The sequence below is a fragment of the Salvelinus alpinus genome, chromosome 2, assembly GCF_045679555.1.
Source record: "Salvelinus alpinus chromosome 2, SLU_Salpinus.1, whole genome shotgun sequence".
In the NCBI taxonomy this organism is placed as follows: Eukaryota; Metazoa; Chordata; class Actinopteri; order Salmoniformes; family Salmonidae; genus Salvelinus; species Salvelinus alpinus.
Genome location: NC_092087.1, coordinates 14,855,112 through 14,999,290, shown reverse-complemented (window position 1 = coordinate 14,999,290; position 144,179 = coordinate 14,855,112). Strand labels below are relative to the sequence as shown.

The 144,179-nt window shown below is 43.1% G+C and overlaps 7 protein-coding genes across 9 annotated transcripts; 4 read left to right on the top strand and 3 right to left on the bottom strand.

Moving 5' to 3' along the window:
* The first annotated feature begins 22,047 nt into the window (after nt 1-22,047).
* On the top strand, nt 22,048-40,684 carry LOC139554655 (monocarboxylate transporter 1-like). Its single transcript, XM_071367651.1, has 5 exons — nt 22,048-22,349; nt 26,336-26,609; nt 38,461-38,604; nt 38,951-39,736; nt 39,882-40,684. The coding sequence occupies exons 2-5, from the start codon at nt 26,393-26,395 to the stop codon at nt 40,139-40,141; spliced, it is 1,407 nt and encodes a 468-aa protein (XP_071223752.1). The 5' UTR covers nt 22,048-22,349; nt 26,336-26,392; the 3' UTR covers nt 40,142-40,684.
* A 34,156-nt stretch (nt 40,685-74,840) lies between these two features.
* Nucleotides 74,841-93,717, bottom strand: LOC139554628 (sodium-coupled monocarboxylate transporter 1-like). Its single transcript, XM_071367592.1, has 15 exons — nt 92,471-93,717; nt 91,091-91,156; nt 90,785-90,836; nt 89,651-89,718; nt 86,163-86,317; nt 85,922-86,062; nt 85,669-85,798; nt 85,281-85,369; nt 84,849-84,961; nt 84,547-84,614; nt 84,368-84,454; nt 83,960-84,153; nt 76,366-76,475; nt 75,882-75,967; nt 74,841-75,715 (listed from the first exon to the last, which is right to left on the bottom strand). Exons 1-15 carry the CDS (start codon nt 92,825-92,827, stop codon nt 75,590-75,592), a joined length of 1,842 nt encoding a protein of 613 aa, XP_071223693.1. The 5' UTR covers nt 92,828-93,717; the 3' UTR covers nt 74,841-75,589.
* A 4,092-nt stretch (nt 93,718-97,809) lies between these two features.
* On the top strand, nt 97,810-99,331 carry LOC139550699 (thyrotropin subunit beta-like). Its single transcript, XM_071361781.1, has 2 exons — nt 97,810-98,008; nt 98,414-99,331. Exons 1-2 carry the CDS (start codon nt 97,847-97,849, stop codon nt 98,693-98,695), a joined length of 444 nt encoding a protein of 147 aa, XP_071217882.1. The 5' UTR covers nt 97,810-97,846; the 3' UTR covers nt 98,696-99,331.
* Nucleotides 99,332-109,183: 9,852 nt separating this feature from the next.
* LOC139554641 (mitochondrial glutamate carrier 1-like) lies at nt 109,184-116,310 on the top strand. 2 transcript variants are annotated; one of them, XM_071367618.1, is made up of 10 exons: nt 109,184-109,317; nt 110,660-110,793; nt 111,020-111,145; nt 111,990-112,045; nt 113,416-113,506; nt 113,657-113,775; nt 113,882-114,074; nt 114,212-114,366; nt 114,476-114,551; nt 114,688-116,310. In XM_071367618.1, exons 2-10 carry the CDS (start codon nt 110,771-110,773, stop codon nt 114,845-114,847), a joined length of 999 nt encoding a protein of 332 aa, XP_071223719.1. In that variant the 5' UTR covers nt 109,184-109,317; nt 110,660-110,770; the 3' UTR covers nt 114,848-116,310. The 2 variants fall into 2 exon arrangements, with proteins under 2 accessions (XP_071223719.1, XP_071223729.1); XM_071367628.1 differs by lacking the exons at nt 109,184-109,317; nt 110,660-110,793; nt 111,020-111,145; nt 111,990-112,045 and adding an exon at nt 112,561-112,697.
* Nucleotides 116,311-118,839: 2,529 nt separating this feature from the next.
* Nucleotides 118,840-130,838, bottom strand: LOC139554646 (CD9 antigen-like). Its single transcript, XM_071367641.1, has 8 exons — nt 130,211-130,838; nt 125,894-125,996; nt 121,723-121,820; nt 121,016-121,090; nt 120,814-120,909; nt 120,615-120,680; nt 120,202-120,285; nt 118,840-120,068 (listed from the first exon to the last, which is right to left on the bottom strand). The coding sequence occupies exons 1-8, from the start codon at nt 130,277-130,279 to the stop codon at nt 120,003-120,005; spliced, it is 657 nt and encodes a 218-aa protein (XP_071223742.1). The 5' UTR covers nt 130,280-130,838; the 3' UTR covers nt 118,840-120,002.
* An 882-nt stretch (nt 130,839-131,720) lies between these two features.
* LOC139554636 (putative nuclease HARBI1) lies at nt 131,721-134,773 on the top strand. The gene is made up of 9 exons (XM_071367602.1): nt 131,721-131,810; nt 131,898-132,074; nt 132,165-132,226; nt 132,309-132,766; nt 132,846-132,881; nt 132,980-133,534; nt 133,604-133,719; nt 133,816-133,927; nt 134,022-134,773. The coding sequence occupies exons 6-9, from the start codon at nt 133,063-133,065 to the stop codon at nt 134,390-134,392; spliced, it is 1,071 nt and encodes a 356-aa protein (XP_071223703.1). The 5' UTR covers nt 131,721-131,810; nt 131,898-132,074; nt 132,165-132,226; nt 132,309-132,766; nt 132,846-132,881; nt 132,980-133,062; the 3' UTR covers nt 134,393-134,773.
* Nucleotides 134,774-135,908: 1,135 nt separating this feature from the next.
* LOC139554615 (putative nuclease HARBI1) lies at nt 135,909-139,625 on the bottom strand. 2 transcript variants are annotated; one of them, XM_071367580.1, is made up of 9 exons: nt 138,629-139,625; nt 138,477-138,538; nt 138,308-138,394; nt 138,179-138,220; nt 137,937-138,110; nt 137,822-137,857; nt 137,169-137,723; nt 136,776-137,099; nt 135,909-136,681 (listed from the first exon to the last, which is right to left on the bottom strand). In XM_071367580.1, the coding sequence occupies exons 1-6, from the start codon at nt 138,729-138,731 to the stop codon at nt 137,822-137,824; spliced, it is 504 nt and encodes a 167-aa protein (XP_071223681.1). In that variant the 5' UTR covers nt 138,732-139,625; the 3' UTR covers nt 135,909-136,681; nt 136,776-137,099; nt 137,169-137,723. The 2 variants fall into 2 exon arrangements, with proteins under 2 accessions (XP_071223681.1, XP_071223671.1); XM_071367570.1 differs by lacking the exons at nt 137,822-137,857; nt 137,937-138,110; nt 138,179-138,220; ... (1 more) ...; nt 138,477-138,538; nt 138,629-139,625 and having other exon boundaries at nt 136,776-136,887; nt 136,984-137,099; nt 137,169-137,721.
* Nucleotides 139,626-144,179: the final 4,554 nt, after the last annotated feature.

Genomic DNA, 144,179 nt, shown 5'->3' with positions numbered 1-144,179 from the left:
GTGGTCAGAGGGCGGCAGGTAGCCTGGTGGTCAGAGGGCGGCAGGTAGCCTGGTGGTCAGAGGGCGTCAGGTAGCCTGGTGGTCAGAGGGCGTCAGCAGGTAGCCTGGTGGTCAGAGGGCGTCAGCAGGTAGCCTAGTGGTCAGAGGGCTTCAGGTAGCCTGGTGGTCAGAGGGCGTCAGCAGGTAGCCTAGTGGTCAGAGGGCGTCAGCAGGAGGCCTGGAGGTCAGAGTGCGTGAGGTTGCCTGGTGGTCAGAGGGCGTCAGGTAGCATGGTGGTCAGAGGGCGGCAGGTAGCCTGGTGGTCAGAGGGCGGCAGGTGGTCTAGTGGTCAGAGGGAGTCAGGTAGCCTGGTGGTCAGAGGGTGGCCTGGTGGTCAGAGGGCGTCAGGTAGCCTGGTGGTCAGATAGCGGCAGGTAACCTAGTGGTCAGAGGGCGGCAGGTGGCCTGGTGGTCAGAGGGAGTCAGGTAGCCTGGTGGTCAGAGGGCGTCAGGTATCCTGGTGGTCAGAGGGAGTCAGGTAGCCTGGTGGTCAGAGGGCGTCAGGAATCCTGGTGGTCAGAGGGCTTCAGGTAGCCTGGTGGTCAGAGGCCGTCAGGTATCCTTGTGGTCAGAGGGCGTCAGGTAGCCTGGTGGTCAGAGGGCGTCAGGTAGCCTGGTGGTCAGAGGGCGTCAGGTAGCCTGGTGGTCAGAGGGCGTCAGGTAGCCTGGTGGTCAGAGGGCGGCAGGTAGCCTGGTGGTCAGAGGGTGGCAGGTGGCCTAGTGGTCAGAGGGCGTCAGGTAGCCTAGTGGTCAGAGGGTGTCAGGTGGCCTAGTGGTCAGAGGGTGTCAGGTGGCCTAGTGGTCAGAGGGTGTCAGGTAGCCTAGTGGTCAGAGGCCTTCAGATAACCTAGTGGTCAGAGGTCGGCAGGTGGCCTAGTGGTCAGAGGTCGGCAGGTGGCCTAGTGGTCAGAGGTCGGCAGGTGGCCTAGTGGTCAGAGGTCGGCAGGTGGCCTAGTGGTCAGAGGTCGGCAGGTGGCCTAGTGGTCAGAGGTCGGCAGGTGGTCAGAGGTCGGCAGGTGGCCTAGTGGTCAGAGGGCGGCAGGTGGCCTAGTGGTCAGAGGTCGGCAGGTGGCCTAGTGGTCAGAGGTCGGCAGGTGGCCTAGTGGTCAGAGGGCAGCAGGTAGCCTTGCGGGTAGAGGGTTGGGTCAGTAACCAAACGGTTACCGAACAGTTAACCCCTGTTCACCTGTAGGCCGTCATTGTAAATAAGAATGTGTTCTTAACTGACTTGCCTGGTAATAAAAATAAACACAGCAAGGCTACATATAGAGTTACATACAGAGCTACATACATAGGGACATATAGAGTTACATACAGAGCTACATACATAGGGACATATAGAGCTACATACAGAGCTACATACATAGGGACATATAGAGCTACATACAGAGCTACACATAGAGCTACACATAGAGGTACATATAGAGGTACATATAGAGCTACACATAGAGGTACACATAGAGGTACATATAGAGGTACATATAGAGGTACATATAGAGTTACATATAGAGGTACATATAGAGGTACATATAGAGGTACATATAGAGGTACATATAGAGGTACATATAGAGTTACATATAGAGGTACATATAGAGGTACATATAGAGGTACATATAGAGGTACATATAGAGGTACATATAGAGCTACACATAGAGGTACACATAGAGGTACATATAGAGGTACATATAGAGGTACATATAGAGTTACATACAGAGCTACATACATAGGGACATATAGAGTTACATACAGAGCTACATACATAGGGACATATAGAGCTACATACAGAGCTACACATAGAGCTACACATAGAGGTACACATAGAGGTACATATAGAGGTACATATAGAGCTACATATAGAGGTACATATAGAGGTACATATAGAGCTACACATAGAGCTACACATAGAGGTACACATAGAGGTACACATAGAGGTACATATAGAGGTACATATAGAGCTACATATAGAGGTACACATAGAGGTACACATAGAGGTACATATAGATGGACATATAGAGGTACATATAGAGGTACATATAGATGGACATATAGAGCTACCCATAGAGGTACATATAGAGCTACCCATAGAGGTACACATAGAGGTACACATAGATCTACACATAGAGGTACATATAGAGGGATGTACAGAGCTACACATAGAGGTACACATAGAGGTACACATAGAGGTACACATAGAGGTACACATAGAGGTACATATAGAGCTACACATAGAGGTACACATGGAGGTACATATAGAGCTACCCATAGAGGTACACATAGAGGTACACATAGAGGTACACATAGAGGGATGTACAGAGCTACACATAGAGGTACACATAGCGGTACATATAGAGCTACACATAGAGGTACACATAGAGGTACATATAGAGCTACCCATAGAGGTACATATAGAGCTACCCATAGAGGTACACATAGAGGTACACATAGAGCTACACATAGAGGTACACATAGAGGGATGTACAGAGCTACACATAGAGGTACACATAGAGGTACACATAGAGGTACATATAGAGGTACACATAGAGGTACACATAGAGGTACACATAGAGGTACATATAGAGGTACACATAGAGGTACACATAGAGGTACATATAGAGCTACACATAGAGGTACACATGGAGGTACATATAGAGCTACCCATAGAGGTACACATAGAGGTACATATAGAGCTACACATAGAGGTACACATAGAGCTACATATAGAGGGATGTACAGAGCTACACATAGAGGTACACATAGAGGTACATATATAGCTACACATAGAGGTACATATAGAGCTACCCATAGAGGTACATATAGAGGTACATATAGATGGACATATAGAGCTACCCATAGAGGTACACATAGAGGTACATATAGAGCTACCCATAGAGGTACATATAGAGCTACCCATAGAGGTACATATAGATGGACATATAGAGCTAACCATAGAGGTACACATAGAGGTACATATAGAGGTACACATAGAGGTACACATAGAGGTACCCATAGAGGTACATATAGAGGTACACATAGAGGTACATATAGAGGTACACATAGAGGTACACATAGAGGTACCCATAGAGGTACATATAGATGGACATATACAGGTACACATAGAGGGATATTCAGAGGTACATATAGAGTACAGACATCTGTTGTTGCTCTCCTTGCATCACAAATCCATACAAATACTCTGCACTCTATTTTGTGTCTGAATGATTTGCTGGGATTTGATTGGTGGCCCAGTCATTCAGAAATGGATCGATCTAACCTATCCCTTTGAGCGCGTGTTGAAGCCTGAAAACTGATCTTCGTCGCTGCTGCAGGAATTGACCCCCCATCGGATAAAGTGCTCCAGATTGCCTGACTGATATATCGCTGGCCCTTGTTACCGCTCTGCCCCCTGTCAATTTTCTCTGTTCCCCTCAAGGTCAGCTCTCCAGCGTGTTCTTGGACAGAGTAGTAGCAACAGCAGCAGAAGTTCTTCCTTTACTGCTATCTATTCTGCTACCTGCTGCCTGTAGCCTCCTAGAACTCAGCTCTGCACTGCTCTCAACCACCTCTCCTTCTCTACACTTGTACTACTATCCACCTCATCTCCTCTCCTCCTCTCCACCTCTCCTCCTTTCCACTTGAACTCCTCGCCACTTGAACTCCTCTCCTCTTCTCCTCTCCATCTCTACTCCTCTCCCTCTCTTACTCTACCCTCTCCTACATCTCTCCTCCTTAACTCCTCTCCTCTTCTTCTACTCTCCCCCCTCCTCCTCCTCCTCTTCACCTCTCCTCTTCTCCACCTCTCCTCCTCTCCACTTGTACTCCCCTCCCCCTCTCAACATGTGCTCCTCTCCACTTGTACTCCTCTCGAATTCTTCTCCTCCACTCCTCCTCACCCCTTCTCCCCCTTTACTCCTCTTCTCCTCTTCTCCTCCTTTCCATCTCTCCTTCTCCTCCTCACCACCTCTCTTCCTCTCCACTTGTACTCCTTCACTCCTATCCTCCTCTACTCCTCCCCTCCTCATCTCCCCTCCTTCTCCTCCTCCTCCTCTCCACATTTCCTCCTCTCCACCTTTCTTCCTTTCAACTTGTACTCCCCTCCGCCTCCTTCTCTCCCCCTCTCCTCCTCTCCTCTTCTCCCCCAAAATCCCTCTCCACCTATCCCACTCTCCTCCTCTTCTCTTCTACACCTTTCCTCCTCTCCATCTGTACTCATCTCCTCTTCTTCTACTCTCCCCCTCTCCTCCTCCTCCTCCTCTTCACCTCTCCTCCTCTCCACCTCTCCTCCTCTCCACGTGTACTCCTCTTAACCTGTGCTCCTCTCCACTTGTACTCCTCTCCACCTGTTCTCCACCTCTCCTACTCCCCCCCCTCTCCCCCCTACTCCTCATCTCCACCTTTCCTCCTCCTCCTCACCACCTACTCCTCCACTACTATCCGCCTCTACTCCTCTCCTCTTCTCCTCCTCTCCCCTCCTCCTCCTCTCCACATTTCCTCCTCTCTAACTCTCTTCCGTTCCACTTGTACTCCTGTCCACATCACCCCCTCTTCTCCTCTCCCCCTCCTCCTCCTTCTCTCCACCTCTCCTCCTCTCCTCCTCTCCACTTGTACTCCTCTCAACTTTTACTCCTCACCACCTGTTCTCCACCTCTCCTCCTCTACTCCTCTCCACCTCCTCTTCACCTCTCCACCTCTCCCACTCTCACCTGTACTCTTCTCCACCTGTTCTCCTCTCCAGTTCTCCCCCTCCACTCTTCTCCCCCTCCACTCTTCCCCCCTCTACTCCTCTCCTTCTCTCCACCTCTCCTCCTCTCCACTTGTACTCCTCTACATCTCTCCCGCTCTCCACTTGTACTCCTCTCTACATGTACTCCTCTCCTCCTCTCCTCCTCCCCACCTCTCTCGCTGTCAACTTGTACTCCTCTCCTCCTCTCCTCCTTCTCTACTCCTCTCCCTCTTAAATCCTCTCCTCCTCTCCACCTCTCCCGCTCTCCTCCTCCTCTCCTCCTCTACTCCTCTCCACCTCTCCTCCTCTCCCACTCTACTCCTCTCCTCCTCCTCCTCCTCCTCTCCACCTTTCCTCCTATCCACCTCTCTTCCTTTCCACTTGTACTCCTGTCTACTTCGCCTCCTCTCCCCCTCTTCTCCTCCTCTCATCCTCTCCACATGTACTCTTCTCCTCCTCTCATCCTCTACACCTCTCCTCCTCCTCTCCTCCTCTCCTCCTCTCATCCTCTCCACCTCTCCACCTCTCCTCCTCTCCAGTTGTACTCCTCTCCGCTTTAACTCCTCACCACCTGTTCTCCGTCTCTCCTCTTCTCCCCCTTTCCCCTTCTACTCCTCTACTCCACCTCACTTCCTCTCCACTTGTACTCCTCTCCACCTCCCCTCCTCACCCCCTCTTCACCTCTCCTCCACTTCACCTCTATTTTTCTCCACTTGAACTCCTCTCCACCTCTCATTCTCTCCCCTCTCCACCTCTCCTCCTCCTCTTCTCCCCCTCTCCTTCTCTACTCCTCTACGCCTCCTCTTCACCTTTCTACCTCTCCCACTCTCCACCTGTACTCCTCTCCACCTGTACTCTTCTCCACCTGCACTCCTCTCCAGTTCTTCTCCTCTACTCCTTCTCTCCCCCTCTCCTCCTTTAACCCTCTTCTCCCCCTCCACTTTTCTCCCCCTCCACTCTTCTCCCCCTCTCCTCCTCTCCTTCTCTCCACCCGTCCTCCTCTCTACTTGTACTCCTCTCTATCTCTCCCCCTCTCCACCTGTTCTCCGCCTCTCTTCCTCTCCACTTGTACTCTTCTCATCCTCTCATCCATCCTACTCCTCTACCCCTCTCCCTCTTAAATCCTCTCCACCTCTCTTGCTCTCCCCCTCTCCTCCTCTCCCCCTCTCCTCCTCCTCCCCTTCTCCTCCTCCTCTCCACCTTTCCTCCTCTCTAACTCTCTTCCTTTCCACTTGTACTCCTCTCCCCTCTTCACCTCTCCCCTTCCTCCTCCTCCTCTCCACCTTTCCTCCTCTCCCCCTCCTCCTTCTCTCCACATGTCCTGTACTCCACCTCTGTTTCTCTCCACTTGTAATCCTCTCCTCCTCTCCCCCTCTACTCCTCATTTCCACCTCTTCTCCTTCTCCTCATCTCCTCTCCTCCTCCTCCTTCTCTCCACATGTCCTCTACTCCACCTCTATTTCTCTCCACCTGTACTCCTTTTCTCCTCTCCTCCTCCTCTGCTCCAGCTCCCTCTTAAATCCGCTCCACCTCTCCTCTTCTCCACATCTCCTGCTCTCCTCGTCCTCTCCACCTCTCCTCCTCTCCACCTCTCCTCCTCTCCCACTCTACTCCTCTACCCCACTCCTCCTCCTTCTCCTTCTCGCCACATGTCCTCTACTCCACCTCTATTTCTCTCCACTTGCACTCCTCTCCCCCTCTCCACTTCTCCTCCTCCTCTTCTCCTCCTCTCCACCTCTCCTCTTCTCCCCCTCTCCACCTCTCCTCCTCCCTACCTCTCCACCTCTCCACCTCTCAACTTGTTCTCCTCTCCCCCTTTACTCCTTTTCACCCCTTCTCCCTCTTTACTCCTCCTCCTCTCCCCCTCTACTCCTCCTCTCCCTCTCTCCTCCTGCTTCTCTCCACCTGTACTCCTCCCCCCTTCTACTCCTCCTCTCCCTCTTTACTCTTCCTCCTCTCCCCCTCTACTCATCCTATCCACCTCTCCCTCCTTTTTTCCTGCTCCTCTCCAGCTCTACTCCTATCACGTTTCAGCACTGATAATGAGTACAACCACCTCCCTGGAGCACCAGAAGGGCTGGAAGGCCTGAACTTGAGAAAACAATGTGTTGATGACTGAGGAATTGCTCCTTAACAGGGATAGAAAGGTTTATAAATAAACACTGCATGTATGAGCTGCGTGGCATACTGCTCCTGCTGCTTCTTACTGACATACAGTGAGTGATAGGTTTATTAGGTGCACCCATCTAGTACCGGTCAGACTCCCCTTTGCCTCCAGAACATCCTTAATTCATCAGGGCATGGAAACGTTGCTCAATTGGTGTCAAGGGACCTAATGTGTGCCAGGAAAACCTCCCCCACACCATTACACCACGACCACCAGACTGTACCGTTAACACCAGGCAGGATGGGGCCATGGACTCATGCTGCTAACGCCAAATCCTGCCTCTGCCATCAGCATGATGCAACAGGAATTGGAATTTGTCAGACCAGGCAATGTCTTTCCACTCCTCAATTGTGCAGTGATGGTGTTCACGTTCCCACTGGAGTCGCTTCTTCTTGTTTTTAGCTGTTAGGAGAGGAAGTGGAACCCGGTGTGGTCGTCTGCTACTATAGCCCAAGGAACAAGGAACGACGAGTTGTGCATTCTAAGATGTCTTTCTGCACACCACTGTAGTAGTGCGCCTTTATTAGCCTGTTTGTGTTCCGCCTGTTAGCTTCCACAATTCTTGCCATTCTCCTTCGACCTCTCGTCAACGAGCTGTTTTCACCCACAGGATTGCTGCTGACTGGATGTTTTTTGTTTGTCGCTATATTCTCTGTAAACTCTCGACACACGTGTGTGAAAAACGCAGGAGGTCAGCCGGATCCGAGATACCAGAACCAGGTGCCTGGCACCGACGATCATACCATGCTAAAAGTCACTTAGGTCACTCGCTTTGTCCATATTAACGTTCAATTGAACAGTAAGTGAATGCCTCGATGCCTGTCTGCCTGCTTTATATAGGAAGCCACGGCCACGTGTTTCACTGTCTATAGTAGCGAATCATTTTCGTGAACGGGGTGGTGCACCTAATAAACTGTCCAGAGAGGGTATATCACATGTCTCTTCAGTATGACATGCATGTGATATTTATGTTTGGCATGAAGAATTTGAATACCTTTCACAAACAATCCTGTAGGAAGAAATACCTTCAGAGCAGTATGACCTAAAATCAACATTGTTCTTTATAAATATATATTTTTTTTAAATACTTTCGTTATACCTCGCAAGAGATCAAGGAAATTGGATAAACCAAATAAATGAAGTCTTGTAACATTTTAGTCAGGTGAGGTGAAGGCATTATCGGTCAATGACCAAAGGCCAAGCATTGTTTTCATTCAGATGAAAAGGAAATAGGAGGATCCCTCATTGGGTAAGCACGTACTCTGTGAAGGGCTCAACCCGCTTCCTACCTCCCTGTTGTTCCCCTTGGCTTACAATGGAGCTCCCATGGTGAAGCTACATGCCACAACACCATACAAACACAACTTCATACATGTACAGCAACGAGTGTTGTTTTCACAGTTGTAATCTCCTAAACACAAAGCTATATATGTTTGTTAGAAGTTGTTTGAATATCATGGTGTGTGATCCCACAACAAGAAGTCAAAACAAGCATTGTCTGGGTGTTGGTGGGGAAACAAAACCTTTTATTGTATGTTTGTATAACTTTTGTCTATTTGACGAGATGGGGATACAATGAGGTTCGGGCTCAAGAGAAGAGGTCTACTTTTCATAAACATTTGGAAACAGAACCTCTGACTACTTAACTTGTTTTGATCCTTGGAAGCTGAAACCCATTCATACCAACTGAGGTTCCCCAGCTCAATGTGCTCTGCTGTAGGCTATTGTTTGTATATTAATGCATTACGATCTGAATCATAAATGTTGTGAACTTTCCATCAGAAAGGAATGTTGATAGCATTGTGCTCTAGCTGGAAGAATATTTGACGAGCTGTGATGAATTAATGGAAGCACTGATAACTATTCCAAAAAGGTCATTTTGGGGTCATGCTCATACCATTGGCAAACAAAGTGGAGGTAAGTATATACATGTATTCATTGCTACGGCGAGAGCATGCAGTAGAACTACACAATAGCTGTTATTTCAGTTGTTCAATGCATCATCACCCAATAGATAGCGCACAGCTCAAGTTGTTCTTGAGGAGACTAACTATTTCAGTCTCAGAGGGGTAAAAGCGGTCTATGAATACCTTCTATTGTTATCCTTAGACGTTCTAACCTGCTCACCAGGAACCAGTGCTGAACATCACTGAGCCAAGACCAATACTGTGTGAGAACAGAGGAAGGAATTGGGGAAATCACTTTTCCCCTCTGGCTCATATAAAAATGATGATTGGGCGGAAAGCAGTCTCACCTGTCATTAAAATTCACATCAAATAACTATTATTTTTCCTTGAGGGAATATCCTTTGTGGGATGGCTAGTACAGAATGTACCAAGATTTAAAAAGCAACCCGTTCAATCTTATAAAACAAATGTGAAAATAGCAACGGATGCTCTCTTCAAGAGTGGTGATGATTGTACTTATCTACTGTTTATTCACTGACTACAGAAACATTGTGAACACCTGCTCTCAACATGACAGACTGACCAGGTGAATCCAGGTGAAAGCTATGGTCTCTTATTGATGTCACTTATTAAAGGATTGTAAAGCCATGAGACAATTAAAAAAGTCATATTTAAAGGGATAGAAAGTTGTATTTAAAGGGGCAGTGTTGTATTTTGAGACAGGCTTGAATGTGCAAATAAGCCAATAGGCAGAGGGGTAGCCTACATTGTCTAATTATCTGTATGGTTATAATAAGTAATAATAATTTTATTTTGTAAAGTGTTCACTGTAAACGCGAGCCTGAAGTTGCACAAAAATCTCACAATGTTCAAGTTTCTGCTCACAAAACCAAAAATTTTACTCAGTGCCCCAAAATGTTTGAGGGAACATTGCTTATATGCTTTCTAAATATAGTAGAATCATATTATAAAACGACTAACTCTAAGATTTCACCTTCCTTATAACTGTAAAATGCATGTTTGTATGTTTAGTGTAAGAGAAAATGTTTCTAAAGGTCTCTCTTGATCAAAACATCTGCCCCCACCGCTGCCAACGCCACACACAGCTCCAGCTTGGCTTCCTGAACTCGTAAGGAACTCGCCTTTCATCTCATATTTATCCAGAAATATTTTTGGGGTTTAAAATCAATGAATTATTTTCGGTTACTTTGATGAAGTTGGCTATAAATGGATTTCTGAATGTGCTACAGTGATGAACCCACTCTCTCCTTCTGCACTATGTGTAAGGATTGCAGGCATGTGCTTTGTCAGTGGCTGTGGCGTATGGGTCAGCCAGGAGTTGGACAGTCAAGAGTGAATGTGAGTAGGGGGGAACATCCCAGATTCAAGTGGTGTCAGGTTTCACATCTACTGTACGTCACGCAGGCGAAACTATATTCTCATGTGTCCGTGAGAACCAGCACTACCGCTCAATGCAAGCCATTTCAATCTATGGTGTATATAGATCGATTTATAAGCTAAAATGTCGGTCGGAACCGGCAGCAGAGCATGCAGGTCCCCTAAACAGGGGACTTTGTCCGGTATTGCACCACAAGGAGAAATGTGACCCTAGTCAAGAGGAAGAGATGGGTGGAACATCTCCTTGTGTGTCTCTGTGTATTCAATCATTTCACCATCATTTATCATAGTGTTCATGAGGTCCTTCACAGAACAGCTCAAACACACTGAAGTATTTTTCCTGTTTATGCTCCTTTTAGAACTGTAGATACGTTTTCATCCAGTTCATGTAAATATTCTAAAATCCACAAAAACACAATCCTAATTATCCCACCAGAGGCGTGTTTCCATCACATTGGCAACATTCGAGAGCATAAAATCCATGATGCATTGTGGGTAAATGGTAACTGACTGACTGATCTACAAATGTAGAAAGTGATGTACAGGCAGCCCCACTGTCAGCTACTCCTGTGAGAGTCTAAGCACTCCCCCAGGTCCCCCAAGGGCACCAGACCCCTTTGTCCCCTTATATTCCTGCCCTTTGAATCAGGCTACAATGCCTATGGACATTGCTCAGGACAGTCCCTGCAGAGCACCTGTTGCTGCACCTTACATGACCCGTACTATACAGAAGGGGGCTGATGGACTGTCCTGAGCAATGTCCCTGCAGAGCACCTGTTGCTGCACCTTACATGACCCGTACTATACAGAAGGGGGCTGATGGACTGTCCTGAGCAATGTCCCTGCAGAGCACCTGTTGCTGCACCTTACATGACCCGTACTATACAGAAGGGGGCTGATGGACTGTCCTGAGCAATGTCCCTGCAGAGCACCTGTTGCTGCACCTTACATGACCCGTACTATACAGAAGGGGGCTGATGGACTACGACTGCTAAATGGACAATTGAAAGAAAAAGAAGAAGAGAAAAACCCCAGAAAACATGAGTGACGAAAATACAAACAAACTCCCTGTCTGGTCAAAAGTATATTTATCTGATTTATCTGAAAGTGTTCTGTGTTTACATATTCTAGTCACAGTCTAGTAACAATGTGTATTACTGTCATGTGTTATCCCCTAACAACTAACTGTGCTAAGATAACATGTTGTTCTCATGCTTTACGGTTCTTTTACTTCTAAATTTAAAAGTAACTGTAAAACGGGCACGTTTCTTTTTTTGAGCGGGAATGGTATGTAGGAAGTGATGTACTGTGACTGTCTCCTTGCCAGGAGAGGGCATAATCACTCTATGGAATACTGGACCTGATTGGAGTTCATGCATGTTCCCGGGTGGGCTTTTGAACTAGCCTTTGATGTATGACATGTTCTATGTGAAGCTAGCAGTTGGATATTAAATATGAATAATCTAAAAGAGAAGTTATTCGCCTCATCTTTACATCCACGCTTTGCATCATAAATAACTACTCATTATTGTTTGTGTAAGTTGATTTGTAGATCAGTCCGTCCGCAGTCGCCTGCACTGTCGGCTGCCATGTTGAACAAGCCCACTGACTTGCTGCTGATAAAAGACTGTGCTTGATTATGTAGTGCACATACAATTATTTTTGCGGTTAAGTTCACATGTACCGAATAAAAAAACATAAGTTAAATGGGTTTTCATCGCAATTTCAACTCTACCGATCGTTTTGTCATAAAAAATGAAAAATAGCAAACGTGTGCTCTCTAGATAAGACTCCACTGATAAAGTTGGTTATACGATGAGATCTGGAGAAGAGGAAGAGTACCGATCATCATGTCACTAGCATTCAAATAATAGCATACCCTCAATGTTTAGCCTATTGGAAATGTGACGGATCACTGTGCACTTAACCACTATGGGAAGTTCATCGTAACTTATTTCATCTGCCTAAAAACCTTTCATACCTTTCCATGTTGGCCCATATCATCGCATGACTCCAAGTTCATTTAGATACGATGGTTAATATTTTAATATTTGCGCACAAAGGCATTTCCACCACAATTTTTCGCGTAATACATTTTACAGACACATTAATAATGCATCATGTCGAACTAATTGCCTGTCAGCATTTATGAAATTGTACCGACATTTCGTGTTTCCATAAGCCCTGTCGTTCCTTTTTATGTGTCAGGTGGTTCTCCCGCATGACCGTCTAGGTTTCCAAAGGGAAGAGGAGGATCTGCTCCTATTTCACCTAAGACGACCTGACTAGAAAGACACAGCTACAGGGCATGAAGGTCTGTGAACATCTCAAAACGTGTTTCAATAAACAGTCATTTTAGCAGTAGCAAGTTGACTTTGAAAAGATAAAGGAGATTTGACTTCCAGGATCCAGTCAAAGTAAAATTTGTAATACAAGTCATCATGTGAAAATGCTAAGACTAATAGCACCAGAGACTAAAAAAAGCCAAGGCCAATAGCATGGTGGTAGAGTATGGCTAAAAAGCATAGCTGAAAGGCATAAAGGCTCAAAAAGCAAATTCTACTTCTGTGGTCGCAAGATTGTATAGTGATTCTGAATTACGAATACATCAGTCATTACAGACGTTGGTTGATAAGAAACTGATACAACTTTCAATTGAACAATGAGACGTCTGCTACTTTGGGAACATAGACAATATGGAAAACTTGTAGACATTTATTTCAGACCGTTTTAAATTGTGTTGCAATGAAGCAGGCTAGTCATATGAGTATAAGCTAAAGTATTTGGGGATGTTGTTGATCTTGATCGGAGTTTTGGCATTAATCTGAACATGTGTAGAACATCTGAATTCATACCAAGAAATAAGATAAATCAACAAGAGTAGCTAGGTTTCCATCCAATTGGCGACAGATTTTCATACAAATATTCTTACATCTGCATAAAACAATATGCACATTTTCTCACCAGAGATGTGTTTCCATCAAACGGACGTATTTCTGGTAAAAGACTGTGCGTGATTACAAAGTGCACAGTAAAATAACTTTTGCAGTTAAATTCCCATGTACCGAATAAGAAATACAAGTTGAATTGGGTTTTCATCGCATTTTCAACTCTACTGGTGGTTTTGTCACAGAAACTGTTGCGTTAAATAGCAAATGTGCCCACTTTAGTCTTGGCACGTGAGCTTTAGCCAACAGCTCGCAGATACAGTGTAGGTAGGCTACCTACACCCATGCATACCCCACAAGATATGACACCAGAGGTCTCTTCACGGTCCCCAAGTCCAGAACAGACTAAAGGAGGTGCACAGTACTACATAGAGTCACAACTATATGGAACTCTGTTCCACACCAAGTAACTGATGCAAGCAGTAAAACTGATAAAAATACACCTTATGGAACAGTGGGGACTGTGAAGCAACACAAACATAGACACATGAATACAAACACACGACAACCTACGCACTATACACACACGTACACATGGATTTTGTGTTATAGATGTGTGGTAGTAGAGTAGAGGCCTGAGGGCACACACTTAATATGTTGTGAAATCTGTTATGAACGTATTGTAATTTAAAATAATGTAGAACTGCCTTCATTTTGCTGTACAATAGGAAGAGTAGTAGCTGCCTTGGCAACAGCTAATGGGGATCCATAATAAATACAAATACATGAGATTATTCTGCATAAAAGCGAGATTATTTTTGTCAAGCAGCAGCCAAGCATCGATCATCATGTGATAAGAATAAGACCCTCAATATTTATTGGAAAGGAGCATCAAGCTCATCGCCGTGCACTTTCACCACCCTGTGAAGTTCATCATAACTTATTTAACCTGTGAACCTAAGAAACTGCATGCTTTCCTCGTAGTGGGCCACATAAGTCGTCTCGTGACTCCAAGTTTTCAATATGATGGTTATTAAATAAATATTTGCGCATAAAGGCGTTTCCACCGCCATTTCTTACATAATTAATTTTACAGACACAAACACATCTAATGTGTTTACGATAAAGATACAGGCATTTCCTGTTTCCGTCAGCCCGGTCGTGACTTTTTTGATGAGTCAGGTAAATCATCTGCATGAAATGGTAGGATGGAATACTGGTTAATGTTGCGAATTCTGTTCTAGATAATTTAACCCTAGGAATGTGTTACACATGTGTAACACCCACATGTTGCAATGATAGGGAAGAGCCAATGTAGACTTGAACTAGGTACAAAGCCAAGGAAACACATCACCCGAACACAGAATTACAAAAATATAAAGTTCATTACAATGTTATTACAGTTTCAATGGAAGGAAGCTTTAAAGGTGCTACACGTAGGAGTTCTGCTTGTAATTTCAGAAAATAACATATCTGCATTAATAGAGGAATGACAGTGTTTCACGGTATTACTTACCCACCAGTGTTGTGATTGGCTGTGATATTCGCCTATTGATTTCTCCCGCCGGAGCTCAATGACTTTGTTAACCTCGATGTAACCAGACAAACATAGTCAATTACTGAGCAGATTCAACACACATACTCAAAATGACTAGTACTTTTAACAGGGACAAATCTTGACCCTGTCACAGATTTAGGAAATGTCTTGTCACAGCAAACCTCTGGAAGTGTGTGTCCTCCACTGATCTGATCTTGCTTTGTGTTTCTTGAACTATAATTCACTTTCACACTAAACCAACGTAGAATGTTATGGGTTTACTGACACAAAACAATTTAGAGTTCCGGTTCATAGCTGATTTTCAACATGTAGAGCTACTGGATTTTAGCGTTTGGAATGATTGAGGACATGAAACATGTAACTGCTATAGTAAACGAGGCCTGTTAGTTTCATGCTTATTCATGAAATATCATAAAGTGTTACCAGCATTGGTCCATAGCTGCATTAAAGGTTGTCACGCTCCGGTCCAGTGACTGAAATGGTAGTGAGACCTGAGACCTGTCACTGGGGTCCAGACAGAGAGCTTTTTAAACAACACTCTCTTTTATTCATTTAGTGCAGCAGCAGGTTGGTGGAGCAAGTCAAGTGCAGTGGTAATAACCCCAGAGCCTATTATTGTGGAGCTTATCATTCTATAGGGACCTTGTCAAATCCAGACCTGGGAAATCAAAGGCTAAAGCAGGGTCTGTTTTTACCATAGCTGGACTAGTCAGATGTAATCTAAACAGAGCAAACCTTGTACATTATTATTACAGTGTTGGGTCGAGGTTGCTGATCACCTGTCTGACACATCAGTTCGAGAGCCATGTCTGGAATAGGATGAATAGGCTGCATTTGAAGAGGTAGAGTAATGACATGTGAGAGATGAGGTGTGAAGCACCTCACAATGTAATTCAGGAACACCTGTGCACCTGTACAGTAGGAACACCTGTGCACCTGTACAGTAGGAACACCTGTACAGTAGGAACACCTGTACAATAGGAACACCTGTGCACCTGTACAGTAGGAACACCTGTACACCTGCACAGTTGCAACACCTGTACACCTGTACAGTAGGAACACCTGTACAGTAGGAACACCTGTACACCTGTACAATAGGAACACCTGTACACCTGTACAGTAGGAACACCTGTACACCTGTACAGTAGGAACACATGTACACCTGTACAGTAGGAACACCTGTACAATAGGAACACCTGTACACCTGTACAGTAGGAACACCTGTACAATAGGAACACCTGTACACCTGTACAGTAGGAACACCTGTACACCTGTACAATAGGAACACCTGTGCACATGTACAGTAGGAACACCTGTACACCTGCACACCTGTACAGTTGCAACACCTGTACACCTGTACAGTAGGAACACCTGTACAGTAGGAACATCTGTACACCTGTACAATAGGAACACCTGTACACCTGTACAGTAGGAACACCTGTACACCTGTACAGTAGGAACACCTGTACACCTGTACAGTAGGAACACCTGTGCACCTGTACAGTAGCAACACCTGCACACATGTACAGTAGGAACACCTGTACACCTGCACACCTGTACAGTTGCAACACCTGTACACCTGTACAGTAGGAACACATGTACAGTCGGAACACCTGTACACCTATACACCTGTACAGTAGAAACACCTGTACACCTGTACAGTAGGAACACCTGTACATCTGTACACCTGTACAGTAGCAACACCTGTACACCTGTACAGTAGGAACACCTGTGCACCTGTACAGTAGGAACACCTGTGCACCTGTACAGTAGGAACACCTGTACACCTGTACACCTGTACAGTTGCAACACCTGTACAGTAGGAACACCTGTACACCTGTACAGTAGGAACACATGTGCACCTGTACAGTAGGAACACCTGTACACCTGTACACCTGTACAGTTGCAACACCTGTACACCTGTACAGTAGGAACACATGTACAGTCGGAACACCTGTACACCTATACACCTGTACAGTAGAAACACCTGTACACCTGTACAGTAGGAACACATGTACACCTGTACAGTAGCAACACCTGTACACATGTGTAGTAGGAACACCTGTACAGTCGGAACACCTGTACATCTGTACACCTGTACAGTCGGAACAGCAATGTACAGTGGGGCACTGTACAGTAACAATATACTACTATCTGGATCATGAGAGAACATTGAAAAGTAATGCACTTTGTAACTTCTTATGGGCAGGTGGGATGGTAGCGTCCCACATCCGGTGATGTTGTACCTATTTAACTTTCATAAAATCACAAGTGTGATACATCAAAATAAAGCTTAACTTCTTGTTAATCCAGCCGCTGTGTCATATCTCAAAAAGGCTTTACGGCGAAAGCACACCATGCTATTATCTGAGGACAGCGCCCCGTATACAAAAGCATGAAAAACATATTTCAACCAGGCAGGTGCGACACGAAAGTCAGAAACAGCTATATAATAAATGCCTTACCTTTGATGATCTTCTTCTGTTGGCACTCCAAAAGGTCCCAGTTACATCACAAATGGTCCTTTTGTTCAATAATGTTCTTCTTTATATCCATAAAAACTCAGTTTAGCTGGCGCGCTTCAATAATCCACCCAGTTTCCCTCCATCAAAATGCATATAATACCAAACGTTATTAATAAACTTTTCCAAACAAGTCAAACGGCGTTTATAATCAAACCTTAGGTACCCTAATACGTAAATAAGCTACACAATTTAAGACGGAGAATTGTTATTGTCTTTACCGGAGAAAAATACCCAAGAACGCGCTCTCTTCCACGCGCTTGGAAACACTACAGCCAAAATGGGAGCCACCTAGAAAAACTAAAATTTCTGGCTCATTTTTCCATGTTATACTCACAGACATTATTTTAACAGTTTTAGAAACTTTAGAGTGTTTTCTATCCAAATCTACCAATTATATACATATCCTAGATTTTGGGCCTGATTAACAGGCAGTTTACTTTGGGCAGGCTTTTCATCCGGACGTGAAAATACTGCTCCCTACCCAAGAGAGGTTTTAAGGATCACTCCTCTAGAACTTCACAACATACATTGTAGAATCCAATGTAAGGAACACCCTTCAGCCCTATCACTCCTCTAAAGTAGACTAATTACCTTCCTTATTCCTACACTCACAGAAAAAAGTTGCTAAGTAGAACCATACAGGGTTCTTCAGTTTGGTGCTGGTTAGAACCCTTTGCAGAGGCTTGTGTCTGGAATCTTCTATCTGGGTTCTTCAAAGAACCACATGTACATGGTTTTACCTAGAACCCTCTATGAACGGTTCTGCATAGAACCCTTTATGAAGGGTTATACCAAGGACCATTTTATCATCAAGGTTCTTCCAAGAACTGTCTATGTATTTTTGGAGAGTTCTTAGAACCCTGACAATACATTAAATATATCATAAGGCCTGTCTTTGAAGGCCTAGATATACCCTAACACTATGGTGTTAGGAATCTCCTGGTTTACAGGCCTCATCAGGCCTGCAAGTCACATTAATCTGGTTTCAAATCAAATCAAATTTTATTGGTCACATACACATGGTTAGCAGATGTTAATGCGCGTGTAGCGAAATGCTTGTGCTTCTAGTTCCGCCAGTGCAGGAATAACAAGTAATCTAACAATTTCACAACAACTACCTTATACACACAAGTGTAAAGGAATGAATAAGAATATGTGCATATAAATATATGGATGAGCCGTGCGGCATAGGCAAGATGCAGTAGATGGTATAGAGTACAGTACATACATATGAGACTAGTAACGTAGGGTATGTAAACATTATATAAAGTGTCATTGTTTGAAGTGACTAGAGATACATTTATAACATCCAATTATTAATTATTAAAGTCAATAGAGATTTGAGTCTGTATGTTGGCAGCAGCCACTCAATGTTAGTGATGGCTGTTTAACAGTCTGATGGCCTTGAGATAGAAGCTGTTTTTCAGTCTCTCGGTTCCAGCAATGATGCACCTGTACTGACCTCGCCTTCTGGATGAAAGCGGGATGAACAGGCAGTGGCTCGGGTGGTTGTTGTCCTTGATGATCTTTTTGGCCTTCCTGTGACATCGGGTGATGTAGGTGTACTGGAGGGCAGGTTGTTTGCCCCTGGTGATGCGTTGTGCAGACCTCACTACCCTCTGGAGAGCCAAGGGGTTGCGGGCGGTGCAGTTGCCGTACCAGGCGGTGATACAGCCCGACAGGATGCTCTCGATTGTGCATCTGTAAATGTGAGTGTTTTTGGTGACAAGCCAAATTTCTTCAGCCTCCTGAGGTTGAAGAGGCGCTGTTGTGCCTTCTTCACTGCTCTGTCTGTGTGGGTGGACCATTTCAGTTTGTCTGTGATGTGTGCTCCGAGGAACTTAAAACTTTCCATCTGCTCCACTACTGTCCCTTCGATGTGGATAGGGGGGTGCTCCCTCTGCCTTTTCCTGAAGTCCACGATCATCTGTTTTGTTTTGCTGACGTTGAGTGTGAGGTTTTTTCCTGACACCATACTCCGAGGGCCCTCACCTCCTCCTTGTAGGCCGTCTCGTCGTTGTTGGTAATCAAGCCTACCACTGTAGTGTCAAACACACCCTTGTGGGGCCCCAGTGTTGAGGATCAGCGGGGTGGAGATGTTGTTTCCTACCCTCACCACCTGGGGGCGGCCCGTCAGAAAGTTCAGGACCCAGTTGCACAGGGCCGGGTCGAGAACCCAGCGTCTCGAGCTTAATGACGAGTTTGGAGGGCACTATGGTGTTAAATGCTGAGCTGTAATCGATGAACAGCATTCTCACATAGGTATTCCTTTTGTCCAGTTGGGTTAGGAAAGTGTGCAGTGTGATTGCGATCGTCTGTGGACCTATTGGGGCGGAAAGCAAATTGGAGTGGGTCTAGGGTATCAGGTATTGTGGAGGTGATATGATCCTTGACTAGTCTCTCAAAGCACTTCATGATGACAGAAGTGAGTGCTACGGGGCGATAGTCTTTTCCTCAAATTGAGCAAAGAAGTTGTTTAATTTGTCTGCGAGCAAAACTTCGATGTCCGTAACTGGGCTGGTTTTCTTTTTGTAATCCGTGATTGACTGTAGACCCTGCCACATATGTCTCGTGTTTGAGCCGCTGAATTGTGACTCTACTTTGTCTCTATACTGACAATTCGCTTGTTTGATTGCCTTGCGGAGGGAATAGCTACACTGTTTGTATTCAGTCATTTTTCCTGTCAACTTTCCATGATTAAAAGCAGTGGTTCGCGTTTTCAGTTTTGTGCAAATGCTGCCATGAATCCACGGTTTCTGGTTGGGGAAGGTTTTAATAGTCACCGTGGGTACAACATCACCAATGCACTTGCTAATAAACTCGCTCACCGAATCAGCGTATACATCAATGTTATTGTCCGATGCTATCCGGAACTTATCCCAGTCACGTGATCGAAGCAATCTTGAATCGTGGAATCAGATTGGTCGGACCAGCGTTGAACAGACGTGAGCGTGGGCGTTTCCTGTTTTAGTTTCTGTCTATAGGCTGGGAGCAACAAAATGGAGTCGTGGTCAGATTTGCCAAAAGGAGGGCGAGGGAGGGCTTTGTATGCGTTGCGTAAGTTAGAATAGCACTGATCCAGAATTTTGCCAGCCTGGGTCGTGCATTTGATTTGCTGATAAAATTTAGGGAGCCTTGTTTCCTTGTCTTCCAAAAAGGGTTCTTCCGATCCAAAAGATTCTTGGTAGAACCCTATGCGACGCAAAGAACCCTTTTGGAACCCTTTTTCTATAAGTGTAACTAAATCAATATATTCTAATAATTAGCCCATTTCACAAGGAAAAACACACCATGTAGCCAACAGACATCCAGATATCATGAACTGGGAGGGGATGATGTCATTATCTCTTGTGTGTAGACATGTGATTGGAAAGACACTGATTCTAATGTGAGTAGGCTGATAAGCAGTGTCAACAAGGCTCATTGTGATCCACACATACTACAGATGTTGCATGTACGATAGCAGTCTGAAATAATGGATCTATTCTTCAGAGAGCGAGCAATAGGAGGGCGCGCTGTGATGATGTGGTGCTTTAATATATTATGCCACGTTGGCTATGGTAAAGGATTTATTTTCAAATAGAGAGCGGAGCAGACAGGAAGAAATGACCCTGACTGCTGAATGAAAGTGAAGAGAGGATTAGAGGCAGTATACATCCAAAGGTGGAATAATTGTCTTAAGCTGTTTAATTATGCATGCACAGAATGTCACGTATAAAAAATGTGTCCCAAAGCCATGATATGCAAAACTGTGCTGCACACTGAAATTAAAGGAGCAATCTGCAATTGCAACATCCATTTTTGGATATATAAGTTAATGATATGGACCCATTGATTCATGAAGAACGTAACTTGAATGCCACAAGTTTATTTAAACTGTCGTACACCACCAGAACCCTAAATATAAGCTTGTTTTACTCTAATGTTTGTAAACAAATAAATGTAATCAAATACCATATAGCCTCAAAACATGGTTAAAACTATAATTTTGATATCATGGATGGTCAGTCCTTGCATCCATAGATCTGTCTGTGAATTTGAGAATGATTACATTTCTCCAGCCCCATCCCTCAGCTTGTTACCGAAACAGTGGTAGGGATTATTGTTTCAAATATGGATTATCCCTTTAATGTCATTTAGCTGATAACCTGGCTGTTAGTAGTTGTGTGATTGGGGTGTAATCGGTGGAGCAGACAGAGTCACAACCTCCATCCACCATGTGGAATGCCCTTATTAGGTTTCTAATAAAGGGAGGGAAACTAAACAAACAAACAAAATAAGGACCGGGTGTTGTTCAAAAGCCATCAGTGTTATGGCACTTGGTGGTCCCCTACAAGGAATGCATGTTTTATTTGCAATACAGTAGTGCTCTATGTTTGTTAACCTCCAGCAGCGCTCAGGGATGTTTCCTTTCCCAAGCCCTGACCATCGAGCACAGAGTGACAGCGGGGGTAGTTGAACTAAGGCCTCGCCTAAAGTTAACCTCTGAAGTGATCAGAACGATCTCTGCTAATATTTCCCAGGAGACCAGAGGGGAGCAACAAAAGCTGCTTAAGAGGGAGCCAGTTGTTTGATTGCTGTGACTACCAATATCCTGTAATCTATTGTCTATACAATTATGAAAGAAATCAATGGCCAACAGACATGTTATCTCTTAGGCCCAGACATTAGTGTGTATCCTACTGTTTGAAGTTTCACATAGGGCCAATAGTGCAGTACATGTGAGCTGGAGACACATGGCAAGGAGGTGGGGAAAACATTTTAGGGGCACGGCTCTAATCCTCAAACAGCCAATAAGAGGCAGACTGGACTGACCTCATCAGTTAGCACTCTAGTATCTTGGCTGGCCCAGCTGTTTGAACTGGCCACTGAATGAACCAAACTTTGTCAACTTCTCTTCCATTTTACAGACCAGCACTTACTCAGACTCCGAAGTGTTCATTTCCCTAGCACAGGGACACTGCTTGTCGTAGTGGAGGTAGAGGTTCTGTTCTATGGGAGAATCTCAGACATTCTAGACTTAGACTTCTGTAGAGGTCTTTTGCTTCTTACACAGAGAAGCCCTGTTCTGAAGTGCCTCACTCAGAGGAGAGCTCCCCATCTCAGCCTGTAGAGCTCATCTGGAACTAGGAGGAGCTGCTGGCAAGGTAAGATGCCACCAACCCACACATCCATATGTACATGTGGTTACTCTGCATAAGCTCTGAGATGTCAATTTGCTCTTGGAGAAGCGTTCTCATTTGCATGTAAAAAAAAAAAAAAAGATGTGTGAAAGGAGATGAGTATTTTCTTGAAAGGATCTGTTTAATGTGACACACATGTCAAGTTGTTAGGTGAGTGCATATTCTCTTTATAGTTTATGCTTTGTAAAAAAAAAAAACGAGTATTCTCTTAATTGTTCATGCCCTGAAAAGAAAAAAATGGTATTTTGTTTATTGTTCTGAAAAGCATTGACAGAAGTGGTCATGATCATGATGGCTCACCTTGGGATCCTTATGCTATTAAGCAGGATGCTTGAGGCATGTCTGCAATGGAAATCAATGGGGATAGCCTACTACATCAAATCAATGGGGATAGCCTACTACAAAACCACAATGCCTGTACTATCACTCTCATTCCTACCAAGCCTTCAACCTGAATCGCACTGCTGCTATTGTAAGGCTTTAGAAGACAATACTGAAATAACCTAATATTAGTCTAACAACCCAGCTTCTGTCCTGTGCTGTGATCCCCATCCATTTCTGTCAGTCACATATCCATTTGGAGGGCCATGTTAGCTTAGCAGCCAAAGTCCTGGGGCTTCTGAACACTACGCTCGCTCGCCTATCTGAAGCGGCAAGATGTCTGCGAGGGATTTAACCTTGAAGAAGTTAAGACATAGACCTTGTTGTGACACAGCCAATGTTCTATAGTGCCAAGAACGTGCCGCTGGGGCGTTTGAAGCAGCGTGTTCCGTCTCGAGTGGCACGGTCAGGCTGCCCACTTTGGCTGCTTATTATAGACCTTTAGCCAATGTGGGGTCCATTGTTCATCTTGACTCATATTTCATCCTCCATGCAGGCGGCTGTCTGCATATGATAAACCTAGAAACCAGGTTAAAGTGGAGTCTTTAACTAACATATTACTTACTTTGCAGAGAGTCTGCAACGTTGTCAGTCTTCTTGAGTAGATTAAATGGCCCCCCTTATTTATTTCAATATTATTAACCTTGATGTGTTGATTAGTCATTAATACACATTAGTGTGTGTCCTGACTTTCTCCTCCATTCATACATTAAAACAGAAAATCACTACTCAGTCTTGTCCGTGTGGGACTCAACGACCTATGTAAGCTCCTGCACAGAATGTACGCCACGCATGTGCCCTGGCTTGTGCCCTGGCTTGTACCCTGGCTTGTGCCCTGGCTTGTGCCCTGGATTGTACCCTGGCTTTTGCTCTGTACCCTGGCTTGTGCCCTGGCTTGTGCTCTGGCTTGAGCCCTGGCTTATGCTCTGGCTTGTGCCCTGGCTTGTACCCTGGATTGTACCCTGTGCCCTGGCAAATACATGTGCTGATTGAAAGACTGTTGAACAAGTAAACAATACTATTTTCAGACAGAGACATATCTTTGAGCTGACCTTTGTTTCCAGGACAGGAGGTAAAGCCGATAGCTGTAAGAGGACACCCAGCACATTGTATTCTCAACACCCATTTAACAGAACAGCCCACTCCCGATAAGTGCACTTTGGATTTGTGAAAACTCCTGTGCAATACAGTTTTCAAGTCCCAATTCAATAACATGTTATTTTATTCATGCTTATAACTGCATGATGTCGTTTAGTTCACTCTGTCACTCCAGTCCCAAGCCATTATATTTCCTGTATCAGGAGTGGACTGAAATGTTCCATTTCCACAGCATCACAGCAGTAAGCTAAGATATTCTTCACATTCATCTGCATCTCACTTCTATGAAACTGCTCACATTATAGAAAGTTTACTTACCTGCTCTCATTTATCATAGCTGTTCCGGTGAGAAAGTGATTTGCAACATGTCATGTTTGTACTGCGTCCTGCACAGTTAAAAGAGCATGCTGAAGTACCCAGAAGTCCTCATCAGATAATGGCTGAAATTTACGTTGATAGGGAACACAGTCTTCATCTTCCTTTCTCTCTCTACAGAGTACATCCGCGAAAAGGGGAAGATTGTAAACCAGCATAAGGATACACATTTGGTCGAATTAGTCTTTGATCTTTGCCTGGAGCGTGAATTACTTTAAGAGATTTCAATGGCAGCCTCCCCTACATTTAGGTAAAATTTGAGGGGAATCTTGGGATACCAATTCCAGACTGATATACTGTGCAACAACATGCAACATGTTGTATCCAACATGAATGGATCTGCATTATAAACGGGGTGGTTCGAGCCCTGAATGCTGATTGGCTGACAGCTGAGGTATATCAGACTATATACCACGGGTATAACAAAACATTTATTTTTACTGCTCTAATTACGTGGGTAGCCAGTTTTTAATATCAATAAGGCACCTCGGGGTTTGCGGTATATGACCAATACAGCACGGCTAAGGGCTGTGTCCAGGCACTCGGCGTTGCGTCGCGCTTAAGAACAGCCCTTAGCCGTGGTATATTCGCCATATACCACACCCCCTCTGGCCTTATTGCTTAAGTATAACACATAGGAACATCCTGAAAATGTTTTGTATTCAAACGAGAAACACAGAGGCTGTCATGCAGAAAGAAGCCTGCTGTATGTCATTGACTTATTATATTCCCTTTCATCAAAGCTCTGTCTGGAGGACTGTATTAGGAGGAAATAATGGGCTTTTGAAAAAGACGCCCCACTTTCCTCCAGATCTTCCGTATTTAATCAATGCAATCACATCACCCCAGCTCAACTCCTAGCTTAGCGTCACTGCTTCTCAAACTCTGGAAAGATACAGTACATGTCGAGGTTCCACTGTACAGTGCAACACACAAACTGCTAATCCTATGCTGTTTTCACCACCACAGAGGGCCATTACTTCCCTTAGATCAAGAGTCCTCTCCACAGAACATGCAGAAGCTCTAAATCATTACCCTCTTTATGAGAGCATAGCCCCGAGCTTCCTAGGAAGCTGAATTCAACCTGTATTCATGGTTTGATAAATGTGCACTGTGGATGGGTTCCTCGGTGTAAACAATATAGTAAGCCATTTGACTCTGCAGACGGGCCTGTATTCATAAGCTCAGAAGTGAGGGGGGAGTATAGTGGAGGGCTGGATTTACAGTAAAAAGAAGCTCCAGAAATGCCTCCCACACAATGAATATTGGGCTTTTTAGGATGAATCTTCTTGGCAAATGAAATTTATCCATTTACTTCTGAAACACTGAGGATGAAGTCCTGGATTCTGCGTTTCATACCACTGGTAAGAAATAATCATGCAAATGTGCTAAAGGTGAAACTATTTAAGTCAACATTTATCTTATATGATCAAGCCATTGAAGTTAACAGGACATGTGCATGCATTTCCGCTCTCTCTGTTTGATATTTAGTTCTAACTGCTATAGCATTGCCTTTCAGGACATTACCATGACACACCTGTGATACGTACCAGAGGTAGATATTCGGGGAGGAAATGGGTCCACCCTGTAAATAAACACAGGCTTATCTTGTGAAAGCAGCATGTGAAATCCTGCTGACATGAACCATACAGCATTGGCTCCAGTCATGCACAGTCCACATACAGTCTAGTATTCAAATCATTTTTCAAAGGAAATGAAATGAATCTGAATAGATAAGATACATTTTGCTTCTCAAATTTTTAAAGGAGGCAAAATGCACTGTATCTGACCTTTTCTTTTTTTACCCTGTTTTCTTCCCAATTTCATGGTAATCCAATTGGTAGTTACTGTCTTGTCTCATCGCTGCAACTCCCATATGGGGGACACCTTTACAGTGAGGAAACACCCAGATTTACCTTTATGATTAAATGTTTCTTTTCACATTGTGAAACATTGTTAACATAGTTCGATTACCCCCAAAAAACTACATTTGCATAGTGCCGGATGAACAATACCATTCTCAAAAGATTCTCGGATAACTGAATTCTAGCTTTGATGACGAGTTTCTGAAAATTTGATTAATCTTTCTCCCACAGGTGCCCATTGCTGTGTAGGTTCCTGCGCGCAGGATCTTGGTGAGCTGAACAGCAGTCATGCCGCCTGCCATGGGAGGACCCCAGGGGTACACCCCTCCAGAGGGGGGCTGGGGCTGGGCAGTAGTGGTGGGAGCCTTCATCTCCATCGGCTTCTCCTATGCCTTTCCCAAGTCCATAACCGTCTTCTTCAAGGAGATTGAGGTCATTTTCGACTGCACCAGCAGCCAGGTGTCATGGATCTCTTCCATCATGCTGGCAGTGATGTACGCCGGAGGTGAGCTGGAGAATAGATTAGGGCTAGCCTGGTAATTACTAGACTGATATCTGTGTACCAAACATTCATGTAAGCTCGCAAGATATGGCAGCTAGCAAGGCTAGAATAGTGCACCCCTACCGGAAATGTACATAACAATAACATATTTTATTGTAACACCTATTTAATTGTAACACATTACAAATGTACTCCAACTGTCTTTGCTTTCAGAAACAACAAAGCCAGTATGGACTGCATTTTTTGGTTCATAAATACATTACAAATGTATTGGAAACAGGTTAACAAGTGATTTCACAATTTTGTGTGAAGTTTCTGGGAGGGAGAGTCAGAGTGATAAGAGAGTGTACAAGAAGTGACCTGTACGATGCTCAGGCAGAGTGATGAGATAGTGTACCAGAAGTGACCTGTACGATGCTCAGTCAGAGTGATGAGATATTGTACCAGAAGTGACCTGTACGATGCTCAGAGTGATGAGATAGTGTACCAAAAGTGACCTGTACGATGCTCAGTCAGAGTGATGAGATATTGTACCAGAAGTGACCTGTACGATGCTCAGAGTGATGAGATAGTGTACCAGAAGTGACCTGTACGATGCTCAGTCAGAGTGATGAGATAGTGTACCAGAAGTGACCTGTACGATGCTCAGTCAGAGTGATGAGATATTGTACCAGAAGTGACCTGTACAAATCAAATCAAATTTTATTTGTCACATACACATGGTTAGCAGATGTTAATGCGAGTGTAGCGAAATGCTTGTGCTTCTAGTTCCGACAATGCAGTAATAACCAACAAGTAATCTAACCTAACAATTCTACAACTACTACCTTATACACACAAGTGTAAAGGGATAAAGAATATGTACATAAAGATATATGAATGAGTGATGGTACAGAACGGCATAGGCAAGATGCAGTAGATGGTATAGTGTACAGTCTATACATATGAGATGAGTAATGTAGGGTATGTAAACATAAAGTGGCATAGTTTAAAGTGGCTAGTGATACATGTATTACATAAAGATGGCAAGATGCAGTGGATGATATATAGTACAGTATATACATATACATATGAGATGAGTAATGTAGGGTATGTAAACATTATATTAAGTGGCATTGTTTAAAGTGGCTAGTGATACATTTTTACATAATTTCCATCAATTCCCATTATTAAAGTGGCTGGAGTTGAGTCAGTATGTTGGCAGCGGCCACTAAATGTTAGTGGTGGCTGTTTAACAGTCTGATGGCCTTGAGATAGAAGCTGTTTTTCAGTCTCTCGGTCCCTGCTTTGATGCACCTGTACTGACCTCGCCTTCTGGATGATAGCGGGGTGAACAGGCAGTGGCTCGGGTGGTTGTTGTCCTTGATGATCTTTATGGCCTTCCTGTGACATCGGGTGGTGTAGGTGTCCTGGAGGGCAGGTAGTTTGCCCCCGGTGACGCGTTGTGCAGACCTCACTACCCTCTGGAGAGCCTTATGGTTGTGGGCGGAGCAGTTGCCGTACCAGGCGGTGATACAGCCTGACAGGATGCTCTCGATTGTGCATCTGTAGAAGTTTGTGAGTGCTTTTGGTGACAAGCCGAATTTCTTCAGCCTCCTGAGGTTGAAGAGGCGCTGCTGCGCCTTCTTCACAACGCTGTCTGTGTGGGTGGACCAATTCAGTTTGTCCGTGATGTGTACACCGAGGAACTTAAAAGTTTCCACCTTCTCCACTACTGCCCCGTCGATGTGGATAGGGGGTGCTCCCTCTGCTATTTCCTGAAGTCCACGAGCATCTCCTTTGTTTTGTCGACGTTGAGTGTGAGGTTTTTTCCTGACACATTACTCTGAGGGCCCTCACCTCCTCCCTGTAGGCCGTCTCGTCGTTGTTTTTGGTAATCAAGCCTACCACTGTAGTGTCGTCCGCAAACTTGATGATTGAGTTGGAGGCGTGCATGGCCACGCAGTCGTGGGTGAACAGGGAGTACAGGAAAGGGCTGAGAACGCACCCTTGTGGGGTCCCAGTGTTGAGGATCAGCGGGGTGGAGATGTTCCTACCCTCACCACCTGGGGGCGGCCCGTCAGAAAGTCCAGGACCCAGTTGTACAGGGCGCGGTTTAATAACGAGTTTGGAGAGCACTATGGTGTTAAATGCTGAGCTGTAATCGATGAACAACATTCTTACATAGGTATTCCTCTTGTCCAGATGGGTTAGGGCAGTGTGCAGTATAATTGCGATTGTGTCGTCTGTGGACCTATTGGGGCGGTAAGCAAATTGGAGTGGGTCTAGGGTGTCAGGTAGGGTGGAGGTGAGTGCTACCGGCGATAGTTGTTTAGCTCAGTTACCTTAGCTTTCTTGGGAACAGGAACAATGGTGGCCCTCTTGAACATGTGGGAAAAGCAGACTGGGATAGGGATTGATTGAATATGTCCGTAAACACACCAGCCAGCTGGCCTGCGCATGCTCTGAGGACGCGGCTGGGAATGCCGTCTGGCCTGCAGCCTTGCGAGGGTTAACACGTTTAAATGTTTTACTCACCTCGGCTGCAGTGAACTAGAGCCCGCACGTGCTGGTAGCGGGCCGTGTCAGTGGCACTGTATTGTCCTCAAAGCGAGCAAAGAAGTTGTTTAGTTTGTCTGGGAGCAAGATATCGGTGTCTGCGACGGGGCTGGTTTTCTTTTTGTAATCCATGATTGACTGTAGACCCTGCCACATACGTCTCGTGTCTGAGCCGTTGAATTGCAACTCTACTTTGTCTCTATACTGACGCTTAGCTTGTTTGATTGCCTTGCGGAGGGAATAGCTACACTGTATTCGGTCATGTTTCCTGTTGCCTTGCCATGATTAAAAGCAGTGGTTTGTGCTTTCAGTTTTGCGTGAATGCTGCCATCAACCCACGGTTTCTGGTTGGGGAAGGTTTTAGTGGTCACCGTGGGTACAACATCACTGAGGCACTTGCTGATAAACTCGCTCACAGAATACAGCGTCTACATCAATGTTGTTGTCTGAGGCTATCCTCAGGGCATATGCTCCGGACATTTTCAACATGTCCCTGATTGAGTCTGTAATACCAACATGTCTCAAGCAGACAACCATAGTCCATGTTTACAAGAACACAAAAGCAACCTGCCTAAATGACTACAGACCCGTAGCACTCACGTGCATAGCCATGAAGTGCTTTGAAAGGTTGGTAATGGCTCACATCAACACCATTATCCCAGAAACCCTAGACCCACTCCAATTTTTATACCGCCCAAACAGATCCACAGATGATGCAGTCTCTATTGTACTCCACACTGCCCTTTCCCACCTGGACAAAAGGAACACTTACGTGAGAATGCTGTTCATTGACTACAGCTCAGCGTTCAACACCATAGTACCCTCAAAGCTCATCACTAAGCTAAGGATCCTGGGACTAAACACCTCCCTCTGCAACTGGATCCTGGACTACCTGACGTGCCACCTCCAGGTGGTGAGGATAGGTAGCAACACATCTGCCATGCTGATCCTCAACACTGGAGCTCCACAGGGATGCGTGCTCAGTCCCCTCATGTACTCCCTGTTCACCCACGACTGCATGGCCAGGCACAACTCCAACACCATCATTAAGTTTGCAGACGATACAACAGTGGTATGCCTGATCACCGACAACGACAAGACAGCCTATAGGGAGGAGGTCAGAGACCTGGCCGGGTGGTGCCAGAATAACAACCTATCCCTCAACGTAACCAAGACTAAGGAGATGATTGTGGACTACAGCAAAAGGAGGACCGAGCACGCCCCCATTCTCATCGACGGGGCTGTAGTGGAGCAGGTTGATAGCTTCAAGTTCCTTGGTGTCCACATCAACAACAAACTAGAATGGTCCAAACACACCAAGACAGTTGTGAAGATGGCACGACAAAGCCTATTCCCCCTCAGGAAACTAAAATGATTTGGCACGGGTCCTGAGATCCTCAAAAGGTTATACAGCTGCAACATCGAGAGCATCCTGACTGGTTGCATCACTGCCTGGTACGGCAATTGCTCGGCCTCTGACCGCAAGGCACTACAAAGGGTAGTGTGTACAGCCCAGTACATCACTGGGGCTAAGCTGCCTGGCATCCAGGACCTCTACACCAGGTTGTGTCAGAGGAAGGCCCTAAAAATTGTCAAAAACCCCAGCCACCCCAGTCATAGACTGTTCTCTCTACTACCCCATGGCAAGCGGTACCGGAGTGCCAAGTCTAGGACAAAAAGGCTTCTCAACAGTTTTTACCCCCAAGCCATAAGACTCCTGAACAGGTAATCAAATGGCTACCCGGACTATTTGCATTGTGTGCCCCCCCCAACGCCCCCGCCAACCCCTCTTTTACGCTAGTGCTACTCTCTGTTCATCATATATGCATAGTCACTTTAACCATATCTACATGCACATACTACCTCAATCAGCCTGACTAACCGGTGTCTGTATGTAGCCTCGCTACTTTTATAGCCTCGCTGCTGTATATAGCCTGTCTTTTTACTGTTGTTTTATTTCTTTACTTACCTATTGTTTACCTAACACTGTTATTTGCACTATTGGTTAGAGCCTGTAAGTAAGCATTTCACTGTAAGGTCTACACCTGTTGTATTCGGCGCACGTGACAAATAAACTTTGATTTTGATTTGATTTACCCGGAACATATCCCAGTCCACGTGATCGAAGCAATCTTGAAGCGTGGAATACAATTGGTCGGACCAGCATTGAACAGGCCTGAGCACGGGCGTATCCTGTTTTAGTTTCTGTCTATAGGTTGGGAGCAACAAAAATGGAGTCGTGGTCAAATTTGCCGAAAGGAGGGCGAGGGAGGGCTTTGTATGCGTCGCGGAAGTTAGAGTAGCAATGATCCAGAATTTTGCCAGCCCGAGTCGTGCTTTCAATATCCTGATAAAATTTAGGGAGCGTTGTTTTCAGATTGGCCTTGTTAAAATCCCCAGCTACAATGAATGCAGCCTCAGGATATGTGGTTTCCAGTTTACATAGAGTCCAATTAAGTTCTTTCAGGGCCGTCGAGGTGTCTGCTTGGGGGGATATACACGGCTGAGATTATAATCGAAGAGAATTCTCTTGGTAGATAATGCGGTCGGTATTTGATTGTAAGGAATTCTAGGTCATGTGAACAAAAGGACTTGAGTTCCTGTATGTTGTTATGATCACACCACGACTCGTTAATCATAAGGCATACTTCTTCATAAGGCGCCCTTCTTCTTACCAGAGAGATATTGGTTTAAAAAGTATTTGTTTTCTTTCAAATACTTTGAGTGTTTGATTGAGCCTATAGGTTTGGATCAAGGGACCATTCCATTGGTTCCATTGAGACCAGGCAAGCTAAAGTATTAATAGAAAACAAATACTACTTGAACCCAGACCTGGCGCTTGCAGTGTGTAACAGCTGCCTAACAACACATGCGTTACATTGTAATTGTTACTGGTAACAGCTGTCCTACCACATCTTGGTAATCCCATGAAGTGAATTCTCATTGTCCTTTTTAAGTACCACTTAGACCTTATGGCTAAATAGTTAAGCATGTGTCCCAAAACGTGTCCGAGCATATCCTCCTACACTTACTGAGACAAGCTGATGTGTGACACTTCGGAAACGTCAACTTGGCTTCCTTTAAAAATATATATATATTTGATGCAAAAATGAAGCATAATGATAGCTATGATGACAAATTAGACAATGTCTACCATCATCCTTTTTTAAACAGATACTGTAACAGCACATTTTAACATGCATGGATCTGGAGGCCTCTATTAGGCATCCGTATTCACAGTGTACCTTTCATTGAGAATGCATACACTCTTTATTTTGCTCAGTGGATCGTTCATGCACGTCCTATTCTTCAAGTACAAACAGCTCCCGTAGTTTCCCACCCATTGACTGTGTGGAGTAAGGTCACTGGGCACCAGATCAAGATTAAGTGTATTGTCCAAAAGGAGACGGCGATGCCTGAATCAAACCACTGTCATTGAAATTATACAAATGGGTCTCTAGAATGCTTTTACTCTTCCATCCATTGAAGCATAGTTACTAACAGTGCAACAGTATCTGTCTCTACAGTCCGTGGATGGGGTTCCTCTCTTCCCATTGTACTTGTTAATGCTCTGATCAGATCAAATCAAATCAAATCAAATCAAATCAAATCAAATTTTATTAGTCACATACACATGGTTAGCAGATGTTAATGCGAGTGTAGCGAAATGCTTGTGCTTCTAGTTCCGACAATGCAGTAATAACCAACAAGTAATCTAACCTAACAATTCCACAACTACTACCTTATACACACACACAAGTGTAAAGGGATAAAGAATATGTACATAAAGATATATGAATGAGTGGTGGTACAGAACGGCATGGCAAGATGCAGTAGATGGTATAGAGTACGGTATATACATATGAGATGAGTACTGTAGGGTATGTAAACATAAAGTGGCATAGTTTAAAGTGGCTAGTGGTACATGTATTACATAAAGATGGCAAGATGCAGTAGATGATATAGAGTACAGTATATACATATGAGATGGGTAATGTAGGGTATGTAAACATTATATTAAGTGGCATTGTTTAAAGTGGCTAGTGGTACATTTTTACATAATTTCCATCAATTCCCATTTTTAAAGTGGCTGGAGTTGAGTCAGTATGTTGGCAGCGGCCGCTAAATGTTAGTGGTGGCTGTTTAACAGTCTGATGGCCTTGAGATAGAAGCTGTTTTTCAGTCTCTCGGTCCCTGCTTTGATGCACCTGTACTGACCTCGCCTTCTGGATGATAGCGGGGTGAACAGGCAGTGGCTTGGGTGGTTGTTGTCCTTGATGATCTTTATGGCCTTCCTGTGACATCGGGTGGTGTAGGTGTCCTGGAGGGCAGGTAGTTTGCCCCCGGTGGTGCGTTCTGCAGACCTCACTACCCTCTGGAGAGCCTTACGGTTGTGGGCGGAGCAGTTGCCGTACCAGGCGGTGATACAGCCCGACAGGATGCTCTCGATTGTGCATCTGTAGAAGTTTGTGAGTGCTTTTGGTGACAAGCCGAATTTCTTCAGCCTCCTGAGGTTGAAGAGGCGCTGCTGCGCCTTCTTCACAACGCTGTCTGTGTGGGTGGACCAATTCAGTTTGTCCGTGATGTGTACACCGAGGAACTTAAAACTTTCCACCTTCTCCACTACTGACCCGTCGATGTGGATAGGGGGGTGCTCCCTCTGCTGTTTCCTGAAGTCCACAATCATCTCCTTTGTTTTGTTGACGTTGAGTGTGAGGTTATTTTCCTGACACCACACTCCGAGGGCCCTCACCTCCTCCCTGTAGGCCGTCTCGTCGTTGTTGGTAATCAAGCCTACCACTGTAGTGTCATCCGCAAACTTGATGATTGAGTTGGAGGCGTGCATGGCCACGCAGTCGTGGGTGAACAGGGAGTACAGGAGAGGGCTCAGAACGCACCCTTGTGGGGCCCCAGTGTTGAGGATCAGCGGGGTGGAGATGTTGTTACCTACCCTCACCACCTGGGGGCGGCCCGTCAGAAAGTCCAGGACCCAGTTGCACAGGGCGGGGTCGAGACCCAGGGTCTCGAGCTTGATGACGAGTTTGGAGGGTACTATGGTGTTAAATGCTGAGCTGTAATCGATGAACAGCATTCTCACATGGCTATTCCTCTTGTCCAGATGGGTTAGGGCAGTGTGCAGTGTGGTTGCGATTGCGTCGTCTGTGGACTTATTGGGTCGGTAAGCAAATTGGAGTGGGTCTAGGGTGTCCGGTAGGGTGGAGGTGATATGGTCCTTGACTAGTCTCTCAAAGCACTTCATGATGACGGAAGTGAGTGCTACGGGGCGGTAGTCGTTTAGCTCAGTTACCTTAGCTTTCTTGGGAACAGGAACAATGGTGGCCCTCTTGAAGCATGTGGGAACAGCAGACTGGGATAAGGATTGATTGAATATGTCCGTAAACACACCAGCCAGCTGGTCTGCGCATGCTCTGAGGACGCGGCTGGGAATGCCGTCTGGGCCTGCAGCCTTGCGAGGGTTAACACGTTTAAATGTTTTACTCACCTCGGCTGCAGTGAAGGAGAGCCCGCAGGTTTTGGTAGGGGGCCGTGTCAGTGGCACTGTATTGTCCTCAAAGCGGGCAAAAAAGTTGTTTAGCCTGTCTGGGAGCAAGACATCCTGGTCCGCGACGGGGCTGGTTTTCTTTTTGTAATCCGTGATTGACTGTAGACCCTGCCACATACCTCTTGTGTCTGAGCTGTTGAATTGCGACTCGATTTTGTCTCTGTACTGGGACTTAGCCTGTTTGATTGCCTTGCGGAGAGAATAGCTACACTGTTTGTATTCGGTCATGCTTCCGGTCACCTTGCCCTGGTTAAAAGCAGTGGTTCGCGCTTTCAGTTTCACGCGAATGCTGCCGTCAATCCACGGTTTCTGGTTTGGGAATGTTTTAATCGTTGCTGTGGGTACGACATCGTCAATGCACTTCCTAATGAACTCGCTCACCGAATCAGCATATTCGTCAATATTGTTGTTGGACGCAATGCGGAACATATTCCAATCCGCGTGATCGAAGCAGTCTTGAAGCGTGGATTCAGATTGGTCGGACCAGCGTTGAACAGACCTGAGCGCGGGAGCTTGTTGTTTTAGTTTCTGTTTGTAGGCTGGAATCAACAAAATGGAGTCGTAGTCAGCTTTTCCGAAAGGGGGGCGGGGGAGGGCCTTATATGCGTCGCGGAAATTAGTATAACAATGATCTAGGGTTTTTCCAGCCCTGGTAGCACAATCGATATGCTGATAGAATTTAGGGAGTTTTGTTTTTAGATTAGCCTTGTTAAAATCCCCAGCTACGATGAATGCAGCCTCAGGGTGTGTGGTTTCCAGTTTACAAAGAGTCAGATAAAGTTCGTTCAGGGCCATCGATGTGTCTGCTTGGGGGGGAATATATACGGCTGTGATTATGATTGAAGAGAATTCCCTTAGGTGAATGTTGTCCCAGGTGTCTTCTGAGGCTGAGGAGATGAAATGATTTACATGAGAGTGGCAGGTGAGGCAGACTGTGTCAGCTGGTCTAGCTTCCTGTACTGACTGGGTTGAATCAAACGCTAGGTGTCAGACAGGTCTTCCCAGTGGAGCGTTGATACGCCTCTTTTCATCTGCATGACATTCAACGAACAGACAGAACAGTAATCAGAGGGACTCTTGTACTCAAGACTCGTTGTCCCACAAGAAGAGGTCTGAGGCTGGATTTTAAAAAAGCACTGTCAAATAGTGAACAGGCTGGTTTTCTCTCAAGAAGGGGAGATAAACTGAATAAACATATCCCCGGGGTATGATGCTGTTTTACAAAATGTACTATTTTTCCCATATTGATGTTGTCCTGTATACATTGTTATTAGCTGCACACTTCTACAGCATTTTCAGCTAGCTTATTAGTAGTGCCTATTTACAATAACATGTGGAAGAAAAACTACTGAAGGAGTAATTACCAAAACACTGAACTCTTGAGAGGATTAGTGCTGATATGTTCCATGTGTAGTACCACATACTGTATACGGTACAGTAGGTAAAGCTTCAGCAATAGCAGCACTTTATGAAGAACTCTTTAACGATTTCTGAACCATTTGCCTATTTCAGTATAGAGGGGACCAGCACCATGTGTACATACAGTATGTACATATGGTCCACTCAGAGAGATAAGCCGCCATTTCCCTACTAGAGTACATAGCTGCCATGGCTGCCCCCCACCAGACCAGTGAATGAATGCTATTTATTGTTCAGCAGCCCATTCCCTCAAAAGGTAGCACTTAGCTCAGGCGCACATTCAGGACCTGCATGGGCGAAAGCCAGGTCATTGGTTCATGCAGTAGCTTTGTCTCAGACGGTTCCCAGTTCTCCCACTCTGAATGTTACCTGTTAGTTGGGCTGTGGACACATGACTGCCTGGCTGGCTGCGCATGATGAGGAGCACATGACTGTGTGGGGGCTGACCTCTGACCTTTCTACAGGACCGGAACACACAAGCCCTGTCAGACTCAGACCCTAATGACGTCTATGACCCAATCCTGGCAGGCCTTAAAACGGGGGTTACAGCCAACAGTGCACAGCACACAATGTGTTCTTCTAGATTGTAGTTAAAGTATTCAATGAGTAATTGAATCAAATGGCTTTAGAAAGCCCTTTTTTACATTAACAGCTGTCAGTACAGGGGCAATCCATGCTCAATTTTGCATGTACGCTTACTGGTGCTACAGAAAATGGGTTGTGTTTCTTGGCTTATTCAGCTGTAAGTTACCATAAACATTTATTGTAGAGTGTTCATGTGTCACCCATGAACGCTACAAAAAAAATAATGTTTCTGAAAATGTATACATTGACTAAATAATGGGACAAAATCCTCTTGTCTTGACCTCTCTTTAATTTCTTTCCTATCCTTCTCATAATGTCTTATATTGTCAGGGTTGGTCTTAGGCTGCCTCCTCAGACTTTTCAACCCCTCACCAGCTCATCTTCGGAGAGAGAGGGGACAGGCTCTTTGTTGGTGTTTAGCCTCGCCTGTATTAGAATCTAAAAAGCCTTTGTCGTGTTCCGAGCTGGCAAATGAGTCTGGACAACCTCTAAACAAAAACTGTCACATTCCATTTAGGTTCCTTCAGTGGTGCCGGGATTTGGCAGGGAGGCTGAAGCGTCTTCCACATGGATCTTCGTTCCCATTTAGGCCTTGTTGGTATAGGCCAGACAGATGGTGGGCATGCAGCCAGCAGAACTCTGCATGCCATCTAAGCATATATGTTTACAAGTTGTAGTGAGCTAGGGGTTGTTAGGCTCATTTTATGGCCCATAGTTACCTTAAATTTGTGTTGCCAAACCCTCTGAGATTTAGCCAAACCTAAATGGAATGAATATGTTTCAGTCTAAGACTATAACAAAGTGGAGCTATTGTGAATGTAGCCTCCAAAGCTTCCAGGGGGAAGGTGATAGGGTATGTAGAAGTAGACCATTGATTAGAAAAACTATGCGTAGGCTATGTTTACCAAGTCATATCAGTAGAAAAACTATCTATTTCAACAGCAGTAGGAGGCTGAGTGGGACAAAGGTAGTGTCCCTCTCAATGTGAAGCTCGCATCTTTCAAAATGAAGGGATATTATTTACTATTACATGGGAACTATGGTAGATTACCCATAGGAAATGAGTGACTACGTGTAACCTGCTCTACTGTGGAGTACTTTAAATGTATTTTTTCTATACCCAACCTCTCTAGCACAACCACACATAAAATCCTGCACAGGATTTTACAGTAGCCTAGTTAGAAGTGCTCTTTAACGACAGAGCCCTATTCTTTTGTCATTCTCCGCACATACGTTAGGAATACACAAACTGTAGCCACACCTCACAATATCTTGTTTCATCGCGATTGTCTTGTTTTCTGTGCGATTGCATTGCCAACAGTGGCTAGACCAGAGAAATTGCTGCAGTGCAGCAGTGAGACAAATCATTGCAGAAGTTGTGTGGAAGCTCTGGCTGCACCAGCGTTTCTCAGAGTTGAGGCTTTAGGGACCTCTAGTGGTGAAATATAACATTTAAAAAAAAATATATATATATATATATAATAATAATAATAAATAAATAATTAATAAATAAAAAATATACTTTTCTTATGGTAGTCTAATTCGCATTTTCACCTACTAAAGATTTCAAATCACGTTAATCAAGGAAATTAATTCAAGATGCGAATTTGCAATCCTCTAAAGTTTTTCAAATTAAATTTCAATAGTCATTATGGTATAGTCAGTTATGCTTGGGCATATTTGCCTAAAGTGAATTTTCCCAACGTATGAATCATCTTCACTGTTTGCTTTGTATTTGTCACCTCTCAGGTCCTGTCAGCAGTATCCTAGTTAATAAGTATGGGAGTCGTCCCGTCATGATGTGTGGAGGACTCCTGTCTGGCTGTGGACTGATTGCTGCCTCCTTCTGCAACTCAGTGGAAGGACTTTACTTCTGTGTGGGAGTGGTCGGAGGTAGGCTTCTTTCATGGTTAGTGCTATCCGGGATCCTCGGGACGTCCCTAGCTTAAACCTTAACCCCTACCTTAACCCTTATCTTAACCATTTTACATTTCAACTTCAATGGAGAGTACGGACATCCCAAGGAACCCGAATAGCAAAGATATGTTCATTAGTTTACTGTTCATTAGTTGCTGCTGTTGAGGAAATGTATTGCCCTCTGGGGCCCTCTTTAGGAACTCTATTATCACTAGTATCCTGAATTTCTTTTCGGTCTGGTTTCATGTGTTACAGTATGTAAAATGAATAACTATGCAGTCTGATATTGGACTGAATGAATATATTTAATATATTTCAACAGGTTTGGGACTGGCATTCAATCTGAACCCAGCCCTTACTATGATTGGGAAGTACTTCTACCATAAGCGGCCCATCGCCAATGGAATCGCCATGGCGGGCAGCCCAGTGTTCCTATCCACCCTGGCCCCTCTCAACAGCTGGTTCTTTGACCAGTTTGGTTGGAGGGGCAGCTTCCTGATACTGGGAGGCCTGCTGTTCAACTGCTGCGTCGCTGGTTCTCTCATGAGACCCATCGGACCAATACCACAGCCTGCCGTGAAAAGTGAAGATGCTACCAAAGAGAGTACGACGTGTGGGCAGAAGTGCAACAGTTTTATCGACCTCTCGCTGTTCAAACACCGGGGCTTCGTGCTCTACCTCATGGGTAACGTCATCATGTTCTTTGGTCTCTTCTCCCCACTAGTGTTCCTTAGTAACTTTGCCAAGAGCAGGGACATCCCCAAAGAGAAGGCAGCCTTCCTGCTGTCTATCCTGGCCTTTGTGGACATGGTGGCCCGGCCCTCCATGGGCATTGTGGCCAATACAAAGTGGATACGACCCAGGGTGCAGTACTTCTTTGCCTGCTCTGTGCTGTTGAACGGTGTGTGCCACGTCCTGGCGCCCATCTCTGTGGACTACACAGGCTTCGTTATCTATGCCATCTTCTTTGGCTTTGCCTTTGGCTGGCTGAGTGCAGTGCTGTTTGAGACGCTCATGGACCTTGTGGGAACGCAGCGCTTCTCCAGTGCAGTGGGACTGGTCACCATTGTGGAGTGTGGGCCTGTCTTGTTAGGTCCCCCTTTTTTAGGTGAGTGCACACATGTATTTGTAGTTTACTTAAGCTCCTTGTTTCTATTTAAAGCATTCAATCATCTAACTGGTTTATTTTTCATGAAAAGCAAAGACTGTTAACTTATGATACAAGTTAGAATTCATATTTTGTTCTGTCACAGGGAAATTCAAAGACATCTACAATGACTACCAATACACCTACCAGAGCTGTGGGGTGATCCTTATCATTGCCAGTGTGTTCCTGTTTGTGGGGATGGGTATCAACTACCGGTTGTTGGACAAAGAGAAAAAAGAGGAGGAAAGGAAGGCTAAACTGGAGGGAAAAGAAGAAGAGTCCAACAGGGACAATGCTACCAAAGAAGCCACCAATGACAGGGTGAGAGCAGTTGACGAGACAAAAACTGAAGAAGAAATAGTCTAACTTTCATTGACATCAAATTCACGCATTCACATGGTATCTCAATACAGTCATTGAGATAATGTAGACATCAAATTAATTTGGTTCAAATCTTAGACAGCAATGTTCATGTAAACATATTTCTTCACCATTTCCACTTCTGTCATTGAATAATGTATTATCAGCATAATATGACTGTGTCAAGATACAACTGCCCTGTCAAAAAATACTATATTTTACAAATCTGGAGTCCAGATAGTACATTTTCTGCATAAGTGTTGTGATATATTTTAGAATATTATTATATGCAGGTAATTTCTATGTCTACACTGTATTTGGAATTTCAGAAGTCCACCTCAAATAACTACAATGTACAGTATTATTATGTGAAACACTTAATGGATATACTAGTGCTTTTAGAAGGTTTAATGAATCACTGTAACATTTTGTTCACACTGTCATGATGAATGGTAGGTTTCTTTCATCTCCGAAAGCATTGTTACATGAATAATCAGGCGTAGTCTCTTGATATTCACAGTTCTTCAATACATCTTCAAAACAATTATATTCCCGTGTTGACTGTACAGCTAAAAGCTAGAGACCGATAACAACACCAAAGATAATACAGTATGAAGACTTGCAGAAACTGCTTCTGCAATAGGATTCCCCAATCACACTTGTGGAGTTGTCACTATTTACAAAAATTGGCTATATCCAGGGGCGCAACTTTGGTTTTAGAAGTGGGGGGGACATAACCATTATTCTTTTTTTAATCCAGTCAGATAAACACTACAAACAGCATACCCAACCGCTCGGAGGCGTCCGCATGGTCCTAAAGCACACCGTTGCCTTGTTTTGTATCATATTCAAATAATAAAATTTGGGAGGGACAAAAATGCAATTTCAGAATGTGGGGGGGGACATGTCCCACTCGTCCCCAATGAAAGTTGCGGCCCTGGCTATATCGTTAAAATTATGTAAACAAAAATTGGCTTTTTGGTATTAATTTAAGTTTAAGCGTAAGGTTTGGTTAAGGTTTGGGTTAAGGTTAGGTTTGAAATCAGATTTTAAAAAGAGAAATTGCAGAAAAAGGCGGGGTTTAGCCATATTTATCACTATATGCCTCTGGTAACTAATGATGACCACATTTTGCCGTTAGCTAGCTAAACTCATGCGTAGAAACACATCATCGGGTCTAACGGTTGTCTTGCGCCAAAATGGGAACGTGTAGGCCCTAAAATCAATGGCACTAATTTAATATTTAAAAAAATTTACAAAAAAATATGTACGTGTCAGTTTATCACTTTCACGAGGTTGGAATAATAACTACTTTAGCCATTGGCTCGAATCTAGGATGTGCCTTTAGATTTTGAGAACATTTACAGAATTTTGCACTTCTATCACTGACTTCTCATTCCTGGCCTGGTCTTCTTGGTCTGTTTCGCAAGCATTTCCAGAAGTCTAGTGATGTTGCGCATCTGGGCTTAGAAACTCTTGGTGCTTTCAAGACAACTGGGAACCCCCCCCCCCCCCCCCAATAAGATACCCAAGTTTCAGACTTGAAGTTCCGAGTTGGATGACCATTCAAACAAAAGAAATCCCAGTCTGAGCTAATTTTATTCCCATTTCCCAGTTGAATTGAATGCTCTGAAGTCGGAGATTTCCGAGTTTCCAGTTGTTTTGAACGTAGTATTTGTGACAACACCAAAGACAATACAACACTCTTGAACTGTGAAGGGTGCAATTGGGGGCGTTCCTGCATGTGGGCATTTCTGCATCTGTAGGAACCCCTCTTTATGCGTAAATTTGTCAATTTTTTTGCTAGGACTCCGGTCCGCAGGGGCACTCCAGTACAGTATGTGGTGGTTATGCATGCCGAAGAGGCAGGGGGACAACGGAAACTAGTTAGCTAGCAATGTTAGACAGTGTCCTTCGTCCCAAGCCTGTTGGGCATTCGTTTCCCGCTGTTCTGTTAACAAGGTCGAGGGCAGTTGTTCGGCAGGCATTTAGGACACTGGGTAATAGCTAGCCAGTTAGTAAGCTAGGACTCCGGTACACAGTAGGTGGGATAGGTAGTTAGCTAGCACACCGGTACACAGTGTACTTTGCCCCTGCCTGTCAGGCACTTTTTCCGGAAGTACTGTTAATGACAGCAAGTGCAGGTTTTCGGCAGGCGTTTAGGACAATGGGTGCTAGCTAGTTAGCTAGCTAGGATTCTGGGAGGTGTTCGTCAAGCCGGAGCAATAAACACTGTGTGATAGCTAGCTAGTTAGCTAGGACTCCGGTATACAGCAGCAGAAGAAAGGTTGCTAGTTAACGATAGCTAGGACACCGGTAGACAATGTACTTCGCCCATGCCTGTCATGCACTAGTTTCCCGCAGTTCTGGTAATAATGGCAAGGCCAGGTGTTTAGCAGGTGGGAATGAAGGACACTGTGTGCTAACTTGTTAGCTTACTAGCTAGGACGCCGGAACACAGCTAGCGGGGGCGACTCCGGCAGAAAGCTGTCGGGTGGGGTTCCTGCGGATGCTTGGAATTTCCAGTTACTACATTTCCTGTCTTAACCCATTAGCTATTTATCTCTAGATGGCAGTATTTACTCTTACGTTAATGACTCTTGAGCTCCTGAAAGTTTATCCTCATCCTGGAGGAAATTGTTTGCACGTTATATTGGAAAATGACACTGTATATCACTGTTACTGATTGATTTAATTTTAAGTAACTTAAAAAATATTCCAGACATAACTTCTCACGAGTCAGCAACCCTGATCCGGTAGCACCCCCCAACTCACCCCACTGATTAGCACAGCTAGCATAGCGTCACAAGTAACTTGTAGCATCTAAATATCATTAAATCACAAGTCCAAGACACCAGATGAAAGATACAGGTCTTGTGAATAAAGCCACCATTTCAGATTTTTAAAATGTTTTACAGGGAAGACAGAATATGTAAATCTATTAGCTAACCACGTTAGCGGAGGACACGATATTTTTACCAGGCAGATTCGGCTGGGCGCCCACGGCAAGATCACATGCACAACAGATATGATATAACATCGTAAATTGGGTCTTACTATGGCTGATCTTTCATCAGAATGTTGATCAAAGTGTCCTTTGTCAAGATGAGTTGTTGGTTCCGTTCAGAGTCGTTCCTTTCCCACTCCATTTAGCACAGGTACCGGTCGAGTGGCACGGATTTCTCAAACGATACTAAAATCTAACAACGGAACACCGAAAAACTCCCTATAAAATTCAAATAATCTGATTAAACTATATTGAAAAAACATACATTACGATGATCTGGTCACATGTATCAAACAAACTTCGACACGGAGATAATAATGGCCGCACAACAGAAGACAAACGTAGCTCCAATTTCCATGCAACAGAGAACCGGAAGTTGTCGGTCATGCCAAAGATTTTGCTCTCATTTCACGTCAGTCCCAGATAGACAAGAATTTTTTCCTCTGACGTCCTCTAGACACCCAGAGGAAGGCCAGTGAGTTGTGTTTCGGGTCATAGGGGGCACGACCATATATAGGCAGAGCTTTGAAGCCAGCATAACACATCTTGATTTTATGTTCTTGGTCATGGAAAGTGCTGTTGAATGACTTCTGTATCACTCAGAGACAAAATTGAAACGGATTTAGAAACTAGGGATTGTTTTCTTTCCAATGGTATGATTCATATGCATATAGTAAGAGCAATAATTGAATAAGAGGCAGTTTAATCTGTAGAGCAAATTATGCTAATGCGAAAATATTACCCCCTGTATTCTCAAGAGGATAACCACCTTGAGGTTGCACTGAGCCTACTTGATGAGAATAAAGTCATAATTGTGAATGCAGAAATCAAGGGTTTGATCCAATGAAAGTTGATAGGCATTGATTGTCATGTGATGGTACCCTGATCCATGAGGGAACAGACAATCTTTGGTCATCATCATCATTTTCATATGTTCAAGGGCACTTGGAGGGTCTTGAAGGGATCCAGATTTTTGTCAGAATTGACTTTTCATATCAGGGCTAGGAGAAATTACGCAGCAGGTTATAAGAATTAGGTTAAGATTAGGAAAAGGGTTAGGGTTAGCTAAAATGCACAAAAAAATAGTCTACTTTTAACGTACATTTTTCAAAAGCTGGGTCCAATCTAGACATGACCGACTTGAAGGGAGGCACTTTGACGTCAACACACAAAGACACTTTAAATCATGTGTGTCATACATGGATGATGACCATGATGTGAATGGTTTTGTCACATTTTAATGAATGTCTTTTTTTCTTTCCACAAAAAATTTAACTGAAATGGGATGTTGTGTTCATATAACAAGGAGAGCTAATGTATTATGATGTATTTAAAGACATATTCAAAATGAGGAAAATGCAATGACAAACAAATTAAGAGTTATTTACTTTGGCCTAAGTATAAAATAAAATATCCCCACAGCTATTGGACTGTTTGAATTAATTGGTGTAGCGAACGTCGTCGGGAGAAGGAGAAGAGGACCAAGGTGCAGCGTGGTAAGTGTTCATATTACCTTTAATAAAATAGGAAACACTTGACGAAACAACAAAAACGACAAACGAACAGTCCTGTAAGGTGAACACACAAAACAGAAAACAACCACCCACAAACACAGGTGGGAACAGGCTACCTAAGTATGATTCTCAATCAGAGACAACGATAGACAGCTGCCTCTGATTGGGAACCATACCAGGCCAAACACATAGAAATACAAAACAAGGACAACATAGAACACCAGACATAGAATGCCCACCCAAACTCATGCCCTGACCAACCAAAATAGAGACATAAAAAGGATCTCTACGGTCAGGGCGTGACAATTGGCTAACCTAGATTACAATGTTTCCATCGATTAGTATAATGCAGAGCAATATATTAAGAAAATATAAATATATGATTGGTATAATGTACATTTATTTCACATATGTAGTCTACCTATTTGATACATTCTGCACGCATTCACACTAACAACCAAAAATCTGCCATTTGAACAAAACAAACATTGGCTGTCTTCACTTCCAGGTAGGGAGCTACTAGCTAACATTAGCTAATATTTCACAATTAGATATTCATTATTTAGCTTGCTAGCGAAGTATGTTATTGCAAAATATTTTGTTTTGCTGTAAAGGTGTCCAGTCTCTAGCTAGGTTAGCTAACTAGCTAACATTTTGCTGGCTAGCTGTTGTTGTGCCAATATTTCAGTTTGCTCACTAACATTTTCTGGAGAAAAAAAAGCTGTAGCCAAAAGCCCTCGCTTGCTAGTTTACCAGCTGTCAATAAAGTGCTGTTGTCAATTAATATTAACGTTACCAATTCGTTGTCAGGATGGAGAGAGAGGATTCAACTTCAAGCTGTTGGTTCCTCCTACAGTCAACACACTCCCAGGCACAGTATGTTCAGCTGTTGGAAAGCCGCTCCTACCGCTGTCCTTCCTACCACTCCCTAAAATGCTAAAAACCGTCCACACAAATTCCAACACCCATCTATTTTTGTGACTACCTGGACCTACCAATTGGTTTTAAAGTATTGAAACCAAACCATATGGATTTCAATGAAAAGTATTTGATTAAACATGAAAAGGTGAATGGAAAAAGCGAACATAATTTCAAATAGGCTACATGTCCTATTAAACAGCATATAAACACTCTAAATAGGTCAGGAGCCAGACAGAGAGCCTAAGAAGGAACGAAAAATAATTATTTAGGCTATATTATTTATATTATTTCAATGCTATAGCCTACAAAGAAATACCTTGTGAGGCATTAGGCTGGCAGGGATATAAAACGCTCAGTATTTTAACAACATTTCATTGTATTATATAATTATAGTCTATACATTGCGCATATAGGCTGTGACTTACTTAGAATTAAGCACAAATTAAACAAAAAATGACTTATTACTGCCTTTGAATTCATTTTTAGAAACACGAGTTTGGCCAGTCTGGAGCTTAAGACTCATGCGATCGTGCCTGGAGAGCCCGCCAGCAGCGGAGAATGTCCTCTCCACACTTGTAGAGACACTGGCGATTCTAAACACCCTTTTGGTCACTCCCTTTTGGTCACTCTAAAACCCTAAGTTTTTTAGGCAAAATAACCCAATCAAAACGGAAAGCTCCTTGAACGTGGGAATATGCCAGGCCTCTTAGGCCAAAATCTATTATGGCCTATTGTATAGGTAATAGTATTGTAGCGACCCGCACAGACAGCTGTGTGTTATGTGTTAGGCTAGGAGGTGGTTGTGTTGTACTGACCAGTACCCGGTGTTCGCGGGGTCCGACATGTCAATCAACCTGCTATCTGCCAATCACGGGAATGCCTGGAATGTTCTGATGCCGGGCATCCTGGTGGTTGGCGGAGTGGCGTGGAGGGGGGTTGGGCAGGGGGGTGGAGCATTGGAAGTTAAGACCAGGTTCAGCCTTTGTTCTCTCTCTCTTACGTCTGGGCTTCACAAGAGAAGGTCACGATTGGCTTGTGGGTTATCTGTCATCTATTTGGCGTGTGCTACGGCCCAAACAGTAGCCTGTGTAAAGTTGGTTTAATAAACCGTCAATTCGCAAACTCAAGCCTCTGTCTGGACAATTGTTCATTTATGATCTAGTCAGGTCATTACATTGGTGTCAGAAGTAAAAACGTTGATACAAGTTAGCCAGCTAGCTAGCTGACTTATGTGGCTAGCTACCGTAGGTGAGAACGGGGATTGAAAATGCTTCGAGGGAATCCGAAAGTGAAGGTGGAGGTAGGGGACGATTATGGCCAAGGAGGTGCGTGTGAATGGACGTCGGGGGTTCTGTCTGAGGAGATCGCCAGGGCGTCGGAGCGCAGAGGCCGCTTGAGGGAGGACGTTAGAGCGATGGCGGCTGAAGCGGGCATGAGTGCTTCGTCGACTGTATTTCGCGCGGATTCTGGTGGGCGGACCGAAGTGGTGACGTCGACGCGGCGTGACGAGGAATCTGGGGCTCAGGATGTAAACAAACATGGCGGCGCCCAGTTCCCGGCTGCGTCCGTATCTGTTAAGACCCCGAAGTATTCCGGTAAGGCGGATTGGGAAGCTTTTCATGCTCAGTTTGAACTGTTAGCTCATTTTAGGGGGTGGTCGGATGAAGAAAGGGCACTGCAGTTGGCTTTATGCCTCACGGATGAAGCTCTGGCCTGTTTGATATTGATTAGCCCCGAGGACAGGCATGATTATGGTGCTTTAGTGGGAGCACTGAGGAGGCGCTATGGACAGTGTGTACAGCCCGGGCTACTGCGCTCCGAACTGAGTAATAGACGCAGGCAGCCTGGAGAGCCTCTACGGGTGCTAGCTAATGACATTGAGAGCCTCTCTCGGCGGGCATATGCTCACATGCCCCCCTCCGTGCAGAGCGAGCTAGCACGGGACCAGTTCATACAGGCGCTCTCTCCTACGGAGCTGCGCATACAGACCCAGCTGGCTCATCCTGAGTCATTGCAGACAGCCTTGGAGATGGCTTTGGAGAGGGAGCTGGTGTGGGCTGGGGCTTCAGCTGGGGCTTTGGTGGGGGTGCAGGGAGACACACCCTCTGTGCGAGCTGGGGGGCAGAGCAGCCCGGAGCCGGAAAAGCCTGCTTGGGTGGCCGAAATGACAAAACTCATTCGTGCTGTGTCGCTACAGGCGGCACGAAACACACGCCCTGGTCCCAGGGTCTGCTGGGGTTGTGGCCAGCCAGGCCATCTGCGCCGAGATTGCCCCATGTCCCCCAGAGCTCAGGGAAACGGCTCGGGGTCCGCATACACCGGGTAGTGCGGACCCCTGGCTTTCTATCCCAACCACCATCATCTTCAGGAGGAGCCCACCGGCACAGACGGGGAAGCAAGGCTCCACTTCCCCCAGAAGCAGACGAGGGCAAGCGGATGGAGCCTGTTGTTGTGGTGGGCCGGACCTGTGTTGGGGACTTTTGTCATGTCCCTGTCACTGTGGAGGGGGTGCCCTGCTCCGCCCTGGTGGACACTGGGTCCACAGTAACCCTGGTGAGGCCAGATATTGTGCCAGGTTGGACTCAGTGTGAGCCTACAACTGTGCAGCTCCGCACAGTCACAGGTGAGCTGGCACCCATGAAAGGGAAGGGAATAATGATTCTGACAGTAGGGGGCAGGACTGTGCGTCATCCTGTGTGGGTGGCGGCTGTGCAGGACCCTTGTATCCTGGGGTTGGACTTTCTTAGGAGCACAGGCTGCCAGTTAGACCTAAATAGGGGCACACTGAGCTTCCAGGGAGGGCCGGAAGTCACCATGGCCCCCCCTAATGTCACATTCACTCAACCCAACAAACCCTTTACTCCAACAGTTAAAGCAGCAGAGACTCATGGCTGCGCCCCCTCCCCCACAGCTGTGTGTGACTTTTCCCCAGTCCCCCTGTCACCTACGGCGGTGTGTTACATTCCCCCAGCTACCTCCATGACACAGCCCTCTGTGAGCCCGGGCCGCACCCCCCCAGCCCAGCTACCCCAGATGGGAGAGGAGAGGACACTGTCTGCAGTGAGGGAGATATGGGGAAGGAACTGTGTTGGTCTTGACCCCGAGCAGCAGGAACGGTTGTGGCAGTTGCTGTTTGAATTCAGAGACAGCTTTGCGTTGAGTGAGGAAGAGGTGGGTCAGACTCATCTGGTGCAGCATGAGATCGACACAGGTGATGCTCGACCCATCAAGATGCGTCCCCGCCGTATCCCGCTGGCACGCCAGGAGGCGGCAGACAAGGCTGTGTTGGAGATGCAGCGGGCAGACTTCATTGAGCCCTCAGACAGCCCCTGGGCGGCGCCAGTCGTCATGGTTCCGAAGAAGGGGGGCAAGCTGAGGTTCTGTGCGGACTACAGGCGGCTGAATGAGGTAACTAGGAAGGACTCATACCCCATACCACGTATCGATGAGTCGCTGGACCTGGTTAGGGGGTCCTCCTGGTTCTCCTCACTAGACCTCCGCAGTGGCTACTGGCAGGTGCCCCTCTCCCCAGAGGCCAGAGCCAAAACTGCGTTCTCCACTAACAGAGGACACTGGCAGTTCAAGGTCCTGTGCTTTGGCCTGTGCAACGCTCCAGCTACTTTTGAGCGTTTGATGGACAGGGTGCTGGATGGCATCCCCCGACAGCAGTGTCTGGTATACCTCGATGACATCCTGGCGCATGGCAGCTCCTTCCAGTCAGCCCTGGGGGCGCTACGGCGTGTGCTGGAGAGGGTGGCTGCCGCAGGTCTGAAGCTCCACCCCGAGAAGTGCCACTTCATGAGGAGAGAGGTGTCCTTCTTGGGCCACCGAGTGGGGAAGGAGGGGATCAGCACCATGGAGGACAAGGTAGGGGCTGTCAGAGACTGGCCCACCCCCACCGACCAGCGTCAGCTGAAGAGCTTCCTGGGCCTGGCCTCGTACTACAGGAGGTTTGTACCGCCTGCTGCCGAAGGACAAGGCTTTCACTTGGACAGTGGAGTGTGAGGAGGCGTTCAACACCCTCAAACGTGCACTGATCGAGGCCCCCGTGCTCGTCCCCCCTGACCTCACCTTGCCCTTTATCCTGGACACAGACGCGAGCAACGTGGGCATGGGTGGGGTGCTGGCCCAGGTGGGGCCAGAGGGGGAGAGAGTGGTGGCGTACTTCAGCAAAACCTTTGACAAACATGAGCGCCGCTACTGTGTCACCCGGCGGGAGCTCTTGGCTGTTGTGGCTTCCGTCAAACACTTCAAGTACTACCTGGGTGGTCTGCCCTTTACTGTAAGGACTGACCACTCTGCTCTCCAGTGGCTCATGTCTTTCAGAGAGCCAGAGGGGCAGGTGGCACGCTGGTTGGAGGAGCTTCAGCCGTATGACTTCACGGTGGTGCACAGGGCAGGGGCACGCCACTCCAACGCCGACGCCATGTCCCGTCGGCCCTGTACTGCAGACGGCTGCCGCCACTGTGAACGGAGAGAGGGACGGGAGAGAGAGCTGCGTGCAGAGGAGGGTGTCTGTGCCACAGTGTGTCGGGCGAGCGGGCCTGTCTGCTGTGAGCTGCAGACTGTCGACGTGGCTGAATGGCGGCAGCAGCAGGGACGGGACACAGACCTACAGCCAGTGCTACAGTGGGTAGAGGCGCAGGTGAGGCCACCATGGGAAGAGGTGACAGCGCTCTCACTCGCGACCAAAGGGTTGTGGTCGAAGTTTGAGAGACTGCGGCTGGCTGATGGCGTGCTACAGCGGGCATGGAAGGAGTCAGCTACGGGAGAGGAGAGGTGGCAGGTGGTGGTCCCAAAAGCATTGCGGGAGGCTGTGCTCCAGAGTACTCATGGGTGGGTGGGGACTGGACACTTTGGGGTCACAAAAACACTGCGCCGTCTCCGTCAGGGCTTCTACTGGGGGCAGCACAAGAGGGATGTGGAGGACTTTTGTCGCCGCTGTGACAACTGCACAGCGAGAAAGGGCCCCCCAGGCCGCTCTCATGCTCAGCTCCAACAGTTCCCAGTGGGGGCTCCCATGGAGAGGGTGGGAGTGGATGTAGTTGGGCCGTTCCCCACCACAGACAGTGGAAACCGCTGGGTGCTCACGGCCATGGACTATTTCACAAAATGGCCCGAGGCCTATGCTCTGCCTGACCAGGAGGCAGAGACCATCGTCGATGCCCTGACAGCGGGGATGTTCAGCAGGTTTGGAGCTGCAGAGTCCATCCACAGCGACCAAGGCAGAAACTTTGAGTCCCGTGTGTTCGCCACCATGTGTGAGAGGCTGGGTATGCACAAGACCCGCACTACTCCTCTCCATCCTCAAAGTGATGGCCTTGTGGAGCGCTTCAACAGAACGCTTGGACAGCAGCTGGCCATCGTCTCTTCCAAACACCAGCGTGACTGGGACAAGCACCTGCCTATGGTCCTCATGGCATGCCGCTCCGCTGTCCAAGACTCCACCTCCTGCACGCCTGCCCTCCTCATGCTGGGGAGAGAGATCCGCACCCCTGCGGAGATGGCGTTTGGTCGGCCCCTGGATAGCCCTCATGTTCCTCCGGGGCCGGAGTATGCCCGGAGACTCCAGGACCGCCTGGAGACAGCCCACACCTTCGCCAGAGAGCAGCTGGTGAATGCAGGTGTGAGGCAGAAAAGGAACTATGACGTGCACACCCGGGGAAGGCACTTTGTGGCTGGGGAGCTGGTCTGGGTCTACAGCCCCCTAAGGAAAAAAGGCAGATGCCCCAAGTTGGACAGTCACTGGGTGGGACCCTGCAGTGTCCTGGAGAGGGTAGGGGAGGTTGTGTACCGGGTGCAGCTTCCTCCCAGGGGGAGAAAGGTGGCACTGCACCGGGACAGGTTAGCCCCATACAGAGGGGCCTCTTCTCCCCAAACCCCAGGAACCCCCACAATTCCCCTCTCTGGCAATGACATTCTCCAGGCACCCACCCTCAGGTGCCGCAGACAAGGCTCCAGACAGCCCACTCCCCCTGTCAGGTCATTACAGTATGAAAATTAACGAAAGGTTTAAGAGATCAGATGTTTAGTTGATAAACACTTCGCTACAATGACACACTTAGTTATCTACCCACCGTGTTCCTTTATTTTAGCATGTGCACGTAGTAAGTACACCATCATACTTTTGGGATACGTGTCTTTTCAGATTCCACAATGATTCTTTAGTTGTTTCATGTAGCCAGCGTGTAACAACTGCCATATCTCGCGGGTAGAACAATGGCATCCGATCTGTAACATAACAGTTTAGCACCATACCAGCAGGTGGTATCCAAGCTTTATACATAACAGTGGCCACTACATCACCGCACTCCCTCTCTTGCTCTTGGTCCTCATCTTTGTAAGTCACCTTGATTTAGCACCTGTGTGTTTTATCAGTTTCTTTATGATATTCAACGGATATTCGTGCTTTCAAACATCAATAGCTTCCATGATGTTGGAAAAATTGCGCACAACAATGCACAGTTCTTATTTTCAAGATTTGGACATTAATTTGCTTTCCAACACTAAGAAACACGCAGAAATGAGAGCAGCATTTTGTATTCCTAGTTTAATTAGTCAGGGAGCGTAAAAAAAGTACAAACTGTATTTAAATTCGAATTTCAATAGCTCCTTGGTCATATGACCTACTGACCTCGAACAAGGTTCAGAATGTACACTTAGTGGGCCTACACATTACACAGCATTTAGTTTGTCCATTTTCATCTCACACATTTTTTCAAAAGTTATAATTTCAATAACTCCTTGGTCATGTGACCTACTGGACTCAAACAAGGTGCAGAATGTCCACCGACTACCCTTCTATATTGCAAACCCTTTAGCTTGTCAATTTTCATCTCACACGATTTTACATGAATTTTGTCATCTTTAGAATTTCAATAGCTCCTTGGTCATGTGACCTACTGACGTCTAACAAGGTTCAGAATGTACAATCAGTGGGCCTACACATTACACACCCTTTAGTTTGTCCATTTTCATCTCACACGATTTTACATGAATTTTGTCATCTTTAGAATTTCAATAGCTCCTTGGTCATGTGACCTACTGACGTCTAACAAGGTTCAGAATGTACAATCAGTGGGCCTACACATTACACACCCTTTAGTTTGTCCATTTTCATCTCACACAATTTTACATGAATTTTGTCATCTTTAGAATTTCAATAGCTCCTTGGTCATGTGACCTACTGACCTCAAACTACTTTCAGAATGTCCACGGACCGGTGGAGACAGGCGCCCTGCGAGGCGTCCAGTGCGGTAACGCGACCGATCCCGGAGAAGCTGGCGGGAGCTCCGGGGAGAGTTCTCTTTTCTCTGTGAAGGGCAGGGCGCCCTGGAATGGGTTCACCCCGAGAGAGGGACCCAAGCCCTGGAAAGTGTTGTGGTTCCGGCGGTGTCCGGTGAGATCTCGCTGGCCCTTGAAAATCCGGGGGCCATACACATATCCGCAGCAGGTCTCCAAAGTGAACAGCCTCTGGCATGTTATAACAATATTGGTAAGGGAAGTTGGCAAGTCAGATATGTAACTTCGGGAATAAGAATTGGTTGTAAGGGCTGGGTCGGTCAGTCGGGCTGGGGTGTGAAGCAGGGCTGGGAACGAGCCACGGCTGGGCGAGCAGTCGCTCCGTTGCCCTCCTCTCGCCACCTTTGGAAGTTCGTTGTGCGGCCCTCACTTCTTCATTTTTCATTGGTGGCACAATTTTAATCTTGAATGCATCTTTTGAGAGAAAATATATTAGGAAAGTATTCTACCTCAACTTTGCCCAAAATTTTAGGAGCCGGTTTAGCCTAACCTAATTCCTTGACTAAAAAACACTATCAATGTCGTATCTGGGTCTGAAAAAACAGCACTCATTTGTTTTTAAAAGTGTCAGCATTCTGCAATTAATGTTCCATATGATAAAATACCTGATCTGGTGGGTTTCATATTCGTCGAGGGAAAAGGCATGTTTGACTCTTTGTCCAAACATTTATTATAACACTGACACGGAACCCAAACCGGCTGCGCGTGTGCGCCATTGTGCGCCATCGTGCATCAATGTATTTCGGCAAGCTAGCTTGCACTTGCTAGCTAATTTGTCCTTTTTAGTTAGCTTGCTGTTGCTAGCTAATTTGTCCTGGGATATAAACATTGAGTTGTTATTTTACCTAAAATGCACAAGGTCCTCTACTCTGCCAATTAATCCACACATAAAATGGTCAACTGAATCGTTTCTAGTCATCTCTCTTCCTTCCAGGCTTTTTCTTCTCTTGACTTTATATTGCGATTGGCAACTTTAATAAATTAGGTGCATTACCGCCACTGACTTTGTTCGTCTTTCATTCACCCACGTGGGTATAACCAATGAAAATTCATGTAAAATTGTGTGGGATGAAAATGGACAAACAAAAGGTTGTGCTACATACATATAAGGCTACTCAGTGGATATTCTGACAGCAGTTTGAGGGTTGTAGGTCATAAGACTACGGAGCTATTGAAATTTGAAAGTTTGAAAAATGTATGTAAAATCTCATGAGATGCAAATGGACAAACAAAAGGCTGTGCAATGTGTAGGCCCGCTGAGTGTACATTATGAACCTTGTTTGAGGTGTGTGGGTCACATGACCAAGGTGCTATTGAATTTCAAAAATGTAAATAAATAATTGAAAATAGTGCGAGATGTAAATCGACAAAAAAAAGTGTGTGCAATGTGTGTCTATGCCATTGGGTTAGCTAGAACCAGTTTGGAACGTTTTAGGAGTAATAGTTAAAGAGCTATTGACATTTGAAAAAGTAGATTTGTCACTATGTTGACGGTCCCTAACTGCTGTTGTTGGAATTAAGGAAAACTACAGGCGAGTGTCCGTTGAATATCCAACCTAAATCTGTCTTTACCTCGGTCTAAAGCAAGGGGCTATTAGCAGCACACACGTTGACTACAATGAGCATGCCCTGAGCTCGTGCAGTGAGTGCTACTGGAGTGCTACTGGAGCGAAATTGGAGCAGGCGAGAAAGCCGATGCTCCAGCCTTTGGCTCCACACTCCAGTCAAATTGGGGCAGGCGAGAAAGCCGATGCTCCAGCCTTGGCTCCACACTCCAGTCAAATTGGGGCAGGCGAGAAAGCCGATGCTCCAGCCTTTGGCTCCACACTCCAGTCAAATTGGGGCAGGCGAGAAAGCCGATGCTCCAGCCTTTGGCTCCACACTCCAGTCAAATTGGGGCATGCTCAGCTCCAGCTCTGCTCACATACTCGGTTCACTGGACAGGTTTCTACCGTCAACCCACATGAAATAGTGGAGGATAGTGGATGTGTCACACTTTGCAGCAGCTAGTTATATGTTTTGTTTGAAGTAAACTGGTTTGGTATTTTCTCAATGTGAATGACCTCGCATCGATGTGCTACTTCATTTCTTACAGGCTGACTACAGCGCTCGCATCGCGTGTGCGAGCGTTGCAAAATACATTTTTAAATCTATGTTATTCGAGCGTCTGCATTTCCAAGGGCTAAAATATAATTCAGTTCTATTTCTGACGCAGATCGCGCTGCAAGTCCTGTCTCTCCCATCTCCTCATTGGTTTATAGAAGCAGGTACCCACGTGCCATCTCCTCATTGGTTATACCCACGTGGGTGAATGAAAGACGAACAAAGTCAGTGGCGGTAATGCACCTAATTTATTAAAGTTGCCAATCGCAATATAAAGTCAAGAGAAGAAAAAGCCTGGAAGGAAGAGAGATGACTAGAAACGATTCAGTTGACCATTTTATGTGTGGATTAATTGGCAGAGTAGAGGACCTTGTGCATTTTAGGTAAAATAACAACTCAATGTTTATATCCCAGGACAAATTAGCTAGCAACAGCAAGCTAACTAAAAAGGACAAATTAGCTAGCAAGTGCAAGCTAGCTTGCCGAAATACATTGATGCACGATGGCGCACAATGGCGCACACGCGCAGCCGGTTTGGGTTCCGTGTCAGTGTTATAATAAATGTTTGGACAAAGAGTCAAACATGCCTTTTCCCTCGACGAATATGAAACCCACCAGATCAGGTATTTTATCATATGGAACATTAATTGCAGAATGCTGACACTTTTAAAAACAAATGAGTGCTGTTTTTTCAGACCCAGATACGACATTGATAGTGTTTTTTAGTCAAGGAATTAGGTTAGGCTAAACCGGCTCCTAAAATTTTGGGCAAAGTTGAGGTAGAATACTTTCCTAATATATTTTCTCTCAAAAGATGCATTCAAGATTAAAATTGTGCCACCAATGAAAAATGAAGAAGTGAGTAAACTTAGTTTGGTGTGACACAGATAAAAACAATACTATGTGATGTGACATGGAGCTGGTGGGTCGTAGGGGAATAAAACTGCTGTAGAGAGCAGAGGGGGATATTTCCTGGATTCCCTTAATAACCTGTTTGGGCTAGGGGGCAGCATTTTCACGTTTGGATGAAAAGCGTGCCCAGAGTAAACTGCGTGCTACTCAGTCCAAGTTGCTAATATATGCATATTATTAGTATTTGGACAGAAAACACTCTGAAGTTTCTAAAACGGTTTGAATGATGTCTGTGAGTAAAACAGAACTCATTTGGCAGGCAAAAACCTGAGAAAAGAGATTTGGTTTTTACTCCATTCATTTTCCCTGTCACCCAAAAGTACTAGTTACATTTTGAATGCTTAACAGGACAGAAAATGGTCCAATTCACACACTTATTAAGAGAACATCCCTGGTCATCCCTACTGCCTCTGATCTGGCGGAATCACTAAACATGTGCTTTGTTTTTAAATGATGTCTGAGTGTTGGAGTGTGACCCTGGCTATCCGTAAATAAAAAAATACAATTGTGAAGTCTAGTTGGCTTAATATAAGGACTTTTGAATTATTTGTACTTTTACTTTTGATATTAAGTATATTTTAGCAACTACATTTACTTTTGATACTTTTGATCGCTGATCCATTTTTCATTTTCCATTGGTTTTGTCTTGTCTCACATCACACCTGGTTTCAATCCCATCATTACATGTTGTGTATTTAACCCTCTGTTTGACCTCATGTCTTTGTCGGTGATTGTTCGTTGTATGTATAGGTGCTATGTCTGTTATGGTGTGCGACAGGTTTTATTTACACACTATTCTTTATTTTGTATACGTTGGTTTTTGGAGTTTGTGAGCTTTCATTAAATACTCCGTTTATACCAAGTTCGTTCTCCTGCGCCTGTCTTCCCTGCCACCAGCACGCACCACATTACAATGAACGGTATTTTACTTTGCGTATGTAGACTATTCAAACTGAAAATATCTCTTACATGTTGTGATACAGATGAAAAGGAAGATCAAAAAAGAAAAAGTTCAGTAAATCCTGCTCAACCTCTATGAAACCCAAGAGAGTTGCAAAAGTTTACAAGAAGCAGCAAGTAAGATTGGCACTTGAAAAAAATCAAATTTATTTCGATTTTGTTCATTGATTAGGCCGAGGTGTGAACTTTTCCATAAATTCCATGCATTTTACTGAAAGTGTAACTTCAAGCATGGTAGCTGCATCATGACTGCTTTACTCCTGTAAAATGTCATGATTTACGACAAAAACATATAAACATCTTATTTTCTTCGACAGAGCAACATCAGGAAGCCCTTCAAAGTTCCAAACAAGAACAAGAATCCCTGTTAGAGTCGAAGTGCCGAACAGCTCAATAAAGACTTTGAAGATTGTATGTTATCTTGTGCTCCAATATGTTGATGAAGAGAATATTCAAAACACAGGTTATGCAATTCATCATGCATATTCCAAGAGGGTGTATGTTTAATTTTACATTCTATATTTTTATTTATCTTTATGTGGCTGTGGACAGAACATAATGAGACAATGGAAAACATGCATTGTTACTGATTTGTATTTAGCTTGTAATGCAACCAGAGATTAAATATCAGTTTTGTTTTCTAGGAGAGATTAAAGAAAAGAAAGACAGCCAGCTACAAATCTTTAAAGATGAACTTGTAAAGATTATACTGTGTTTTGTGAACTCAAATGGGCACTTCCCTCTCATAAATGTCATGCCTAGTCCATGTAGTGAGGTTAATATAAGAGCAATTATTGAACTCTTGCCTTTAGGATGTGAAAAGAAAATCCATACAGTCAGTAGAGAAAACAAAGTTGTGGAGACCAGAACATCAGAACATCACCACAGAGTTTGAGGGGAAACATGCTGAAATTCACTAATTCAAGGTGAGATGATGTTCAGATGACCGTTGTGTAGATACATTTGTAACACTACTTATTCAGAAGGATATTGTTTGCTTAAATCTTATTCATGTGTTGTACCCTTCTAGAATAAAGTCTGCTGAAAACAATTGACTGGAAAAGGCTCTTGAAAAGGCTGAAACGATGAAAAACTATTTGAAGGAAAGACAATATGACTGAGGTTTGATTCTGTATTTTCCTCGCACAATATTGGCTTCAATTTTTTGTTCGACACCTGTACATGCATGAATCCAGGAAAGAGATTGTTAATATGTTCTCTCCCACAGAGGAAAATACAAGAGATTGAGGGGCAATTATCTGCTGCAATGAGAAGAGATGAAAAATCCATCAAGGAAAAAGATAATCTAAAGACAGACATTGTACAACATGAGTAAGACCTTTGATGTTCAAATATCACTTATACAATAACCTGAGGGACAGTTTTCCTCCATGTCTCCAAATCTCCATTTAAATAATGCTGAATGTGAACTCTTCCTCAGGGTGAAGTATGAAGAGCTATCAGCAAGTTTCAAACAGCTGCAACTTGAGAACAAGACTATTCTGGAGAAGATGCAGAATGAAGCCTCAGAGGCAACCATTCTTGTAGCACGACTAAAAGTCTGTGTGAATTGAACAGGTGTTGCTATATGTATAGAATATTACAGAATAATTTAGCAGTTTTCTGATAATTTATGGTATTGTGTTGTTATGGGAATATTTTTCTCTCATTCAGGAGAGGGATGGAAAATAGATGAAGAAGGAAATTGAAAGACTCCAGGAGGAAAACCATCAATTATGGTCAGAGTTGATTGTTAATATTTAATATGCTGCTATTAATATGCTGCTATTTTTATTGACTTGGCCAAAGATTTTGATACGGTAGACCATTCCATTCTTGTAGGAGTATTGGTGTCTCTGGGGGGTCTTTGGTTAGGTTTTATAACTACCACTCTCAAAGAGTGCAGTGTATAAAGTCAGAAAATCTGCTGTCTCAGCCACTGCCTGTCACCAAGGGAGTACCCCAAGGCTCAATCCTATGCCCCACGCTCTTCTCAATTTACATCAACAACATAGCTCAGGCAGTAGGAAGCTCTCTCATCCATGTATATGCAAATGATACAGTCTTATACTCAGCTGGCCCCTGCCCGGATTTTGTGTTAAATGCTCTACAACAAAGTTTTGTTAGTGTCCAACAAGCCTTCTCTACCATTTACCTTGTTCTGAATACCTCCAAAACAAAGGTCATGTGGTTTGGTAAGAAGAATGTCTTCTTCACCTCTTCCCACAGGTGTTATTACTACCTCTGAGGGTTTAGAGCTTGAGGTAGTCACCTCATACAAGTACTTGGGAGTATGGATGGACGGTGCACTGTCCTGCCACCAGCACATATCAAAGCTACAGGCTAAAGTTAAATCTAGACTTGGTTTCCTCTATCGTAATTGCTCCTCTTTCACCCCACCTGCCAAATGAATCCTGATTCAGATGACAAGCCTACCCATGCTAGATTACGGACACATAATTTATAGATCGGCAGGTAAGGGTGCTCTCGAGCGGCTAGATGTTCTTTACCATCCGACCATCAGATTTGCCAACAATGCGCCTTATAGGACACATCACTGCACTCTATACTCCTCTGTAAACTGGTCATCTCTGTATACCCGTCGCAAGACCCACTGGTTGATGTATATTTATAAAACCCTCTTAGGCCTCACTCCCCCCTATCTGAGATATCTACTGCAGCCCTCATCCTCCACATACAACACCCAATCTGCCAGTCACATTCTGTTAAAGGTCCCCAAAGCACACACATCCCTGGGTCGCTCCTCTTTTCAGTTCGCTGCAGCTAGCGACTGGAACGAGCTGCAACAAACACTCAAACGGACAGTTTTATCTCAATCTCTTCATTCAAAGACTCAATCATGTACACTCTCACTGACAGTTGTGGCTGCTTTGTGTGATGTATTGTTGTCTCTACCTTCTTGACCTTTATGCTGTTGACTGTGCCCAATAATGTTTGTGCCATGTTTTTGTGCTGCTACCATGTTGTGTTGCTACCATGTTGTTGTTATGTTGTGTTCCTACCATGCTGTGTTGTAATGTGTTGCTGCCTTGCTATGTTGTTGTCTCAGGTTTCTCTTTATGTAGTGTTGTGTTGACTCTCTTGTTATGATGTGTGCTTTGTCCTATATTTATATTGTATATTATTTTATTTTTTATCCCAGGCCCCCGTCCCCGCAGGAGGCCATTTGCCATTTGGTAGGCCGTCATTCTAAATAAGAATTGCAATGCAGCAAGATACATTTTTTCTCAAAATCATTCACCTTTTCTTTCCCATAGAGAGGATTTGAAATCCTAAAATGACAAAGTTGAAGAGCAAGGTGAAGACACTGAGAATCTGCAGAAGAAACTTGGAAAAAGTGTAAGAAAATCAACTGTTTCAAACTGTTTTTCAGAAAACGACAAAATACGGACAAATCTACAATTGCAGTCGGAAGTTTACATACACTTAGGTTGGAGTCACTCAATTAGTATTTGGTAGCATTGCCTTTAAATTGTTTAACTTGGGTCAAACATTTCAGGTAGCCTTCCACAAGCTTTCCACAATAAATTGGGTGAATTTTGGCCCACTCCTCCTGACAGAGCTGGTGTAACTGAGTCAGGTTTGTAGGCCTCCTTGCTCTCTCATGCTTTTTCACTTCTGCCCACAAATTTTCTATGGGATTGAGGTCAGGGCTTTGTGATGGCCACTCCAATACCTTGACTTTGTTGTCCTTAAGCCATTTTGCCACAACGTTGGAAGTATTCTTGGGGTCATTGTCCATTTGGAAGACCCATTTGTGACCAAGCTTTAACTTCATGACTGATGTCTTGAGAAGTTGCTTCAATATATCCACAAAATGTTCCTACCTCATGATGCCATCTATTTTGTGAAGTGCACCAGTCCCTCCTGCAGCAAAGCACCCCCACAACATGTTGCTGCCTACCCCGTGCTTCACAGTTGGGATGGTGTTCTTCGGCTTGCAAGCCTCCCCATTTTTCCTCCAAACATAACGATGGTCATTAAGGCCAAACAGTTCTATTTTTGTTTCATCAGACCAGAGGACATTTCTCCAAAAAGTAAGATCTTTGTCCCCATGTGCAGTTGCAAACCGTAGTTTGGCTTTATTATGTCAGTTTTGGAGCAGTGGCTTCTTCCTTGCTGAGCAGCCTTTCAGGTTATGTCGATATAAGACTTGTTTTACTGTGAATATAGATACTTTGTACCTGCTTCCTCCAGCATCTTCACAAGGTCCTTTGCTGTTGTTCTGGGATTGATTTGCACTTTTCGCACCAAAGTACGTTCATCTCTAGGAGACAGAACTGGTCTCCTTCCTGAGCGGTATGGCAGCTGCGTGGTCCCATGGTTTTCTGGATTTTTCCAAGGTGTTTAAAGGCACAGTCAACTTAGTGTATGTAAACTTCTGACCCACTGGAATTGTGATACAGTGAATTATAAGTGAAATAATCTGTCTGTAACAAATTGTTGGAAAAATGACTTGTGTCATGCACAAAGTAGATGTCCTAACCGACTTGCCAAAACTATAGTTTGTTTTAACAAGACATTTGTGGAGTGGTTGAAACAACAGTTTTAATGACTCCAACCTAAGTGTATGTAAACTTCTGACTTCAACTGTAACCTGATCCCTGCAGGTACCGAAGCTACAGCTTCGAGCTACAGAGGCCGTCAAGAGTAAGGAAGATGCTGAAGTCAAATGTCAGAACAAGACAGCAGACATGGTTGCCGTGACCGAAAGCACAAGGTTAAGTTCTCTGTTGGTTTCAGAACCACTATGACAAAATGGTTGACGAGAAAAATGCTGAGCTTGATGAGAAGAAGTGTCACGGCCATCGTAGGGAGGAGACCAAGGCGCAGCGTGGTATGTGTGCATTCTCTTTGTTATAAGAATGAACACTGAACAAAACAACAAAACGAACATGAAAGCTATACAAAGAGTGCTGAACAGGCAACTACACATAGACAAGAACCCACAAAACCAAAAGGGAAAATGGCAACCTAAATATGATCCTCAATCAGAGACAACGATAAACAGCTGCCTCTGATTGGGAACCAATTCAGGCCACCATAGACCTACGTATACCTAGACATACCAAAACCCCTAGATATACAAAATAAACTAGACAATAAAAAACAAGCATACCCACCATCGTCACACCCTGACCTGACCAAAATACTAAAGAAAACATAGCTAAGGTCAGGGCGTGACAAGAAGAGGAAAGACATGGAGGCAGCTGATAATAGAACATCACTGGTATGATACATGATAGTATATGAATAAACATGTCATTGTATTAACTGGGAGTATTTGAGTAGGGTGTTATAGCTCTGCTTCTTTTCCGATTTTTCCTCAGGAATGGATCTGTCACAGCAGAACATGGAGAATGGCCATTTGAAGGAACAACTGGAGAAAGAAATGAAGGAGAGGGTAAGTCCTCTGCCATCCACCATGCTGACAAAGCTGTGTCAAGTGACAAATGTTGTCTATTGACTCAGTCGTGATGTCATGTTGTGTTGTATCAAAGCTGACTACAGGAGATTACAGGCCTGGAAAAAGAGACGGCATGTCAGAACATGAGCAGGCAACTGGAGACACAGGATAAACAGGTACATATTCAGATATCAGAGCATTACAACAACACTTAGTGTTGTTTAAAAGTGTCTGACAAAAACAATTGTTTTTCCCTAACAACACAAAAATTTGCAAATGAGCTAGCTGCCTGAGCCAATGTCCATAGAAGTTAGGTGTTTTGAAACACCCAGCCACGATGCCTGAGGACAGTCACACAAAGCCTCTGTAACCCAATCCCAAAGCTCAGACAGAAGAGATGCTGTGACTCCAAACATTAATGTAAGTGATCATGAACCTCTTAAAAATGATTGGGTTCTTTCTGGTCAAAAGCTTTCTGAGATGTTTCTCCATTACATCCCTGTGCATGATCACTGTATAACACCTCCGATTAACTGATCTATTTTTGATGTGTCAAAGGAAATGTGTCAAACTCCATCTTGGAGCTCCATGACTACAGTTAGAGCAACACCACAAATGAAGGTATTGGAATCGGTTGATTACTTTGTGTGTTGTATTTATAATATAGGCTATTCCATCATCAATGACCTGTATGAACACTGTAGAATTTATTAGATTAACTGGAGTGGTATGTTTGATGTGTCAAAGGAAAGCAAAGCTCTCAAAACTCCATATTGGCGTTCTATCCCAACCTTAATCCGTGGTGTTGCGCCAGCTGTACTAGCTGTCGCAATACCACGGATTAAGGTTGGGATAGATTTTTTATGTGTAGTATTCACTAACTGTGTTTTATTTGTTGACTGTGACATGTGTACCATTCCCCCAAAGGATTCTCTCCATCCTATTTCTCTGTGATTGAGTGATTTTCTCCACAGTCTTACAGAATCAGAACTCTGTGCCCTGGGGGAAGAGCACACTGGAGCTTGACCCCAATTTATATGGTCGATCTAATGAACACACTGCTTTAACTTTAATAGTGCTGAAAACATTGTATTGGCCTAAATCTCAGGATGTATTATGAAATACCATGCAATTCCCAATGACCACAAATAAGTTTGAACTCATAACTTTATAATGCATGCTGTATGGTATGCACATTTTCATTGTGGGAATAATTTTTCTTTAAATATCGCAATGTTTCAGATGCAGAGCCCTGTTGTTTAGAAATCACTTGGGAGTGCTTTAAAGCTCGCTGCAATGAAAAGGATGCAGGATGCTGGTTGGATAGCTGTCGCTGGTGCTGACAAGGAGAAGAAAAACAACAAGTGCTTTTCAAAATGGATCGTTTTCTGTGTGTGTAACAAATGTGGACATTCAATATGCTCTTTTCATTACACCACTGCTCTCAAGTTCATTCATGTCTATAGTTGTCTGATGCTGGGAAATCTGTTGACGGAAATAGACATTTAAAATGCAAGTCAAAACAATTGGAAATTAACCAAGTATATTATCTTGTTTTGATGTTACTGTTTAGCCACATTACTCACTTTATTAATGGAAAAAATGTATAATGCTTGTTTTGAACAGACTTGCCACCTTTGAGTCCATTCAACATAAATAAGTTCAAGTGTTTGTTCATAACATTGTTGTTTTTGCTTGTGCTGTTTTTATGTTCCTATATATGACATTTGTCAACATTGCATTGTTATTGACAGTGGTATAAAGTACTTAAGTAAAAATACTTGAAAGTACTACTTAAGTAGTTTTTTGGTATCTGTACTTTACTTCACTATTTATATTTTTGACAACTTTTACTTTTACTCCACTACATTCCTAAATAAAATTATGGACTTTTTACTCCATACATTTTTTTCCCTGACACCCAAAAGTAAAAGTTACATTTCGAATGCTCAGCAGGACATGAAAATGGTCCAATTCACGCACTTATCAAGAGAACATCCCTGGTCATCCCTACTGCCTCTGATCTGGCGGACTCACGAAACACACATGCTTAGTTTGTAAATGATGTCTGAGTGATGGAGTGTGCCCCTGGCTATCCGTAAATGTAAAAAACAAGAAAATCGTGCTGTCTGTTTTGCTTAATATAAGAAATGTTACATGATTTATACAATTACTTTTACTTTTGATACTTAAGTATATTTAAAACCAAATATGTTTAGACATTTACTCAAGTAGTATTTTACAGGGTGATTTCACTTTTACTTGATTCATTTTCTATTAACGTATTTTTACTTTTACTCAAGTTTGATAATTGGCTACTTTTTCCACCACTGGTTATTTATTATTATTTATATTACTACCAAATAAAATTATGCTAAAATTTGTTATAGTCATTTATTTGTATTCACTCAGATGGTCTTATTCTCCCTGATTTGTGAATAATCAGCTAAATCTGTCAAAAAGTGTAAAGACATTAATAATATACACTGACTGTAAAAAACATTAAGAACATCTGCTCTTTCCATGACATAGACTGACCAGGTGACTCCAGGTGAAAGCTATGATCCCTTATTGTCACATATTATTAAATCCACTTCAATCAGTGTAGATGAATGGGAGGAGACAGGTTAAAGAAGGATTTTTAAGTCTTGGAACAATTGAGATGTGGATTGTGCCTTTCAGAGGGTGAAGGGACAAGAAAGAAAATGTAACTGCCTTTGAACGGGGTATGGTAGTAGGTGCCAGGCACACCGGTTTGTGTCAAGAACTGCGACGCTGCTGTTTGGGGGGGGGGGGGGGGGGCTATTGGCTAGGTTTGATATTACAATTTATGAAGTTATTTGTTTAAGCCTATTGGCTAGGTTTGACATTACAATTGATAAAGTGAAGTTAAAAAAGATAGATTTGAGATTAAAAAAATCGTAAACACTAGGCTGAAATGAATGAAAAGTAGAGGCCTCATAGCCTTGGGAGAGCTCTCGTTCTTCAGTTAGGAACTTCAGGCGGAACTGTGATGGCTGGGACACACGTAGATGGTTGTCAAAATTGAACGCATTCTCTATCATATCAAATCAAAATCAAATTTTATACATACACATGTTTAGCAGATGTTATTGCGGGTGTAATGTTCAGTAGTTGCTATAATAGGATTATAGATTTGTGAACCATCGTAGAGTTCTCCAGAAATGACTAGCGTGTTGTCTGCTGCTCGGGATCGACCCACTGAAAATGCATTGAGTAGAGTTAGAAAACTCATGGACATACACTACAGTAGCACAAATGTGTCAGCTTGTAATACAATATTCATAAATGTATGAAACAATAATGAAATGAAAATAATAACACCCAACTGTGTGTACAGTGTAGACCAACATTATCTTTCATTCTCTCAGACTGTGTGTTCTAATATTGAAACAGCAGAAGCCTGTACTTGTCCTGTTTTTTTTACCATACAAATAAGTCACAACCAATGTTTTGACATTTTATTCAGGTAGGCCTGCTGTGTATAATACCCTTTGTATTAGCAAATGTTACAGCAAATGTGTATTTGACCGAGGTAGATACAACCTAAGAATTGCCCGCTCTTTCAGCCCACTAAAGAATTAGCATCATAATAGTATAAGAATATTTGGAAGATAAATACACAATGCAGAGACAGGGGACGAGAAGTCAATAGAGTAATAACGATCAATGGAAGTATTGTTTTTTCTGTAATAGGGAATTATCAATGGAAATAGTTGGTTTTCAGTTCAATATCTGTTAGGAATGTCAGTCCTGAACCTATGGTGTGGCACGTTCTCATTGGTCCAACCTGAAATAGGATAGAGTTTTGTTGCAAGGAATTCTAATTGGCCAACCACGGGCTAGGGCTGGGTTATAAACTATATCCTGTCCCGCTGTTCACTGGAGAGAAACACAGGAGAGAGTCTCAGGAAAGCATCACTGATGACAGGGGAGAATGACCATTTACTTCCAAGAATGATTTGAATAAACCTATTTTCCTCCCCCTGGTTTGCTTTGGGGTCTGTGTTATTGAAGAATAACATCAACTGCTGTCACGCCCTGACCATAGTTTGATTTGTATGTTTCTATGTTTTGTTTGGTCAGGGTGTGATCTGAGTGGGCATTCTATGTTGTATGTCTAGTTTGTCTATTTCTATGTGTTGGCCTGATATGGTTCTCAATCAGAGGCAGGTGTTAGTTGTTGTCTCTGATTGGGAACCATATTTAGGTAGCCTGTTTTGTATTGTGGGTTGTGGGTGATTGTTCCTGTTACTGTGTTCCTGTGTTTATGTTCACGTTACGGGACTGTTTCGTCGTAGTTCGTTTGTTGGTTTATTGTTTTTTGTTCTTTATTTAAAGTATTCTTATTAAAATGAATACTCACCACGCTGCATCTTGGTCCTCCTCTCTTTCGCCCGACGAAGAACGTTACAGAATCACCCACCACCAAAGGACCAAGCAGCGTGGTAACGGGCAGCAGCAGAAATCTCAGGACTCCTGGACATGGGAGGAGATTTTAAACGGAGAAGGACCCTGGGCTCAGGTTAGTGAATATCGCCGCCCCAAAGCAGAGCTGGAGGCAGCGAAAGCTGAGAGGCGGTGGTATGAGGAGGCAGCACGAAAGCGCGGTTGGAAGCCCGAGAGGCAGCCCCAAAAATGTATTGGGGGGGTCACACGGTTAAGTCAGGTAGGAGACCTGAGCCAACTCCCCGTGCTTAACATGGAGAGAGAGGGACCGGGCAGGCACCGTGTTATGTCGTGAGGCGCACGGTGTCCCCGGTGCACAGGCATAGCCCGGTGCGGTACATAGCAGCGCCTCGTATCGGCCGGGCTAGAGTGGGCATCGAGCCAGGTGCCATGAAGCCGGCTCAACGCATCTGGTCTCCAGTGCGTCTCCTTGGGCCAGGGTACATGGCACCAGCCCTACGCATGGTGTCCCCGTCCGCCAGCACAGCCCAGTGCGGCCTATTCCACCTCGCCGCACTGGCTTGGCCACGGGGAGCATTCAGCCAGGTAGGGTTGGGCAGGCTCGGTGCTCGAGACCTGTAGTGCGCCTTCACGGTCCGGTCTATCCGGTGCCACCTCCACGCACCAGCCCTCCGGTGGCAGCCCCCCGCACCAGGCTGTCTCTCCGTCTCCGCACTACAGGTGCTCCCGCCTGCTCAGCGCTGCCAGAGTCTTCCTCCTGTCCAGCGCCGCCTGAGTCTTCCTCCAGTCCAGCGCCGCCTGAGTCTCCCTCCAGTCCAGCGTCGCCTGAGTCTCCCTCCTGTCCAGCGCCACCTGAGTCGTCTGTCTGTCCAGCGCCGCCTGAGTCTCCCTCCTGTCCAGCGCCGCCTGAGTCGTCCGTCTGTCCAGCGCCGCCTGAGTAGTCCGTCTGTCCAGCGCCGCCTGAGTCGTCCGTCTGTCCAGCGCCGCCTGAGCCGCCCGTCTGTCCAGCGCCGCCTGAGCCGCCCGTCTGTCCTGAGCCGCCAGAGCCGCCCGTCAGTCGGGAGCCGCCAGTGCCACCCGCCACTCGGGAGCCGCCAGAGCCGCCCGCCAGTTCGGAGCTGCCCTTCAGTCCGGAGCTGCCATTCAGTCCGGAGCTGCCCTTCAGTCCGGAGCTGCCCTTCAGTCCGGAGCTGCCCCTCAGTCCGGAGCTGCCCCTCAGTCCGGAGCTGCCCCTCAGTCCGGAGCTGCCCCTCAGTCGGGAGCTGCCCCTCAGTCCGGAGCTGCCCCTCAGTCCGGAGCTGCCCCTCAGTCCAGAGGCGCCCCTCAGTCCAGTGGGGCCCTTTATTAGGGTTCCCAGTCCAAGGCGAGGGTCGCCGCTCCAGAGAGGTTACTGAAGCGGGTAATGGCTATGGTGGAGTGGGTTCCACGTCCCGCGCCAGAGCCGCCACCGCGGACAGATGCCCACCCAGACCCTCCCCTATAGGTTTAGGTTTTGCGGCCGGAGTCCGCACCTTAGGGGGGGGGGGTACTGTCACGCCCTGACCATAGTTTGATTTGTATTTTTCTATGTTTTGTTTGGTCAGGGTGTGATCTGAGTGGGCATTCTATGTTGTATGTCTAGTTTGTCTATTTCTATGTGTTGGCCTGATATGGTTCTCAATCAGAGGCAGGTGTTAGTCGTTGTCTCTGATTGGGAACCATATTTAGGTAGCCTGTTTTGTATTGTGGGTTGTGGGTGATTGTTCCTGTTACTGTGTTCCTGTGTTTGTGTTGTCACTTTACGGGACTGTTTCGTCTTCGTTCGTTTATTTCGTTATTTTGTTTGTTTCAAGTATTCATATTAAAATCGATACTCACCACGCTGCATCTTGGTCCGACATTTCTTACTCCTCGTCAGAGGAGGACGAAGAAATCCGTTACAATTGCTAACAATAGGTAAACATGAGAGCTTGCAGAATCAAAAGAACCTGAACAATGCCTTCTGAAACGTAGTAGAGGGCAACTGAAAATATGAAGCACATACTGTATTTTATTAACATCATCTTTCCACTGTGTTTTTGGCCTTCTGAGGACTTGTGAGGCATCTGTTTCTCAAACTAGACACTCTAATGTACTTGTCTTCTTGCTCAGTTGTGCACCGGGGCCTCCTACTCCTCTTTATATTCTGGTTAGATACAGTTTGCGCTGTTATGGGAATGGAGTAGTACTCAGCGTTGTACGAGATCTTCAGTTTCTTGGCAATTTCTCGCATGGAATAGCCTTCATTTCTCAGAACAAGAATAGACTGACGAGTTTCAGAAGAAAGTCCTTTGTTTCTGGCCATTTTGAGCCTGTAATCGAACCCACAAATGTTGATGCTACAGATACTCAACTAGTCTAAAGAAGGACCGTTTTATTGCTTCTTTAATCAGGACAACAGTTTTCAGCTGTGCAAACATAATTGCAAAAGGGTTTTCTAATGATCAATTAGCCTTTTAAAATTATAAACTTGGATTAGCTAACACAACGTGCCATTGGAACACAGGAGTAATGGTTGCTGATAATGGTCCTATGTACGCCTTTGTAGATATTCCTTAAAACAACTGCCGTTTCCAGCTATAATAGTCATTTACAACATTAACAATGTCTACACTGTATTTCAAAATCAATTTAATGTTATTTTAATGGGCAAAAAATTATTGTTTCTTTCAAAAACAAGGACATTTCTAAGTGAGGTATGTGGGACAGTAGCGTCTCGCCTCGTCAACAGCCAGTGAAACTGCAGGGCGCCAAATTCAAAACAACAGAAATCCCATAATTAAAATTCCTCAAACATACATGTATTTTACACCATTTTAAAGATACACTTGTTGTAAATCCAGCCACATTGTCCGATTTCATAAAGGCTTTACGACGAAAGCAAACCAAACGATTATGTTAGGTCAGAGCCAAGTCACAGAAAAACACAGCCATTTTCCAGCCAAAGAGAGGAGTCACAAAAAGCAGAAATATAGATCAAATTAATCACTAACCTTTGATGATCTTCATCAGATGACACTCATAGGACTTCATGTTACACAATACATGTATGTTTTGTTCGGTAAAGTTCATATTTATATCCAAAAATCTGAGTTTACATTGGCGCGTTATGTTCAGTAGTTCCAAAACATCCGGTGATTTTGCACAGAGCCACATCAATTTACAGAAATAGTCATCATAAATGTTGATGAAAATACAAGTGTTATACATGGAATTTTAGATCCACTTCTCCGTAATGCAACCGCTGTGTCAGATTTCAAACAAACTTTACGAAAAAGCAAACCATGCAATAATCTGAGTACGGCGCTCAGACGACAAATCAACCCAAAGAGATATCCGCCATGTTTGAGTCAACAGAAGTCAGAAATAGCATTATAAATATTCACTTACCTTTGATGATCTTCATCAGAATGCACTCCCAGGAATCCCAGTTCCACAATAAATGTTTGTTTTGTTCGATAAAGTCCATAATTTATGTCCAAATTCCTCCTTGTCCTCCAGTTTACTCAATACACAATCTAAACTCACGACGCGCGGGTAGGTCCAGGCAAAAGTTCAGACGAAAAGTCATATTACAGTCCGTAGAAACATGTCAAACGAAGTATAGAATCAATCTTTAGGATGTTTTTAACATAAATCTTCAATAATGTTCCAACCTGAGAATTCCTTTGTCTTCAGAAATGCGATGGAACTCAAGCTAACTCTCACATGAACGCGCATGGGCAGCGCATGGTCAGCTCATGGCAAACCTTACTCAATCCCCTCTCATTCGCAGTAGAAGCATCATACAAGGTTCTAATGACTGTTGACATCTAGTGGAAGCCTTAGGATGTGCAACATGACCCCATTTCCACTCTATCTTGGATAAGCAAAGAGTTGAAAAACTAAAAACCTCAGATTTCCCACTTCCTGGTTGGATTTTTTCTCAGGTTTTTGCCTGCCATATGAGTTCTGTTATACTCACAGACATCATTCAAACAGTTTTAGAAACTAAAGAGTTTGCTATCCAAATCTATTAATAATATGCATATCCTAGCATCTGGGCCTGAATAGCAGGCAGTTTACTCTGGGCACACTTTTCATCCGGGCGTGAAAATACTGCCCCCTACCCCAGAGAAGTTAACCATAAAGTGGTATATTTACTGGGTAGTCTGTGCTGCATAGCAAAGTAAACAGAATAACATGTATCCAATCAAATTCATAACAAAGGAAACAGAATAACATGTATCCAATCAAATTCATAATCAAAGATCAAATCATAACAATCATTCATTATTAACATAATTAGGTCATTCAGAAATTCAGTTCAATAAGAAGTCAATAGGAATCATCCTTGAGTCATTTAGGCTCGTAACTATTCATCATAATCATGTGAAGAATAATACAAATAATTCAATCAGTGATCGGTTATTCAATCTACAATCCCCATCAGTTTGATATCAGAATTGATCAATTCAGCAAACAATGACGTTTCATATTTTACCCTTTCAAGTTTGTCTTCATATGTACATGTAATTTCATTCCATATTAACCATATATCGATGGCATAATTGGCCTGTGATGATCTGTAGGGCCGTGATCATTGACCATTTACATTACATAATAGGTTCGCAACAGATAGTTCAGATGAAAGGTAACAGATTCGGTGGATTTACGTGGATTCATGGACACACAGATCTTCTGGATTAGACGGAGTTAAGGAAGAGAAAGCAGCGAGATTGGGCGATGGCGATTTCCTCCTTTTAATGAGTTAAAATGTGTCGGACATTCCACCTGACCTAATTAAAGCGCCCCTGGCCCAGCTGAGCAAGTGTCCATGAATGGGCCTTTTCCACAAGGCCCTTCTCCCCCAATTACTTTATTTGGCCAGGCGGCCAGCTCTACAAGGTCTTGGTGTTCCAAACTTCTTACATTTAAGAATGATGGAGGCCACTGTGTTCTTGGGGACCTACAATGTTGCTGCATTTTTTTGGTACCCTTCCCCAGATCAGTGCCTCGACACAATCCTGTCTCGGAGTTCTATGGACAATTCCTTCAACCTCGTGGCTTGGTTTCTTCTCTGACATGCACTGTCAACTGTGGGACCTAATGCAGACAAGTCTGCTCCTTTACAAATCATGTCCAATCAATTTAATTTACCACAAGTGGACTTCAATCAAGTTGTAGAAACATCTCAAGGATGATCAATGGAAACCGGATGCACCTGAGCTCAATTTCGAGTCTCATAGCAAAGGTTCTGAATACCTACTTAAATAAGGTAATTCTGTTTTTTAATATATAAACTAGCAAAAAAATCCAAAAACCTGTTTTCACTTTGTCATTATGGGGTATTATGTGTAGATTGTTGTGGATTTTTTTTTACTTAATCCATTTTAGAATAAGGTTGTAACGTGACAAAATGTGGAAAAAGTCAAGGGATCTGAAATCTTTCCGAATGCACTGTATGTTGACTATGATGTTACTTTAGCTGATATGGTGACAACAATGTAGGCTGTGTGTAGCGGTTCTGATATGGCTTGGAAAGGTTTTTTGTCTGGTCACATACAACTGATGTGTTGTGCATTGAAGCCCACAAGCGACGGAAAAAGGTGAGAGGAGGTGAGTGCATAGATGCAAGAAGGAATACAACGTGGCTGCTATGAAAGTGAACTGTGTTTTTGTGTGATTAGCTGTGTATTCGTTCCGCCGATTCTGTTGAACAACAAAAAAAAAAAATGGAAGCAAACGGAACAAAACGTAGAATAAACATACCTGCATTTGTCCAAAATAATCTCTCATTTGCAACTGTTGTACTAATGATTACACCCTAGAACAGCTAGATACAGGCAAGAGTGTGCAAGGCGATATTGAATGTGTCACTGTCTGTCCATGTGTCACTGTCTGTCCCCTCAACATTTTCATTCATAGGCTAGGTTGTAGCAACCTCATGGTGGGTATAGGGAAAATTTGAGTATCATGTAGTAGCCAAACCTATCGCTGTTACATTGAACTGGGTGAATGGAATATGAATGACAGTCATCCAATATGCTGTAATAGAAATAAGGCCATGCTCTCAAAACAAAATCGTCCTTTCTCATCTTAAATGGCACCGACCGCCGTTGATTCCCTACCATTTCATTTTGACAGTCAACATTCAGAAAATACATTTAACTCACCTTACACAGCCGGCACCCATGAGAGTAAAACCAGGAACTTGGTCTATTGCTTTAGCAGTCATTTGTTTTCCCATCCCATAGATCAAACATCTTACTCTGTTCTCCACTCCCTACCAGGGCCGGCTCCAGGCATAAACAACATAATCGGTCGCTTAGGGCCCCAGGTCGATAGGGGGCCCCTGACCCCTAACTCCTCTCCCATTTTTTATTATATATTTTTTTCTTTACTCAGTAAGGGTCTCAACTTACTGTTGAGAGTTAAAATAGTAGAATACACAAGCTGTAACTTCGAAATTTGGTTGTGCATCAACATGTTTCTGTTATGCCAGTCTCTGACAGTCACCCCCTGACCTCCAAAGGGCCCCCATTGATTTTGTGAGTGACTCTCACTCAGATGTCGTTAACATGGCATAAGTAATGACAAATTGTGTGTGTAGAATTGCAGGAAATTTGCTTTAAAAGTGAGAAAAAAATGATCTTCACCCCATGGCAAAATGGGTAGAATTGCAGAAAATTTGCTGGAACAACAAATAAATCTCTGCCCCATGGCAAAATGTGTAGAATTTAATCAAATGTGTTATAAAATTGCAACATTTTCACTCTGGCCCATGGCAAAATGTGTAGAACTGCAGAAAACTTGCTTTAAAACTGAAACACTTTCTCTTCACCCCATGGCAAAATGTGTAGAATTGCAGGAAATTGTTCTACGCCATCAAGTGGGGGGCCCCAAGCGAGATTTTGTTGGGGCCTTGCTCCCTACAGACCACAGAGAGCAGTGAAGTGGGCGTTCTTCTTCTGTGTTCACTTCCATAATTGTCCGTTGGTTGGCAAGGAAACAAATGCTGCACAATTCAGCTGCTTACTCAAACCCCTTCACTGCCGCATGCCTATTTCCTGTGAACTGGAATTCTTTTCTGGCCCGCCGGGTGATCAACTTTGCTGTGTTGTCATCAGACTTTCGGGTCAAATAGACACACTTTTTAGATAAAAGTGTGTCTACATAAATCGGGTTTAAAAGGATTAGCTATCTTACTCATATTAGGCCTAACGTTGAGTAGTTAGTTAGATAGCATATAGTTAATAAACTAGCAAGTTCCATGTATTAGAAGCCAACTAACGTTAGCTAGCTAACATACCTGCACCACATAATATGCTTTGTGGTTTGTAAGTCTAGCGTAGCCAACAAATTGTCAGCCAACATAACGTATAATGTAACTTATTTTAAAGTGATAGACTTTTATATTACATTGCTCAATATTTTCCTAGTATTTGTCATAATTTGCTACAGCAATGAATATATGTTTTTGTACTTAAATTTATATCTGCTCTCGTTGGACTTCGGCTGCATATTTTCCGCCATTTTCTTCAAATCTGTCCACTACTTTTTGGTGAATGTAGTACAACTTCCGGAAACTTTTGGCATACTAAATATATACATACTATGCCTCAATTTACATCACAAATAGTACAGTTAGTGCGGTTAGTATTCGAACACAGCTATGGTCATTGGTCAGATTAAATTAACTCTCTGTGTAGGCTTACAGTCAGCAAATCAGAACTTTTTGCAGAGCAGTTATTATTAAGTTATTATTTCAAATAACTGGTGAAATAACTGGTGGTTGGGAAAAGACGTCCCTTTTTCTCTATGTTTTTTGGATGTTTGCGTATGGTAGGCTGAACCTGTATGTCCAAGTCAGCTGCCAACAAATGCCAGTAATATAGTTGGTTGACCCAATTAATATTGTCACCTTTGTAAAGATGAATGTGAAGCATGCAAGATACAGTTGCATAACTGTTTCCTTCCAAATCTGTCTAGAAATAAGTGTGCATTTGCCTTGTCTAGCTCATTGCCTTGTTTATGTTTGTTTATGAAAACTTGACAATATAAAAAAAATCCCAAAAGAACAATCACAGATAAATCAAGCAAGCAAACAGGTATGCATTTCAGCACAATCTTTATATCCACAAAAGTAATATTACATACTGTAAAATGTCTCATATCAGCCATTTTAGTGATGTAAACACAACATAAATATGATTACATGTGAACTGCATATGCTTATTTGTACTGACAATTAAGTTAGATTTACATTATTATATATTGTTTTATCTTAACACATGGTTGAAAAGTCCTACCTTACAACAAGTGCTGTATACATTAAAATATTGCTTTACATTGCAGTACCCTTCCATGGCCTAGGTCAGGGATGCTCAACTACTATTTGAAAAGGTCTGGTCACACACATTTCCTAGGTGGCTGGATGGATATTGTCATGTATTGGGATAGTAACAAACCACCTCACAACACATGGGATCCTAAACTGTTCACACCCCTCTTGTTGGTTTAGAGAACATTTTACAGTTTTAAAGCTAATTTCCTGCAATTCTACACATTTTGCCATGTCTTATGAGTGTTCATATGATACTTTAATGACTCTACAAAATCAATGGAGGCCCCCTGGGGGTCGAGGCACCTGGGCAAGTAATCTGGCTATGATAACTATAAGATTAGGATAGCTGGTTAGCCTAACATACATGAGCTAGCTAGTTGATCAACTGTATCAACCTGCATTATTACACACTTGGGGTTCCTTCTCTTAGTAATGAATTTCATTACAATAAAACTAGAACGGAAAGGTGAGAGGAAAAATCGTTCCCTTGGAGCACTCCAGTTGACAGAGTGCATTTAGCTTGGTGGCAGCATCACATTTTAGAGACCTTCTCCACATCCTTCTCCACTATGTTAAACTGAGGGTCTTGGAATCCAGCGTTGTTTGAGCCCTTCTTCAGCTCTGACCCAGCCTTTTCATTTATCTCAGGTTCTGATGCCTGCAGAAGTCACACAAAGACCACACCGGGTGCCAGTTAACACAGAACATTTAATACAGCTGTAGGCTTGCGGTATGAGAGAGAGAGAGAGAGAGAGAGAGAGCGAGAGAGAGCGAGAGAGAGCGAGAGAGAGAGAGAGAGAGAGAGAGAGAGAGAGAAGCTTTACCTCTGAGTCCTTGCCACAGCCAGCGCAGAATAGATCCCTTCTCCTTACAAAGAGATCTGAGCTTAGCTTCTCCTGCTTGCAGCCACCTGGACAGACAACACAGGGAGACGTCACGTTTAACTAACTGCATAAAATATCAATTTGAACCAGCCAAAGTCATTATGCCTAGTGCCAGGAATTGTTCCTTTAACAGACCTGACCAGGAACAACTAGCCCCAGAGTTAAGAGCTTAGCGGTTAAGAGCTTTGTGCCAGTAACCAAAAGGTTGCTGGTTTGAATCCGAGCTGACTAGGTGAAAAATCTGTCTGTGTCCTTGAGCAAGACACTTAACCCTAATAGCTCCTGTAAGTGGCTCTGGATAAGAGTGTTTGCTAAATGACGTAAATGTCAAATGTAAAGTTTGTCCTGGTCAGGTCATGTAGTCAAAAATAATTAATATCATGCACTATGCTGTTAGGGTTGGAGCTAAAGGAGGTAGCCTCACCTGTGATAGCGCTTACCACCAAGCCCACGATCACAGTCACCAAAGTGCCCAGAAGACAGAAGTACAAGTAGGACAGGGAGTACCAAGAGTCTGCCAGAGCCGGGCGGTCACTGTAACAACAAGATGAAGAGTCATACAGTGAGGGAAAAAAGTATTTGATCCCCTGCTGATTTTGTACGTTTGCCCACTGACAAAGAAATGATCAGTCTATAATTTTAATGGTAGGTTTATTTGAACAGTGAGAGACAGAATATCAACAAAAAAATCCAGAAAAACGCATGTCAAAAATGTTATGAATTGATTTGCATTTTAATGAGGGAAATAAGTATTTGACCCCTCTGCAAAACATGACTTAGTACTTGGTGGCAAAACCCTTGTTGGCAATCACAGAGGTCAGACGTTTCTTGTAGTTGGCCACCAGGTTTGCACACATCTCAGGAGGGATTTTGTCCCACTCCTCTTTGCAGATCTTCTTCAAGTCATTAAGGTTTCGAGGCTGACGTTTGGCAACTCGAACCTTCAGCTCCCTCCACAGATTTTCTATGGGATTAAGGTCTGGAGACTGGCTAGGCCACTCCAGGACCTTAATGTGCTTCTTCTTGAGCCACTCCTTTGTTGCCTTGGCCGTGTGTTTTGGGTCATTGTCATGCTGGAATACCCATCCACGACCCATTTTCAATACCCTGGCTGAGGGAAGGAGGTTTTCACCCAAGATTTGACGGTACATGGCCCCGTCCATCGTCCCTTTGATGCGGTGAAGTTGTCCTGTCCCTTTAGCAGAAAAACACCCCCAAAGCATAATGTTTCCACCTCCATGTTTGACGGTGGGGATGGTTTCTTGGGGTCATAGGCAGCATTCCTCCTCCTCCAAACACGGCAAGTTGGGTTGATGCCAAAGAACTCCATTTTGGTCTCATCTGACCACAACACGTTCACCCAGTTGTCCTCTGAATCATTCAGATGTTCATTGGCAAACTTCAGTCGGGCATGTATATGTGCTTTCTTGAGCAGGGGGACCTTGCGGGCGCTGCAGGATTTCAGTCCTTCACGGCATAGTGTGTTACCAATTGTTTTCTTGATGACTATGGTCCCAGCTGCCTTGAGATCATTGACAAGATCCTCCTGTGTAGTTCTGGGCTGATTCCTCACCGTTCTCATGATCATTGCAACTCCACGAGGTGAGATCTTGCATGGAGCCCCAGGCTGAGGGAGATTGACAGTTCTTTTGTGTTTCTTCCATCTGCGAATAATCACAGAAACTGTTGTCACCTTCTCACCAAGCTGCTTGGCGATGGTCTTGTAGCCCATTCCAGCCTTGTGTAGGTCTACAATCTTGTCCCTGACATCCTTGGAGAGCTCTTTGGTCTTGGCCATGGTGGAGAGTTTGGAATCTGATTGATTGATTGCTTCTGTGGACAGGTATCTTTTATACAGGTAAGAAACTGAGATTAGGAGCACTCCCTTAAAGAGTGTGCTCCTAGTCTCCGTTCGTTACCTGTATGAAAGACACCTGGGAGCCAGAAATCTTTTTGATTGAGAAGGGGTCAAATACTTATTTCCCTCATTAAAATGCAAATCAATTTATAACATTTTTGACATGCATTTTTCTGGATATTTTTGTTGTTATTCTGTCTCTCACTGTTCAAACAAACCTACCATTAAAATTATAGACTGATAATTTCTTTGTCAGTGGGCAAACGTACAAAATCAGCAGGGGATCAAATACTTTTTTCCCTCACTGTACCTGAGCCCCCAATAATACAGTAGCCTTGTTAAATCAAATCAAATCTTATTTGTCACATACACGTTGTCATGACGTTGGCCTGGGGGTAGGTTTATGACAGTCATAAATACCTCTTCCTCCCTTTTTCCTCTCTCTACCCTACTGATGCGACATTTGAAAATCCTTTGGTTAACATAGAGATTCTGGGAACATCAGAAGGTGGGGGGAAATGAACTATATTCTGGTAATCCGACCAATTGAACATATGCGGTGGTACTTAATGAATATGATGTCAGTTCGGATGTCATCTGAGACATTCTCATCAATAATAGGAGGACATAAACTCTACAGTGGAAAGTCTGCACATTGTAGTTATCAGATTCACATGGAATTGTTGTTCAATTTAAATGTTTGAATATAAAATTATTGGTGAAGAGATGAAATGTAATTTTAGCTTCCAAATGAGAGATTTGGGTTTTCATAAGGTTAGGGCTCTGCTCAATCAGTGGCCCGCCCCTGTGAAGAAACATGGGTTATAACACTTTTCAAACACGCCCTCCTCTCCCTTCCTATATAAAGCCTTGACGACAATATAACCTTCTGTTCTGAGGATGTGAGGACGACGGTCCATACGTTAAAAGGACTAACCTGTCAACTACAGAACTAAGCCAACCTCAGCGTGAGCTTTGGTTGCGAATGGTATGAACTTTGAACTCTTATTCACTACAGAAGTGATACCTCCTAGCCGTTGAGTTAGCAACAGCAGCTGCAAACGTGGGCTAGGAAAGGACAGACAGAGTATCCTGTCTACCACACAACGATGTTATTACAACTTATCCAATTTACCACCAGAGACATTCTTCAAAGGACAAAGGACTCGGTTGGGCAACACGGCCTTCCATCTACCACCAACCTACCGAAGCACAGCTCAGAGTAAATATTTATTGCATTTTCCTTTTCCAAATGGGCGGTAATTTAGAATGCATAAGATACTGTATTTACGATAGAGACATCGCTTCTCCCTTTGTCTTCAGTCTTCCCGCTCTTTCACTCAAACCCAGCCCCCTTTTCTTTTGTGTAACCAGCTGTCATATCTGTTCCGTCCGCTAGGGACGTTTTCCTTTATGACGTAATTTGTAATCAAGGTATGATTAATTCTGTGTATATGTAATTCTGTGTGATTAGTTAGGTATTTAGTAAATAAATAATTAAACCCAATTTTGTATTGCTAATTTAACTTGTTAGCCAGGGTTCGTGAAGAATTTACAACTTTCAGATGAGACTGAAATAAGGTGACAATTAATATTGACTGCTATTGATGTAAAATATTACTAGGTCTTTAAGAGTTTATTCGGAAGATAACAGCTCTATAAATATTATTTTGTGGTGCCCCGACTCTCTAGTTAATTACATTTACATGATTAGCTCAATCAGGTAATATTAATTACTGAGAAACGATTTTATAGAATAGCATGTCATATCACTTAATCCGGCATAGCCAAAGACACGACAACGTTTAGCAGATGTTATTGCGAGTGTAGTAAAATGCTTGTGTTTCTTGCTCCAACAGTGCAGTAATATCTAACAACTCACAACAATACACACAACCTAAAAGTAAAATAATGGCATTAAGGACTATATAAATATTAGGACGAGCAATGTCAGTGTGTCAAATACTAAAATACAGTAGAATACAGTATATAGATATGAGATGAGTAAAGCAAAAATATGTAAACATTATTAGAGTGACTATTGTTCCATTATTAAAATGGCCAGTGATTTCAAGTCTATGTATATGAGACAGTAGCGTCTAAGGTGCAGGTTTACGTAACCGGGTGGAGAGTCTGGAAGCAGTGGCTTGGGTGGTTGTTGTCCTTGATGATCTTTTTGGCCTTCCTGTGACATCGGGTGCTGTAGGTGTACTGGAGTGCAGATAGTTTTCCCACGGCGATGCGTTCCCCGCCTCTGGAGAGCCCTGCGGTTTCAGGTGGTGCAGTTGCCATACCAGGCGGTGATACAGCCGAACAGGATGCTCTCAATTGTGTATTTGTAAGAGTTTGTGAGGGTTTTAGGTGCCAAGCCAAATGTCTTCAGCCTCCTGAGGATGAAGAGGCGCTGTTGCTTCTTCTTCACCACACTGTCTGTGTGGGTGGACCATTTCAGATCGTCAGTGATGTGTACACCGAGGGACTTGAAGCTTTTCACCTGCTCCACTGCGGTCCCGTTGATTTGGATAGGGGCGTGTTGTTTCCTACCTTCACCACCTGGGGGCGGCCCATCAGGAAGTCCAGGACCCAGTTGCAGAGTGTGGGGTTCAGACCCAGGGCACCAAGCTTAATGATAAGCTTGGAGGGTACTATGGTGTTGAATGCTGAGATATAGTCAATGAACAGCATTCTTTCATAGGTATTTCTCTTGTCCAGATGGGATAGAGCAGTGTGCAGTGCGAGGGCGAGTGTATCATCGGTGGATCTATTGGGGTGATAAGCAAATTGAAGTGGGTCTACGGTGTCAGGTAAGTTAGCCTTTCTAGGACACGCGTTCCGCTAGCGGAACCCCCCCCCCCCAACATTCCGCTGAAAGGGCAGTGCGCAAAATTCAAAAATATTTCTCAGAAATATTGAACTTTCACACATTAACAAGTCCAATACAGCAAATGAAAGATAAACATCTTGTTAATCTACCCATCGTGTCCGATTTTTAAAAAATGTTTTACAGCGAAAACACAACATTTATTTACGTTCACCACCAAATCCAAAAAACACACAGCCATTTTTCCCAGCCAAAGATAGCTTTCACAAAACCCAGAAATAGAGATAAAATTAACCACTAACCTTTGAACATCTTCATCAGATGACACTCATATGACATCATGTTACACAATACATTTATGTTTTGTTCGATAATGTGCATATTTATATCCACAAATCTCGGTTTACATTGGCGCCATGTTCAGGAATGCCTCCAAAATATCCGGAGTAATTACAGAGAGCCATGTCAAATAACAGAAATACTCATCATAAACTTTGATGAAAGATACATGTTTTACATATAATTAAAGATGCAACCGCTGTGTCAGATTTTTAAAAAACTTTTGTAAAAAGCACACACACATCTACTCAGATAGAAACAACATTTCTCCGCCATGTTGGAGTCAACAGAAATACGAAATTACATCATAAATATTCCCTTACCTTTGATGATCTTTCATCAGAATGCAGTGCCAGGAATCCTAGTTCCACAATAAATCGTTGTTTTGTTCGATAATGTCCATTACTTATGTCGAATTATCAACTTTAGCTAGCATGTGTAGTACACGTGTCCAAACACTTGCGCAAGTGAACGCAAACGTCGGACGAAAACTTCAAAAAGTTATATTACAAGTCGAATAAACTGGTCAAACTTAGTTGAGAATCAATCTTCAGGATGTTGTTATCATATATATCCAATAACGTCCCAACCGGAGCATTTCTTCATGTCTGTAAAAGTAATGGCACACATGCTCATTCCATGACTAGCGTGCGTGACCAGCAACTGGCAATCTGCCAGGCCAGTGACTGAAACACCTCCCATCCGGTCCCACATCACACTAGAGGCTTCATTCCACGTTCTACTGACTGTTGACATCTAGTGGAAGGCGTATGAAGTGCAAACAGATCCATAAATTACAGGGATTTGAATAGGCGATGACTTTCACATTGACCCTTTTCAGAATTTTCACTTCCTGTTTGGAAGTTTGCCTGCCATATGAGTTCTGTTATACTCACAGACATAATTCAAACAGTTTTAGAAACTTCAGAGTGTTTTCTATCCAATAGTAATAATAATATGCATATATTATCATCTGGGACAGAGTAGGAGGCCGTTCAATTTGGGCACCAATTCATCCAAAAGTGAAAATGCTGCCCCCTGCCCCCTAGGTGATATGATCCTTAACTAGCCTCTCAAAGCACTTCATGATGAGAGAAGTGAGCGCTACGGGGAGATAGTAATTTAGTTCAGTTACCTTTGCTTTTTTGGGAACAAGAACAATGGTGAACATCTTGAAGCAAGTGGGGACAGCAGACTGGGATAGGGAGAGATTGACTATGTCCTCAAACACTCAAGCCAGCTGGTCTAGGCCGGCAGCCTTGCGAGGGCTAACACGCATAAATCTCTTACTCACTTCGGCCACAGAGAAGGAGAGCCCACAGTCCTTGATAGCGGTCCGCGTCGGTGGCACTGTGTTATCCTCAAAGCGGGCGAAGAAGGTGTTTAGCTTGTCCGGAAGCAAGACATCGGTGTCCGTGACGTGGCTGGTTTTCCCTTTGTAGTCCGTGGTTGTCTGTAGACCCTGCCACATCCGTCTCGTGTCTGAGCCATTGAATTGCGACTCCACTTTGTCTCTATACTGATGTTTTGACTGTTTGATTGCCTTACAAAGGGAATAACCACACTGTTTGCATTCTGCCATATTCCCAATCACCTTGCCATGGTTAAATGCGGTGGTTCGCGCTTTCAGTTTTGCTGCCATCTATGCACGGTTTCTGGTTAATGTAGGTTGTAATAGTCACAGTGGGTACAACATCTCCTATACACTTCCTGATAAACTCAGTCACCATATCAGTATATTCGTCAATGTTATTCTCAGAGGCTACCCGGAACATATCCCAGTCCGGGTGATCAAAGCAATCTTGAAACGTGGATTACGATTTGTCAGACCAGCATTGAATAATCCTTAGCACGGGTACTTCCTGTTTGAGTTTCTGCTAATAGTTAGGGAGGAGAAAAATGGAGTCGTTATCAGATTTGCAGAAGGGAGGGCAGGGGAGGGCCTTGTAGGCATCCCGGAAGTTGGAGTAGCAGTGGTCGATTGTTTTAGCAGCACGAGTACTACAGTCAATGTGTTGATAGAACTTCGGTAGTGTTTTCCTCAAATTTGCTTTCCCAGCTTTCCCAGCTTTCCCATCCCCAGCTACAATAAATGCTGCCTCAGGTTATGTGGTTTCCAGTTTGCATAAAGTCCAGTGAAGTTCTTTGAGGGCCGTCGTGGTATCAGCTTGAGGGGGAATATACACGGCTGTGACTATAACCGAAGAGAATTCTCTTGGGAGGTAATACGGTCGGCATTTGATTGTGAGGTATTCTAGGTTGGGTGAACAAAAGGACTTGAGTTTCTGTATGTTATCACAATCACACCATTAGTGGTTAATCATGAAACATACACCCCCGCCTTTCTTCTTCCCGGGGAGAGTTCTTTAATCGTGTCGATGCGATATACTGAGAACCCAGCTAGCTGAGAACCCTGAGCTCGTCTGATTTGTTGTCCAGAGACTGAACATTAGCGAGTAATATACTTGGATGCGGTGGATGGTGTGCGCGCCTCCTGAGTCGGACTAGAAGTCCACTCCGAATACCTCTTCTCGTCGGCTGTGTTTTGGATCAGCCTCTGGAATCAATTAATTTGCCCTGGGGGTACGAACAAAGAATCCAATTCGGGAAAGTTGTATTCCCGGTCGTAATGCTGGTGAGTTACCGCCACTCTGATATTCAAAAGTTCTTTCCGGGTCTATGTAATAATACAAAACATTTCCTGGGATAATAATGTAAGAAATAACACACAAAAAAACGAAATACTACAAAGTTGCTTATTAGCTAGAAGCAGAGCTGCCCTATCTGTCGGCGCCATCTTGTGAAACCAGACTGACCGCTGCATTGACGTTTTCATTCAGTGAAACAGAATGTGAGCTCGCAACATCAGGCTGGTTCAAACAGGCTGCTAACCCATAGTTAGCTATAAGCACCATAGGACTCTGGAATAAAGTTGTGCACTATATGTGGAATAGGGTGACTTTGAAGACAGTGATTATAAAGTGACTGTGAGTAACTCACTCAGGCAGAGGGGTCAGTGTTACTGCACTGGTCCATGGGGCCAGGGTGGTGTAGTTCAGGTCCTGTGTGCGGTTACAGCCTGCCACACTGATTGGCAGGGGGTTGGTCTTATCAGCTAAGGGTGGGTATATCTGAGCTCCAATCCCCACCCACAGGGTAATAACAAGGCCCACAATCAGCCCTGTGAGTCCCCCCTGCAATGCACAAGGAAGCCGTCTCAGTCTCACCCATAAAGATCATTAAAGGTCATTATATTGTCTAACGTTGTTTTGTATTCAACAACCAAAATCTTTGTATGTCAGAACATTTATAGTGTTACTGGTTAGTAATATATCTTTGAGTAAATTAGTAAATCATTCTTTAAGTATGAATAATGAAAGTGATATGAATAAGATGTGGGATACCTACTGTTGAGTTTGCTGTGCGCCAGAACATGCCTAAGAGGTAAAGCCCAAGAAGAGGGCCACTGATCATTCCAAATATGGACAGGGCTGCCTGAAAAGAGACAACGTTAGAGACATAAAGTAGAGGTGACTACCAGACAGCAGGTGGCGATACGGAGTCACTTCTGATTATAGTTTTCCTACCTGCAGAATGCTCCCCATCAGTGAAGCTATTGCAGCCATCCCAATGCACAAAAATCCGAAGAAAACACCTGAAATAGGTGCAACGGTAATTAAATATTCCATACACATTTCATGATTATAAATATATTTCAATGCAAAGTATTTTTCCATGCAAAGTATTTTTCCATGCAAAGTATTGACATACTGTATAATGTACATACCTCGGCAAATATCAAACTGACCTTTATTTGTGTGACATTACTATTTGAATGAACCCACATATAATTATGCTAGTCTTACACAGTGTTTTGTGTGAAACTCACTGAGGCCCATGTTCATCCAGGTCACCTGTTTATCTGTCAGGTTTTTGTACACTGGCCTGATGAAGTCCTCTACAGTGACAGCCACCAGCGCATTGATGCTGGAGGATACAGTACTGAAACAGACGCATTGACAATAGATGAGGCAAAGAGAAAGAGGAGGAATTGCCCTTTTCTGCAGGGAACTTATGGTTAAACACATTCATTGGTAGGTTAGTTGTAAAAGTAGTGGAAGATAGCATGCATTTGTTAGTGTATACCAGCCATACGCAATAGGCGAACCGCGGTCTGGTTCCGGATCCAGAAAGGGAGGGGGTTGAGAGGTAGGGGTTTGTTACTATGCCGATAAGTGACTATATCTATCCAGATCTTTGCCACCTGGAAGATTTGTGTCAGCGGACCTTCTCTATTTGGGTTCCCCTGGAGAATACTCACCTCAGTGTACCACTGTATGCTGCCGCAACAAACAACCCAGGGACTCCAGGATAGGCTGCCAGGATGTCCATTACCAGGTATGGAAGCAGCTTGTTTACACACACACACACACACACACACACACACACACACACACACACACACACACACACACACACACACACACACACACACACACACACACACACACACACACACACACACACACACACACACTATTAATCCCACACACAGTCCCGTCCAATTCACACATACATATTAATACACACTTGTACATGTGTGAAATAGGACAAATATAAGCACCCACCCACTAACATTCAATAACACTGCCATAGTGCAGCACTGTCCATGCCTGTGTAAGAGCCATAGCTGTCTTACATTTACTGACCTGATCAAGTGCCCCTACATCACCATTAGTGAGTGGATCACAGTTTTTGTAAATGGAGTACATGGTGAGGCCGGAGAACACTGCTAAGCTCACAGTCACCCAGAGACCAATCATATTCACATACAGTGACCTGAGGGTTTCAAAGAAAGCCAACATGAAACAAACACTTTTTTCTTTTTTTTTTCATATTGCTATTCTTCATTCACAGCTTTTCCTGTATGTTATGACTGTGGAAGGTAGGAGTGCCACTCACAGTTTGGCTTGAGTTAGGGTTTTGCAGGAGATGTAACGCTGCACCTGTGACTGGTTGATGGAGTAGATGGACGCCCACATCACACTGCCACCAACCACGATCGTCCAGAACGTGTGACGCTTCAAAGGGTCCGGATCAAAACTGCATTAGAAGGTATTAAAGTGAAAATGCTCAGCTAACTATGAGGAGTCATACTGTGGTGGTAATTAATCCCTGCATGACGTGTGGACATTTTACTTACTCAAAAACGTTGAGCCTGCCTCCTTGGTAGCAGTCATCCCAGATCTTCCCCAGACCTCCCTGGATGACAGCCCCCCTGGCAATGACGGCCACGAAGCCTGCTAACATGATCACCATCTGAAACACGTCTGTCCATATGACCGCCTTCAGACCTCCCTGAGAACCACAATGCAACATGGAGTCAGGGGAAGGAAGGTATGGTGCAACCTCATGTACCAAAGAGGTTTGTTCATGTGTAGGTTTAAGTGTGTTCCCTGACCCTGTGAGCTGACCAGGAAAAAACTGGACCTTACAGTAGTAATTGCCCATAACTGGGGCTGAGAGTTTTCCCTGCATGAACATGTCATGGGGTCAGGAAAAACTCCTGGCCCCGGGCAAAGAGTTTTTTCTGTAATGAGTCTGAAGCGAAGGATATACTGCTTTGTCGAGACAAGGCCCAAATCCCTGTCATCTGCATGAAGAAAAGACAGAGAAAATGGGGGGAGGAGGGCGGGGTGCCTTGTTAGAATTAGCCGACGAGTAGGTAAACCACCAGTACCACCACTACCCTATTATTGGCCAACGTGCAATCATTGGAAAACAAACTGGACGATCTACGATTAAGACTATCTTACCAACGGGAGAATAAAAACTGTAATATTTTATGTTTCACAGAGACGTGGTTAAACGACGAAATGGATAATATGGATCTGGCTGGCTTCTCCCTGTGTCACGTCTGCTCCTGCTCCTCCCCTCCGGCGTACGACGTCGCCAGAGTACTAACCACCGGTCCTGGGATTCATCATTACGCACAGCTGGCATTCATTATTACGCGCACCTATGAATCATTACACCCTGCATCAGCAGGACAGAGCAGATATGTCTGGTAAGAAGAGGGGCGGGGGGCGGGGGGCGGGGGGCGGGGGTGTTTGTCTATTTGTCAATAACTGCTGGTGCGCGATTTCTAATATTAAAAAAGTCTCGAGTTATTGCTCGCCTGAGGTAGAGTATCTCATGATAAGCTGTAAACCACACTATCTACCAAGAGAGTTCTCATCTATATTATTCGTAGCCGTCTATTTACCACCACAAACCGATGCTGGCACTAAGACCACGAGCCGTATAAGACCATAAGCAAACAAGAAAATGCTCATCCAGAAGTGGCGCTCCTAGTTGCCAGGGACTTTAATGCATGCAAACTAAATTCCATTTTACCTCGTTTCTACCAGCATGTCACATGTGATAGCATAGACTGGAATATGTTCCAGGATTCATCCAATGACATTGAGGAGTATACCACCTCAGCTTCATCAATAAGTGCATCGACAACGTCGACCCGACAGTGACTGTACGTACATATCCCAACCAGAAGCCATGGATTACAGACAACATTTGCACAGAGCTAAAGGCTAGAGCTGCCACTTTCAAGGAGCGGGACACTAATCCGGACGCTTATAAGAAATCTTGCTATGCCCTCACACGAAACATCAAACAGGCAAAGTGTCAATACAGGACTAAGACTGAATCCTACTACACCGGCTCTGACTCTCGTCGGATGTGGCAAGGCTTACAAACTATTAAGGACTACAAAAGGAAACCCAGACGTGAGCTGCCCAGTGATGCCAGCCTACCAGACGAGATAAATGCTTTGTATGCTCGCTTTGAGGCATGCAACACTGAAGCATGTAAGGGAGCACCAGCTGTTCCGGACGACTGTGTGATCACGCTCTCCGTAGCCAATGTGAGCAAGATCTTTAAACAGGTTAACATTCACAAAGCCATGGGGCCAGACGGATTACCAGGACGTGTACACAAAGCATGCGCGGACCAACTGGCAAGTGTCTTCACTGACATTTTCAACCTCTCCCTGACCGAGTCTGTAACATCTACATCTTTCAAACAGACCACCATAGTCCCTGTTCCCAAGATAGCGAAGGTAACCTGCCTAAATAATTACCGCCCCGTAGCACTCACGTCCGTAGCCATGAAGTGCTTTGAAGGACTGGTCATGGCTCACATCAACACCCTAGACCCACTTCCAACAGATCCACAGATGACGCAATCTCAATCGCACTCCACACTGCCCTTCCCCACCTGGACAAAAGGACCACCTATGTGAGAATACTGTTCCTTGACTACAGCTCAGCGTTCAACACCATCATACCCTCAAAGCTCATCACTAAGCTAAGGACCCTGTTACTAAACACCTCCCTCTGCAACTGGATCCTGGACTTCCTAACGGGCCACCCCCAGGTGGTAAGGGTAGACAACAGCACATCTGCCACACTAATCCTCAACACTTGGACCCCTCAGGGGTGCATGCTTAGTCCCCTCCTGTACTCCCTGATCACCCATGACTGCGTGTGGCCAAGCGCGACTCCAACACCATCATTAAGTTTGTTGACGACACAACAGTGGTAGGCCTGATCACTGACAATGATGAGACAATCTATTGGGAAGAGGTCAAAGACCTGGCATTGTGGTGCCAGGAAAACAACCTCTCCCTCAATGTGAGCAAGATAGAGGAGCTGATCGTGGACTATAGGAAAAGGAGGCCCGAACAGGCCCGCATTAACATCAACGGGGCTGTAGTGTAGCGGGTCGAGAGTTTCAAGTTCCTTGGTGTCCACATCAACAACAAACTTTCATTAGGCATGTCTTTTACCCCTCAGTAGACTGAAACAATGTGGCATGGTTCCCCATATCCTGCACCATCGAGGGCATCCTGACTGGTTGCATCACCGCCTGGTATGACCAAGCTTCCTGACGTCCGGGACCTATATACTAGGCGGTGTCAGAGGAATGCCCAAAAAATTGTCAAGACTCCAGTCACCCAAGTCATAGACTGTTTTCTCTGCTACTGCACGGCAAGCGGTACCAGAGCGCCAAGTCTAGGACCAAAGGCTCCTTAACAGCTTCTACCCCCAAGCCATAAGACTGCTGAACAATTCATCAAATGGCCACCTGGACTATTTACATTGACCCTTCCCTTTGTTTTTACACTGCTGCTATTCGCTGTTTATTATCTATGCATAGTCACTTTAAAAATTACCTCGACTAACCTGTACCACTGCGCATTGACTCGGTACCCCCTGTATATAGCCTCATTATTATTATGTCATTTTATTTTGTTACTTCTGGAAGAAAAAAAATCTTTTTTACTTTAGTTTATTTAGTAAATATTTTCTTAACTCTATTTCTTGAACTGCCTTATTGGTTAAGGGCTTGTAAGTAAGCATTTCAGGGCTTCTAAGTAAGCATAAGGTTGTATTCGGCGCATGTGACAATACAATTTGATTTGATTTAATGTCTACTTGTTAAAAATGTCTTATTGTAAATGTAATTGTTTGTAATATATTTTAAGCTCTGTGTTGGACCCGAGGAAGATTAGCTGACGTTATGGTGTCAGCTAATTGGGATCCTAATAAGTATTCAATATTAAAATGTGTATTGTCATAGCGTGAAGGAGTTGATTGCTGATTGGTGAGTGAGATCAGATGAACCACTGACCAGGGTGCAGTAGATGATGCACACCACCCCAGTGGCCACCAGCACTCCCCAGAGGTTCAGCCCTGTGACTGAAACACACACAAGTACAGACCCATTTACACAGCATTTCCAAATAATACTCTACAACTGTTTCCATGAGCTGAAACAAATAGATAAACGCAACATGTAAAGTGTTGGTCACATCTTTCATGAGCTGAAATAAAAGCTCCCAAAAATGTTCAATATGCACGAAAAGCTCTCCACAAATTTGTTTACATCCCTGTTAGTGAGCATTTCTTCTTTGCCAAGATAATCCATCCACCTGACAGGTGTAGCATATCAAGAAGCTGATTAAACAGCATGATCATTACACAGGTGCACCTTGTGCTGGGGACAATAAAAGGCCACTCTAAGTGCAGTTTTGTCACACAACACAATGCCACAGATCAGGGAGTGTGCAATTGGTATGGTGGCTGCAGGAATGTCCACCAGAGCGGTTGCCAGAGAATTTACTGTTAATTTCTCTACCATAAGCCGCCTTCAACTTCATTTTATAGAATTTGGCTTTACATCCAACAGGCCTCACAACCACAGACCACGTGTGTTGCGTTGTGTGGGCAAGCGGTTCGCTATTGTCAACATCGTGAACAGTGTGCCCCATGGTGGTGGTGGGGTTATAGTATGGGCAGTCATAAGCTATGGACAACGAACACAATTGCATTTTATCGATGGGAGGCCCATTCTTTTTAAGGTATCTGTGACCAACAGATGCATATCAGTATTCTCAGTCATGTCAAATCCATAGATTAAGGCCTAATGAATTTAATTCAATTGACTGTTTTCCTTATGAACTTTAACTCAGTAAAATCTTTGAAATTGTTGCATGTTGCGTTTATATTTTTGTTCAGTATAGATACATATGCATTCTCTGTGATATTATCACTTAGCCTAACGACATCTGCATATCCTCTTTCGTGCTGCATCAATTGATAAGCAATTAGACAATACCTTTATTGGCAGATCGCAGACCAATTTAATTAGCTAAAGATTTATCATCAGTTTGGTCCAGAGATTGACCTTGTGTCAACACTCAGATAATAATATTATTTTGATTCATTTAAGGAACATTACAGAGATACTTTGCATATGACTTACTTTGATTGAGAGCAAGAGCTGGGGCGTAGATGACCATACCAGTGTACAGGGCCTGAAACAAAATCAGCCATTAGTTGATGGATGTAAACATATGCTTAATGCACATTCATAAAGCGGAATGTTTACCTTAGATGCCCAGATGGCTTCCTGAAATCAGGCAGTGGAAAAAAGGACAAGGGCAGATTGCCATTTTTTGTAGTTAATGCATTATTGAGATTTTTGTTTCCACCATATCCTTTGGAAAACATTAGCTTCATTAAGATCTACCCTTTTGCCCCATTTTCATGATGTTAACTGAATATTTACCGTTTGTATGATGTACATGGTGGTCCCGATCACCCGAATCAACTTGTTGAAACGCATCTCCAGATACTAGAGAGAAAATAAACATTTCAGTCAAACCTGGCCTGATTTCATTGGCTTTTACACTTGTAAATCTTTTTTCCTAGTCAGGAAGTGATGATGAAGAAAGATTCATAGACTTTTCAATAGTCTGTCTATCTGCAGGTCTACAGCTGTTTTGTTCAAGTCATAAATGGTTGCAGGTTGATGTTTATTGTGATGAATCTTGTCCTGGAGGCAGATCTGAGCGATTTCCACTGGATGTGCCAGATGCAGCCAAAATTGGCTATATATATTGTAAAAGATTATGAAAACAAACATTTGCTCTAAGGTTAGCATAAGGTTAGCAGTGTGGTTAAGGTTATTGTTAGGTTTAAAATCAGATTTTATGACTTTGTGTCAATGTCAGCCAGTGAATACCCTGCAGAGCTGCCTTCAGTACATGACTCATCCCAATAAATGCCAACCTGCTAAATGGTTGCTTGGTGCACAAAACTAATTAAATACCTGTAATTACTTTTATGGCAACTAGTCACATATTTTTAGGAGGTAAAGTCCTCAGATGCTGAATGTAACAGATGTAACATCTTGGCACCCCTCCTGGACTAGATTGTTTTCACGGATCACTGATTAAATATTAGTTAAATTACAACTGCTGGGGGCCTCCCGAGTGGCGCAGCGGCCTAAGGCTGCGTTACTACAGATCCTGGTTCGATACCGGGCTGTGTCGCAGCCGGCCGTGACCGGGAGACCCATGAGGCGACACACAATTGCCCCAGCGTCGTCCGGGTTAAGGGAGGGTTTGGGCGGCAGGGATGTCCTTGTCCCATCGCGCTCTAGCGACTCCTGTGGCGGGCCAAACGCATGGACGCTGACACAGTCGCCAGGTGTACAGTGTTTCCTCCGACACATTGGTACGGCTGGCTTCTAAGTTAAGTATGCATTGTGTCAAGAAACAGTGCGGCTTGGCGGGGTTGTGTTTCGGAGGATGCACGGCTCTCGACCTTTGCCTCTCCCGAATCCGTACGGGAGTTGCAACGATGGGACAAGACCGTAACTACCAATTGGGGAGAAAAATTTGTATAAAAATACAAAAAACTAAAAATACAACTGCTGGACATTTTAGGGCAAACCCTCTCATCTTCACCCCCCTACCTATCATCTTAATTCATTCCCCTGTACCTTTATCTCAATCCACCTTGCTTGCACTTGCTGTTTGACCGTTACAATGGGCCCAAAGGAATCATCAAGCTATTTGCACCTCAAATGTTTTAATGTATTTGACATACTGTATATGTATTTGACCCAGGTGGGTCTGACCCAGCCTGGTATATCTTACAGTACCTCGTAGGTGCTGGTGATGCCCAGGCGGTAGAAGAGAGGGACGAAGATTTCAGCGGTGATGATGGACATGATGGCATAGGAGATGCCAAATATCCAGAAGGCCGCCCCAAACCGATAGGCCTCTGCTGGAGTGCCGATCACGGTGATGCCAGACATGAAGCTGGCAGTGAGGGACATGGCGACGGGCACCGCTGTCATCTGACGGCCCCCCAGCAGAAACTCATCGCTGCTGGTGTTCTTGCGGCCCCAGATGGCTTGGAACAGGCCGATGCCGGCCGCCCCCAGGACTGTGCCCACAAACACCACATAGTCCCACACAGAGAACGAGGCCACTGGGCCCCCTGTACCCGTCGTCATGGTTAATGAGTACAGAAGAGATCCCTCCGGCAGAGACCAACACTTATCTAATCTTCACTATCTAACCACTTTCACCCACTGGTCGCCACTTAGATCTTACAGGTTGAATGTTAGGCAATGTTGCTAATGTTTAATTTCCTTTCTTTCCAATGCACACTATTTTTCCTATTTACAATTTAATCAGATAAATGGTATGTGAATTACAGAACAGGTGTAGCATTGATATTTAACTTTCACTAAGTAGAGAAGGAATGTTTGATTTGATCAAGAATGTCAAAATAAATCAATTTTGTTCAAATTGAGTCCAACCTTTTTTCAGTATTCCAAGAAAACAAAACAATAGCAAATAAATTCTCAGTCAACTAGATAAGCACCTCAGAAATGTATTAATGCAGATAAAATGTTGGGATTATTGCAGTTCTTTGACACTTACAATAGACATCCACAATTGAAAGAAACATCCTTATACAAACGTCCTAGAATTCCAAGAACAAATGTCCAATATTCCTATTTGTTATGTCTACCGTATTTGTTGAGGTTGAATAAAGTTGAGAATGACTAGAAATGCATCCTCCTGTTAGGCAAGACTTCCTTGTGTGGTCCCCTTATCCTAACAAACGCATGGAAGAACACAGTCTTGGTGTCAGCTAACCATAAACACACCTTTAGTTAATCATCACCCAAGGACAAAATATACAGAATTCACTGCACTGCCTACCAAGATTCTAAAACGGAATGATCATTATATCTGACTTGATGAATTGGGTTTGGCCCGCCTTCCGATCTACAATTAAATAGAACGGTTGGTATAGTTCTAGTGTTAGAACACCATGTATGGTCAGCCTGACACAGTTGTGACTTTCAAAGCATGAAAAGGGTTCTCCAACAAGAAATCCTCCAGTACTTATGGACTCCAAGACCAGATTGATCAACATTTGACTGATTAGACTTTCCAGAGAAGCAGTCAGCTTTGAGAAAAATAATGCAGTCATAAATCATAGTCATAGATCAGCCATAGATCAGCCATTCCATTCCATTGCACGAGTCAGTACGTTGGAAAAACAATTCTAGTACATATAGATATAAGCACTTGTAGAAAGAGAAGACAGTTTTTAGGAACATATGGATACTGAATCACTCAAGGACTCAAACTGTAATGCTCCTATCCACAGATTGCATTCATTTCAGTAACATTTGTTTTAGTGTGAAATGTTGGATAGGGCACCATCAAAAAAAGTCATCTCAGTTATAACCTTACATGAATATGAGAGACAGGAATAATCCTCTCTACAATCATTAACTTCAAATGAAAACACTTGGAGATAAGGGACCATCCAGGATTGGTGTAAAACTGTTGGACGGCTGGATATCTGTTCCCATGGATGCAGTAGATTATTACATGTTCTGGAAGGCAGCATAGAGGGCTTACTACATGCCAATCAAGCACGTAGATTTTACAGTTAGGTTACGTTTATTTAAGATTGTGTAAAAAGAAAACAAGGAGAAAGCCAACATGGCATTTGGACATTGGGACAGACAAATAGACTTGGTATAATATGAAAGATTTCAGATGAAAATAAGCCTGATAGAACAGGGAGACCTGACATCTGAAAGCTACCCACTGGGCACATGTCAGTTCAACTTCTACTCTCTTAGAACTCTTTTGGAACGTTTTTTTCTTCGGCTGTCCCCATAGGAGAACTCTTTTTGGTTCCAGGTAGAACCATTTTGGGTTCCATGTAGAACCCTCTGTGAAAAGGGTTCTACCTTGAACCAAAAGAGTTCTACCTGGAAACAAAAAGGGTTCTCCTCTGGAGACAGACCAATAACCCTTTTAGGTTCTAGATAGTGTCGTTTTGATTTACATTTGGTTGAGTTATCAACTAACGTGAATTCAATGTGAAATCAACCAAAAATGTCACCTTGTCATTGGATTTAGGTTAAAGATTGGTTGAAAAAAATACAAAATTCATAGTTTTCCACATTGATTTGGTCGAAATGAGGTGGAAACACCGTTGATTCAACCAGTTTTTGCCCAGTGGGTACTTCTGACTACAAGATTTACTTTAATCAGTCTTGACTAGGTGTTCGGATTAAGTTAGGAAGTGAACATTCATTGGCTTTGAGCCTACTGCTGACGAACACTGAACAACTTGTTCCATTTATTGTTTAATTGCCACTAGTCTTATAGTGTTTCAATGTGTTGAATGTCACGTTGCCTTGGTGCTCCCAGTCAGGCTGCGATAGCACTACATGGTCTATATACACCATTCAAGCATCATGTAGACAAAGTAGGCACAAGTCAATACAGGATTTACAACACTGTTTTACAAAAAAAGGCTCTGACTTTTCAGTTTCTACGTGGGCTGGCACCTGTGTCTCACTGGGACATGACTCCGGCGGCAGTGTGGTTAAGGTTAGCTTTCAAATCAGATTTTATGACTTTGTGGCTGTACCAGCTAGTGACCACTCTGCAGAGCTTCCTCCAGAACAAGATTCATTATGAAAACCTGCTAAATTTGAGTCTACACCAGACTTCATAACATGTCATCACAGTTCATAGAACTTGACAAACTGAACGCTATCATTTTATCTCAACTCAGTAGCCCTACTAATCTTAGGCCTAAACGTATTGCACGTGCTCAATGAACAGCTGAAGAAGCTATTCGGAGCGGTCCAAATGAAAAACATTGAAGGAATTGACAGTAGACTCTAAAATGGAAATAAATCAATCTAAACATCTTGCTCAAGTGTAGCATGTCTGTGGGCTCTGAAAACAACTCTGAATGAGAACGGTAGCTAATTAAAATGTAGCCTAATGAACCGAATTACCATAAGCAAACGTTCTAGATTAGAATAACGGGAAATGACATGATGAACGTTAAATTCACTACTGTGATATATTTATCTGGGAATTTACACAAATTTAACAAACAAAGTGCAAATAATTAACATAATGAAACAATGAATGTGCCCGAATTGGCAGGAAGCAGAAAGCACATGCATGGTAAGAGGAGCATAGCTCAGGAGGAGAGGAAGAGGCGAAGCGAGAGGGTCATGGCTAGAAGGGACCAAGCGTCAGTTAACATGAACTTTATGAATTATGAAGCATTATGAAATTGTTAGATTAGATTACTTGTTAGATATTACTGCATGGTCGGATCTAGAAGCACAAGCATTTCGCTACACTCACATTAACATCTTCTAACCATGTGTATGTGACAAATAAAATTTGATTTGATTTTGATTTATGTGCTTATTTTGATTATGAAAATGCTTCAAAATTCACAAAAAGTGGTGTTAGCTGATGAAGATTATCTCATAGAACAAAACGTATAAGATCACCTAAGCCTGTGTTTATCACAGACCTTCTTTTCGGAGTTTATCCAAAAACCCTCCAAAAAATGACCAACAAGCCATGGCGGAGTTAGTGCCTACAAAAGGATGCCATAACTATTGCTCTCTATAGATCTCCATACAAAAAATCCCCACTTGGTCTGCTTACTGCTGAATTGTCGCATGGACAGATATTGAGGATCCACTCCCGTCAAAATAGACAATAGATTTAGGCCTAGGGTTTCAAGCTTTGGTTGATTTCATATGGAATCTACAAGTTAATAATAAATATGTTGGATTCACGTCTCCATCTCAACCAAAAATCAAGGTCAAAGAATAGGATTAAATCAAACTGTATTTAAAGTGCATTTAAAGTTTGCAGCATCCGATGTACAATAAGGCGGGCCGGGCCCCCTAAGGCCATAATGCCGGCCCCACATGATGTATAGGAACATGTAGATGTGAAAGAATTTGATATGTAAGCTTATGGTTGCATCTCCACTTTGCCCTCTAATAGCTTTGGTGGAATTTTCACCTTAATGTAGACCCTATACTTAACAGATCCTATTCCTAGGTCAGAATAACATTTACGGGCCTCCTTGGCTGATTGTGCTCTAGCGACTCCTTGTGACGGGCCGGGCATCTGTAGGCTGACCTCGGTCATCAATTGAACGGTGTTTCCTCCGACACATCAGTGCTGCTGGCTTCCGGGTTAAGCGGGCGAGTGTTAAGAAGTGCGGTATGGTGGGTCATGTTTCGGGAGAGACGCATGACTTGACTTGACCTTAGCCTCCCGAGCCCGTTGGGGAGTTGCAGCGTTGAGACAAGATCGACACTCTGGAGAAAAGAAAAAAAACATTTACATTTCAGTCATTTAACAGACGCTCTTACCTAGGAGTTGGGTTTGGAGTTGTTTCTGGACCGGGGGCCAATCGGACTTCACCACTTAGTTTTCTATTGTGCTAACCAGTGAGATTGCCACATACTGCAGTACAGGATGTGACTGCTAAAAAAAAAAGCTTATTATGAGGTTATTACAGGTTAAACCCTCACCCCAGACATTACTGTACAGGTAATGGAAGTTTGTAGTTACGGAGGGTGCCTATTATAAAAATATTTTTTAAGTAGCCTTTCGTGAACTAACTTGACTTTTTTTCCCCCTTACCATCTCTGACTTTGCTGATATCTACTTTATTGAGGAAAAATGTACTTACTATGACTGTGATATGTGGTTGTCCCACCTAGCTATCTTAAGATGAATGCACTAACTGTAAGTCGCTCTGGATAAGAACGTCTGCTAAATGACTCAAATGTAATTGCAAATGTATTTATGTATGTCAACATGATAATGGGCCTGGAGACTCCTGCTTCCACTCGGTCAGAGATGGGAGATAATGGTCCAGTAGGATCAAGGTGGATTAGAATGCCTGTATAAAGAGCATCAGGCAGCAGCATCAGGCCTGCATGTGCCCAGCTCTACCAGGTGAGTGAGCAGAGCTGATCTGACAGGAACACTGGTTCAGCTTCTTTTGTCCAGCTATCGGTGCAGCCTTGCTGAAGGACCGAATTTGTTCATATTTCCAACTATAAAACTATAAATATGTTCATATTTTCTTCTTGACATTGACTTTAATTCCATGCAGGTTCTTGATTGTATGACAGAAAGTTGTCGCTGCTTGCCAAATGGAATCGTCTGTGGCCATATGTGGTCTCCTTTGCCTGCTGTTCAGCCAAGCTGTCCCCATGTGTGTGCCCACGGACTACACTCTGTATGAGGAGAGACATGAGTGTGACTTCTGCGTGGCCATCAATACTACCATTTGCATGGGTTTCTGCTACTCAAGGGTAAGCAGGCTACAAGCTGAACCTGACATTCTAAGTTTTCAACAAGAAAAAATCTGTAAAAATCACTCAGTTTAAAACGTTTATCCTCCCACAAAAACATGTTTTGTTTTCCCTTTATTTGATCAGCATAGTCTCATTGAGATTAAGTATACTATTTTACAAGACAGACCTGGCCATAATTGCAGGACACTAGTAGTTACAGACAAGGTCAATTATACAACATACCATATGTGAATTATATCCTGTCACATGTTGTGCATTGGAGAAGAGATTATAAAATATATGTATTGAAACTTGAACTATGTAAAATTCCACTTGGCAGGCTGACCGTGAGACATATTTGACCTACATCGCATGAATTTAATGTATATATGTTTAGCATGTGTCTGTGTGTGTGATAATCAGGACAGTAATATGAAGGAGCTGGCCGGACCACGATTCCTGGTCCAGAGAGGCTGTACCTATGACCAGGTGGAGTACCGTACAGTGATACTGCCTGGTTGCCCGCTCCATGCCAACCCTCTCTTCACCTACCCCGTAGCCCTCAGCTGCCACTGTGGAACTTGCAACACAGACAGTGATGAGTGTGCCCACAAGGCCAGCAGTGGTGACGGCCCCAGGTGTACCAAGCCACTCAGACACATCTACCCATACCCTGGCCTGAACAACTACATCCACCCCAACTAAATTCTCTCCCTTCCGTGGACAGATGTAGGATCTTAATTTGAGCCAGTTTTCTACAGCAGGAAAATATCCTTTAGCAACAGGAAATGCTAATTATTATATGGATTATAGTTCATGGTCCTTTTTTGTAGGGTTGATACATTTTTCATTAGGGTAAATCATGCCTGACATTTTAAAGTGGAAATTACAAACTTTAGAAGCCTTTTTGCTGAGCAGGAAAATTCTCAGCAACAAAAGTGATCAAATTAAGCCCCTGCATCTGTAATGACCATACTACCAACAGGGGAGGTAATGAGAATGATCAGTTCAAATAAAGTTTATGGTCAATAGCCTACTCATTATCAAAATAGAACATCATTGTGCTTAGCATTGTGTTTATGTGTTTGTGGTGGATACATACTTGTAGTTACAGGGTGGTGGACTCCATGTATTGTGACATGTATAGTGTCTGTTTTGTTTGGAATCTGGATGTGCTTTTTCATTTACTGCTATACTTACAATGGAGGCTGACCCTGGTATTTTTGTCTGCTTCCTGGGTTTGTTCTTCTCTGTCTGTCCTGTCCATTGACACACTGAGCTATTTTGTTTACGTTGAACCAATACCATGAATGCAACTAGATTAAAGCTGAAGTCTGTAAATAGTTGTCAGTAATCTTAATTAATCACATCCTGTGTAGGAACACAGCTTGCTGTCACACTCAAAACACAACACAGACACACTGACAGCAACAACATAGTGATTAACAAGACCGTGGCAATGACTCCCTGACTTTCCCTCCGTTGGCTTGATAATCTGATTGTAAATTATTTCTGTGTGAAATAATCATAGAGATATTAGCCTGTGCACTATTAAGTAAAAAAACATTCTAAATTCTAAAAAGATGTATTAGTAGTTTTGTCAAAAAATGAATACAATATAGTATAATGAAATACTGTTTTATTTCACCAAGTGCACTCGATGGACATTACTAACACACATCATTCAATGGGATTTCATACATTATCCTATCCTATCCATTCCTATCCAAAGTGCATCTGGTTATAACTTTAGTCTCGTGGGAGTGTATCACAGGGGGTATGCGTGGTCGGAAATAAACAAAGGACGTTTGGGGAGACAGCTGGTGGTCTATATATAAGTCACCAGCTCAGAGGGGGACATGTTATGCGCCTGTCATTTGGACTCCCTTCTATCTCAATCAATGCTTAATCTGATATTATGAATTTTCCATACCTTATGTTGTAATCCAGTCTGTGTCAATGTGACAAGTGTCATGACATGATGATGACTCACAGAGGGAAACCACAGGGCAGGGAGAGGTAAGGAGGCTTAGATGGAAATGCTGAGCGATTCGTGCTTTTGAGGTTGGTTCGGTTTGATTACCAAAAAATGTATTGAGGTATTCTATTTCTGTTTCGATAAAACATGTTTTACATTAAATGCATTGTGCATTATTATGTGGGTTGAATGCTAACACCGAATAAAACAATGAATATAAGTCCCATGATTTATTCACATTACTTAACTTTAATAAAATACTTTAGTTGTGCATATTACATTTGTTTTATTTGATTACTTTATTATTTCATTCAGTCATCATCTCATCTCTATAGAGCTGCTGCCTATGCTGTCTGACAAAATCACTATTTTGTAGTCTTCAAAGTAAATAAGGGACACTTTTATGACTAGTAGTCGACCGGTTAATCGGAATGGCCAATTAATTAGGGCCGATTTTAAGTTTTCATAACAATCGTAATCGGCATTTTTAGATGCCGATTATGGCCGATTATATTGCAATCCACGAGGAGACTGCGTGGCAGGCTGACCACCTGTTACGTGAGTGCAGGCAGCCAGGAGCCATGGTAAGTTGCTAGCTAGCATTAAACTTATATTATGAAAAACAATCAATCTTAACATAATCACTAGTTAACTATACATGGTTGATGATATTACTAGTTTAACTAGCTTGTCCTGCGTTGCATATAATCAATGCTGTGCCTGAAATTGTGTCACTTCTCTTGCGTTCAGAGTAAGCAGAGTCAGGGTAAATGCAGCAGTTTGGGCCGCCTGGCTCGTTGCGAACTGTGTGAATTACATTTCTTCCTAACAAAGACCGTAATTAATTTGCCAGAATGTAACAGCAATATTTAGACTTAGGGATGCCACCCGTTCGATAAAATAGGGAACGGTTCCGTATTTCACTGAAAGAATGTTTTGTTTTCGAAATGATAGTTTCCGGATTTGACCATATTAATGAGCTAAGGCTTGTATTTCTGTGTGTTTATTATATTATAATTAAGTCTATGATTTGATATTTGATAGGGCAGTCTGACTGAGCGGTAGTAGGCAGCAGCATGCTCGTAAGCATTCATTCAAACCGCACTTTCCTCCGTTTGTCAGCAGCTTTTCGCAATGATTGAAGCACAGCGTTGTTTATGACTTCAAGCATATCAACTCCCGAGATTAGGCTAGTAATACTATAGCGCCTATAAGAACATCCAATAGTCAAAGGTCTATGAAATACAAATGGTATAGAGAGAAATAGTCCTATAATAACTACAACCTAAAACTTCTTAACTGGGAATATTGAAAACTCATGTTAAAAGGAACCACCAGCTTTCATATGTTCTCATGTTCTGAGCAAGGAACTTAAACGTTAGCTTTTTTACATGGCACATATTGCACTTTTACTTTCTTCTCAAACACCGTGTTTTTGCATTATTTAAACCAAATTGAACATGTTTCATTATTTATTTAAGACTAAATTTATTTTATTTCTGTATTATATTAAGTTAAAATAAAAGTGTTCATTGAGTATTGTTGTAATTGTCATTATTATAAATATATAAAAAATGCTGATTAATCGGTATCTGCTTTTTTTGGTCCTCCAATAATCGGTATCGGTGTTGAAAAACCATAATAGGTCGGCCTCTATTTAAGACGGCTGAATACCAAATATCAATAACTTAGATCATCTATTATCAGGTAGAGATACCTTGCGAAGCAACAGCTGGTCTCTATGTCAGGGGTTCTTAAACTTTTTCAGCCTGGGACCCAAATGAGAAATTCTGTGTTTTAATGGGACCCAAGCTTATAAAAACATGCAACTATATGTAAATATGTGTACATTACATTGTCCTAATGCCTAAAACAAATGCAATATAGACAAAAACGAATAACAATTAAATGAAATAACCATATAAATAGCTATCCATGTGTATTGTTCCCCATTAAAAACACTATTACATATATGTCTAGGTTGGAACTGTTGCTGTTAAAATACAAGACATCACTTTCATTCTGAACTGGAATAACCAACAATAATTTAAACAGTAAGATGTACAGTAGACCTGATTATTTTTCATCTGTACTGTTACTTAGGGTTGCAGTATCAGTTAGCTAGCTAGCTAGCTTGCTTTGCCTAACGTTTACGTTAGCTAGCTAGCTACTAGCTGTGTACATTGTTGTTGTTTTTTAAGAGAAATTCACATCGACTACTATGAGAGATAGTAATCCCTCATTTCTGTTTACAGTGTCATCATCAACTGTTATAAAATGACAATAATGCCTTGCTAGCTGATTTTCTCTTCCACTGTTTTAGTACTGTTTCCTGAAGCATTCTGCCCTGTTCTGAAAAAAGTCCCTGGGTTTACCGTCATGCTGTGAATGTTTGGTCAGGACGTGTCGTTCTTTTGTTAGTTTTGAGACTCATTACTGAGCACTTCCCATCACAAAACACATTGTGGGCGCTCCTCGTTATTTCTCAAAGTTTGCATGAAACCAAGAGAGAGAAACTCATTGCTGTATTGCATTTCATGACGATTGAGTTCAGTCAGAACTTGTGACTAGCTTGAGTCAATTCAATAACAGCGGTGAGTGACGGCGAGTAGGAATGACAAGTCAGTGGCTGACGGCACTTCATCTGCTCCTGAACGACAGCGCCGCAGCGTGGGTGTCGCGGAGTGATCTTCAAGAAAACTGCCTCAAAAGAGCAGGTATACCACGAGGCACACGCACGTCTTCCTCACACTCGCGCATCTGCCAAACTGAGCAGAGGCAACGCTGCTAAGCAGAGAGCGCAGTTGCACTTGGCCAAATCAATTCTAGTAATTCATGAAATAATTATACATTTACTCTGACACGTCGCGACCCACCATTAACAGGTGCGCGACCTGAGGAACTGTGCGATGTGCGCATTGAGCTCACATGAAGAAAAAAAACGAAATGGAATTAAAATAATTGAACCGACGTCGACCAATTAATTAGTTGTTTAAAAACCAAAAATAACCGAAATGTTGGTTAATCGCTCAGTACTAATAGATGGAAAATGACCATAGATATTCATTGTCAGATAGCATTCATCAGAATGATTTCAACATCACAAAATTGCGTATCGAGCATGGTTCACTCGGCACCCTAATATACATTATTGTTATATTGTCCCCCCACCTTAAAACTTCCTTGTCAATACTACATAACTAGAATTGACCTCATGAAAGTCTCATTGATTTAATCAGATTGGACAGTGATTATAAGTGTGTTGCTTTTCCATTTGTATTAAATGCAATTGGTTTAAAATGAATAAAATACTGTTGGCCTGAATTTACTCTGAAACAATCAGACTAATCACATGACAATGGTGTGAATTGTCCAGCTGACATACCACATCAAGCTGTGTTTTGAAGAGAAAAGCCCTGATACTCTGATGAATAAAGCAATCATCCAAACAGAATTTGACTCCTCAGCATTATTTTAGACAGAATTGAATTAGCTACTGTATGTAGGGCACATGCCATTCACAGTTCCATTCAAACAAATCTGTGTAGTTTTGTTTTTGTTGTGTTCCCCTTTTTCAAATGGTAGGAAACCAATCGCAACAGAGGATTACTTGTCTGAATGTAACAGTATAACTTTAGACCGTCCCCTCGCCCCGACACGGGCGTGAACCAGGGACCTTCTGCACACATCATCAACTGACACCCACGAAGCGTCGTTACCCATCGCTCCACAAAAGCCACGGCCCTTGCAGAGCAAGGGGAACCACTACTTCTAGGTTTCAGAGCAAGTGACGTAACCGACTGAAAGGCTGCTAGCGCGCACCACCGCTAACTAGCTGGCCATTTCACATCGGTTACATGAACACGAGGGGCCATATCACCAACATTAAGTTCAATGACTCTGTGGTGGAAATTATTTCTCCAACTAACCATTTGTCCAAAGAAACATGGCAGAGTTAGTTAGTGCCTACAAAAGAACACCATTACTATTTCTCTCTATTGGGCTCCTTGATAAAAATGGAGCAATGTTTGAACATCATTGCCAATCAGGTGCATCCCTTCATGGCATCAAATCAAATTACATTTTATTGGTCACATACACATGGTTAGAAGATGTTATTGTGAGTGTAGCGAAATGCTTGTGCTTCTAGTTCAGACAGTGCAGCAATATCTAACCAGTATTCTAACAATTCCACAACAACTACCTGATACACACTCATCTAAGTAAAGGAATGGAATAAGAATATATACATATAAATATATGGATGAGCAATGACCGAGCGGCATAGGCAAGATGCAATAGATGGTATAAAATACAGTTTATACATATGAGATGAGTAATGCAAGATATGTAAACATTATAAAGTGGCATTATTAAAGTGACTAGTGATCCATTTATTAACTTGGCCTATGATTTCAAGTCTGTATGTAGGCTACAGTCTCACTGTGTTAGTGATGGCTGTTTAACAGTCTGATGGCCTTGAGATAGGAGCTATTTTTCATTCTCTCGGTCCCAGCTTTCCTGAGGTTGAAGCGGCGCTATTGCGCCTTCTTCACTACACTGTCTGTGTGGGTGGACCATTTCAGTTTGTCCGTGATGTGTACGCCGAGGAACTTAAAACTTTCCACCTTCTTCACTGCTGTCCCGTCAATGTGGATAGAGGGATGCTCCCTCTGCTGTTTCCTGAAGTCCACGATCATCTCCTTTGTTTTGTTGACGTTCAGTGAGAGGTTGTTTTCCTGACACCACACTCCAAGTGTCCTCACCTCCTCCCTATAGGCTGTCTCGTCGTTGTTGGTAATCAAGCCTACTACTGTTGTGTCGTCTGCAAACTTGATGATTGAGTTGGAGGCGTGTGTGGCTACGCAGTCATGGGTGAACAGGGAGTACAGGAGGGGGCTGAGCACGCACCCTTGTGGGACACCCATTGTTGAGGATCAGCAAAGTGAAGATGTTGTTTCCTACCTTCAACACCTGGGGGCGGCCCATCAGGAAGTCCAGGACCCAATTGCACAAGGCGGGGTTGAGACCCAGTACCTCAAACTTAATGAGGAGCTTGGAGGGTACTATGGTGTTGAATGCTGAGCTGTAGTCAATGAACAGCATTCTTACATAGGTATTCCTTTTGTCTAGGTGGCAATGTGCAGTGTGATGGCGATCGCATCATCTGTGGACCTATTGGGGTGGTACGCAAATTGAAGTGGGTCTAGGGTGACAGGTAAAGCACTTCAGGATGACAGAAGTGAGTGCTACGGGGCGATAGTCATTTAGTTCAGTTACCTTTGCCTTCTTGGGTACAGGAACAATGGTGGCCATCTTGAAGCATGTGGGGATAGCAGACTGGGACAGGGAGAGATTTAATATGTCCGTAAACACACCAGCCAGCTGGTCTGCGCATGCTCTGAGGATGCGACTAGGGATGTCGTTTGGGCCGGCAGCCTTGCGAGGATTAACACGTTTAAATGTCTTACTCACGTCGGCCACGGAGTAGGAGAGCCCACAGTCCTTGGTACCGGGCCACGTTAGTGGCACTGTACTCCAATTTGTCTCTATACTGACATTTTGCTTGTTTGATTGCCTTGCGGGGGGAATAATTACACTGTTTGTATTTGGCCATTTTCCCAGTCAACTGTCCATGGTTAAATGCAGTGGTTCATGCTTTCAGTTTTGCGCGAATGCTGCAATCTATCCACGGTTTCTGGTTAGGGTAGGTTTTAATAGTCACAGTGGGTACAACATCTCCTTCACACTTCCTTATAAACTCACTCACCGAATCAGCATATAAATCAATATTATTCTCTGAGGCTACCCGGAACATGTCCCAGTCCGCGTGTTCAAAACAATCTTGAAGTGTGGATTCCGATTGGTCAGACCAGCGTTGAATAGTCCTTGTCACAGGTACATCCTGATTGAGTTTATGTCTATAGGAAGGGAGGAGCAAAATGGAGTCGTGGTCAGATTTTCCGAAGGGAGGGCGGGGGAGGGCCTTGTAAGCATCGCGGAAGTTAGAGTAGCAGTGATACAGTTTTGCCAGCATGAGTGCTACAATTAATATGCTGATAGAATTTAGGTAGCCTTCTTCTCAAATTTGCTTTGTTAAAATCCCCAGCTACAATAAATGCAGCCTCAGGATATATGGTTTCCAGTTTACATAAAGTCCAGTGAAGTTCCTTGAGGGCCGTCGTGATATCGGCTTACGGGTGGATATACACGGCTGTGACAATAACCGACGAGAATTCTCTTGGGAGATAATACGGTCGGCATTTGATTGTGAGGAATTCTACGTAAGGTGAACAAAAGGACTTGAGTTACTGTATGCTGTTACAATTACACCATGAGTCGTTAATCATGAAACATACACCCCAGCCCTTCTTCTTCCCAGAGAGATGTTTATTTCTGTCGGCGCAACGCACAAAGAATCTTCTGTATCCATCTGCAAATAGATTTTTTTTCAGCAGGATAATGCTCCATGCTACAAGGCTAGGATTGTCCAGGAATGGTTTCACAAACATGACAGTGAATTCAGCTTACTGCAGTGGCCTGCCCAGTCATCAGATCTCAATCCAATTGAGCATCTTTGGGATGAGATGGAACGAGCTATTTGGAGTAGAGATCCACTACCAGCCAACTTGACAAATGTGGGAAGCACTGGAGTGAACATGGGCCAGCAGCCCTGTGGAACGCTTTCGACACCATGTAGAGTCTATGCCCAGACGAAGTGAGGCTGTTCTGAGGGCAAAAATAGGTACAACTCAATATTAAGAAGGTGTTCTTAATGTTTTGTACACTCAGTGTATACGCCATTTAGCAGCCATTTTTGTCCAAAGCGAGTCATGACTAAGTGTGTGCATTCATATGACATAATATCATGTTTTTTATTGTGGAGAAAGAAACAATAAAACATTTTCAAACTTATTTGACATCTCATTGGTTTAAAGCAACATATTTTATTTTTATTTACCTTTATTTAACTAGGCAAGTCAGTTAAGAACAAATTCTTCTTTAAAATTACGGCCTACCTCGGCCAAACCCTAACCCGGACGACACTGTGCCAATTGTGCGCTGCCCTATTGGACTCCCAATCACAGCTGGTTGTGATACAGCCCAGGATCGAACCAGGTCAAGGGTCAATGACGCCTCTGGCACTGAGATGCAGTGCCTTAGACTGCTGCGCCACTCAGAGCCCCCAAATATGACTGAAACCCATGACTGATTGTTTAGATATGTTAATAATGTAGACACCTGTAATCTTGATGGGATGTTCATGTGACTTGCCTGAGATTCATTCCATATATGGATTTCAGAGAACATGCAATGAATCTCACTTACAGCAGTGATGCTAAATAAAAGCTTTGATTCAATATTTATGTTTTAAAGATTGTGATGTTGTTTTGTGATTTAAGGACTGTGTTATGACTTGTTTTAAAAAGAAACAGCATTAGTAATTGAACAACACCTATCTATTATAACATCCCTTACTTACCCAGCTCGTCTTTGACCCTTGACCCTTGACCCTGTGTGTTGGCTCCTGTACTGTGGTGGCTAATGATTGGAATATAAATTAATGAACAGTTAAGCATCATTGTCTGTGTTTGCTTTCCCATGTTAAGGATTATACATTGACATGATGTTTGGGATTATAGCACTGCAAACATCCAACTCTTTGTAATTGTTTTATTTGGCACAAGGACTTTCAGATAATTCAAGTCTCATTCACTCTCTTATGGTTAGCATTATTTTGGATAGCTTGATGTAAACCATTTCATGTAATCCCCTTTCATGCTTTTGTAAAAAAAAAAAAAAATCCCTACATGCAGTGCAGTTCAATTTCAAAGATCCTGTCCTAGTTTGTGTGTAGGCCTATTGAAAAGCAGTTGAAGAGTCTACCCATAGTAATGAATACGATAAGGATCTCTGTGATCCTACTCATCTGATATATTTGACTCCTCATGCCATGTAGGATTTGGTCAGATGGCCTTGGTCTATACTAATAACACTACTATACCAATAACACACTAAGTTTAAAGTTTTATTAGTCCTATCTTATTTGGAGAAAGTTTGTGCTATGTCCAATCATAGGCCTATACCCAGTGGTGTAAAGTACTTAAGTAAAAATACTCAGTATTTTGGGGGGTATCTGTACTTTACTATTTATATTTTTGACAACTTTTACTTTTACTCCTCTACATTCCTCAAGAAAATAATGTAGTTTTTACTCCATACATTTTCCCTGACACCAAAAAGTATTAGTTACATTTTTAAAGCTTAGCATGACAGGAAAATGGTCCAATTCATACATTTATCAAGAGAATATCCCTGGTCTTCCCTACTGCCTCACAGACTCATGAAACATACATGCTTCATTTGTAAATTATGTCTGAGTGTTGGAGTGTGCCTCTGGTTATCGCTGAATTTAAAAAACAAGAAAATGGTACTTAATTTGAAATAATTAATACTTTTACTTTTGATACTTAAGTATATTTCAGCAATTACATTTACTTTTGATACTTAAGTATATTTTAGCAATTACATTTACTTTTGATACTTAAGTATATATGAAACCAAATACCTTTTGACTTTTACTCAAGTAGTTTTCTTTCTGGGTGACTTTCACTTTTACTTGAGTCCTTTTCTATTAAGGTATCTTTACATTTACTCGTGTATGACAATTGGGTACTTTTTTTCACCACTGCCTATACCAAAGCTACTTTTAACTTACCCTCTGTGTATATACTCTCTGGCTCTGGGAAGATGTAAGTAGGAACTGATCTTGGATGAAGAATCTTTTTGATGTTACCATCCCCAAATCTTCACGAAAATTCCAAACTGACCTTAGATCAGCACCCAGGGGCAACTTCAGCCTTTAATCCCCGCCACTTCTTACAATTTCAATATCAATTTAAGGGGATTTATTGGCATGGTAAACATATGTTTACATTGCCAAAGTAAGTGAAATAGATAATAAATAAAAGTGAAATAAACAATAACAAATGTACAGTAAACATTACACTCACAAAAGTGTCAAATGTCACATTTCAAATGTCATATTAGGTCGATATAAAGTGTTGTAATGATGTGCAAATAGTTAAAGTACAAAACGGAAAATAAATAAACATTGGTTGTATTTCAACTAACGACATAAAACGACAAATGAACCGTTAATATGTACATTTGAAAACCACGATTGGAAAAAATTTGAACTCTCGTTTCGAATAGTTGGCCCCGCCTTCATGTTTTATAAAGTAATGGAATTTTCCAGTATGTCATTCAGCAAGTTTCACAACTAATGACAAGACAGACGATACTTTTACGTACTAGAACGACATATCTCATCTGACATTTATTTCAGGTGAGTGTCTTTCGCGTTATCAAATATAACTATTAGCTAATGTATCACTGGATTGACACTTTCTATGTCATCGTTGCTCATTTTCTTATAATGCATTATTGAAAGAGGAACTGCCGCGGCTAGCTAGTTAATGTTAGGTAGCAAGTTAACAATAGCTTGCTCTGAGTACAATTAAACTACCTATTCGAACATTAAGTATTAGAATTTTTATATATAGAGAAACTTGATTAATAATCTTACAGCAACGTTATATATCTACGGAAGATACTGAATTAACGTTAGCTAGCTAACGCCATTTCCGGATAAATAACAGCTAACTAGCTAGCCTTGGTAACCTAATTAGCTAAGTAAATAAGGCGCAATCGTAATGAAAGATATTGTTGCTATTATTGAATAAGATTACTTAGGGAAAATTATTATTTAATAGTACCTAGTTAGTTAAGTTAATGGATGGGGCTGGCAAAAATGTAGCTAACTAACGTTAACCACTAATTTGACATTTTATGCATTTAGCAGACACTTATCCAGAGCTATTTACAGTAGAGTGCATTCATTTTTATACTTGTTCGTAATGGTCCCCCGTGGGAATCAAACCCACAACCCTGGCGTTGCAAGGTCCATGCTCTACTAAATGATCTAGTATGTGGTGCAATGACTGACCATATATGATATAAGCTATAGTTTTAACCATGTTTTGAGGCTATACTGTGCAGCGTTGCTTAATATTTAAGTTCTTTGCAAACATTGGAGTAAGACGAGCTTATATTTTTGGTTCTGATGGGGTATGACAGTTGAACTAAGCTCATAAGTAATATTCTTCAACAACCAATGGCGATATATATACATATATATATATATATATATATGTATGTGTGTGTGTGTCTGAAAATTAATGTAGCAAATAAGGATTCTAGCTTTAAATTAAAGTGAAATAGCTAACTAACGTTAATTATTAAACTGGTTTGGGGTGTAGTAAAGTTACAAGTTAGACTCAAGTTGAATCTTGTTCACGTCCTGACCTGGAATGTCTTTTACCCTAGCAACTGTGCCAAAGATACTGGAGTTGATGCCTCAGGGCCATGCAAACTGATGCCCAAATATAGACTTCCTGTTACTGAGCGTGTATTGAGATTCACTTTTCACTTCCAGTAGGAGGCAGGTTGTAAACCCACGTGATCCTTTGAGGTGTGAGTGGGTGGAGATTATCCAAGGGGCATGTTGCTGTATGTGTGTGGGATAGGCTTTGTGTGTATTAGGTTTAATTTTGCGTGTGCGTATTCACGCTCAGGACTCTGACAGGCTTGTCTATATATAAATAATCTCCCTGGCTCTTCCTCTCCAGAACTCTAGCAGCAGCTCATCAGCACTTGATCTACTGACCACTACGATCGACTTACGACTAGCTAAGATATCACAGCTCCGTTCTACATCTGCTATCTATCTGAAAGTTACCATGGCTCACCAGCAGCAGATCAGGTATTGTAACTGTGGCTTTCTCTCATCTGTCTTGAGCGTCTTTCACTTTTTTTACTCAATATGTGCAATATCTAGAGAGTTGCTTTGTTTTTTTTCAGTGTTAGTAACCCAGGAAAATGTTTTCATAAATGTATCCTTCCTTTGTTTTATCTATTTCAAGTGCCTTGAAGGTGTGTGTGTGTAATGCCAATCTGAATCTAATCTCAAACGGTTTTATTTTTTCCAGCCTTCCCGCTAAACTGATCAATGGTGGTATTGCTGGCATTGTTGGGGTCACCTGTGTGTTTCCCATCGACCTTGTAAAGACCAGGTTACAGAACCAGAGGCAAGGTCAGCAGATCTACAAGAACATGTGAGTCTGTCCTCCCTTTTCATGTCATGCTATGTGTGGCTGCATAGCTAAATCTTGATAGTTACATTTATTTGACCGTTTTTAAAAACACCACAAAGGACATGGAATTAATATAGGATGGGATATCTTGAGGTGTACTTCAGAGAATGTGGCTGCTGTTGTGAGAGCATAGACTGGTGCCCGGCTTTGAGTCCCATGTCTGTGACGACCGACTGTCGTCATTGGCTCATTCTTCCTGTTGAGTAATCCTGAGGAATGTGTGAGGAGAGTGGAAATTTCCCTTTGCTCTGTGTGCCCATTCAGTTGGCATCGCCACCCTAAACCCCTTGATGTTACTTAGTTCTGACTGTCTGTTTTATCTATAGATAGGCCTGGTGCAGTAATTGTATAATTGTGTAACTGCCGATTTATGGATTGTCCATCATGAAAAATAGTTGACCATTTACCTGATAGCAGCAAATGGATGTAATCCTGGTTTACATCAAACAGCTTATATAAGCAGAGACGAGGAGAGGCAAAACTAGCCAGTTCTAGAATTATGTGGAACAGACATCTGACTGAAGACGGGACGGCTAGGCATTAAAAAAGATTGACACTTGCGGTCGAATCCGCTTCCGCCATAACATGGACTCTACAACGTGATGAGACTTTTGTTGCTATTGTAACAGTTCTAAACGGTGACTGCAGTCATTTGGCTGACACATAACCTTCACCAAAAATTCCATTAACGTCACGTCACAGCCCTACCTATACGAGTAGGCGGGGCTGCTCCCTCGGGAGCCCAAAGGAAGAAGACGTTGTGGTAAATTTCCATCATTCTGACATGTTGTGTTTTCTCTCTTAGGCTGGACTGCCTCATTAAGACTGTTCGATCAGAAGGATACTTTGGCATGTATAGAGGTAAGAGTCATTACATTTTTTGTCCTAGTTTTATAGTACTGGTTCTATATCTAGTCAACAAGGGGGTTATTAGTGAAATTGTGACCGATTTGTAAGAAAATTATTTTAAGCGATAACTGATCTGGATTTTATTATTTGCTTAAAGTGAAAGCAGTCAAGTTGCTGTTCAATCACAATCAATGCAGTAGTTTCTCATTTATTGATAGAAGTAATTATATTCGGATGTGATCTCAAAAGTTGATTGATGGTCACTGCATTGTACTTATGTAGTGATGTTTAAATGCATCATTAGAAATTGGCTTGTTTCTTTGTACTCATTTATTTAGATTTGAATGAATGACAAATGGTAGAATTTTCTCCAATCCTTTTAAAAGCGAATGGCCTAATTTTCAATTGATAACACAGTGAAATGCATTACTTTAGCTGTACTAAAACTAAATACTGTATGAAACACATTGACACATTTGTGTTGGGCAACATCATGTACATAGCCTAGTGTCTTTTGTGTTGAGGAGGTTGGAGTTAATTTTATGGGACTCCATTTGTGTGAGGAATGCTTGTTTTGTTTTTGCATCTGTTTTTTTTCATGTTACAGACCTGGGTCCCCCTGGGATATTGAACGGCTAGCCGATATGGCACAGCCACGCTAAAGGCAAATCATTTAATGGTTCTTACAATAATGCTTTATTTCAACTAGGCAACCATTTCCCATTTGTTCAATATTTTGCTCCTTCATGTCTTCATATCAGTGAACCTGTTCTTTCTGCTTTCGACTCCTTTCGCTTACTGACTTTTCACCAACACTTGTGACCATTGCCAAACAATGCTCTTGTGAAAATGTATGTCGTAGTAGTGGCTAAGGTGACTTTCATTCTCGTCTATCCATTTCCCACTGGCATGTAGGCTAGCCTATGTCTTAATGTAAAGTCTTCTTCCCACATTTGTTTTCTAAAGAAAAGTTGGTCTTCCAGTAGATTAGCCTAAGCTTTTTTCCATTTTCTCCTGGAATTTACTGTCTTCTCTGCATCCCCTTCTCTAGTGTTGTCTGATCTCTGTTCGCATTCCTGTTCTGCTTGCTTCTCATCATGTTTCTCATGTTTTAATGTTTTAATGTAACTCATTAGGTTGATTTATGCTTGAAATAATCCCCCTCCATGATCATGCCAAGCAGCCATCCTGTGCGCTTCTTGTCTATTTCATTTAGAAACTTGTGTATTAGATTGATAGCTAGTACTGTACAGTCAATGGCATTGCATACTTAAATGGACCGATGGTGGCGGGGAATGTTTTTGTTTGTAACATTTCCTTGTTAACATATTTTGATGTATGGTTTTTAAGGTTTGACTAATGTTCAATTGTTTTGTCTTCAGGTGCTGCTGTGAATCTGACCTTGGTCACTCCTGAGAAGGCCATCAAACTAGCCGCAAATGACTTCTTCCGCCAGCATCTTAGCAAAAATGGGTAAATTACTGTTTGCATTTCGGACAGTGAAGACGGTAGATTAAGAGTACAGTGTAGCTAATAGATATATTATGAAGTGTCCAACTAGTCATTGAAGAGACAAATCCTATCCCATGCATGCTTTCTAACCTCTCTGACTCCTTGTTCCAGGAAAGGCTTGACGGTGTTTAAAGAGATGTTGGCAGGTTGTGGTGCAGGCATATGCCAAGTTGTCATTACTACTCCTATGGAAATGCTTAAGATTCAACTTCAGGATGCAGGGAGGCTAGGTAAGCAAGTACACCGTATTGATTGATGGAAGTTATGTTACATGTGATTCCTACAGCGGCAAATACATATTGTGCAAGTATATTCATGTATTCTTGTTCCTCCCAGCGGCTCAGCAGAGAATGCCAGCCGTGATGTCTCCCACTAAGCTGGCTGCCACTAACACAGTGCTGAGCAGGTCCTACAACGTGGGGCCCAGTCCTGCAGCCAGGGCAGTGTCTGCTACCCAGATCGCCCGGGACCTTCTGCACACACAAGGCATCCAGGGCCTCTACAAAGGCCTCGGGGCCACCCTCATGAGGTAAGGGCTTCTTACACATTCATGTAAAGTCAAAGGCCTGAAGTAATTTTTATTGGGGCTGCTAGGCTAGAAAAACTGGAATAGCTTTAGAAAACAGATTTACAAACCAGTAAAATACTTATTGTCTGCTATTTCAGAGATGTTCCCTTCTCCATGGTCTACTTCCCACTGTTCGCCCACCTCAACCGGCTGGGCCAGCCCTCTCGAGATCAATCAGCACCCTTCTACTGGGCTTTCTTGTCTGGCTGTCTGGCTGGCTCCACTGCAGCTGTGGCAGTCAATCCTTGTGATGGTGAGTCTGGAATCTGTCTCCATTTGTGACCCACTTTTATTAAGCTAGCGGATGTGTATTTCTTTTTTTTCTTCTTCCTGGTCTAACAATTTCCCGCTCTTTATTTCAGTTGTAAAAACGAGATTGCAGTCTCTGAGCAAAGGGGCCAACGAGGAGAGCTACAACGGTGTGGTTGACTGCGTCAGGTAGAGTCACTCTTTAATCATGCTTTTCCCTGACTTTGAACTCGTTGCAACTTTACAACCAGTGTGCTCTATAAACATTTATTTACACCCCTTCCTGAAATTCAAGCAGTGATTTATTTCCTTTCTCTCCCTGCAGTAAGATCATGAGTAAGGAGGGTCCCTTTGCCTTTCTGAAGGGAGCAGGATGCAGGGCGCTGGTCATCGCTCCTCTCTTTGGCATTGCACAGGTCATGTACTTTATTGGCATCGGAGAGTTCATCCTGGACCAGTCACCTTTCAACTACTTGTCTGCATGAGATAAGACCAACACTACCTGGCTGTGCATGGGACTTTCTCACACGTCGCATGAAGAAGTATCTCAGCAAAATACTGGCAGCTATATTCCATCAGTATTTGGTACAGAAAAAATAAACTACGTAAGACTGAGGTGTCTGTCAGGGCTTTGGAGCCTAGAAAAGAGAGGAAATAAAAATAGTTATTGACTTCCTGTATGGTCTAACAGCTGTACTGCACTTCCTCCAAATATTTTCCTGGCTTATTTAATGGGCTGTGAACAATGATTGCACTTGAAGGTGTCAGTTTGCTGAACTGCGGACCGTGAAGTGCAGCAGTGGCGCTGACTGGGGAGTCTCCCTGGTTCCTCTCCCTCTGTGAGGGGCCATTTCAACACAACCAACAACTGAATGTTTTTTCATCGTTTTTTGTTTTCTTTATCCATTGTTTATCTAAAAAATATTTGATAATTTATGATTCTACTTTTCTACAACAGCACGTTGGTTGAATGCCATAGTGTGGTGTAAAGATTTGTATAGGTCACAGGAGGTTGGTGGCACCTTAATTGGGGAGGACGGGCTCGTGGTAATGGCTGGAGTGGAATGGTATCAAATACACACATGGTTACCATGTGTTTAATGCCGTTCCATTTGTTCCATTCCAGACATTATGAGCCGTCCTCCCCTCAGCCTCCATTTGTGAAGGTATTTCATAGCGTCTGTCATGTTTTTGCAGTCATGTGATTTCAAGCTATCAATTAATCTGATTTACACATTTGAATTGTTAATTTAACTGTGGTTGATTGAGAAGGCTAAAGAAACACGTTAGAATGAGCTTTTTAACATTTTATTTTTCAAAAGAAACCTCTTCAACTCACATTTCACTGAGGTTTAGTTTGAGACAGAGGGACCAAGCACCTAGGGGTTATTCCACAGCTACACCTCATGGTTCGCTGCCACAGACACTCACATCTTAGTTTATTTTTTACATTCTAAATACTTGATTCATTTATATTATGCATATTTATACATACATATACAGTAAGGTTGTGAAGTGTTCTGTTATGGTCTATGTTACTTCAGGGCTATAGACAATAGTTCCAAGACGTTTAGTTTATGGCCATAATTCTGTTTATTTTATTAATGACATGCCCCTAAATGTAATGCAAATGGTTTTGTATTTGCCTTAGCTGAGTGGATTGGCATTTTTCACTATAAGGAAGTGATACTGTATCGAGACTGACTGAGCCTGCCAAATAGCATCACCGATGCTATCTGTACCAGGTCATCTAACAAAGGAAATGACTGTTACATCACTTTATGTTGTATGTCTAATTTTGTTTTGTATGTATTTAAGTGATGCCTGGGTTGACTCATAACCTGCAGTCCTGACTGTTATATCCACGGGACGGGCAGGTTTAGGTTCATGCAATGTGTGGATGAAGGGCGGGTTGAATAAAGAGAACAATGTATTTAAAGAAAATCCATACATGTATACTTCTTGTGCAGGTCATCTAGTTTACGTTGAGGTTTACCGCACTTGACTTAGCACGCAGTGCCATAACGTTATGACACTATCATAACCATGTCATAATACACATATATACATATGCACAAAAGTATGTGGACACCCCTTCAAAATTAGTGGATTTGACTATTTTGGCCACAGCTGTTGCTGACCGGTGTATAAAATCGAGCACACAGCCATGCAATCTCCATAGACAAACACTGGCAGTAGAATGGCCTCACTGAAGAGCTCAGTGACTTTCAACGTGGCACCGTCATAGGATGCCTCCTTTCCAACAAGTCAGTTGGTCAAATGTCTGTCCTGCTAGAGCTGCACCAGTCAACTGTAAGTGCTGTTAGTGTGAAGTGGAAATGCCTAGGAGCAACAGCGGCTCAGCCGTGAAGTGGTATGCCACACAAGCGCACAGAACAGGACCGCAGAGGGCTGAAGCGCAAAAATTAATCTGACCTCAGTTGCAACACTCACTACCAAGTTCCAAACTGCCTCCGGAGCAACGTCAGCATAAGAACTGTTCGTCAGGACCTTCTTGAAATGGGTTTCTATGGCCGAGCAGCCGCACACAAGCCTAAGATCACCATGCTTTATGCCAAGCGTCGGCTGGAGTGGTGTATAGTTCGCCACCATTGGACTCTGGAGCAGTGGAAATCCGTTCTCTGGATTGATGAGTCACGTCACCATCTGGCAGTCCGACGGACTAATCTGGGTTTGGCGGATGCCAGGAGAACGCTACCTGCCCCAATGCAGTGCCAACTGTAAAGTTTGGTGTAGGAGGAATAATGGTCTGGGGCTGTTTTTCATAGTTCAGGCTTGGCCCCTTAGTTCCAGTGAAGGGAAATCTTAATGCTACTGCATACAATTACATTCTAGACGATTTTCTGCTTCCAACTTTGTGGCAACATTTTGGGGAAGGCCCTTTCCTGTTTCAGCATGACAAGGCCCCGTGCACAAAGCAAGGTCCATACAGAAATGGTTTGTCGAGATCGGTGTGGAAGAACTTGACTGGCCTGCACAGAGCCCTGACCTCCACACCATTGGGATGAATTGGAACGCCGACTGCAAGCAGGCCTAATCTCCCAACATCAGTGCCCGACCACACTAATGCTCTTGTTACTGAATGGAAGCAAGTCCCTGCAGCAATGTTCCAACATCTAGTAGAAAGCCTTCCCAGAAGAGTGGAGGCTGTTATGGCAGCAAAGGGGGTACCAACTCCATATTAATGCCCATGATTTTGGAATGAGATGTTCGACGAGCAGGTGTCCACATACTTTTGGTTTTGGTCATGTAGTTTATGTCATAACACCTGTGACATATATTGTGTTATTTTATGGTTGGTTATGACACCTACATAAGAGTATCAAAACCTACCACGGTAGTTATTTTATGGCTGGTTATGACACCTACATAAGTGTCAAAACCCATATTTATTCAAATGTGTTTTTTCCCTGCCAAGAAGTTTCCTTTCGTTTGAAAGTTTGTTTCTTAAGTCCTTTGTTGTTGTAAGGAATTATTTACAGTCGTGTTTTTTTCATCATATTTTAACTTGTAAAAAAGATACTTAATGACACTGTCAAGAAGCATTATGACCATCATAATCATATAAGTCAGATAGGCCTGTCATGTGCATGCCCTTATGTCAGTCATCAGTCAAAAAGAGGGTGTCTTGTCCTGCTCCTGAAATCTGTTCCTGCGTTCATCCCTGTCATCAGAAAGAGAGCATTGGGGTAGGTGCAAGTCTGACAGCAATGTGTACCCAATTACAACAATATTTTAATATGGTCAATTTCAGAAAATGTTATATAACATAAACATGCTGTTGATGAGTAGGCTATGGTGTAATGGAATGTTTTGCGTTGTGTGGTAGGTTTTGACACTCTTATGTAGGTGTCATAACCAACCATAAAATAACTACCGTGGTAGGTTTTGACACTCTTATGTAGGTGTCATAACCAACCATAAAATAACTACCGTGGTAGGTTTTGACACTCTTATGTAGGTGTCATAACCAACCATAAAATAACTACCGTGGTAGGTTTTGACACTCTTATGTAGGTGTCATAACCAACCATAAAATAACGCAATATATGTCACAACAGGTTCAAATATATGTGTCATGACAAGTTATGTCAGCTGTTATGACATATTATGACATGGTTATTATGACCATTTCATAATGTGTTATGATGCTTGGTGTCAGGTAGTGTTCCCGGTTTTCATAATTTTTTATCTGGCGTTAGTGCGTAAACCTAAGCTTTAGGGCTTACCTGTATGTTAAAACGTAATTTTTCAATAAAAAAATGTTCAAGCGAAAAATGGGAACTGTACAGTGCATTTTCTATATTTGCTGGTTAGCGTCGGGCATCAGATTTGACCATTATCACATATAGTCGGGCGGTTGAGGATGGGTTATTATGAGTTGCGGGTGAACAATCAACAGACCCCCACATCCCTAATGTTTGTCAAATACAACTAATAGCTTTCTGCTATTAACTAGGTTAAATTGTTTAATTTCTTTTAGCTTTCTCACGGGAGATCCATAAACATTTAAATAGGATAGAAACAGAACTCATTTTACCAAATGGACATGCTGATAAAATAAAAGCATTCAATGTCTTCTTTTTTGTTTGACATTATAAGCATACATAACCTGGATCTACAACAGTGTGCACCAACTGTGTGCAAACAATATTAACACCCACTAGATAGTGTATATTTTGAATGAATTTTAACTCACTGGAACAGTTCACACGTGTTCTCTGAGACCTCACACAGGACAATGCAAAAAGGCTTGAACATCCAGGTTGGACATTAAAATAATGACAGTACGGTGCTTCATAAAATGTAGCTGCCTCCTGACACAGAATATTAATGACAAATGAATGTCTGTTGGTCAAGTTGAAATCAGCTCTTTTCCAACAAAAGGTGCAGGGTTTGCTTGTAGCAGAGCAACACTATTCTGACGGGCCAAGCAAAGGAAAACAACACGGTTTGTTAAAGTAAAATATGCAGCTGTGGTAGGAATAGGTTGCTTGGGCTTGTCTATACAAAGATACACATTTGAGACATTTAGTGAGTAATGAAATGTATGATGCATACAGTAAGTGCAAGTCCCAAAAACAGTTATGTAAAACTCAATGACTGAAGTTAAGATTACTGACCTAAATACAACTTTACAAGCAGACAACGTACGACTACAGTAGCTCTGTACACAAAATTAACCCTTAAACTGAGGTTACAAGACATTGAATAAATAACGTTAAAAACAGTTTGTATACAGCAATGCTCCTCAGCCATCACATTCCTGCGTCAAAGAGGAAGACGTTACATGAACATGGAACGCTAGCAGTGTTAGAGGATGCGAAAAATGAGGAATGTCTCAGAGTAGTGCCAAATGCTGAGCCACGTTGTGCTTGGAGAGGAGTGCAGTAAGAGGCCAGTTATTCAGGTCACAGAGATGCCAAAGGAGAGAGAGGGGGCCTGGACTAACTGCCTCTGTCCAGGGGACGGGGAATGTCTGTGTTAAAAAATGCTCCCCTGTCCTCCATCCCAGATGTGATGTACCCTCCTTGTTCCGGCATTGTGATGATGAAGAGCTGGTGAGTCGATATTAAGCCTGCAGGGTAGGAGGGGTAAGGCCGGAGCTAATGGGTTTTTCTAGATCACCTCCCTGTTGTTCCGAATTGCACAGCAGAGGACCATACTGAAGATCATACCAATGACCTGAGGAGAGAACAAAAAACGATATTATAAGCTTGTAATACAGTTTTATGCAGATTTCTTGTAACATTTTAAAAATAATTATATAACGAGTTACCATATGTAATTTGTGCCCGAGTGTCAGTAAGATTCTTACCATTACTCCTGCAACACCAATCCCCACATATCCGATAATGTAGAGCTTTTCATTGAAAAAGTCCATTATTGCATTCAGACAGTTCTGGAAACACACATAGCATAATATCACTTACAATACCTTTATTCACTTTTTCTTAATAAGAGAACATTAGGGTAAATTCATTAGCCTCTATAGAGCATACATTATCTCTGAAACCCATGATCTAAGCACAGCTATAGGTACCACTGTACTATAACTAGCCTATAAAACTAGATATTAATAATCTAATTTGAAATTAGGTAAAATAGATAACAGCCGGCCTAAAGTAATGGCTATCAGACTGGAACTACGGTAAACAATGTTGTTTTCAATGGGGTTATACTGCCACCTAGAGGAATGTATGATACTGCAGCAGGAAGAGTTGTTTGTACCTTTAGGTCTTCATCACCAGGAAGACACATAGACGGGTTAGTCACTGAGTCCCCACAGCAATTCAGCTACAAATGGAAAAAAAACAGAATATAACAAATAAATATAGCATATCAAAACATAGAAATGGACAACATTGACAATGTGACATGATCAATAAGTACTTAATGAGAGCATAAAGAAAACTGTAGTTTAACTCACAACAGTGTGGTAAATTGCTGCTATTGCCGTCCGGTTGGAATTTTCAGAACCTTCTGAAATAGATTCACTGTAGAACTTTTGAACATCTTCAATGATCTAAAAGATAGATTAAGGATGAATTGAAATTAGTCAGAGATTGCAGTATCAATAAATTGTCTTTCATTCAAGTTTAATATCAGAACATTGATTCGAGTGGATATACCTTGTCTTTGCTCATGAATCCAAACACACCTGCAGCAACCTCTGCACCAACGATTACAAGAAGGCAGGCAAAGAACTGCAAAACAGAGAGGGCAGTGACATATTAAACCAATAAGGCCTGAGGGGGTGTGGTATATCGCCAATATATACCACGACTAAGGGCTGTTCTAATGCACAATGCAACGCGGAGTTCCTGGATACAGCCCTTAGCCGTGGTATATTGGCCATATACCACAACCCCCTGAGGTGCCTTATTGCTATTATAAACTGGTTACCAACATAACTAAAGCAGTAGAAAGAAATGTTGTCATACCCATGGTATACCGTCTGATATACCACGGCTGTCAGCCAATCAGCATTCAGGGCTCGAACCACCCAGTTCATTTTAATGCATAGCCTACCATACAGTATCCTGTACATATGGCCAGGATTTTTCCCAGATCAGGACATATGGTTAGTAAAAACTCAGGGCCTGCTGACAGTATACTCATAAGAGAAGCCCACCGGGCACACACTGGCGGAATCAATGTTGTTTTCACGTCAGTTCAATGCAATTATGTTGAACCAACGTGGAATGGACATTGAATTGACGTCTGTGCCCAGTGGGAGGCTTGTGTTGACTCAAAATGGTTGGGTAGAGCTAAGTTAAAATTGCATTCCACTGAACAGAGACAGGTGCCTAAGGTAAAACTCCCACCAATTACCCACCGACGCAAGAAGACACTGTGACTCCTTCACAGCTCCACAGCAACCAAAGAATCCCACCAGTGTCATTCCCCCACCTGCACCAATCAGTATGTACACGGCTGAGGAGAGATAGACAGAGAGTGAGCGGGGGGGGGGGGGGGGTTCAGTGAATAAACAGATGGAGATAGCATTAAGAAAGATTGTTGCACATGGACCAAACCATGCAGCAACACAATCTAGATAACTGCAAACTGAAGTGTAGGAATATCCCGTATATAATACAGCTAACATGTTAACATTCTGAAGTGTAGGAATATCCCGTATATAATACAGCTAACATGTTAACATTCTGAAGTGTAGGAATATCCCGTATATAATACAGCTAACATGTTAACATTCTGAAGTGTCAGATGTGGAAAATACAGGAGCTGAAAGGAGATGCAAAATCCTGACAGCTGTGAAAAGTGTCATTAAAACAAGGTACTTTCCCACTTCAAAGTGCTAATTGCACATTATTCAAAGTGCCTCTCGGTTGATTTGAATATATTTTGTAAACCCGGAATATCTTGGTGTTGCTAAGGTAATCCAACGCACATCTTTGCTAAACTTGCAGCAGTACATTTCTCTACAATGTCTCTCATCAACACAACACTCATTTTCAGAGGCATGTGCATGTCGTTAGCTGCTCCACCCCTGCTTGAGCAACATTACCCCTATCAACACAAAGAGTAGGAAAGATAATAACCCCCCCTCACTACCAGCCCTGTGATGTCCCCCCCCTCACTACCAGCCCTGTGATGCCCCCCCCTCACTACCAGCCCTGTGATGCCCCCCCCCCCCTCACTACCAGCCCTGTGATGTCCCCCTCCCCCTCACTACCAGCCCTGTGATGTCCCCCCCTCCCACTATCAGCCCTGTGATGTCCCCCTCCTCCCACTATCAGCCCTGTGATGTCCCCCTCACTACCAGCCCTGTGATGTCCCCCTCACTACCAGCCCTGTGATGTCCCCCTCCCACTACAAGCCATGTGATGTCCCCCTCCCACTACAAGCCATGTGATGTCCCCCTCCCACTACAAGCCCTGTGATGTCCCCCTCACTACCAGCCCTGTGATGTTCCCCTCACTACCAGCCCTGTGATGTCCCCCTCACTACCAGCCCTGTGATGTTCCCCTCACTACCAGCCCTGTGATGTCCCCCTCACTACCAGCCCTGTGATGCCCACCCACCCCTCACTACCAGCCCTGTGGTGCCCCCCCATACCCCTCACTACCAGCCCTGTGGTGCCCCCCCATACCCCTCACTACCAGCCCTGTGGTGCCCACCCACACCCCTCACTACCAGCCCTGTGGTGCCCCCCAATACCCCTCACTACCAGCCCTGTGGTGCCCCCCCATACCCCTCACTACCAGCCCTGTGGTGCCCACCCACACCCCTCACTACCAGCCCTGTGGGTCCCCCCACACCCCTCACTACCAGCCCTGTGGTGCCCCCCCCATACCCCTCACTACCAGCCCTGTGGTGCCCTCCTACACCTCTCACTACCAGCCCTGTGGTGCCCCCCCATACCCCTCACTACCAGCCCTGTGTTGCCCTCCTACACCTCTCACTACCAGCCCTGTGGTGCCCACCCACACCCCTCACTACCAGCCCTGTGGTGCCCACCCACACCCCTCACTACCAGCCCTGTGGTGCCCACCCACACCCCTCACTACCAGCCCTGTGGTGCCCACCCACACCCCTCACTACCAGCCCTGTGGTGCCCACCCACACCCCTCACTACCAGCCCTGTGGTGCCCCCCCACACCCCTCACTACCAGCCCTGTGGTGCCCCCCCATACCCCTCACTACCAGCCCTGTGGTGCCCCCCCATACCCCTCACTACCAGTCCTGTGTTGCCCTCCTACACCTCTCACTACCAGCCCTGTGATAGGGTAGTAATGGTACACCAGGGCAGTCCCCATGCTTCGTGTTCAGGGCTTAATCAACGACACAGGCAGGAACTGCTATGGCTGCCTAATTAAACCACATTGGGGCCGTGGTGCGCCAAGGTTGTTTTCGTTGCTTAAAGAACAATAGACAGGAGGTGTGGCGAAGCGTCCACTGTGGCTGCACTGTGGTTGGGGTTAGGAAACTGGGAACAAGAGGGCTGGCTGAGCTCAAAGCTGATCTCCTGCTTAGCAATGGAAAACACCATGAGACAAGACAGGTGCCTTGCTTTACACAAACAAAGCTAGCGACGTTGATAAGAGAGACCTTCCCAACACATGTACAGCACTCATCCTTATCAATATCTGCCATATCTAAGCATTTGCACTTCTGTGTTGGCCCAGCATTGGTGGAGGATAGCAATGGGCAATGCAAATCTTTAAGAGTTCAGTGTGCAAATCTACTGTGGCTGCTCCCCATAGGCTTGTCTCAGCTTAGACAGACACAGAAGTGACAGAATGGAAAGTGAATCATCCGTATGGAATGCTGTATCTTGCCCCTCTATGGTATCTCTGTCTGTTCAGTCTGGACTTGTCTCGTCGGGACAGCTGCAATAAGGCCTTTCTCTCTCCTATGGTTCTTATGCAGCCCAAGATTATATGCGTCTTGTGTTGCCAAGGCAATATGATAAAAGCATGATCAATCGTAGTGAATTTTTTTTTGGTTGCAACGTCTCCACATTAAATGTGAAATTAAATGGATAAGAACACATGGTTATGCATGTATTGTTGGCTACAACCAATAGACTCTTAGAAGAAAATAAAGTGCTATCTAGAACCTAAAAGGGTTATTCGGCTGTCTCCCTAAGAGAACGCTTTTTGGTTCCAGGTAGAAGCCAAAAGGGTTCTGTTCTACCTGGAACCAAAAAGGGTGTTCCTATGGGGATAGCTGAAGAACCCTTTTGGAACCCTTTTTTCTAAGAGTCTATTACCAAACTCAGAGGTCACTATGTTGGGTAAGAAGCTCTCTTTGTGCCACATGGTTTGGATGCCCAGGCAAGCGCTGGTATGACATTTGCATTGAAAGCCAAAATTAACTTGATAGTGTTATCATAACCAGCTACATTACATACATCATCCCAAAGCTTGGGCATCTATCCAGATCTTCTTTTACTGCATTTAACTAGGATTGAATCAAGAAGTTGACACCAGATGTCAATATCACAATGTGCAATGAATGACGCAATGTTTGATGATATCATGACTTTCTGGCTGATGGGAGTGGCGGTCGCTAGGAGACTGTAGCCTCAGAGCACCCTGAGGGCAGCAGCCAACTGGGTGAAGGCATGGTGAAGAGCTGATGAATTGAAGTCACCATTTTAGGTCATGCTCTAAATGGGAGTAACAAGAATAGGCTGCATTCTACTAATTTTCATGTTGGAGACCCATTGAGAGAGATGCTATTGTATGGAACACTGAACTGAAGTGTACTTAATACTGAACGTTGAGAAGGTATTGTGTGAATGTTATTGTTATCGTTTTCATATAATTGGACGCTCAGGAAAATGCCCCTCCAAGCACGTTCTCTTCAAAAAGCTCACGTGGGAAATATGTTTGTTGTTGCAAGAATAAACCTGTGATTATGTTCTAAAAGGGGATGATGACCCACAGGCAATTGACTGCTGACTCTAATAGAATAAGCCATCAAAAAGGTAAGATTCCTGTCATAGCATATACACTGAGTGACATAGACTGACCAGGTGAATCCAGGTAAAAGCTGATGTCACTTGTTAAATCCACTTCAATCAGTGTAGATGAAGGGGAGAAGACAGGTTAAAGAAGGATTTTTAAACATTGAGACAATTGAGACATGGATTGTGTACACTAACATTCAAAAGTTTGGGGTCACTTAGAAATGTCCTTGTTTTTTAAAGAAAAGCACATTTCTTGTCCTTTAAAATAACATCAAATTGATCAGAAATACAGTGTAAACATTGTTAATGTTGTAAGTTACTATCGTAGTAAATACTGTACTTCAAACGTATTCCTACGCTAGTGAACATTGTAGGTAGCTGGGCTGTGTTCCGTACAAGGAAATGTGAGGACATTTTTTGAAAACCTTTTTTGAAACAGAGGAGATGTTAGCATTTTGCTATGGTTATGTTATGCCATACTAAACACGAGACTGGTAACTAATTCCAATAGAACAGTTGGGAGGGTGTTCAGCTGGTCTGGGCTCCTGGTCTCACTGTGAACTGGACTCACCTATGAAGAAGGTCTCAGGGGCTTCCTCTCCAGTCAGGAGCTGGACTGTCTCTGGGTCAAACCTCAGCCATAATCCCACTGCCAACACAAATGAGCCACACAGCTGGGGTGCAGAAAAGGAGAGATCAAGCATAAACATACACCAATATTCACTGTATAACATTTAGTGGAAATAAATAAATACATGTATTCATTAATCATCAACATTGTTATACAGATATTCACTGTTTAACAATGCAACACATTGACAATCAATTAACCCATTCTGCACAATCTTGTATACATTCTTTGTTTTTATGTCATCATGAACCGTAACCTTTATTAAATCATGATATAGATGAGATACAGACTGACTGGTGTCTATTAATAATAACATTGTCTAGAGTTGACCTTGAGAACAGATCAGGACACTGCACAGCACTGATCCCCATGACAGCCTTACCAGATACAAGGTGGTATTCCATCCATGTGCTGCCTGGCCTTACATAGAGGCTGAGCAGATACCCTTGGGCAGACTCCTCAATAAAACATTTTACTCAGAAAAAAAACAACTCTCAAAAATGGCTGTTTTCATTAAAAGGAACAGCCAGTACGAAAATAATTGACTTCACAACTAACCATAGCCCTTGTGTGTCCTCTGTGTCCTATTAAAAATCCATACACCATAAACAGTTGTTTTCAACCATTACTGCACATAGTAGAAATCTAATGGTATTATGTTGTAATAAAAAAGTAACACGTGCTAACTAGTCTGCTTTTAACCTCTGGGGCCTTCGGCCTTCAGAGCACCATGTTGAGGGGCAGCCAAAGTAGACACGGCCCCAAGACGCTGACCTAAGGTCAGTGTTACATTTTAAACCCCTAATGGGGATGAATAAGCAGAGGGATAGGCAGAGGGTAAACTAATACTACATCTGTGCCTACAGCTAAAACCTAGACAGGGCAGAGCAGCCCGTGGTGTCTCAGCCTCAAGCTGTGTCCACTACCACCCCGCCCTCTTTGGCTTTCTCCTCACCACTATGACCCTGCCCTCATTGGCTCAGCTCACAACGCTGCTGCTTTTGTCTCATAACTGGGCACAAAGGGCTCCTGTCTGACGAAGTGACACCACTCTGGGGATGACCAATTGTCTTACTGTGGGCAGAGAGCTCTAGATCGTAAAGTCGGGAACAGAGATACTCTAATATCCATAATATTACGTATATCATCAAGAACAATGTATTTGTATTTCAGTTTCAGAAACGTGACACATTGGTCAAAAAAGGTACTTTAAGAAAACTTTTTAAAAACTTCATATATGAACACATATATTAGCAATGTGACAACAATTGTTAGATAATATCTGATAGCATTGTTCCCTTATTCTTCGGGTAAAGGCCTAAAAGTCCATTAGCAAGTTGGCCTGGAAACCCGACGTTTCGGGCAGAAATTAGCGTTTGAATCAAGCAAGTTTCCTCTCATAACCTCTACAAGCCAGAATGTTGAATAAAATAATATTTTAACATACTTTACAGGTTGTCCATACAGTTGGTCCTTTTGGCCGGTAAGAATGTGAGACAATATATCCTATGTTTTTTAAAGCGCTGGCAATGTGTTCAGATTTCTATCACCTGCAGCATGCACAGAACCATGTAAGCACGTGCATGAGCTCGGGCAAGTATGCATGCGTCTTGTTCATGTATTTTTATCTTGTGTGCCCACTTCAGGTGATAGAAATCTGAACACAATACCAGCGCTTTGAAATGTCGATGTAATTATACTTTCCTGTGAATATATTCTCACCGCTAAAAGGACCAACCGCACAGACAACCGGTAAAGTATGTTAAAATATAATTGTATTCAACATTCTGTCTTGTAGAGGTTGTGAGAGAAAACTTGACTGATTCAAACGCAAATTTCTTCCCTAGAATTAAATGCAATTCAACGTCGGGTTTCCAGGCAATAAGCAAATGTAAACTTGATATTCCAAGAATGAGCAAAGTCTGTTCTAAAATACCAACAGCCTTCTTTAAGATGTGACTAAAACAGACCCCCCCCGCCTCTGACAAAACTCAACACATTCCCAGAAAAAAAATAACATCACAATGCCAAATTGTTCATGGGAGGGGGGTCGGAAATGTGGTGAGCCATCATAGCCATAGAATTAGGAGTTAGAAAACTAGAATGGAGATTAACCTTCTTATGACGGCCTAAATGTCAGACATTTTAGTCAGGGAGTTGGTCAACCATGATTTGCCAGTGCTGAGATAAAAATGTTCTATTATGTTATTGACTGTACGTTTGTTTATGTGTAACAACTCTGTTGTTGTTTTTGTCGCACTGCTTTGCTTTATCCTGGCCAGGTCGCAGTTGTAAATGAGAACTTGTTCTCAACTGACCTAACTGGTTAAATAAAGGTGAAATGAAAAAATAAAAATAATGCATTTTAAGAATGTATCTGCACTGTATGTTTGATAGCTAGCTAGCCAGCTTTAGAGGAATGATTCCATAAATGTTTCAGATTCACTGCTAATAGTCTGAGTCGATATTCACCCACGCCCACAAATTGAGGGAAACAAAAAAAAAATTGCCATTGACCCACAGTATAAAAGAGCCAACTTCATAGCTAATTTTCTGTTATGCAGAAATAACAAAACGTGCCGAAAAGCTAAAGTTATCTTTAGACATGTTGGACTTTTCTTAAATGTAGTTTTGTAATTGACTAAAACAAGCAGACAAGAAAATTGTGTTTAAAAAAGGTCATGTTTTTGGTGTGAGCCAATGGGGTAACCTAGGTAAGCACTGGTTGTTTCCACACTGGCGGGTAGGGCCGCGACGTTCTATCTAATACCGACTGGGACTTCCTTTAAAAGTTGCGTCGTACTGCAGCACAGCTTGCGGGCTGCCGCAGAATTCTATGGCGCGTTATTTTAGTGTCAGCCATTGTTGCCATTAATGCTAGTTAGTGCTAGTTTGACCACCAGAGGGCATCTTTGAGCAGCATTTGACTGTTTTTAATACTGGCTGAACTAGAGAATTTAAAACCTTTTTTTTGTAAGATCATAGTATATGGGATTGATTTTAAGAAGTTTATGCCAACATTCCATTCAAACAATGCAGTACATCCACAGACATACACTGACTGAAATCAGTTGATGATAAGACTTAGACAAGTTGTAAATGCAACAAGTACTGATATTGTATTATATAATAGCACTCACAGCTTTCCAATGAAACAAAACATGGAGACATGTATGGTCTGTTTACATATTTTAGGCTATTTATCGGAAAATTGGTATAAAACCCATGGAAACTATATTTTAATTAATAATGTAGTGACAATAATACTATTACACAATTTCTGATATATCACATAACTTTTATTTTCCTACATAAGAAAAATCAAGATTATTCCTCTACTGCCATTCATTCCAATTAGACAGGTTTGGATGTCTCCCTGACCAATATGGCTGCCTTTTCCGCCCCAGTCTGGAACAGTGAGGTTTTATGACATATCCCATCTAGTTATTTAATAGGATTTCTATTATCATAGATAGCTATGTTGGAAATGTAGAAACAAACTGCAGTTCTGCAACAAATTCATAGGCCTATGCTATGTTTGACTCACAGCAACATAGTGAGACTGTATAAAGCCTCTTATTGTTATGTAATTTTCTTGTCACTTTTTGATATATATATATATATTTTTTACTTTAGTTTATTCAGTAAATATTTTCCAACTCTATTTCTTGAACTTCATTGTTGGTTAAGGGCTTGTTAAGTAAGCATTTCACGGTAAAGTCTACACCTGTTGTATTCGGCGCATGTGACAAATACGATTTAATTTGAAAATGTAATTTGAACATACTTTTTGCAGACATATAATAGTTGTTAACATAGTTAATTCACGCATTTTGTTGACGTTATACATTAAATTCAGATGGTACAATGTGCCACATCATGGTTAAAGAAGGATGAGAATAGAAAGAGAATGTGTGTGTGTACAGTACGTGTGTGTATGTGTGAGGAAGTCCTATCTCATCCGTCTGAATAAGACTACTATTGGTAACAACATACGTGGAAAAAAGAAACGAGTTATATTGATAACTCTGATAAAAATCAGATAACATTGCAGAGACAGACCTTAAACGAAATTAAGTTTCCCTCCAGACCTAGATAAGAATATAAATGAATCGGCTTCAACCAGCGTGAGAGATTCACTCGCTGCAAAATGCATCCGCAATTTATAAGGAGTCACGATCAATTATGCACACATACAACCTTGTTTATGATTGAATAACTGTATATTAATTGATCGATAGTAGGACCAACACTTACCCATAATATGAAGTTGAAAACGAAAAGGAGATATTTCACGCATTTCATCCCACCTTGCACTTTACTCATGATTCCAGAGTTTAAAAAAAATCCTAGATCCTAATACAAGATCAAGAAGAGAGTGAGACTTTGTTCAAAAATGTGGGTTGGAAATAACTGGACATCAACCATACAACCCGCGCTGCAATCTCAAAATAATTGCAGGAGCCAAAGATTTTTAAGGAAACCAAGATAGACCAGAACTTGTCATTTCCAATAACAACAAATGAGTCAGAGTGGGCAGAACAAGCAAGGAGGTGGGCAGAGCCAAGCACGCGCTAGCAATATCCTATTGGCGCGTTCTAGTTTACATCTGCATATTTCCGTGATGTGCGCGTGTGCATTAACTCAATTCGCCGTTGCACTCCTAAACAGCGCGATTTTTACAAACTTTTGCAAAGGGTGAAGTCTACAAAACTTGGTCCGTTCCGTTCATAACAGATTCTAGTTTTGGGAACAGAAACTGTATTGAGATCAAATGTTTAATTGATGAGAAGATTTGCAAAATGTCGGCCAAAATCCATGTCGTTCCATCTTCTCCCACAGCCCGCCAGTGGGCTTCCCCGCACTACCCTATTTGGTAGTGAGTGGATCCGCACATCGGATGCTTCTCATTTATACATCCAGTGAAATATCTGTCTCATTGTTATATCTGTAGAGGAATTTTACACTAGTTGTCGGACCGCCCATTTTCTGTCATTGACTCGTGAGTGTAGAGATTAATCAGATAGCTGGGTTAGCTGACAACGTCACGAAACCGATATCGACACTTTAATGGGGTAAAAATCTCTTGTTGTGATTATGGATGACCAGGGGCCTGTTGCACAAAAGTAGAATTAAGACATCCGGGATAAATGACTCAGCTGAGCTCAATGAAGCCAAAACATGTGCGTCCAGGCTTAATTGGTTGCACAAAGACCAAGCCAGGATGAGCAGACACGGATTCATTAAACCAGGTGAAACCAATCCTGGATAGGTGCGCGCTCACGGCTCACTCAAATAGACCCCGCCACAGATCACAGATTAACTGATTTACCATGGCAACTAGAGCCGCGTACTTTTCCCCGTCGGAAGCACAAATCCTCATGGAGGCATACGAGGAGGTAAAATATATAATTAAGAAGAAAGGCAACACCGCCACAGTGATAAAGCAAAGAGAAAAACCGTGGCAAAGTATTGCAGACCGCCTGAATGCGTAAGTAGTGCACAATTACACACTCACCGCTCCGCTGAAACATCACAATTACAATTCAAATATTTAATTCACATCTCCAAAAATGCAGTTGTACTGTAATTATGAAACGGTTAAATTTTTAATTGAAATGCACTGCAGATATGAGTGAAATTGTGTAAAGTAACTCCATCACACTGTATAAAGCTATGATAAATTTTTTGATATTTTTACTGAAAACAAGACAAAAATACCAAGTAATTTTTTGCAGTGTGACTCCATTAAATGTGTGTGTGTGTGTGTGTGTGTGTGTGTGTAGATTAAACATGAACGGGCCAAAACGGACATGGCAGCAGGTCAAAATCAAATACAAGAACATTCTGCAGAATGGTATGGTCCCTGACTAATATTTAACAAAGCACAAGCATATATTGTACCCAGAAGGTGCCTGCTCACACATTGTCTGTACTGTTTTAGCAGTGAAAAAGAATACCCACAGACAAGGCACGGGTGGTGGGTCACCAAAGGCTGACCTTACCCCAGCAGAGGACATGGCCTTGGAGCTAAATAAAGGCAGGCCCGTCTTAGAGGGGATCCCTGGGGGGAAAGAGACGAGCATAGGTTCCTCCCAAGATGCCACCCGCTTCATTCAAGGTATGTCCTTCCATCTCTACATGGGATACAACCACATTCATATTGAATCAATTTGGACTGTCTGACTTTGGTTTACCTATTGCCTTGCAGTGTCTGGCAGCACTGTGTTCCTGTTAGAGCCACCAGCACAAGCACCAGACGATGCTGATCCAGTGAGTACTCCATCAAAGGCATACTGTAGGCCTGGCATGTCTTGTCTACTAGCTTCAATATGAATCCGATTAAATGTGATAGGGTGAAGGCCCCAGTGCAGCAGCAACAGCACATGATGGAGACGATGATGAGGAGGAGACCATCTCTCTGGATTCCAGAAGGCATGAGGTATCATGTTAAGACTGTGAAAGTACTATTTACTCTACAATGGTGAGGAGTCCTCATCAAAATCAAAAAATCTAATTTCTTTTACAGGACCCAGATGCTATACAGTGGGAAAACCAGCCTGGCAACATAGTGCGTATTAATAAAAGGACACCACATCCTGCCAAATTCCAGCTGCGCTAATTGTATTGTGTTCACAGAGCTCACAAGCTATCAGAAAGTTGTATGGCAACCACCTCCGGCGCCAAATAGAACTGGCAGACATAGACATTCAGTACAAGAAGAAAAAGATGGAAAATCTTGCACTGGAGTCCGAAATAAAAAAGAGGACAATTAGGAAACTGGACCTTGAAATAAAAAAACTTGAGAGGGAGGTGAGATATGCCTTCAATGTACACTGTATGCTAACTGTAACACAAATGTATTAATCATTATTTTTCTTTCCTCCCCCAGCTCCAAGAAGATGACACAGCTCAAAATAAAAATTAGGTATATTCTCGTAAAGTCAAGTGAGCCATGACATATGAGCTCTTATTGTGAGCACACAGGACGGTGGCATCTTTCTAAGTTTTTTTTTATTTTCCCAGCAATCAGTACAACCAAGTCATCGTTATAAGGCATCGCCCTCTTTTGCCCACCCCCCCAGCACCAGGTGTGGCCACTAGCCTATATGAAGGCCCAAAATTGTGTGTTCCTTTCTGCTCTGACAATGGCATGCCCATTCGTGCGAGATGTGGTGGATGAAGAAGCACTTGTGCTGAGGAGAGCCTTCAGGCGAGAAAGGGTCTTCAGGGACCGGTTGGACCCACTGGCCTTCCCTGATGACCATCTATATGAAAGATACAGGTTTTCTGCAGATGGCATCAGGTATCTATGCAGACTACTGGGTCCCAGGATTAAGCACCGCACTGCACGGAGCCATGCACTGAGTGTGGAGCAAATGGTTTGTGTGGCCTTGCGCTTTTTTGCTAGTGGAGCCTTCCTGTACTCAGTGGGGGATGCAGAACAGCTGAACAAGGCCACAATTTGCCGCACAATAAGGAGTGTGTGTCTGGCTATCAAAGCATTAGCAGATGTCTTCATCTCCTTCCCTGGCCACAGAAGACTCTGTGACATCAAAGAGGAGTTCTATAGGATTGCAGGTAAGAGGATCTACAAATTACAGGACAACTGTTAACACATAGTAGGATACTCATTACTTTGTGTGACAGGTTTCCCCAATGTCATTGGTGCAGTGGACTGCACACACATAAGGATAAAAGCCCCCTCAGGTGCCCATGAGGCCGATTTTGTGAATAGGAAATCCTTTCACAGCATTAATGTTCAGGTGAACATAACTTTTTGATATTGTCCATTGACGAACACTCTGCATTGCCAGTGATGTGCATTGATTGGTGTAATATTCCTCATCTTATGATTTCAGATGGTCTGCAATGCTGACTGTGTGATCAGCAATGTTGTGGCAAAATGGCCTGGCTCAGTCCATGACTCCAGAATCTTTCGGGCCTCTGAAATCTATCAGTGCCTATCACAAGGTAAGCCATACAACCCCTATTTATAACCATCATGGCTGTGTCAAGAATATCACTGTGTTTATGAGGTAGTAATGATGAGATTTTGTGTTGACAGGTGAATTCTCTGGTGTGTTGCTGGGAGACAGGGGGTATGGCTGCCAGCCTTTTCTCCTGACACCTTTCACAGACCCCCAGGAAGCACAGCAGGCCTACAACCATGCCCATGCCAGGACCAGGGCCAGAGTTGAAATGACCTTTGGCCTCCTGAAGGCACGCTTTCACTGCCTTCACAAATTAAGGGTCAGCCCTGTTAGGGCATGTGATATTACTGTGGCTTGTGCTGTCCTCCACAATGTGGCCTGCCTGAGGAAGGAGAGGGCCCCCAGAGTGCCACCAGCCATGGACTGGGACAATCCGGCAATCTTCCCTGATGACGACAGTGGTCGGCTGCTGAGGGACCAATATGTGTTGAATTATTTTAGTTAGTATGTGTGCTTTCAATTTTGGTTAAATATGTCCTGCGGTGGCAGAGGAATTTGGGTTTTTTTGGGTTCGTTTTTTGACGAATTTGGCCTCTTATGATGTTTGTGCGGTATACTGTGTGTAATACAAGGCTGCAGGGAGGCTACTGCATCCATTCATTTGTCTGTTCAGTTGATGTGTATGGATTTGTCCTGCATTTATTTTAGTGTGCAGACATGCAGGGTGTGTTATATACAGACCTTTGAATGTGTATGTATCATTTTGTATAATATGCTTGGATTCTGTGCTTTCCATCTTGTAGAGTCACTGTGACTTCAGTTTCGAAAGGAGCTGATGGTTTACCTGCTTTGTTTTGTCCTTATTCAATAAAGGAACATAATGTTACACATTGTGTTTTTATATTCATATGGAATGTGTATTTGTTTATATGACTACTAGGGCCACACTGAAGAAAAAGGATAAAGTCATAAATTTATGAGGCTGGTTCTTTCTGCAGAAAAGCTACATATTGTTTTTACAGTTTTGATACTTATGACAATGTGATACTTAATATTCTGGCACATCAGCATGTCTTTGTTTATGAAACCATACTGAAGTACAATTTCACGAAATGCCCCACATCTGTCATTTTAACAACTGTCCTCCTTTAAAACAACTGGTTACAATATTATGACTTGTGTTTTTTTCCCCTCTGTGGCCCTAATATTCTATCATTTTATATATAGCCTTATAGTCTATGGGAAACTGTAAATTATCTAATGATAGCAACATCTAAAAATCATTTTTTATCCAAAATCATTGAAATTAATGATCACAAACGTTTAAATAACAGTGGGTCTAGTTATATGTGATAACAATGTATAGTGAGCAGTGAAATAACTATTGGTTTCCATTTGTGGTGACTGCTGACTGACAATAGGGATGAGATTAAATAGATCCTGGAATTTAGCCTGGTCTGGAGCAGGCTAGCTCCACAGAATAAATCTCCATGGTAATTTATACCATAACATATCCTCCTGCCCCCTATCCATCTTTAGTGCAACCGGATTACGGATCAATTGAGCCAGGATCACCAAGATATCCTGGCTTAATCCCTTATCCTAGTTTTGTGCAACAGGCCCCAGGGGCTTAAAAAATGATTTTTAGATGATGTTGCTATCATTAGATAATTTACAGTTTCCCATAGACTATAAGGCTATATATAAAATGATAGAATATTAGGGCCACAGAGGGGAAAAAAACACAAGTCATAATATTGTAACCAGTTGTTTTAAAGGAGGACAGTTGTTAAAATGACAGATGTGGGGCATTTCGTGAAATTGTACTTCAGTATGGTTTCATAAACAAAGACATGCTGATGTGCCAGAATATTAAGTATCACATTGTCATAAGTATCAAAACTGTAAAAACAATATGTAGCTTTTCTGCAGAAAGAACCAGCCTCATAAATTTATGACTTTATCCTTTTTCTTCAGTGTGGCCCTAGTACTCTGTCATATAAACAAATACACATTCCATATGAATATAAAAACACAATGTGTAACATTATGTTCCTTTATTGAATAAGGACAAAACAAAGCAGGTAAACCATCAGCTCCTTTCGAAACTGAAGTCACAGTGACTCTACAAGATGGAAAGCACAGAATCCAAGCATATTATACAAAATGATACATACACATTCAAAGGTCTGTATATAACACACCCTGCATGTCTGCACACTAAAATAAATGCAGGACAAATCCATACACATCAACTGAACAGACAAATGAATGGATGCAGTAGCCTCCCTGCAGCCTTGTATTACACACAGTATACCGCACAAACATCATAAGAGGCCAAATTCGTCAAAAAACGAACCCAAAAAAACCCAAATTCCTCTGCCACCGCAGGACATATTTAACCAAAATTGAAAGCACACATACTAACTAAAATAATTCAACACATATTGGTCCCTCAGCAGCCGACCACTGTCGTCATCAGGGAAGATTGCCGGATTGTCCCAGTCCATGGCTGGTGGCACTCTGGGGGCCCTCTCCTTCCTCAGGCAGGCCACATTGTGGAGGACAGCACAAGCCACAGTAATATCACATGCCCTAACAGGGCTGACCCTTAATTTGTGAAGGCAGTGAAAGCGTGCCTTCAGGAGGCCAAAGGTCATTTCAACTCTGGCCCTGGTCCTGGCATGGGCATGGTTGTAGGCCTGCTGTGCTTCCTGGGGGTCTGTGAAAGGTGTCAGGAGAAAAGGCTGGCAGCCATACCCCCTGTCTCCCAGCAACACACCAGAGAATTCACCTGTCAACACAAAATCTCATCATTACTACCTCATAAACACAGTGATATTCTTGACACAGCCATGATGGTTATAAATAGGGGTTGTATGGCTTACCTTGTGATAGGCACTGATAGATTTCAGAGGCCCGAAAGATTCTGGAGTCATGGACTGAGCCAGGCCATTTTGCCACAACATTGCTGATCACACAGTCAGCATTGCAGACCATCTGAAATCATAAGATGAGGAATATTACACCAATCAATGCACATCACTGGCAATGCAGAGTGTTCGTCAATGGACAATATCAAAAAGTTATGTTCACCTGAACATTAATGCTGTGAAAGGATTTCCTATTCACAAAATCGGCCTCATGGGCACCTGAGGGGGCTTTTATCCTTATGTGTGTGCAGTCCACTGCACCAATGACATTGGGGAAACCTGTCACACAAAGTAATGAGTATCCTACTATGTGTTAACAGTTGTCCTGTAATTTGTAGATCCTCTTACCTGCAATCCTATAGAACTCCTCTTTGATGTCACAGAGTCTTCTGTGGCCAGGGAAGGAGATGAAGACATCTGCTAATGCTTTGATCGCCAGACACACACTCCTTATTGTGGGGCAAATTGTGGCCTTGTTCAGCTGTTCTGCATCCCCCACTGAGTACAGGAAGGCTCCACTAGCAAAAAAGCGCAAGGCCACACAAACCATTTGCTCCACACTCAGTGCATGGCTCCGTGCAGTGCGGTGCTTAATCCTGGGACCCAGTAGTCTGCATAGATACCTGATGCCATCTGCAAAAAACCTGTATCTTTCATATAGATGGTCATCAGGGAAGGCCAGTGGGTCCAACCGGTCCCTGAAGACCCTTTCTCGCCTGAAGGCTCTCCTCAGCACAAGTGCTTCTTCATCCACCACATCTCGCACGAATGGGCATGCCATTGTCAGAGCAGAAAGGAACACACAATTTTGGGCCTTCATATAGGCTAGTGGCCACACCTGGTGCTGGGGGGGTGGGCAAAAGAGGGCGATGCCTTATAACGATGACTTGGTTGTACTGATTGCTGGGAAAATAAAAAAAAACTTAGAAAGATGCCACCGTCCTGTGTGCTCACAATAAGAGCTCATATGTCATGGCTCACTTGACTTTACGAGAATATACCTAATTTTTATTTTGAGCTGTGTCATCTTCTTGGAGCTGGGGGAGGAAAGAAAAATAATGATTAATACATTTGTGTTACAGTTAGCATACAGTGTACATTGAAGGCATATCTCACCTCCCTCTCAAGTTTTTTTATTTCAAGGTCCAGTTTCCTAATTGTCCTCTTTTTTATTTCGGACTCCAGTGCAAGATTTTCCATCTTTTTCTTCTTGTACTGAATGTCTATGTCTGCCAGTTCTATTTGGCGCCGGAGGTGGTTGCCATACAACTTTCTGATAGCTTGTGAGCTCTGTGAACACAATACAATTAGCGCAGCTGGAATTTGGCAGGATGTGGTGTCCTTTTATTAATACGCACTATGTTGCCAGGCTGGTTTTCCCACTGTATAGCATCTGGGTCCTGTAAAAGAAATTAGATTTTTTGATTTTGATGAGGACTCCTCACCATTGTAGAGTAAATAGTACTTTCACAGTCTTAACATGATACCTCATGCCTTCTGGAATCCAGAGAGATGGTCTCCTCCTCATCATCGTCTCCATCATGTGCTGTTGCTGCTGCACTGGGGCCTTCACCCTATCACATTTAATCGGATTCATATTGAAGCTAGTAGACAAGACATGCCAGGCCTACAGTATGCCTTTGATGGAGTACTCACTGGATCAGCATCGTCTGGTGCTTGTGCTGGTGGCTCTAACAGGAACACAGTGCTGCCAGACACTGCAAGGCAATAGGTAAACCAAAGTCAGACAGTCCAAATTGATTCAATATGAATGTGGTTGTATCCCATGTAGAGATGGAAGGACATACCTTGAATGAAGCGGGTGGCATCTTGGGAGGAACCTATGCTCGTCTCTTTCCCCCCAGGGATCCCCTCTAAGACGGGCCTGCCTTTATTTAGCTCCAAGGCCATGTCCTCTGCTGGGGTAAGGTCAGCCTTTGGTGACCCACCACCCGTGCCTTGTCTGTGGGTATTCTTTTTCACTGCTAAAACAGTACAGACAATGTGTGAGCAGGCACCTTCTGGGTACAATATATGCTTGTGCTTTGTTAAATATTAGTCAGGGACCATACCATTCTGCAGAATGTTCTTGTATTTGATTTTGACCTGCTGCCATGTCCGTTTTGGCCCGTTCATGTTTAATCTACACACACACACACACACACACACACACACATTTAATGGAGTCACACTGCAAAAAATTACTTGGTATTTTTGTCTTGTTTTCAGTAAAAATATCAAAAAATTTATCATAGCTTTATACAGTGTGATGGAGTTACTTTACACAATTTCACTCATATCTGCAGTGCATTTCAATTAAAAATTTAACCGTTTCATAATTACAGTACAACTGCATTTTTGGAGATGTGAATTAAATATTTGAATTGTAATTGTGATGTTTCAGCGGAGCGGTGAGTGTGTAATTGTGCACTACTTACGCATTCAGGCGGTCTGCAATACTTTGCCACGCTTTTTCTCTTTGCTTTATCACTGTGGCGGTGTTGCCTTTCTTCTTAATTATATCTTTTACCTCCTCGTATGCCTCCATGAGGATTTGTGCTTCCCACGGGGAAAAGTACGCGGCTCTAGTTGCCATGGTAAATCAGTTCATCTGTGATCTGTGGCGGGGTCTATTTGAGTGAGCCGTGAGCGCGCACCTATCCAGGATTGGTTTCACCTGGCTTAATGAATCCGTGTCTGCTCATCCTGGCTTGGTCTTTGTGCAACCAATTAAGCCTGGACGCACATGTTTTGGCTTCATTGAGCTCAGCTGAGTCATTTATCCCGGATGTCTTAATTCTACTTTTGTGCAACAGGCCCCAGGTAGCTAACTATCAGCAATGACACGAAACTGCCATGTGGGAAATCGTAAGTGACTCGTCTCAGCTAGTTTCATCTTGTTCTTTATACAATGTCTCGTTTTGAGGTGTTTTGACTGATTTTAGCTAGCTACCAACAACTGCAAGCTGTATTTGAGCGTGTATTTGAGCGACAACAAGTGCTCATTGTGTAAATGTATATATGTTTTCAATAAACATTGGAGAAAAAATATAGTTTATATTTTGTCAACAATCTTAACCGGTTTTGTTGCTAAACAACCAATCCCACTACCTCACCAGTGGACGTGTCATAATACCCATAAAACCTAGCGGCAAACACAGAAATGGTTCCAATCGTTTTTTTTTCACCTTTCATTTTTCCATTAGTGATTCAAGAACCACTACAAAGGCTTGTGTTTCATGTAGGCTTTCCCTGGCGTGACGTTTTGATAACCGTGTAAATCTCTCTTGGACAAGGTGACTTTTATCAATATATTCGGCTCTATTTACTCTGATTCGAAAATGCTAATTAGCATAAATGTAGACATGCAAGATCCCTGCATTACACCACAACACTTTTAAACGTGTTACTAGATGTTATCATATCAGGAGAAGAACAAGTGAAGGAAGCTGGATTTGGAAAATGGATGAAGGTAGGGTAGGTTTATAGCGAGAAGATGGAGAGTTCCAAAGTGTCAAGTTGAGGGTCCATGGAGCATAAAAGGCAAAGTGTGGAATAAGGGGTAACTAGAGGGATGGTTGGCCACGGCATTAACATTAAAAGGTGTGCTGGTGTGCTTCTGCATCCCATTTTAGGTCGTCACAAATATCCTAGCCCATGTCCAGTCATACTCAGGGTCTCAGCGTGTGTCCCTCGATGTCATTCCATCTCGGTTGCAGCGTTCAAATTGTGGTCATCATGTGTCTGAATCACAACATTAAAGATGAGTGATCACAGTATTTCCACAAATTGAGTCATAGACAATAAAACTTAAGCAATGAGGACAGCATTTGGTTGACAACATGGTGGTTTAATTAAACTGTGTCTACTGTGTGTGAATGATGGAAGAATCTTACCCCAGCTGTAGGTCCATTTGAGTGTGTGTGGTCACTTAGGCCTGCACATAAACCAGTACTGGGACAATTGGAGACTTGGTTTGTCTTCAGGTATGCATCTGTAAAGGTCAGGTACTAAATGGAGGAAGTTAGCCTACAGTACCAGTCAAAAGTTTGAACACACCTACTCATTCAAGGTTTTTATTTATTTATTTTTTACCATTTTCTACATTGTAGAATAGTAGTGAAGACATCAAAACTATGAAATAACACACATGGAATCATTTTGTAACCAAAAAAGTGTTAAATCCAAATATATTTTATATTTGAGATTCTTCAAAGTAGCCTACCTTTGCCTTGATGACAGATTTGCACGCTCTTGGAATTTTCTCAACCAGCTTCATGAGGTAGTTACCTGGAATGCCTTTCATTTAACAGATGAAATTGTTAATTTGTGGAATTTCTTTAATGCGTTTGAGTCAATCAGTTGTGTTGTCACAAGGTAGGGTTGGTATACAGAAGTTACGATTATTTGGTAAAATTCAAAGTCCATATTATGGCAAGAACAGCTCAAATAAGCAAAGAGAAATGACAGTCCATTACTTTAAGACATGAAGGTCAGTTAATCCAGAAAATTTCAAGAACTTTGAAAGTTTCTTCAAGTGCATTCGCAAAAACCGTCAAGCGCTATGATGAAACTGGCTCTCATGAGGACCTCCACAGGAAAGGAAGAGTTACCTCTGCTGCAGAGGATACATTTATTAGAGTTACAAGCCTCAGAAATTGCAGCCCAAATAAATTCTTCAGAGTTCAAGTAACAGACACATCTAAACATCAACTGTTCAGAGGAGACTGCGTGAATCAGGCCTTCATGGTTGAATTGCTGCAAAAAAACACTAGTAAAGGACACCAATAATAAGAAGACTTGCTTGTGCCAAGAAACATGAGCATTGGACATTAGAACAGTGGAAATCTATCCTTTGGTCTGCTGAGTCCAAATGTGTGATTTTTGGTTCCAACCGTCGTGTCTTTGTGAGATGCAGAGTAGGTGAATGGATGATCTCTGCATGTGTGGTTCCCACCGTGAAGCATGGAGGTGTGATGGTGTGTGGGTGCTTTTCTGATGACACTGTCAGTGATTTATTTAGAATTTAAGGCACACTTAACCAGCATGGCTAACAGCATTCTGCAGAGATATGCCATTCCATCTGGTTTGCGTTTAGTGGGGCTATCATTTGTTTTTCAACAGGACAATGACCCAACACACCTCCAGGCTGTAAGGGCTATTTGACCAAGAAGGAGAGTGATGGAGTGCTGCATCAGATGACCTGGCCTCCACAATCACCTGACATCAAGCCAATTTGAGATGGTTTGGGATGAGTTGGACCGCAGAGTGAAAAGCAGCCAACAAGTGCTCAGCATGTGTGGGAACTCCTTCAAAACTGTTTGAAAAGCATTCCAGGTGAAGCTGGTTGAGAGAATGCCAAGAGTGTGCAAAGCTGTCAAGGCAAAGGGTGGATACTTTGAAGAATCTAAAATGAAAAAGATATTTTGATTTGTTTAAAAAAAATTGGGGTTACTACATGATTCCATAGCTGTTATTTTATAGTTTTGATGTCTTCACTATTATTCTATTATGTAGAAAATAGTACAAATAAAGAACCCCTTGAATGAGTAGGTGTGTCCAAACTTTTGACTGGTACTGTACATGCCTTGGCATCAGTCAACAAGTTCAAGTTCAACTTGAGAGTGAAACATGCACTCCAATTGTACCCATAGTAAAGAATAATGACTTAAAAAGGATGGACAGCTCCAGATCTGAATGGCAGGAATGTGTCTAAGCTTTTGTTCCAGCCCAGTTCATACCTGATTACAAATCATAACCTATCGCTGTGATTCATTATGTTGATTGTTTAAATCAGGTGTTACAGATGGTCTGGGACAAAACCCTTCACACACTCCTGCTCATCAGGACTTCCTGCAATGACAAACAGACCACAGCAGGAGAATAGTGTTCCAGGTTGAAACAGGTTTTTGTAGTCCTGTATGATAGCCATATTAGCAGCTAATTAGCAATTTTTGGAGGGTAAATACAGGCAACTATATTGATTAAAGTTGCCTTGTCCGAGAGAGATTTACACAGTTATCAAAATGTCACGCCATGGTGAGCCTACACAAAACACAGCCCTTATTTGAAGTGTTTATAAAATTCTTTATGGGAAAAATGAATGCTGGAAAAAATTATTGGAACCATTTCCAGATTTTATGGGTATAATGACTCATACTGCTTTGGTCTGTTTGTCATTGCAGGAAGTCCCAAAGAACAGGGGTGTGTGTGAAGGGTTTCGTCTCAGCCCAGCTCTAACACCTGACTTCAATAATATACATAACGAATCACGGAGATAGGCTATAATTTGTAATCCGTCCCAGATTGGCAATCTTTTAGGCGACTGAGGAATCAATGTGTAAGACTGACCAAAAAGGCTAAATCTATTATGTAACCACTCTTTCTGATTGTAAGGGGACAATGGCAAAATTCTGGAAAACTGTCAAATCTTTAAAGGGTTGCACTTTCTCCTCTCAGCACCAACAATTTATTAATTCTGGCCCCATTAGGATTTTTCTTCTCCATAATTGACGCATTTAATCGTCATTTTATTTCAGCAGGCTATCTGGGTTAAATGCTGATTTTTAGAAATTTTGCAGATGGTAGTCAAGTTTTTGCATTTTGGCAATTCACAGAAAAATATGTCCTTGATTCCTTACTTGCTATAGATACCAATACATTCACAGGGGCTTACCAATTGGAGCCGGGTCTGCTCAAATATGCTGCCCCCCTCATTGCTGACTTTGTAACCCATATCTTAAAGCTAACATTGTTATCAGGAATTATTCCAAAAGTATGGAAAACTCCTTATGTGCTGCCACTCCATAAGGGCGGAGATGGTAGTGATCTTGATAATTATCGTCCCATAGCCAGGCTTTCATGTCTAGCTAAGATTATCGAATCTTTGGTAAAAAAGCAACTACGCTCCTTTTTTATGAGCATGGTATTTTGAATATAAATCAATCTGGGTTTAGGCCAGGGCATAGCACTATTATAGCAACTACTTCAGTTGTTAATGATATTGTCAATGCTTTAGATGCTAAAATTAATTGTGCTGCCTTGTTTGTGGACCTGTCAAAAGCGTTTGATACTGTTGGTCATGCTATTTTACTGAACAAGTTGTCCTCAAATGGCCTGGGCTCTGACGCCTGCTCTTGTTTTCATGATTATCTAAGTCTAAGTCCAAATTTCTTGAAGTACATAAAGGTGTTCCGCAGGGCTCAATTCTAGGACCTGTTCTTTTCAATATTTATATAAATGCTATTGGTCAGTCTGGTAAAAGTTGTACATTTCATCTATATGCAGATTATACTATTATGTACACAATTGCACTGACAGCTGACCTGGCTGTGACAAGGCTACTGTCTGATCTTGCAG

Bases quoted from the DNA above. Each gene is read 5' to 3' on its own strand.
- LOC139554636 (XM_071367602.1), top strand. From the start codon at position 133,063: ATGAAGGCCCAAAATTGTGTGTTCCTTTCTGCTCTGACAATGGCATGC. The intron at 133,535-133,603 runs GTAAGAGGATCT...TTTGTGTGACAG, and splicing joins GGAGTTCTATAGGATTGCAG to GTTTCCCCAATGTCATTGGT. The intron at 133,720-133,815 runs GTGAACATAACT...TTATGATTTCAG, and splicing joins TTCACAGCATTAATGTTCAG to ATGGTCTGCAATGCTGACTG.
- LOC139554615 (XM_071367570.1), bottom strand. From the start codon at position 137,640: ATGAAGGCCCAAAATTGTGTGTTCCTTTCTGCTCTGACAATGGCATGC. The intron at 136,888-136,983 runs GTGAACATAACT...TTATGATTTCAG, and splicing joins TTCACAGCATTAATGTTCAG to ATGGTCTGCAATGCTGACTG. The intron at 136,682-136,775 runs GTAAGCCATACA...TTGTGTTGACAG, and splicing joins CTATCAGTGCCTATCACAAG to GTGAATTCTCTGGTGTGTTG.
- LOC139554646 (XM_071367641.1), bottom strand. From the start codon at position 130,279: ATGAGTAAAGTGCAAGGTGGGATGAAATGCGTGAAATATCTCCTTTTC. The intron at 121,821-125,893 runs GTGAGTCCAGTT...ATCTCTCCTCAG, and splicing joins CCCTGAGACCTTCTTCATAG to CCGTGTACATACTGATTGGT. The intron at 120,681-120,813 runs GTGAGTTAAACT...TTCCATTTGTAG, and splicing joins CAGCAATTTACCACACTGTT to CTGAATTGCTGTGGGGACTC.
- LOC139554628 (XM_071367592.1), bottom strand. From the start codon at position 92,827: ATGACGACGGGTACAGGGGGCCCAGTGGCCTCGTTCTCTGTGTGGGAC. The intron at 85,370-85,668 runs GTCAGTAAATGT...TGTGTAAACAAG, and splicing joins ATGTAGGGGCACTTGATCAG to CTGCTTCCATACCTGGTAAT. The intron at 75,716-75,881 runs GTAAAGCTTCTC...TGACTTCTGCAG, and splicing joins GCTGTGGCAAGGACTCAGAG to GCATCAGAACCTGAGATAAA.
- LOC139554655 (XM_071367651.1), top strand. From the start codon at position 26,393: ATGCCGCCTGCCATGGGAGGACCCCAGGGGTACACCCCTCCAGAGGGG. The intron at 26,610-38,460 runs GTGAGCTGGAGA...GTCACCTCTCAG, and splicing joins GGCAGTGATGTACGCCGGAG to GTCCTGTCAGCAGTATCCTA. The intron at 39,737-39,881 runs GTGAGTGCACAC...GTTCTGTCACAG, and splicing joins GTTAGGTCCCCCTTTTTTAG to GGAAATTCAAAGACATCTAC.
- LOC139550699 (XM_071361781.1), top strand. From the start codon at position 97,847: ATGGAATCGTCTGTGGCCATATGTGGTCTCCTTTGCCTGCTGTTCAGC. The intron at 98,009-98,413 runs GTAAGCAGGCTA...TGTGATAATCAG, and splicing joins TGGGTTTCTGCTACTCAAGG to GACAGTAATATGAAGGAGCT.
- LOC139554641 (XM_071367618.1), top strand. From the start codon at position 110,771: ATGGCTCACCAGCAGCAGATCAG. The intron at 114,075-114,211 runs GTAAGGGCTTCT...CTGCTATTTCAG, and splicing joins CTCGGGGCCACCCTCATGAG to AGATGTTCCCTTCTCCATGG. The intron at 114,367-114,475 runs GTGAGTCTGGAA...TCTTTATTTCAG, and splicing joins GGCAGTCAATCCTTGTGATG to TTGTAAAAACGAGATTGCAG.